The 144,179-nt window shown below is 41.2% G+C and overlaps 8 protein-coding genes across 8 annotated transcripts; 1 reads left to right on the top strand and 7 right to left on the bottom strand.

Moving 5' to 3' along the window:
- Nucleotides 1–15,351: 15,351 nt before the first annotated feature.
- LOC306753970 (uncharacterized protein) lies at nucleotides 15,352–19,920 on the bottom strand (the record flags this gene model as incomplete). The annotated part of the gene is made up of 6 exons (XM_079237883.1): nucleotides 15,352–15,867; nucleotides 16,915–16,958; nucleotides 17,421–17,522; nucleotides 17,977–18,272; nucleotides 18,623–18,638; nucleotides 19,860–19,920. 6 exons carry the CDS (start codon nucleotides 19,918–19,920, stop codon nucleotides 15,688–15,690), a joined length of 699 nt encoding a protein of 232 aa, XP_079094009.1. The 3' UTR covers nucleotides 15,352–15,687.
- Nucleotides 19,921–21,490: 1,570 nt separating this feature from the next.
- On the bottom strand, nucleotides 21,491–24,860 carry LOC306740918 (ATP-sensitive inward rectifier potassium channel 10-like; the record flags this gene model as incomplete). The annotated part of the gene is made up of 5 exons (XM_079223163.1): nucleotides 21,491–21,873; nucleotides 22,693–22,870; nucleotides 22,977–23,108; nucleotides 23,324–23,535; nucleotides 24,515–24,860. The coding sequence occupies 5 exons, from the start codon at nucleotides 24,858–24,860 to the stop codon at nucleotides 21,491–21,493; spliced, it is 1,251 nt and encodes a 416-aa protein (XP_079079289.1).
- Nucleotides 24,861–39,307: 14,447 nt separating this feature from the next.
- pnp5b (purine nucleoside phosphorylase 5b) lies at nucleotides 39,308–44,864 on the top strand (the record flags this gene model as incomplete). The annotated part of the gene is made up of 6 exons (XM_079237872.1): nucleotides 39,308–39,327; nucleotides 40,626–40,795; nucleotides 40,920–41,023; nucleotides 42,012–42,187; nucleotides 43,175–43,365; nucleotides 43,925–44,864. The coding sequence occupies 6 exons, from the start codon at nucleotides 39,308–39,310 to the stop codon at nucleotides 44,152–44,154; spliced, it is 891 nt and encodes a 296-aa protein (XP_079093998.1). The 3' UTR covers nucleotides 44,155–44,864.
- A 2,592-nt stretch (nucleotides 44,865–47,456) lies between these two features.
- Nucleotides 47,457–50,527, bottom strand: LOC306753947 (uncharacterized protein; the record flags this gene model as incomplete). Its single annotated transcript, XM_079237860.1, has 4 exons — nucleotides 47,457–49,003; nucleotides 49,070–49,163; nucleotides 49,985–50,046; nucleotides 50,320–50,527. 4 exons carry the CDS (start codon nucleotides 50,525–50,527, stop codon nucleotides 48,003–48,005), a joined length of 1,365 nt encoding a protein of 454 aa, XP_079093986.1. The 3' UTR covers nucleotides 47,457–48,002.
- A 13,736-nt stretch (nucleotides 50,528–64,263) lies between these two features.
- Nucleotides 64,264–67,114, bottom strand: LOC306753936 (uncharacterized protein; the record flags this gene model as incomplete). Its single annotated transcript, XM_079237849.1, has 2 exons — nucleotides 64,264–65,452; nucleotides 66,865–67,114. The coding sequence occupies 2 exons, from the start codon at nucleotides 67,112–67,114 to the stop codon at nucleotides 64,452–64,454; spliced, it is 1,251 nt and encodes a 416-aa protein (XP_079093975.1). The 3' UTR covers nucleotides 64,264–64,451.
- Nucleotides 67,115–68,128: 1,014 nt separating this feature from the next.
- On the bottom strand, nucleotides 68,129–79,295 carry LOC306753925 (uncharacterized protein; the record flags this gene model as incomplete). The annotated part of the gene is made up of 12 exons (XM_079237838.1): nucleotides 78,969–79,295; nucleotides 77,174–77,276; nucleotides 76,923–77,067; nucleotides 75,748–75,830; nucleotides 75,231–75,338; nucleotides 74,369–74,484; nucleotides 73,980–74,166; nucleotides 73,624–73,721; nucleotides 71,339–71,914; nucleotides 70,881–71,062; nucleotides 70,223–70,788; nucleotides 68,129–69,620 (listed from the first exon to the last, which is right to left on the bottom strand). The coding sequence occupies exons 1-12, from the start codon at nucleotides 79,054–79,056 to the stop codon at nucleotides 68,129–68,131; spliced, it is 3,744 nt and encodes a 1,247-aa protein (XP_079093964.1). The 5' UTR covers nucleotides 79,057–79,295.
- A 6,711-nt stretch (nucleotides 79,296–86,006) lies between these two features.
- Nucleotides 86,007–112,890, bottom strand: tesk2 (testis associated actin remodelling kinase 2; the record flags this gene model as incomplete). The annotated part of the gene is made up of 12 exons (XM_079224566.1): nucleotides 86,007–90,019; nucleotides 91,043–91,576; nucleotides 93,176–93,314; nucleotides 94,613–94,699; nucleotides 96,068–96,151; nucleotides 96,781–96,865; nucleotides 98,411–98,493; nucleotides 99,978–100,124; nucleotides 104,531–104,579; nucleotides 106,907–107,028; nucleotides 111,908–112,027; nucleotides 112,777–112,890. The coding sequence occupies 12 exons, from the start codon at nucleotides 112,888–112,890 to the stop codon at nucleotides 89,712–89,714; spliced, it is 1,872 nt and encodes a 623-aa protein (XP_079080692.1). The 3' UTR covers nucleotides 86,007–89,711.
- A 9,997-nt stretch (nucleotides 112,891–122,887) lies between these two features.
- On the bottom strand, nucleotides 122,888–139,928 carry nectin4b (nectin cell adhesion molecule 4b; the record flags this gene model as incomplete). Its single annotated transcript, XM_079232517.1, has 11 exons — nucleotides 122,888–125,072; nucleotides 125,859–126,038; nucleotides 127,005–127,064; nucleotides 127,393–127,468; nucleotides 127,585–127,744; nucleotides 128,086–128,237; nucleotides 130,254–130,371; nucleotides 131,597–131,875; nucleotides 134,608–134,775; nucleotides 136,271–136,471; nucleotides 139,877–139,928. 11 exons carry the CDS (start codon nucleotides 139,926–139,928, stop codon nucleotides 124,782–124,784), a joined length of 1,737 nt encoding a protein of 578 aa, XP_079088643.1. The 3' UTR covers nucleotides 122,888–124,781.
- Nucleotides 139,929–144,179: the final 4,251 nt, after the last annotated feature.

Here is a 144,179-nt window from a genome sequence, read left to right as displayed (position 1 = left end):
AGTGTTTACTGCACTGAGTTGATATTTCAGGTCATTGTCCCCTCTTCATATGTACCCGTGTCATATTATTAACAGCCACCTACCAGCTTCCACATTAAGAGGTTGATCCTGTCTTTTCATGCAAAAAAACTATAAAAAAGCATAACAAATCTTTCTCTCATAGCTTTCTTCCAAATGTTCTCCAAGCTGATCACATGGAGTACAGGTATAACAATCTTAGCTTGCATTAACGTGTATATGTTGGGGGGAAGGGAGTCTGTATTGAGAGAATTTTTATATATAGCTTCATGAGCTTCATGACATCATTCATTCCCCTTTGAAAAATCTGTATTTTATATCTTATTTTCTTGGTATTACTTTGTGGTGTTCCCTCACCGGTGGAAGAAATGACTGTGGTCAAAAAAAGTGTGTGTTTGAACTTTTTATATGCAGTGTTTTATTTTTATTTTTTATCAGATATGGGGTGGGAGGGGGGTTCTGATTAATCAACCCAGCGAGAAGAAGAAAAACGAGAGGACGTGTGTGTGTGTGTGTGTGTGTGTGTGTGTGTGTGTGTGTGTGTGTGTGTGTGTGTCTGTGGCCAAAGCGACTGCTCATCCAGGCCACAAATAGCCAAAACTCTGTCTCAACTAGGCCAACCCAGGCTTGAACCAGGTCAGACGCACAGCTAACCGCTCAGTTCCATGCTGTGCCGCTCCAAGACGGTCTGACGTGGATTTAGATGTTTACCTTGTGGAGGCTCAAGAGAGCGGCAAGAGACTGAGCGAAGATCCACTGAGCAGACAAACAAATGCAGCAGCCATTTGTGTTTCTCCTGTGTGTGTGCGCGTGTGTGTGTGTGTGCGCATGTGTGTGCTTTCATACCACTATCAATGTGTTAGGACCACTGGACTGTAGAAATTAGGGTTTGACTGATTGTTTTTGGGCATATAGCAGATATCATGCATATTTCCTCAATTTCTGTGAAAGGTTTTGATTGTTCGCACCTTATGAGAACTAACAATGGCGTAGAGGTGGGAAAGAATATGGCACTGGCAACTTGTGGGTTTGGCCATCAGTTGCCTGTACATTATTTATTATTGATGTAGATTAGGGATATATATATATTAATATGTTAATCCTATATTAATATGTTAACCATACCGAATCAACATTTTGTTTTGCCTCTTTACCCCTCTAGACTCGTATAAACTATAGACCCGTCTCTCTCTCTCTCTATATATATATATATATATATATATAGAGAGAGAGAGAGAGAGAGAGAGAGAGAGAGAGAAAAAATGTTTATTGTGCCTTTTGCCTCTTTTTTTGGCAAATGAAGTAGACTTAAAATACGAGTAGAGGCCCTAAAGAAGCGAAACAAAATGATGTTGATTCAGCCTGATTAACAGGCCAGTGGACCAAAACACAAGTTGTTCTCCAAAAGTCTGACAAATGTCATCTTTACACACCTTTAAAGAGCGGCAAAAAGTAACAGAATAGTATCTACATTTTAATTTTAACGTATGCTTTTAAAGGCATTTCCACCCTGTCAGGGAGATTCAGCTTATTGGCTCCATTCGAAAGGTGTTGGATATCGTTGGCAAAGACCCCACATCAGTCAAACCCTAGTATGAAGCGGGACAGCTGGTGAGACGGAGTGGAGGAGACATCGCGTGGCCTTAGGATGCGAGCGGCGCTCGTCCCTCATCCAGCTGCTGAGCCTGTCTGCTCTCTGAAACAGCTGCACGAGTGAGCAGCAGTAATTGACGTTCATCTTGGTGTCGCTGAGCGTATGAAGATGACGATCAGACCAGGGAGACGGACTCCATGTTGCACTTGAGCACGTGGAGGTGAGAGGGCCAGTGTGGGTGTTCACATAAGCATATATTCTCCATGCTCCACTTCTTTATTTTTATCCCTATATATTGTTCACGTGTGTATTATGTTCACCTTTTTATTCAAGGAAAAAAAACTGTACAAAACTTGCAAGATATTATTCGAATTCCTCTTTTTAATTTCATGTTTGATTTTATCTTACTTCTTTTTTTTCAAATTGTATGTAATTATTTTTCCACAGTATACAGAAAATAAACGAAGACACAGCTTTTCATAAGAACAGCAGCAAAAGCTCCTTTATTTTTTATTTTGAATGCAATTGTTATGTTGGTTTATTAAGTTTATTACATTATATTTAGTATTTTTAGAAATGAGGCTCCAGGATGTGGCATAAAAAAAAAAAGGTTTAATCTCTTTGCCGTGAATGAGGTTGGTACTTCGCTGTTTATTTAGGTCAAAGTATGAATGACTGAGCCCAAACAGTTGTTGTGACAGATTCTCAGCTCAGGTGGAAAGCAGTAAGTGTGTAGCACACACACACACACACACACACACACACACACACACACACACACACACACACACACACACACAATGCAGACAGTTCACCTGCAGGAGAATGAGACGTCTGCAGTCTCACTCTCGTCCTCCTCTTCTCCCCTCGACTCCTTTTCACTTGTCCTCTTCCCCTCCTCCCTGATCTCTTTAGCGTTCCTCTAATGTCTTTCTCCACTTCTACTTTTGTCTCTTGACTTATCTTGTCACTCTGAAAAATCGTCATAGTGTCCTCTGAACATCTTCCCTCAATGCCTTCGTCTCCTTCACTCTCTTCTTTCAATTCCTTTCTTCTTTGCTTCAGTCCTCCTCTCTCTCTTCTCTCCTTTCATTTTGCCATTTCTCTCCTCTCCTCAGTCCTCCTATCATATCTTCTCCTCTTCTCTTCTCATGTCTTTTCCATGCATTTGCTTTCCTCTTCTTCTCTCCTCACCTCCACTTTTGCCCCATCTTCTCAGCCCTTCTCATGTATCTCTCTATTCCCCTCTTCTCTATCTCTCTTTTTCTCCTTTCACAATCTCTCCTCTCCTCCTCTCACATCTTATCCAGTTGTCTCTTTCCTCTCCTCTCTCCTCTTTTGTACCTCTTTTCCCTCCCTCATCTCTTCAGTTCTCCCTTCCCTCTTCTTCTCTCCTCTTATTTTGCTTCATCTTCTCATTCATTTTTGCATTACCTTCTCCACTTCTTCAATTGCGTCTTTTTCTTTCACCTCTTCTTTCGCTCTTCTCACCACTTCTTTCTCCTCTTCCTCTCGCATCCCAAACCTTCTCCCCTTCCTTCATCTCCTATCTCCTCCTCTACTTCTCTAATCTGCCCCCCTTTCTTCTTTAATGTCCTTTCACCATTTATGTTTGTTTATCCTCTCTCCTTCTCTCCTCTCCCTCCTCCTTTTCTCTGTTCACCTCTTGACCTCTTTGTTCCCTCTCCTCCTATTTCCTGTTTGTATTCCTCTTTTCACTTCTTCTTGTCTGTACTCCTCTCTTGCTTCATCATTTTAGGACTCCTCTCCTCTCATGTTGTCAGTCCTTCTCAAATCACTGCAACTTTTCCCTCCTCTACTTTCTTTTTCCCTCTCTACTCTCTCCTTCATCTTTTTTCTCCTCAATCACCCTCTCACTTCTCCTCTATTCAGATTTTGCAGCATCTCTCCTTTTTCCTCTCATTTCCTCAACTCTCCTCTCTCGATGCGTCTCCTCTGTCACCTCTCACATCTTTTTCACATGCTCCCTTTTTCATTCATCACCATTTCTCTCCTCAGTCCTTCTCTTCTTTCCTCTCCTCTGAGTGACAGGGCGAGGGGGAATGAGGAAGACGACAAAGCAAACGCAAGAAAGAAATAACATGTCGGGGTGGGGGGGAGAAAGACAAGGACAGAAGACAGATAGGACACACACCCTCCGTTTCTCATCTTTACTTAGTACGTAATAGTGATTATCCTCTCCTCTTTCCTTCTGCTCTCATTGAGGAATAATGTCTGGAATAACCTTCAGCAATGCACTCCCTCCTTCTCCACCACCAATCACTTCCATTTTATCCCCTTGTTCACATTTGAAGCAGTCGTTGTATGGATTATGGCCCCTCTCATGCTTGGCACCGCACTCAGACCCTGAGATATATTATCATATTAGTGGAGAATGATGTAATGCATTTCAAGACATTTGTCCTTCGCACACCCTCTGTCCCTCCGCAGATGATGTCACTGGCTTTGTGTCTCTGAGGCAGAGAAGTCGTCAAGTGGTTGTTGTTTTTGGTGTTTTCTTTTTGGTTTGATAGTGTCGCCATCTTGTGGTGGGAGAGCGGTATTGAGCAATTAATGTGAAGAAAGGGAACGGAGTAAATTAGGATGGGGGCAATTATTCATAACTCAAGCGGAGGATAATGGGACTCATAATGGATGTCCTTGACGTAACTGTACTGATATGGTCTGTTGGGTCAGGGACAGAACAATGAAGCCAGACAGTTTGGATATGACTAGATTACAAATTAGGGTTTGACCAATATGTGTGGAAGCGTGTAGCCAACGACACTGTTGGAGGAAAGTCAGTGATAGCAGTTTCATGTAAATAATCAAGATCGACCATTTTCCCCATAAATATATGAAATGAAATAGTAAAAAGTTGTTCCCCCTAATGGCAACACAGAGGTCTCTTAAAACAGAATGATGATAACAAGGAAAAGAAAATGGATGAAAAAGAGAAAAGCATTAAAATAATATCCAGGCCAAACTATAATCAGATCAAAATATCACATGAGTTTGACCTGTAAAGTCGTATAGAAAACCAGTATGTTATTGACTATTTCTGTCATTATTTATCTTTTATGATCAGGTCAAGCAATCTACTAATAATCTGAATCAGAATATATGCAATACTTCTTTATCATTTTCTTAAGACATAGTACAATATGAATTTTTTTAAAAATATTTTCCATGAAAAATTAAATATACAATGACTTTTTAAGGATTTTTTAGATCCTGCGGTTTACAACCCTTATGGTCCTGGATGTCTCCACAAGCATCTGTCCCACCCACCTCCTCCTCTACTTCTCCAATCAGACCGACACACACGACTGGCTACCTGTTCAATTATATATATATATGTATATATATATATATATATATATATATATATATATATATATATATATATATATATATATATATATATATATATATATATATATTTTATATTACTTGCTTCGAGCTACAGTACATTGCAAACAATTAGATAGTGGTCCTCTCTGGAGGACTGTAGACCAAACACAATTTAGACAAGAACTCAGCAGTTAAAATACAGTATAACATGTGTATCAGTTAAATTCATATTGCCTGATTGATTCTTTTTTCATCCTTTTTTTAATGAATGCCTGTGTTCTGCTTTCGTTAACTGTTGATGTTTTGTATGTAATGCTAAAAGTAGTTTTCATCGCGGCTCTTAGTATGATGGCGTGGTTTTAGTTTTCTTTGAGTTGTGATGATGTTTCCAGTGTGAAGAGTTGTCCTGTTGAGATTCCCATCAGGATCTTTGTGTTCTGACTTACACTGAAAAGAGAATAAGCCAAACAAATAATGACAGATTCGGCTTCAATGCGTCATCTGCATTTTAATGGGCATACAAGTCATTCTTAATCTTCCCCAATCCACAATCCACAGACCCCAAACCCATCGAGCTGAAGAACAAATCCACTTCAGGTAGGAATGCCAGCGCGATGTCTTCCAACAGAATACTCCATCTTTGCACTTGTCTCGCCAGTTTGCAGCGTTATCTATCTGCTGTCTTTCCCTATTTTACAGATGAGTTCAAGAAATCAACTTGGCGGATCAAACTGCCTGCTTATTTTAAACCGACCAGTGTTGGAGGCTAGACTCCTGCCCTGCCAATGCCAGGCCTCAAACCAGGGCCTTTTCACTGGTTAGTTTGTAGCCTTATCAGATGCATTACTGGGTTATTTGTGAAAGAAGAGTATGTATTGAGTCAACATCCATGAGAAAATATATTTATGAAGTTTATGAAGGATTCATCACCACCTCTATTATTCATGTCAGTTACAGTAGACTTGTTTAATATCTTTATACTGTAGTCTGATATTTTATTTAAACTTGCAAACCTTTATTTTCTCATTACAAAGTGGTCACCAGAATTATATATATTATGCAGAATGATTAGTGAGTAAAGATGCTTTTCCAAGTTCCTCTTTCTTTGGCACGCACTGGCCGTTTTCAGTGGAAAGTTTTAAAGTTTATTACAGTTGTCTTTCGTTTCGCAAACATCTGAACATGCAAGAGGTGGCAAATATAGAGTTATGAGAAAGGAAGTGGTTAATGTGGCCATGATTTAGGTGTTTAAATGAAGCAAAACATGAACTAATACAACAAACACACACACACACACACACACACACACACACACACACACACACACACACACACACAGTACAAATTAAAGTATTTCTTTAGCTATATATTGACACTAATTGTACGTCTTTGTTTCCCCATGTTTTCTTCTGTCAAATCATGTTTTTGTCCCAGTTGACCAAAGATAAAAAGTATCCTCAAAGGTTTTCTATAAAATATTCAGAGCAGTAATATGAGCCATGTCTTTGTACTGCTTCACAACATTTACAGGTAAAATGGCATCCAGCTGGAAGCCGTCTTGGTGCTAGCATCGTACCCTTTCTCTGGTTACCCTTCAGGTAAACTTTTGTGTAAACTTGTGTTAGCTCTATTAGTTATGTTAGCTTTGTTAGCTTTGTTAGCTCTAGCTCTGTTGTTAGCTCTGTTAGCTCCGTTAGCTTCGCTAGCTCTGTTAACTCTGTTGCTGTTGACTGTACCTGTTTAGCACTGATGCCACCATGTTGAGAGCCATGTGGAGGCACTAGATATGCTCTGAATGTTGTATTCAGCACCTCTAAGATAATTCTGGTGCAACATACAAAACTAGTTGCTCTTAAGGGAATACATTAATTATAAGATATAGTGCTACTTATTCAAGCGAAGCCTGCAGGTTTAGTTGAAACACATAATTGTTCTTTTGTTAATCATCTTGTCGTGGACTCGACAAAGAGTTGAACTAAACTAGTCTTTATATCAACTCTCACACAGTAAAACAGAGATGAGAGGAACTTCAAAAAAAGGAATTTATTTCTTTACATCCTGAACAAGGTTATGTGGTTTTGACAAGAAAAACACAACTGTGGCTGCAGCCCTGGTTAGTTTTTTTTTTAGCAAAGTCAGTCTCAACTTTAGTCTGATGAAGAGCAGTGGTGTGCAAACATCTCCTATAGGTACAATACATAAGTGGCCATTGGAGCTATTTGTTTGTTTATTTCTAAACAGAACACAGATTATTGCAGCGTGTAGTGAGACTATCATGTCTGTCTTTGTGATGCTGGCGCTGCTCGTCTGCATCGAGGCACAAGGTAAGAGAAGAACACTGTCAACTAAAATGTATTAATTGATCACATATCTAAGAAGAGGGAGGGATTTCTGATAACTTGAGAGAAAGTTAAAACAAATCATATGACATTTAATTTAGGCCTGCTTCATTGTGTAGATTGTTTTTAAGGACAAAAAAGTACATTTTAAAGTCATAAAGGTGGCCTCACTGTAGGCTGACAGTGAGGTAATAACTACAAAAGGAATGTATCTAAAACAAATAATCTAAAACAAATAAATTGTTTCTCAGGAAAGATTGTAGCAAATAATAGTTTTGTTTTCAATGCTCAGCATTAAAGGCAAAGCCTCTGCATATCAATTCAAGAAATGTTTAACTTTTAAAAGCCAAGCGATTGTTAAATAAAACTGTAAATCATAGCTTGTTTGATGAAAAAAGCCCCAAACTGCTGTATTTGGATGTATTGAACACCATAAGTAATATACAAGTTAAATATATGGTTTGGTACATGAAAAAATGTAAATGTGCACTGTAACAAATTTCACCCGTTAAATTACAGTAAACCACTGGCAGCTACAGGTGCCTGTATTCAACTGTAATTATACAGCATACCTACTGTAATTTACAACAACTGCTTAATACTGTAAAAAATATTACAGTACAGTGCTGTATAGAAAAGGCATTATAATGTTATTTTAGGGTTCCAATAAACAGTAACTGTAGTTACAATTACTGTACAATTTATTATAGTACTGTATAATGTATATTTACAGTATGACACTGCTAGAAGCTAATGATTTAAAAATGTTACATTTAAAAATAAAACCCCTGAAAATTGCTAATATAGAAACGACTCAGACAAGAGATGACCTCAAGATAATCAGCTTTTATTAAAGCCAATGCAGTGTCAAACACATTCAATAACTGCCAATTTTACAGTGATCACCTTTTTGCTAAATAAAAATAATAAATGCACCATACAAAATTGCATTCATTAAAGCAAATGCATCAAACACATTCAGTAGCAAAAACATTTTCAGTAATTACATCATTGTAAAATACAATCAGACCAGACCTCTGAATCCTGTTGTGCACTTTTTTATGAGTTATGGTCATTAGTGCAATAGAAAGAATGCAAAAGAACAAATCTGGAACAGCATGTTTGAGACAACTTGATGAACTGAAATTAACACAAATTTGAAATGTGTTACCTTGAAAGGAAAAACAGACCACCAGGTTGCATTACTCTCTCCTTCCTCCTCTATGGAGATGTGCTGTGGGCTTCATGAAGCCACATTCAAAGTTCATGGTTGAGACCAATGAAGCACCTAAACATGTAATAACAGAGAAAGCATTTATTAGGTGTGGTATGTAAAGAGTATTTGCACTCAATACTAAACCCCATTAGAATAAACAAATACAAATTCCAAGTTCAACATTAATTAGGAATCCTATTGTACTTGGGAACTTTATTTTAACCTTCATTTAACAGTAATTGAATCTAAATTAAAGTAACAAAGTGAATGCTATGTTAGCTAGGTTAATGCTAGGTTAGCGATAGCTGAAGTTAACATAGCCGGACCATGCTCCCGTTAGCTAACTTCACTTACTTTGATTCAATTGCTGAGAAATGAATTCCGGTGACTTTGACATTAAATAACTACACGCCGGTGATGCGGTTCGACAGAAAGATAACGATATCAAATATTGTGACTCCAGAGAGAAAAGTTAAGGTATGATAGCTAAAGTTAGCTGAAAGCGTTAGCATGCGTGCTTGCCACATGCGGTTAACAACAAGTCACATTATCGTCAAAAAATATATACAATACAATGTTAATTCAACACAAAATGACTGAACACGGTAATGCTGACTTTGATAATCCATTTACCTTGTTCAGTGAGCCACAGGAGCAGCATGGACTACGAGGTCGGCTGCAGTGTTTGTAGGCCGGGTGGAGCAGCAGGTTGTGCTCGGTCCACTTGGGTGCTTCAGTTAGAGTCTGTCTTCTCAAATGTCCTCTTATTATTCTTCCATCTTGAATAAAACCACGGATCTGTGATATCTAAGGCTTTCTTTTCACAGTCTTTATGTTGACTATGTGCTGAATAAGTAGAGACTTGATGCAATGGGATTATGAAGAGTAATGGGCAGAGTTAGTTAACTGAAAAAGGAAAAGATACTGTAGTATACTGCGATATGTGACAGTAGCGCACTGTTCATTTCTTCTTCTTCTATGGTGTCAACTTTTGCTGTATTCAACTGTATTTATGAAGAACAGTACATTACTGTTGAGAAATTCTTGTATTTTTACAGCAATTTGTTACAGTGTGCGCAAATGTGCCCCAATGCAAATGTTGGAGACCTCGCCTGAATTTTCTCTGTACTAAACCCTCTCTAACTTTGTTCTGCTTCACTTTATCAAAGTCAACCTTTGCAGATTCACATATTGTGCTATGATTTGGGTTAGAGTTGGACCAAAAGAAACAATCATCCTGAAAGTGATTTTTTTCTAGGCGGGCCTGACCGTGTGTCATCTTCATTTACTCTTAACCAGTAACATATATACTGATATTTACACATCTGAACAAAATATCACGTGCACGTTTTATTATAATACCAAAATTGTTAAAATTGCTCTAGTGGTTGCAGAAATACACTCTTCTTAGTTTGGGGATAACATGTTCCAGCAGAGGCCTAAAAATAGGTTGGTTTTCTATCGGTTAAAAAATAACACTTTTGACTGGCAGTTGTATTTTTAAAAAAATTAAATACTACTACTAAAGTAAATGTTATTATAATTAATTAATTATCTTAAATAATTAATATCATTATTTAAAGAGGACATGGTGAAATAAAGTACCCTGTTTTTCAGAAGAGACAGAATGGAAATAAAAACAAAAACGTTGATCAATATCTTGTTCTCAGAGGGCTTTGTTTCACTTGTTAAACTTCTCTTTCCTGAGGCGATCTGTGTCACGGGACAACGTAAGAGATTAAAGACCTCTTCCAATCATTGATGAGCCATGAGAAGCTAAAGGTCTCTGAACTGATGGTTCAATGTATAAGAAATATACAATAGATAGAGCTACAGGGAGCGAGGGGAGGAAGGAGGCCGGGCGAGAGACGTCCGCATCAGCAACGTGTGAAGCGAGCGTTTCATAGAGAGACACACGAGGGAGACAAGTGTGAAGGGTAAAAGCAATGGAATGAAACATCATATCAAAACAGCTCGGACACTGACTTTTAGACGGATTCAGACCTCTGAAAGATAACGAAGTAGAAGAAGATGACACATAAAGGAAATATGGATGACTACGGACTTCTGTATGGTCAACTGAACATGTGTCATACGTCTGCTGGGATGATACATGTTTTGTATCACTGATTTGACTGTATTCATATGAAGGCAGAACACACTGCCTATAACTGCAGCTACTATTTACATCTGAGTGTGTCGAGTGCACGCGCTGAAATGCTCACATGCACCGCACACACTTTTATTACTAAGAAAATAACAGGTGGGATTATTTATTCGCACAGTAAAAAAAACAACAACCGTGAAAACAAAAGTAAAAAAACTAAACTAAACGAGCAGCGGCAGATGACGGGAAACCCAATGGTCTAGTTTGGGTCCTCCCCTTCTTTCTTAATGTCAAATCACAAAGAAAACAACTTGCGAGTTAATATGAGTGGGTTTTTCCCGCCAATGTCATGGTCAGATGAGCAGAGGAGTCACAAAATCACCCACACAACACAACACTCATGATATTGATATATTTGCTGTTCCTGAAGGCCTCGAGTTAAAGACACACAGATTCAGATTGAATACATTGTGTTCAGGGTGCTCTGTGGCCTCTACTGAGTCTTTTGATGGAGTGGGCATTACTTCTTATTGACAGACAGTTAGCACTTTATGTAAGTACATGATGTACATTTGCATCTTAGGAGGATTAGCTGCCTAACTTGGGACCTTAGAGGATATGTTTTTTCTTCTTCATACTACTAAAAGCACTTACGCACATTGAATATCATGGCTTTAAACAAACGGGAAAATGAGAAAAAATGCAAATGTTACTGTTCTTGTAGAAGCTCTCTTTTCTGTGTAAAGTGGGAGCCTTCTGTACGTCCATATAATTATCGAGTTACTAACATCGAATTAACAACGAATGTTTTGTCGAAGCCCCTTTTATTTTTCAGTGGAGGGACCACCAGATGTGAGTGATGAGAGTGTGAAAGTAATCGTGTAAGTCACTGATACTGAGTATATAAAGATGAATCAAGGATGAGTATGATGGATTTAAATACGTGGGACATTGTATGTATTTGTAACTTGTTTTTTAAAATTAACATCAAGCTCTGGAATGTTAATAGTGTTGAAAGTTCAGATGGAGGGATCAAATGAGACAAATCTCTCTGGTTTAATAAAGCTGATTTTGGGTTATTAAAGGCAGTATTTTGTTTCCTCACTTCTTCAGCAGAGTAGACAGAGGAGCAGTCGAAGCTGACGGATGTTGTATAGATGAAATATGAGAGCCATAATGTGAAGGCAGTCACAAGTCAACCTATGGGCGCGTACATGCTTTCATTTGTGTTGTTCAAAGAATTTTAATATTTGTTTTGAAGAAATGAGCAACTGTGGAACTCTTGTTCCATAAAAACTCTTCACAGTTGAAAACATTTCCCCCCACCACTTCCTCATGCAGCACATTTAGCAGAATGAGGTTGTGGGTCACACTTCTCTTTGCTGTTTCTCTGCTGCATTCATGTGAAGCAGAAGGTAAGATTATTATATACAAATAAAATGTCGGTTGTTGATCGTCTTTATTGTTTTTTGAGGTCAAAGTGCTTGTACCGTAGCACTATTTCACCAATATGACCACATTTGGGGACTTATTTTTGAACTATCTAATTTAGAGAAATTTAGAGAATTCTCAGCAAAATGCTCATTGTCAATTATTTCTATCGTGATGCTAATAAGATCTTTTATTGAGATACATTGAGGTAGACAGTTATGTCAGTTAACTGACATAACTGTCTACCTCAATGTATCTCAATAAAAGATCTTCTTCTCTTACCCAGTCGTCACGAAACAATAGAGACTTATTTTTGGTTAGTCTGGATATTATATATATATATATATATATACATATATATATATAAATATATATATATATATAAATATATATATGAGAGAGAAAATGCAAAACACAGCAGCTTAATGATTTACATTGTTCATTCTTGTACAAAGCTCTAATATTGTATACTGAGAGAGGCGGGAAAGTTTGAAAAATGTTATTTCCCTCAGCAAGTCAGTTATTTAATATTATCTATGTTTTGATGAAAATCTGGATCAGATCCAGATTATAAACAATATATACCCTTTTGTGTTATTTAAATCACACATTTAAAGGAGTTTACTTCCTTGGTGAAGGAATGCTCTCTTTAAGTCCTTTTCAGTTCTTATTCAGACATTTTAAATCATGTCTGACTTGAATTTCAAAACATATTCAAACTGTTGCAGTAGATGACGTCTGTGATACAAAGGAAAGCCTTCGAGGTGGTTTGAGACGCATTATGGCCACATGTTGAAAAGGAGTGAATGCATCCGTCTCTCCGAGACACAGTAACTTTACTCTGTAGTGTAACTGTGTAGTGTAAGCAGTCTGTGGAAATAACCACTCACTGTCTGATTTCTAAAGACATCCACGGTCTGTCTAGCTAAAGCTGGGGGAACATTAGTTTGGGTAAGAGGGAGGTGAAAGAAAGTCCCCTGTTCGTCAGAATGGAAATAAAATGTGAAAAACGTTGATCAACGTCTTGCTCTCAGAGGGCTTAGTTTCACTTGTCAAAGCGATCTGAGACAAAGACAATGCAAGACATTAAATACCTCTTCCAATCATTGATGAGCTAAAGGTCTCTGAACTGATGGTTCAATGTTTAAGAAGTAGGGATGGAGTAACATTCAGTAATAATCATATATTTTGTGTGATTTGTATTATGTGTCCACTGTTTTCACAGGGACCAGTGTGACTGTGTTTGTGAAGAAGGGAGATGATCTGTTTCTGAATGTTGATGGTGTTCCTGAGGATTATGTACTTGTTAACTGGAAATTCAACAAAACGGCCAATTTAGTAAGATTTAGCTTTGGTAGCGAATCAAATATCTTTCCTGATTTCACTGAAAGGATTGAGTTTCTTGTGAAAAAATTCTCTGTGAAATTGAAGAATCTCCAAAAGGCAGACAGTGGAGTTTATACTGCACAAGTGATAACGCCTGAAGTATTCCAACCACTAGTTGAGTACAAGGTCACAGTTCAAGGTGAGTTTGTTCACCTTTCAGACACAAACAGAGTCTCTGCTGCCGTGTTTCCTAAATCCATCACAGAAACTTTCCCCCCTCAGATCCAGTGTCTCCAGTTAAACTCTCAGTGGTCTCCAGAAGCTCCGCCTCCTGTGACCTCACTGTGACCTGCAGCACACAGGACTCTCACATCAGCAGCACTTTTACATGTGTCAACCGAACCTGCAGTCAGGAGGGAGGAGAGCAGGCAGAGGTCACGACCTCTGGTGCTTCTCTCCAGGTCTACCTGTTGAATAGCTCAATCATCTGTCACCATAGCAACCAGGTTAACTGGACCAAGGACTTTAAAATGATTGAACATGTTTGTCCCCAATATGCTGGTGAGACTGAAAGATAAGACAACTTCCTGATAATAATGAATGGTTTTAAGTTTGCTTAACACTTGGAGCATATTAGCATTTCTAGTTTTTTAAAGAAACTGTAATGTGTTTTAAGTGAATGAGTTCTAAACATGTCTAAACCACCTTGTCAGACTGCAGCGGTGAAATACTAGAAAGCACAAAAATGTTAATATAAAAAGTACTATTTGTCTTCATTACTACATTTTCAAGTACAGAACATGAAGTTCAGCACTTGAACTGATTGGTACAATTAGCACAAAAATGACAGCTAAGCTGAAGAGTAAAATAAACAAAGAATCAACATAAAACTAGGATGCTGTTTTACAACGCACAATGCAGTTTGTAAAACTCAAGTGCACTTTGTAATGAAACCATGTGTGTTGTTGTTTTTTCAGGTTCAGAGGCTCCCTCTGCTGGTACGTCTGTGTACCTGCTGAAGATAGTCATGTTCTCTGTCGGGCTGATCATCATGGTGTCTGCCGTCATCACTGTTCACCTCATGGAGAAGCTCAACAAGCACAGATGAACTAATTGTTATATATATATATATATATATATATATATATATATATATATATATATATATATATATATATATATATATATATATATACACATATCATGCTCTTATTGAGTAAAGCTTAAAGGAAATCCTACAGTCTTTGACCACTGCTGTCACTATAGAGCAGATTTATTTTATGTGTCCCTGTTTTGCTCACATTCCTGTCACTGATCTCATGCTACATCAATGATCTCATGCTACATCAATGATCTCATGCTATGTCACTGATCTCATGCTATGTCACTGATCTCATGCTATACCACTGATTCACAGCTGATGGCAGTAACACGCCAAGAAAAGGCAAAGAGGTAGAAGACTGCAAACAAGCAAACATAAATGTAAACAATTTAAGATTAAAAGTATTCATAAAATCAACATTGTAAATGTTTTATGTTGATGAAAATGTATTAAAAACGTTGATTCAACAATGTATTTTGGCGAGAAAAACATAATGTAAACTGCGCAGGTCACCTCTAAATCAAATGCGGATTATTCTAGATTATCCATTGATTATACCCAATAACTGACTGTTTTTACTTTGTAAATAGAAATTATTGCACAGAGATGACCATGTAAAAATGTTTTGGGAGAATCTTTCAAAAAGAAATACCTTTCTATTGTTGTATGATCAAGGCCAACAATATACAAGAAATACCCTTGGTGAATAAACTGTATATAACATGTGGTCTTATTCATAAATTAAATAAACAAAGCTTTATACTTATCTTGTATTTTTGTGCTTAATGGAAACCTAAAGGTCACGTGTAACTGACTTTGTGTATAGTGAGTTTTTCAGCAAGGAATCAATCAGCACTTTTGTTATAGTAAACACACTTGACACACTGAATTCATGACAAAATATATTATAGAAAAATAAAACATTTCATGCCAATGAAGCTTTTTTTCTCTGCTGTTGTTCCTCATGTTTAGCACAGCTACAAACTTTGCAGAGCAACCTTTTCAAGTTCACATGTATTTGATTCCTTTTTATATATATAAAAAAAAAAAAAAACACAAGAAACTACAAGAGTCCTGCAGTAGCTTCAAATCACACTCATCGTGAAAGTCCAAACTGTAAATCGTTGCTCGTTTTGGAAATAATTACAGTTCTTCTGGCTTTTAACCCGACTTTTACGGTATGTGGAATACAAGTCCTCATTAATTGTTTGAGGAAAGGCCAGGCTTGTTCACCTGAGCATACAGGCTCTCTGGCAGAGCCGGGCCTCGAGTCTCGGAGGGTTCCAGGGATCCAGTGTGAGGTCCTATCAAGCTGTAGGTGGAGGTTGGAGAGAGACCTGAAGCATCATCTGTTGGACTCTGTTGGTGTGCTGTTGCGGCCTGCAAAATAAATTACATGGATCTTTAGCAAACGACTGCCATTTTTAATATACATTTTATTTTTAATTGTGCTATTTTTAATGTGTTATGTAATCTCCCGACGATAAACAGCCGCTCATATAAATACTCCAAAAACTACAAAGTTAGCTTCTTTGTCTTCAAAAATTAAGAGTTTGTGTTTCATAACGTTACGATGAATTTGTATCTAAAATGCATGAAACTGCTACAAAAAATATTTTCAGGTTTTGAGTTCTAATGAAGAGAGAGAGCACATCACACTGCAGCTAACGCAAGCACATAAACAAAGCATCTACGGCCACTTTAACAACACAGGAAGTACAGAAAGTAGAGATGATAGTGTTTCAGCTTCTCTTGACTTGTTCTAAGACTGAAACTGAGGTTTGCGAAACAATTGACACAGGTGCAAACCATGAGTGCAGATTTCACCTAAGAGTCGTCTGCTCAGGGTTGGCTCACAACCTTCATTGTGTAAGAAAATGCAGAAGTACAAAACCATCGGCTCAGTAGGAAGTCACATTAGCTTATAAGTTAACTGATGAGCCAGAACACGGAGGCAGAGGGAGAAGACGATACAGCTGTGATCACGTAGTAGATGTGATGTGAATAAAAACATGTGGTCTAATTGAAATTGCATTGCAGTATTCTAGACACCAGCATGGGTTTAGATCGCAATGATGGAACAATGAAGACACAAGCAAACGACACAAACCGGCAGAAAGAAACACAGTTTGAGGGGACTAATTGCCGGAGGAAACCAGGTTCGGACGGATGGATCGTGGTGCATCACGTGCATCGAGTCCAAAGTATTACATTTGAGCACAAGCAAGCAGCACAACCAGTGATGTGCATGTAGCAGTTAGGAGCAAGCAGCAGGACCTAGAAACAGATTGATGCAGAAGTTGATGAAACGAGGAGTGAGTCAAATGCAAACTGATTAATGTGCAAAAATGTGAGACATCAGGTTCTGATTTTAAAAACTGATGTTTCCTCAGTACCGGAGAGTGGTGTTAAAAAAAATAAACTTGCCATAGGAGTTTCATAAACCGTATTCTCCATGCTCTTTCTTTCATCTGCAGATAAATCATAGAAGAAGCAGCACACTTTAAAGCCTTCATGTGTGGGATTTGATAAATTGAATTAAAACAATGTGCTGAAGCAGACATCAATGTTGAGGTTGTCTCCTTTTTCTACAATGAAAAGTACATTTTGGTAATATATCATATGTATATTTATCACAAAAGAAAGTGTATTTATTATCTTATCTGATGTAGGTGTCAAAGGACAGAGGATGTTCTATGTTGTACAGATTGTAAAGCCTTCTGAGGCAAATTTGTGATGTTGGGTTTTACAAGTAAAATTGGAAAAATGCTAAATATAAGGGCTTTAAGTTTGCCACAATATTTCTATAATGATCAGTTGGGGATTTCCTTACTCAGATTGCTTTACTTAATGACATAAGGTGGGCAGTAGAATCAGAAAAAAAAACTGAATTCCTGTGTAGAGTAAACAAATAGGATCTAGCTTGGACTTACAGTTTCCTCTCTTTCGACGATAAAGAAACAGGATGACCAGAACACCAATGACGAGGATGAAAAAAACCGGGACGCAAATAGCAACCACAGGGACAGGTTTATCTGTAAAACAAAACAAAAGCCAGGTTTGTAAGTCATGCAACATAGTTGAGAATGTGTCACTGTGAATCACATGTTCCCCGCCTGTGCTTTTGACAGTTTGGATTATACAAACGTCTCGGTTACCTGATATGGAGCGAGAAATCATTAGGTTTCATTTGAAAAAATGTCAATTCATTTATTTATTTAAAAAAAAGACACACACACAGACATGTTTTTTTTTGTATGCCCTTCATAAAAACGATTAACAGCAGGTCAAAGTAAAACACATTAATAATAATTTGTAGATTTTGACAAAATAAAAAAAACAATGACATATACACGAGTTCAACCATATTTGTAACAAACACAATGTATTTAATGTACAGCGGAAAAATCTGGAACGTATCAAAGTTGTTGTTTTTTTACTCAAAACCATTCATTATTATCAGGAAGTTGTCTTATCTTTCAGTCTTACCAGCATATTGGGGACAAACATGTTCAATCATTTTAAAGTCCTTGGTCCAGTTAACCTGGTTGCTATGGTGACAGATGATTGAGCTATTCAACAGGTAGACCTGGAGAGAAGCACCAGAGGTCGTGACCTCTGCCTGCTCTCCTCCCTCCTGACTGCAGGTTCGGTTGACACATGTAAAAGTGCTGCTGATGTGAGAGTCCTGTGTGCTGCAGGTCACAGTGAGGTTACAGGAGGCGGAGCTTCTGGAGACCACTGAGAGTTTAACTGGAGACACTGGATCTGAGGGGGGAAAGTTTCTGTGATGGATTTAGGAAACACGGCAGCAGAGACTCTGTTTGTGTCTGAAAGGTGAACAAACTCACCTTGAACTGTGACCTTGTACTCAACTAGTAGTTGGACTACTTCAGGCGTTGTCACTTGTGCAGTATAAACTCCACTGTCTGCCTTTTGGAGATTCTTCAATTTCACAGAGAAATTTTTCACAAGAAACTCAATCCTTTCAGTGAAATTAGGAAAGATATTTGATTTTCTACCAAAGCTAAATCTTACTAAATTGGCCGTTTTGTTGAATTTCCAGTTAACAAGTACATAATCCTCAGGAACACCATCAACATTCAGAAGCAGATCATCTCCCTTCTTCACAAACACAGTCACACTGGTCCCTGTGAAAACAGTAGACACATAATACAAATCACACAAAATATATGATTATTACTGAATGTTACTCCATCCCTACTTCTTAAACATTGAACCATCAGTTCAGAGACCTTTAGCTCATCAATGATTGGAAGAGGTATTTAATGTCTTGCATTGTCTTTGTCTCAGATCGCTTTGACAAGTGAAACTAAGCCCTCTGAGAGCAAGACGTTGATCAACGTTTTTCACATTTTATTTCCATTCTGACGAACAGGGGACTTTCTTTCACCTCCCTCTTACCCAAACTAATGTTCCCCCAGCTTTAGCTAGACAGACCGTGGATGTCTTTAGAAATCAGACAGTGAGTGGTTATTTCCACAGACTGCTTACACTACACATTTACACTACAGAGTAAAGTTACTGTGTCTCGGAGAGACGGATGCATTCACTCCTTTTCAACATGTGGCCATAATGCGTCTCAAACCACCTCGAAGGCTTTCCTTTGTATCACAGACGTCATCTACTGCAACAGTTTGAATATGTTTTGAAATTCAAGTCAGACATGATTTAAAATGTCTGAATAAAAACTGAAAAGGACTTAAAGAGAGCATTCCTTCACCAAGGAAGTAAACTCCTTTAAATGTGTGATTTAAATAACACAAAAGGGTATATATTGTTTATAATCTGGATCTGATCCAGATCTTCATCAAAACATAGATAATATTAAATAACTGACTTGCTGAGGGAAATAACATTTTTCAAACTTGCCCGCCTCTCTCAGTATACAATATTAGAGCTTTGTACAAGAATGAACAATGTAAATCATTAAGCTGCTGTGTTTTGCATTTTCTCTCTCATATATATATTTATATATATATATGTATATATATATATATAATATCCAGACTAACCAAAAATAAGTCTCTATTGTTTCGTGACGACTGGGTAAGAGAAGAAGATCTTTTATTGAGATACATTGAGGTAGACAGTTATGTCAGTTAATCAACTGACATAACTGTCTACCTCAATGTATCTCAATAAAAGATCTTATTAGCATCACGATAGAAATAATTGACAATGAGCATTTTGCTGAGAATTCTCTAAATTTCTCTAAATTAGATAGTTCAAAAATAAGTCCCCAAATGTGGTCATATTGGTGAAATAGTGCTACGGTACAAGCACTTTGACCTCAAAAAACAATAAAGACGATCAACAACCGACATTTTATTTGTATATAATAATCTTACCTTCTGCTTCACATGAATGCAGCAGAGAAACAGCAAAGAGAAGTGTGACCCACAACCTCATTCTGCTAAATGTGCTGCATGAGGAAGTGGTGGGGGGAAATGTTTTCAACTGTGAAGAGTTTTTTTGGAACAAGAGTTCCACAGTTGCTCATTTCTTCAAAACAAATATTAAAATTCTTTGAACAACACAAATGAAAGCATGTACGCGCCCATAGGTTGACTTGTGACTGCCTTCACATTATGGCTCTCATATTTCATCTATACAACATCCGTCAGCTTCGACTGCTCCTCTGTCTACTCTGCTGAAGAAGTGAGGAAACAAAATACTGCCTTTAATAACCCAAAATCAGCTTTATTAAACCAGAGAGATTTGTCTCATTTGATCCCTCCATCTGAACTTTCAACACTATTAACATTCCAGAGCTTGATGTTAATTTTAAAAAACAAGTTACAAATACATACAATGTCCCACGTATTTAAATCCATCATACTCATCCTTGATTCATCTTTATATACTCAGTATCAGTGACTTACACGATTACTTTCACACTCTCATCACTCACATCTGGTGGTCCCTCCACTGAAAAATAAAAGGGGCTTCGACAAAACATTCGTTGTTAATTCGATGTTAGTAACTCGATAATTATATGGACGTACAGAAGGCTCCCACTTTACACAGAAAAGAGAGCTTCTACAAGAACAGTAACATTTGCATTTTTTCTCATTTTCCCGTTTGTTTAAAGCCATGATATTCAATGTGCGTAAGTGCTTTTAGTAGTATGAAGAAGAAAAAACATATCCTCTAAGGTCCCAAGTTAGGCAGCTAATCCTCCTAAGATGCAAATGTACATCATGTACTTACATAAAGTGCTAACTGTCTGTCAATAAGAAGTAATGCCCACTCCATCAAAAGACTCAGTAGAGGCCACAGAGCACCCTGAACACAATGTATTCAATCTGAATCTGTGTGTCTTTAACTCGAGGCCTTCAGGAACAGCAAATATATCAATATCATGAGTGTTGTGTTGTGTGGGTGATTTTGTGACTCCTCTGCTCATCTGACCATGACATTGGCGGGAAAAACCCACTCATATTAACTCGCAAGTTGTTTTCTTTGTGATTTGACATTAAGAAAGAAGGGGAGGACCCAAACTAGACCATTGGGTTTCCCGTCATCTGCCGCTGCTCGTTTAGTTTAGTTTTTTTACTTTTGTTTTCATGGTTGTTGTTTTTTTTACTGTGCGAATAAATAATCCCACCTGTTATTTTCTTAGTAATAAAAGTGTGTGCGGTGCATGTGAGCATTTCAGCGCGTGCACTCGACACACTCAGATGTAAATAGTAGCTGCAGTTATAGGCAGTGTGTTATGCCTTCATATGAATACAGTCAAATCAGTGATACAAAACATGTATCATCCCAGCAGACGTATGACACATGTTCAGTTGACCATACAGAAGTCCGTAGTCATCCATATTTCCTTTATGTGTCATCTTCTTCTACTTCGTTATCTTTCAGAGGTCTGAATCCGTCTAAAAGTCAGTGTCCGAGCTGTTTTGATATGATGTTTCATTCCATTGCTTTTACCCTTCACACTTGTCTCCCTCGTGTGTCTCTCTATGAAACGCTCGCTTCACACGTTGCTGATGCGGACGTCTCTCGCCCGGCCTCCTTCCTCCCCTCGCTCCCTGTAGCTCTGCTCCAGACGGATCTTCTCTGGATCCGACACCTCAGGCCCAGTCCCGCCCCCGTTGCTCTGGTACACCTGCTGGGGGACGGACGGTTTGAAGACGGGCGTGGTCTTGGTCTTGGCCACTTTGTCGAAGAAGGCGAAGTCCGCCACGTATTTGCCCGATGGGGAGAGGGAGACCACGGGCGGGAACTCGTAGCCCCAGAGAATCTCGTCCGGCAGATAGGAGGTGCGGACCTGGCAGGTGGCGGAGGTCGGCTCAACTGTGGCGCTCATGATCACCAGCAGCTCGAAGTCGGCCAACTCCGGATCTGTCCAGCCCCCACCTGGTGGAGGAGCATGAGATGGGACCAATACAGAGAGGTGCAATGGGAAGAGGCGGAACCAATGGGAGAGAGGAAGAGGGGAGGAAGTTATCCTAAATTTAAAACTCTGTGGAGTTTCTGACCACCAGTCGTGCTATAGAGTAATTTTATAATGAGCGGGTTGTTCGAATCTTGAGAGGATGCACATGTACACACGCTCAGGTGGTACAAATTCCTGCCAATGGCTTCTTACTATTGCACTGATCAAATGTTTATGGAGGTAATGCGTCAAGAAATATAGCAAAGCACCATTAAAAGGAGAAGAAGAGGCCTGCTGAAGTAATACTGGTAAAGGAAACAGAAGAACAAAAACGTGAAAGACAGAAGAGGAACAAAGGTTGGAAGGTCAAATTAAGCTGCAGTTTACCTTTCTGTCAAATCATTTATCCGAAAATAACTCATACATCTATTAGGTTTTATGTAGAAATGTGGCAGTAGGTAGCAGAAAGCAGGTTTACAGTAATGATCATTTTTGCCATTTGGATGAAAGGGAATACCAGCCCCCTTGTTAGTAAAATTACATAAATTGATATCCTACATACTTTAGACCCTTCCGTCTGCTTCTCACTGAAATCGTTTTTTTCCGTTCGATCATATTTCGACATTGGGTTAGCAGTTAGTGACAGTGTGGGCTCCATGTAGCTCTGATCGCTTGTAGCAGCAGGGGGCGGAGCATAGCGAAGGGTCAGTTGCCTAAATCCGCCCCCTCTGTTAAAAATGAACAAATCGCCCTACTGACCACTAGCCCCACCTACCGAATCTCATCTCCTTCAAGCTTACCCTTGGCTGCCCAGGCCCGCAGGGGGCTGTTGTCATCGATGATGTGGTAGAAGGTGAGGGGCAGGATGAGGAAGGGGCTGTCGCTGGACATGTCCACTTGGAACGGCACATTCCTCTGGTCCAGACGAACCGTCTCGCCTTCCTTGGTCAGAGACGTCTGGAGTAGTTTTCCACTGACCTGGAGGAGGGGTAATATGATAAACACACACTGTATTGTGACCTATGACCTTTGACGTCACAGACAAACTAGTAGGCGGTAGACATATCTGATGGTCTTCACTTACGTGACACCCGAGCAGGAGACTCTTGCGCATGTTGGCCACCCTGATCATCAGGCAGGGTCGTCCCTCGTGGCTCGACACCACAGCATGCTGGCTAAACTTCACCGTCTCACCTCGCTTCTTTGGCCGAGCCACCTGAGCGGAGGAATGAGTTCTGGTTTTATTCTGGGAAACCTCGTGTAAGAGTCTTGCACTCAACGTGGGGACAGATGAATGTACGCTACGAGAATCTACATGCAGTTGTGCAGTTTAAAGTAGCAGAGCAGAAAAGCAGAGGATTATGTGCATATATGTATAAATATGTGGCCTGTGTTCACTGTATCTCACTGTATGATTTATGCATTGGCTACCTTGGCGAGGAAGGTACCAGTGATGAAGATCTCCAGCAGCATGGTGATGACGAGCTGGACGATGAGGAGGATGATGGCCGCCGGACATTCCTCAGTGATGCAGCGGAAACCATAACCGATGGTCGTCTGGGTCTCCAGGGAGAAGAGGAAAGCGCCCGTCAGGGTCTGCATCTGCATCACACAGGGTGTGTGATTTGAGGGCGGGTCAAACTCTGAAAGGTTGAAAAAGACAACAATTAACTATTCTAATGTCTTACGTTATTATAGAAGATAACAGTTTGTGTGCTAAAGTACAACTAAATATGTACAGGGCAGAAAATATATGTGTCTGCCTCACAGATATCCAGTTGATAAGGACTTTCTAACATTTAAACTATCACACTCTGTTGAGTGAACGTTGGGACAGAAGAGGAAGTGGAGGGAGAACAAGTGTCTATTTGAAGATATGAGGAAACTTCCTGCCACCACTAAAGTGTTCAGTTTTAGTTTCAGCTTGAGATGATGTACAGGAAATACAATAAACACCAACATCGTCACGTCTTTACACCACTGCTGGAAATAACGCTCACCCCAGATGTTTTAACTGTTTCCAGCCACCGCTGTGACACTTCATGCGGCTACATCATCACACCACCCTATAAGTTGTCATATTCTCACTGCTGGAGATGTTTATTGAATGCTGCTTTAGCATTTCTAACAGTAAATAGGCATGACTACACAGGCAACTTTACTAAAAAAAAAAACATCTTTGGTTATTATTTTAACTTATTATTATTAGTTTAACACTCAAAACTTTGCTTTCTCAGGACTGTGGGCGTGTTTGGATCAGATTTGACTGAAACCACCAACCAACTGTCATCAGAGTCTGAATGCTGCTGAATCCTGATTGGTGAATGGAAGTACATCTATTCAATCAATCGTTTGCTCTCCACTGTGGAGATAGTTTCAGTTGTATTCGTTTATGAGATATCTGTGTAATATCTGCTTCGACCCGAGTTATGCTCAAAGCATTACAAAAAAAAACATTGTTATTGGGGCTAATAGACTTTCATTGGAACTCCTTTCTACTGAAGATATCATCCCTATAAGGTCTGTGGATCATCATCAGTAGAGTGGCAGAGGACACATTAAACTACCCATCAGCCTTCAGTATGACCTGTGAGCCTATGACCCCCACACACACACTCTCACCAAGCAGGTCTCCGTGCACGAGGGCCATGAGATACCACAGCACCCCGAATAGGAACCAGGTCCCCGCAAACGTGGCCGTGAACAGGAAGAACTTGTAGCGCCACTGCATGTCCAGGAACGTTGTCCAGAGGTCACGCATGTAGAGGGCGCTCCGGCCGCTGACGTGCTCGATGCGCACGTTGCTCCGCCCATCTTTGGACAGGACACGCCTCCTCTTCCTCAGAGTCCCGCCCCCGCCGGAAACGCCACCACCCAGCAGAGGCTTTAAAACATCGGTCTGTGTCTGGGAGTGGCACACCTTCTGAGGGGAGGGGCTACGAGAGGAAGGAGGTGTAGCAGATGTCATCTGCGGAATAAAAAAAGAAAGAGGAGTTTAATCATTTTTCTTGTTGACTTGTTAGGGGTTCAGTGCTGTTAGTAGTCTCATTTAAGTTTGGTTTGGTCTTAAGCTTGGTTGGAAGGATTGATAGATATGTCTTTAATATCTTAGAGTATTCACATCATCAGCAGGGCCTCACAATCTGATTGTGGTTATGGTGACTTCCTGTTGCATGTGGGGAGAGGTGTACACTTCTCATGATGACTGATGGTTTTGGTAACTTCCCCTGCAACCGCACCTGCTCTCGTTCTCACACGAAATTCCTCTCAAAGTTGCCTGATTATACTTGAAACCAAACTTGTGTTTGATTATATTTCAAATATGTCTCAAAATAATAACTAGCAGACAAGTTAACATCAAACTTTGACTTATAAAGCAAGAGACCAAAGTTTTAATCAGCAAAACAAGTCAAAGCAAACTTCAGAGGCCATGCAAACGCACGCAAGTATTTCAAATTTGTATTTCAAAATAAAACTTAAATGCAAAAGTATGGACTCCAGCCTCATAATTTGGACCCAAGCCACACATATGATTGCTGGGTTAGTCTGCGTTAAAGGAAGTTATGATAAGGTATGTTGTGTTAGTTAAGAACGGAAGTTGATGTTGACTTCTGGTTTCACACACCATACTACAAAAAGAGGTCCCATGCCTGTGAGACCTGTTTTTGGGCCTACCAACCCTAACTTCCACCTAACACAGCAAAAACATTAAAAAGATAAAGAAGTCACATTAAGTACCAAGAGATAAACTTGTCATGGGAAGGAAGTTATACAATTAATTTAGCAACGCTAAAAGCGGTTCAGAGGAAGAACACTTCTAAATTGGTTTCAACACCTTTGACTGGAATTGCTGTGCAACACAAATATTTAGCAACTGCCGCTTGTATGAACCTCTTTTTCTTGCATGATGAAACTAGTTTTTCTCTTTCTTTTAGGTGTGGTTTAGTACTCAAGTAGTTTGATTAAAAAGTGCTAAATTCCAAGTTCGGAGGGAGGGCCTATCCGTGGCTACGGCATCCTCAAGGCTCTCAGCCTATAGACGGCTGAGCCGACGGCGAGCAGCTAACGGTGCTAACTGTGCTAATAATGCAAACTACAGTAACAATGCTGACAGAGGGCCCACACACACTCTGACATGCAATAACATGCAATAACATGGAATAACATGCATGTTATTGTTAAGTGCACCGGCTGCATACAGAAAGCCCAGAGAAGCTCTGTTTAGATGCACACGGGGAGAGCGATTGTATTCTCTGCTCACGTAGACATTATTCCACTATATCTTTACAAAGAAAATATTTACTGCTATATTAATGCTCTGAATTTGGAATTGAGAACATTTAAGTTTGAAGGTTAGAGAGATTGAAAAAAGAGGCCTTACAACCTAATAAAACGTGTGTGTCAGTGACTCAAACATCAGTGACTCATACAAATTATATATACACACATTTATGGTCCACATATGATGAATCCTCATGACTTCAGTGATCTCCTCACTTTTCCTTTTCCTTAGTTAAATTTGTCCGACATTTTAGTTTATGACCAAATTTATTTAAGTTTGTGACCTGCAGAATAACAACATTCCCATCAGCCTCGGCTGCACTTTGTGTTTAGAGCTAGCTATCACGTGTTAGCTTGCTAGCTAAGATTGTGAACATGTCAAACATCACACCCTGCTAAACATCAGGATGTTGTGGATAACCACTAACGTCTTTGTATTGCTCGACTTTGGATGCTAAAGCTTAACTTTGTACCTAAACTTTAAGCCCTCTTTCCATTTTTTTATATTTGATTTTATAATTACTGCTTCACATGTCGTGTGTGTCTGTAGAGTCTTGTTAGTTCTTGAAGACAGGATAAAGTACTTGATAAGGAGTGTCAACAAAACACAGTTCCTGTTCAGCTGATATCTTTGTAATCTTTAATGCCATATTTGGACAGACAGAGAAACCGGCATTATAAACAGAAAGCATGTTAGTTCTTTGTAGTGCACTTGATATCTAAAGGGCTGATTCTGAATGTCAAATCACATGTGTTGTTGTCTTAATGTCGGGGAAATGAACTGCAAATATTCCCCCAGTAATATATGTGTTTTTAGAGCTTAACGCCGTGGGATGTTTGCATGAATGCGTGCCCTTGTCCGAACATTCAGACGCAGTCCACCCCTGTCACACACAGACACAGTTACTGTATCGCCACACATCTCACACGCTCACTTACGTCCAACAAACCATGTCAGCCAATGGGGAGAGGGTGACCCACAAGAGAGGACGATAAGGAAGAGGAAAGACAAAAAAAGAGGGAAGAGTAGAATTAGGATGAAGATGTACTGCATTAACCCAACAAACCTTCCACACAGAGTCCCATTTGTCAGCTGGAGAAGAGAGAGGAGAAACTCAAATGAATCAATTCAGGTGAAACATCTTTGTCCGTAAGGCCGACGTCTTCCGAGATAACGTCTTCTTTTTTTTTAGCAGGCCTCACTGTTGATTCCTATACCAGAGAGGCCTTTAGTGGACAAAGAGTGAACTTCTCACTGGTAACTGGAGACGGTGGTAAGAGTTTGGTCGGAAAAGGGACAAAGTTTGGCTTTCTGGATGCTGTGCTCAGGACCTTTTCAGCCTGGCACAAGGGTCCCTTTGCGATCTTTCTCTCAGATGTTTGTTTTTTTTTGCTTAAAATTCCACCTGAGGGACAAGTTGGTAACAGTGCACTGTATGGTCAACGGTATATAGAAGGTGGGCAGCCCTTTACGCTTGTACGCGAGCAAAGCACGAGGAAGCACAGACTACAACACACGGAATTAAAATGTAGCTCCTTTAAGGCCGGACTCGCTGTCAGCATCCCAACGTGTTTGGATGTGGTTGAGGTCAGAGCTCCGTGCAGAGCAGTCAAGGGCTGCAGTCGAATAGTCCAAAAAATACCCTCTTAACGTCGCTAACCCTATAACCACTTTTCCTTGACCTCTGTAAAAATGTCACAGGGTCAAAGAAAGATCGTTCCACCATTGGGTCAACGGTGTTGAAGGGATCCAAGATGGTGGCAGGTAGAGCTCTCTCGGGACTACGGATTGGAAAATAGGCTCTTGGCTAACTCTGGCACTTTTAACAGAAAATGTTTTTATTAATGTGCATTGTCCCCTTATTAAATAAACCATTATCAAGGAGAATTCATGAGGAGTTAGGAAAAGACAACCGCGGCGTTTAGCAAATCTAACTCCACTTTCACTAACTACGTAGTTACGACGCGACGGCAGGCGGATGTTAGCGTTATAGCAACGGTTTTTTACATGATCTGTCGGTGCGTCACTTTAAATGTTGCCGCCGCAAGGAATTGTGGGGCGGTATTATCTCCCTTCCTTTCGTAAAGGACAGCAAGTCAGCATCCCCTCTGTGTTGGATGAGGTTGAGGTCAGAGCTCCGTGCAGACCAGTCAAGTTCTTCCACGGCAAAGATGGAAATAATGTTTGCGACTTTCTTTATTTGCAACAAAAGCACCAGCTGGGTGTCTCTACACTTTTGCCCATATAGTGTCAATCAAAATAGCTTCTCTATGCAGAGTGCTGAGCATGGATTACATAACCAATCAGCTTTGATTACATCACACTTTTAAAGGCTTCACCCTGTTGACCCTCTCGCCCACTCCTCTCCCGACACATACACACTCGTGACCCAGAGGGGGGGGGGGGGGGGACAACAACACACATTTCAGAGCAAATGGGAATAAAATGAGAGGGGGAAAGGAGGGAAATATTTTTGGACCAACCTCTCCAGTAGGATGTATTCCATCTCCATGGCAACGTGACAACTTAACTGTGCCGCCCTGCCTCAGTGAGCCGAATCCAAAAACTGAATCAAAACTTTTTCTTTCGCCAACGGGGCGCTGAATGTTTTCCCGATCTCCCGCTCCCTTTCTCTCTCTCTCTCTCTCTCTCTCTCTCTCTCCTTCCTTCTCTCTCTCTCTCTCTCTCTCCACTGTGTACACAGGAATGCTTTGTTAGGAGCCGAGATAAAAGAAACAAAAGACACCATTGACAAAAAACGACTCTGTGCCCATCCGTGTGTGTGTGTGTGTGTTCATGTGAGAGTGGGATTGCAATTACATGCTTATTTCTGCATGCGTGTGTGTGACTGCAGGCGCATGTGTGTGATTTTGTATGCATGTTGTGTTTGTGTGCAATTATTTGAATAAGAGTGTACAATTATGTGTGTGTGTGTGTGTGTGTGTGTGTGTGTGTGCGTGTGTGTGTGTGTGTGTGTGTGTGTGATGAGTGAAAGGAAAAACGAGAGAACGGAAGAGAGGAAGGGAGAGAGAAAGAGATCTGTGACAAAAGGCCCTCGTTAGTATTCTGGAGTGAGGAGTAATCCCCCTTCATCTCTCCCTCTCTGTCTCCTCCTCACTCACTCACTTTTTCTTTCTCTCCCTCCATCAGCTAGTTTCGCTCTTTCTTTCATGTCCTTCTTTTATTTCAAATAATTTCATCTCCATCAGCATTAACAGTGCGCACGAGGCGTCGAAATACGATGAGATTTATTAGAAGAGAATGAAAACATATATATAACTTCTCATAACGTCACAAGATGTGTCAACATTTGTTTAATTAAAATAACTCCATCTCTTTGTTTCCTTCTCTTTTTCCTGTAGTTCATACATCAGATTTCTTCAAAAGTTGTATCTCTCCTATTAGATGGATATTTTACAATATAATAATCTGGTAGTGATGGGGATGTATTCAAGATATTTTTTTAAATATAAGTTAAGAGAGTTTTTAAGGAAGCATCAATCACTTGTTGATGATTATTGATTTAATCTGAAGACTGAACACACTGACTCTGCACAGAACTGTTGGGGATCAAAAATAATGAAATAAAGAATTAAGCCCAGTGAGTTATTACCATTGTGCTCCTCCAACGTCTGAGAAATACAAACCACTTTTTAGTTTTTTTTTATTTAGTATTTTTTCAAATGTGATGCTCTAATGTATCAGATATTGGAGCTTTCATCTCTAAAGTGCATCCTATGAAACTTTGCATCAAACTCTCCAGATGTCTCTGCACCAAATTACATCTAAAGGATGGTGCGATCATTTTGATGCTATTTGAAGTTGTGTAATATGCTTTTATTTCCATTATGCCTCCACAGGTAAGAGTTGGTTGAGGGTCAGATGGCCTGTGTGAGCTTTACTGTGGTTTCACATTCATTCAAAACTTAAGGATTTGGCCAAATAAAAAAAAGGGTACAATTTCAAATAATTTGCCATTGTTAAGTATTTTTACTGTGAAAAATAAATATTAAAATGGAAATAATGCAATAGTATTACACATTAGTTAATAACCATTAATTAACCGTAAATCTGAATGACAAAGTGGAGCAAAGAAACGTACCTAAACTGTATAAGAAAGTGTTTTCAATTAATCTTAATTTAAGAAACAAATGTATTTCGTTGCCACGCAAAATTCTTTCTTTATTTCTTTATTTCTGAGAAACTCATCTGCTTACCTTTATAGCTGTGATTGCAATCTAATTGACCCGTGCAGAGAGGAGTTCGTAGCCTCTCGTCCACATGTCAGCTTCGTTGTCATTCGCATGCTCACGCCACACAACTGTAAATCTGCGAGAAGAGTGACTTCATCAGCCCGCGTCCTGATGCACCGTCCAGGAGAATTCGTGGAGACAGTTATTAGCTCATCGGCCTCCTGTTTCGGACCCAGAGCCCGGTCTCACTGCTTGCTAATTCTTCCCAAAGAGACCAGACTTGGCTTTATAAGAGGCATCTCTCTCTCTCTCTCTCTCTCTCTCTCTCTCTCTCTCTCTCTCTCTCTCTCTCTCTCTCTCTCTCTCACTCACATACATTTACTCTCTCCCTCTGTCTCTCTCTTTCTCCCTCACCCCTGAATTCCTGTTGTGTCCCCCTCACGTCTGAGTAATTGCTGTAATAATTGATCGCCACTCCCCCCTCCATCCCGCTCTCAATTCGGCATCAGAATAACTCAAGGAACCACATGTGCATGAAACTGGAAATACGTAGGTTCAAAATACAACTTTTTATTTGTTTTGTCATCACGTATTGTTGTTCACTCCCTCACCTCCCAATTGAATGCACAATGTCTAAAATGAGCACAGGGACAGGGACACACACACACACACACACACACACACACGCACACAGACAGATAGATAGATAGACAGATGCACATTTCTGGAGGGCTCTCATGCAAATTCTCCACAAATGCACTCTGGCACACGTGCACACGCCAACAACCGGCCCCAACAGACCACTCACACATACACACACACACTTGTTTTAAGGGGGCACCACAGAGCCCCCTATTCATAACTTCTGTGCCCCGGCGTTTGCTGTGTCCAAGAGCGTCCGTACGGAGCGTCCTGTTGAGCTGAAGCACATAAAGGGGGACGTCCGTGAGGTGAATACGGCCCCTTGCTCGGCCCCGGGAGAAGGGTGACAAAGCATTATTTAATTTACATGAGGGAGAGAGGAGGTTGATGAGGTCCATTGGTCAAATGTGCTGAACATCAGGAAAGGCCCTTTTTTGATGGAACAGATGCCCACACACTCGATGCAGAGAACACTATGTTTAGCTTTTTGTCTCAAAGGACCTTCATCAGAGCATCAGGAACCCCCTTTAAAGAAATATTGTTGTGGTATTTTCATATTGTTAAACAGCCATGGGCCTACAAACCCCATTGAAGGAGGATAGAAAAGATGGGGGCAAGTGTAATGTTTTACAGAGAAGCATCAAAAGTACCTCAGCAGAGAGGTTGTGTGGCTGCATGTCAACATGAGGGACTTGAACTCTCGTCTGAAGGCCCCGACAACATCAAGTCTGCTTTAAATAAGCAGCCGCCACGTTGCCTCAACTTGAACTGTCTCGCTTTCTGATTGAAGTGGCAGGAAATTACTCGGCGTAACCAGCGCATGGTCGTGTGTCTAGCGCAGAGTAAAACTGAACAGCTGAGCGGAGCAGAGCTGCCGTCTCTCTGTGGACAGTGTTGATTTTTTAGAACACTAAAAGGTCTTTTTTTCTCAGGTGGTAGTGTGTTGTCTGTCTGAATAAAGAACAGTGTATCTTTGCAGCGTATGTGGGTGGGTGGGTCCTTAGGGATTTCCTGAGTGTTCATTGGGTAGTTTCACACAAAATGTCGACTGACACCTGAATCAACAAATCAGGTGAAAGGTGGAGCTCGACACAGATGCCTCAGGCTGTGAGCTCCTATGAGAGGCACGTATGATCACACAGAGAAGTGGGGCGGAACCTCCAGACTTTGGCGCATCCAGCAGCATCTGAATCTTTTTTTCTACTCCGTTTTTTCACGGAGCTATTAATAGAAACGTCCAGTAAACGTTATCTTACGGGCCGCGCGCGCGGACCTCAGAAAAACGCGTCGGCCGCACTAACACTAAACTTTGATGTCAAGTAGGGGGCCACAAAATATCGGCTAGCGGGCCGCAATTGGCCCGCGGGCCGCGAGTTTGAGACCCCTGATTTAAACTTTGAATTGAATGAGTTTATTATTCTTTTCATATCTCTTCATATCTTCATATATTTATCTGGTTTTACTTTTTTTAGGTTGTATTACTGTTTCTCATCGGTTGTTAAAGCACTTTGTAAGTATGATCATTATGTATTCTGGGGTGTCCTCTGGATGCGGTGGAGATGGTGGGAGACAGGAGGATGATGGCTAAGCTCTCATCTCTGATGAACAACACATACCACCCCATGCAGGACTCTCTGGCAGCTCTGTGCAGCTCCTTCAGCCACCGGCTGATTCATCCACAGGGTGTGAAGGAGAGGAACCGCAAGTCCTTCCTTCCTGCTGCTGTCAGGCTGCACAACCAGCTGAGCTCCTAGTAGACCGCAAGAACACTTCAATCCCTTTTGTCTCTTTAATCACCTCAACTGTGCAAAATGAATACATTTTATTCTGTCTTAGATATAATATTGTTATTGTGCATTCTTTACTGTTTTTCATTGCTGTTTTACTGATTATTTATATTACTTGTTTTTTATTTTATTCTACTATGTCTACTATTTCCCTACTAATAATAAAGGAAAATGTAATCTATTCATGTGCACGAGACTCCGGCTGCTGTGGACACCTTCCTGCACCCGTTTCTTGTGAATTACAGGTATAGAGGTGATATTATAGGGAAGCTGGATCAAACGATGAGGACATTGTGTTCCCTTCCCTGAAGGTCATGTGATTATATGTTGAGTCGTAGTTGGTCAAAGTTTACATTTACTCAAGTACTTCTATTTTCTGCTTCTTTATCCTTCTACTCCACTAAAGTTGATCAACAAATAATGTACTTTTTACTCCAATGGGGGATTTATTCAATACAAGTTCTTTGCAGATTACAATTATGACCACAAAATGTCCTCACTGAATAGATCTGCATGGCGTAAGTATTTCTTCTTCTTAAAACTCTGGTATAAAATATTAAATAAAATATAGTATTACTGCTTCCAGTAACAGATTTGGCCAAATATCATAAAAGCATTCAGTGCACTGCATCTTTAAAGTGGTCACTATGTGGTCATACTTGGCCGACAGTAAGTCAACACAGGGAGCTCGTCATGAGACATGAGCCTGACTGATGTGATCATCCCTAAATGGATGAGGCGGTCAGTCTCTCAAAACCTCAACACCGTCCACTAAGAGACGGTACGTGTCTGACTGAGTTATCGGAGAGGATGTTATCTCACAAACAACAGCTCTTTACGTGACCTGCAGGTCGTTCACTCAGCTCTGAGCCAGAATCCGCTGGTACCCACTTCCTCCTCGGGGGACGGTGTGTGTGTGTGTGTGTGTGTGTGTGTGTGTGTGTGTGTGTGTGTGTGTGTGTGTGTGTGTGTGTGTGTGTGTGTGTGTGTGTGTGTCAGGGTCAGTAAGTGCTTTTGGCTCATGTCACCGGTGGTGTTGGTGGACTTACCTCCGTTTCATTCATCCTTAGAACTCTCTTTCTCCGTCTCTCCAGCCTCCAGTTTGTTTTATATCCCGTCTCCTGCATATTGATTTGCTGTTTTGCTCGCCGGTTCGCTTCCTTCCTTCACCGGCCCTCGGTGTCCCAGTTGAGGGGGAATCACTGACATTGGGGTCAGGGAGAGTTCAGAGACCGGCATGGGACTGTACATCAATCACAGACTCATGAACTCGCCATTGGTTCAATAGCTTTGTTTCATTTATTCATTCAGTTAAACATCCAATAGGCAATAAACTGATCTGTCATCCGTCAGCCTTTCATTCCCCTTAGATCTGGACGTTTCTCCAACTAGAAAAGATAGTGAGTAACTTATGCCAGCTATTTTTTTAAAGCTAAGCTCCCTCTCATAGAACAAACTGCATAAAACCTGGACTTATAATGTGGATGTTTACTATTATTATTATTATTATTTAATTATTATAATCTTTTATATATATGTTCTTTTTTTTGTCAGTGTTCGATGTCAGCTCTTAATGTTCTTTATTTTGTTTGTTTCCATTAAAACCATTCAGATGAATATGATTTGTAATCTGAAAAGCATAAATACTTCAGATGTTGCTCAAAGATCAGATGAATGAAGGAAATGTGGCTCCATGTTATCACCTCTTCTCTTTTTGAGGCTCTTGTTGCAAGTTTGACTTCAGCCAGCAGGTAGCGCCAGATAACGCCATTTTTTGTTTCATTTGCAGGACCGTGTGTATTAGTGTGTCTGTCTGGTTGTGCCTGGTTGTTGGCTGTCTCTGTTCATGTCCAGTATTTATGTGTGGGTGCAATTAGTGTTGTTGTAGGTTGATGTATCTATATCAACTTTCTTCATCTGTACTTTTTGTACAGTATAATATATGCTTTCTTGGTTTTGGGTCAAGTGTGTGTGTGTGTGTGTGTGTGTGTGTGTGTGTGTGTGTGTGTGTGTGTGTGTGTGTGTGTGTGTGTGTGTGTGTCTTCCCAGACGTTCTCAGGTCGGTTGTTCTTCTTTCTCGTGTGAACAGGGCTTCAGTCCGCACACCTGGAAAAGCAAACAAACAATTAAAAAAAAAAAAGAAGCAAACAAACAATTAAATGCCGAACAAGGTTTGCAAATGTGTCGGAAGATTTGTTTAAAAAGATTTGATGTTAAAAAGAAAAGGATTTGATTTGTACTTTCTTTTCCAAAACAAATACAACCTCCAACCAGCTTGTGTTTCTTTTTCTTCCATTAAACTTTATAACATAACATATATATGTATATATATATATATATATATATATATATATATATATAACATTTGCATGTAAAATAGCATATTCCCATATTTATTTTACTTTCAATCTTACACGAGTGTTAAATACAATAATCAAAGAGGCTGATGCTGCAACTGGAGACGCTCTACGAATGAATCTTTAAGATCAAATCAGGCTGAATTTAGAGATCTGAATCAGCAGCTCTTTGCATTGGAGCGCCCCTCACTGGTGACAGAAAGCACTACAGCCGTGACAGTGAAAGGAACAGTCACAGAAGCACCGCAATGCAATGGCTCTGTATTGCTGAGTTACCAACCTATTAAACAGGGTCTATAATAACAGCATTATGAATGGCCTTGCTGCGACTCGGTGCTTTGAATAGTGATACTTAGTTTAAAGAAGGAGAAAAAAAGAAACAATGGTAACAAATCTTCTCAAGGAACTGAATGAAATGACCAGAATGCATTGCCATCTGGTGAGGCCGGGTGCCTGTTGCAGAGCATTCAAGGTTAGAGAGGGGCGATACCGGTGAGGAGGCCACATGTAATGCAGGTTCAAAGATGCGTAGCAGAGCCCCGGGTCATTCTACTTTGTTCTCATCTTTCAGGTTTACCTCTGGAAGACTGGTGGGCTGTTAGCTTTTGTTTTCAAGCAACCGTTAAAAAAATCTGCATAAGGCTCTCTCTCTCTTTCACAATGTTGTTGGAACATGCTAATGTTTAGCGTGTTACCTAAAAGCAGAGCTGACGTGTTGAACAAGTGAATATTTTAACCTGCTGGAGCCACTAAATGAAACGTCAGGAGAACACCCTGTCCTCAACAGTCATTCTCCGGGAACCATGAATGTATGTATTCAATTGTATTAAAAATCCATACAAAAGTTGTCGAGATATTTAATTCTGTACCCAAGTGATGGATCGGCAGGCTGTCAGCCAACCAAAAGTGCCATTTCTTGAGCCACGATGCATTCAGGAGCTAAATGCACTGAAGTCAGAGGATCAGGTGGCGCGACACAAAGGGATGACCCAGTTTGTTTCCTGACAATGAAGGTTACATTGTCATTAAACATACTGCCTGTGTGCACACCTGCACAGAAACAGGTTCTAGGTCAGTTTGCAGTTTAGAAACAAATGTGATGATTTTAGACTTCAGACCACAAAAATGAAGACGTGCATCTCGAATTGCATTTTAACACCAATGACTCTACTTGGACTTGAGCTTTTATATTTGAAAATACTTGATAACTTCCCTTGAGGCAAGCAATTAGAAAAAGCTCTTTTAAAAACCGTGCCACTACTAAAGTTAACACTCCAGCAAGTTGACAGTAATGAAAACTCAGCCAAAAACACTTCAACAGAAAACTTGAATGGTGGGTCTGGAGTTTGTGAATTATGTTCTCAGCTCCGCTGGGCTTCTGCAGGCTGGAGTGTGCAGCATGAGCTGTACTACAAACATAGCAATAACTATAACAATATAGTTTACATGGAGATGCAGTTTGGTGGCAGCACAGCCGGTGGAGACAAACAGGATATTTCTTCCTGCAATGTGATGTAAAAAAGGACACTTGATCTGCAAAGAAACTCAAACGTGTATGTGCTCTGTTATTATTTTGTATTATCATTTTTTTATCAATGCAACACTTTTCCAGTTTCAGCGTGTTTGCAGCGTGAGAGCGGCTCTGGCTGGCGCTTCAGAGGCCGGACGACTGTGTGAATGCAAATCATCGGTTACATAACAGTTCGTAACCAAAACACTGGCTGCTCTGTGCCGGGACACAGCAGGTACATGATACACACACACACACACACACACCAATATGCTGTGTATATGCCAGCGTTGGAATGTAACTAAGTACACAGTGTACTTAAATACTATTTTAAGGTACTTGTAATGTACATCTAGAGCTGCTTCATACTTCTACTGCAATTCAGTATATGAAGCAGCTCCACCTCAGCCAGCATCAATAATTATGATTCATTATATATTTAAATAATTCAGCATGCACAACTTTATTTTTGATTCTTTAAGTATTTTTTCTTGCTATAATTTTACTGAAGCAACATTTTGAAGATAGAATGTTTGAATGTTTTACTTCAGTAATTTATGTTTTACTTCTTTCAATATGCGCACCAGAGAACGACATCTCAATGAACACGTCCTTTTATTTCAGCGTGGTTGATGATCACTTCGGGCTTGAACACCAGATTCCTTTGACAAATGCTGTAAAAAATAAATCATGATCACAAAAATGATAAATCATGATGTTTTCAGTATCTGCCCAAATTGACTAAATCCTCAAAGAGCACATACCAATATCCAATATGTCAAACCCACACTCAGTATATCTCATAACCTCAAAGGCCGACTACGATGAATGAAACCTTTTCTACTTCCGTGGAAACATGTCAACCGGCTCTGTGAAGAGGACTTCCAATAGATCCCCCAAAAGTCATACACTGTTCCTGTACTTGAGTAAATACACTGAGTTGCATTCCACCACTGAGTTTAAAGAGCTACTTCAAAGCCACACGTAGATTGTGTTGAGTTGTTTCGTGTTGTGAGTATCGGTGTCTTCATTCTTCCAAAGACACACACGGAGTATTCTCACAACAGATATTAAAGATGACGGACTAATACTTTGTTGAATGATGTGCCACAGCCTCAAACTTTGTGGTAATTTTAAAGATTTTTTTTTCAATCCCTCAACTAAATACATAATTCATAGTTATTTATGTATAAATGAGATAACTGGGAATTATGTGTCATTGAACCTAGAAAATTTGTAAAGATGTGCTTTTTTTAAACAAAGCAAATTCATGTATTTTTTCACTAACATTTAGTATCAATATTTTCTGAAATGCACCGTATGTCTGTTTCTATATAGAGGGGAGTTTTTTTTTTCCACCTACTTGTTAAGTTTAACACATTTTTGTTGTTTTAGAAAATTGCCCCAAAACAATATTTTTCTTATACCTTGTAAACTAGTTGAAAACTAAGTGAATCACTATATGATGAGCAAACCGTTTTTATCTCTTTTTGTCTCCAGAGTGTTGCATCAGCAGAAAAAGCAACGTTGTGAGAAAATGCGGAATGCTGCCTTCAAGTACTGTAGGAAATAATAGTCTTCATACACCTAAGTATTCACGCAGACTGCAGAATGAAATAAAGTGGCCACAAACCAAACAAACCTGGAAGGATTATAGGAGGACACAATAATTGATAGTAAAGTGTGAGTTCACTTTCAGAAATGTAGCTAACAACAAGTATTTTATTATTATGTGTTGTTTGTTTTTTGCATTTGTTTTGTATTTTTATGTTGTGTCATCTCGTTGCTTTGCACATAAGCCAATTGCCTCTAAGCATGAAGGACACACCTGAAATACAGTATCCTACACACTGAAGCTGACACAGTATGTTGGTAAAAAGAAGTTGTAAACGTGTAATAATATCACACATCAACAAATTAAAATAGTGTAACTATTATCTTGTCTTCCGGTCTTCTGCATTAAATAAATCTAAATTTCATTGAGATTTCAGGCATTACCTAGCTGAGGGTTTTGAGTGATGAGTAACATGTCAAACTGCATTTTCTACTCATATGTATGCAAACATAACTTTGCAATACAAACTAAATTGTACAGCATTTAAAACATTAATGAAATAGAACAAATTGATGTCAGTCTCACAGTGAGTAAAAAGAAATAGATAAAAGACAAGATGTGTTATCTAAATGCAAACAGTTATTGTTATTATTGGGAAGTCTTCATATTTGGGAAATCTTGACTTTATCTTTTTTATGGATTGTTGTCGTTTTGAATATCATTCTAATGCTTTTCATTGTGTTTGGAATGTACCATATCAATAATGCTGCGTTGCCTTTAAATGATGCCTCGTGCTCATCTTGTTATAATTTCCGTCTAGACGTATTCTGGCCTCTTGACTTGATTTGATGGGGTGGGTGTGTGGGGGACCCTGAACGCATCACTGTTTGACGCGACGAGCGCGTCAGAAGCGCACCCGAACCACGCCTGCGCTCCGGCCAATCAGAGGCTTTTTCGGGCTGTGACGCGCGTGGTATGTGTCGGCCGAAAGGGGGTGTAAACCTAAAACAGCGGTCTCTCCATCAGACCTCGGATAACTCTGATAGTCTTTCATTCAACACGGAACAACCTGCCGGCTCTTCCTGCATCATGTCCGCCTATGCGTCTGGGTAAGTAAACACATCCTTAGTGTATTACAATAATCCCAGTATTTCTATAGATACGGTATAATGTCGCTGTCACCGGGTGACATGTTTAGGCTGTACTACTTTCTGATTAAATACAATTAAATACGCTGTAAACGTAGCTACATTTGACCCAAATCCCCAGAGGAACAGAGGCGCTGTCGGGCTTTCATCCTGTAATTAAACTGATGATTAAAAACGTGCTGAGAAGCGCGCGCATGACTCGTCGGGGTGTCACGCTCCTGAGAGGATGATGCTCTCAATTCATGTTATTCCTCGTGGACCACGCGGGAGAATTACATCGTGTTCCTTTGGAGGATAATCCGGTAATAAAAGGCGGTGTGAGAGAGCGCGCGGGACTCTTTGCTCAGCGACGGGACGAGGAAAACCCGCCACTTGGCATCGTGCGCTCCCGCCATGACGTCACTTCTATAAACCGAAACGACCCCCTTTTTTGTGAGTCACAGAGGTGGCTTCGGTTCTGCAGCTTTGACTTTTTATTTGTCCAATTTTATGACAAGTCACCAAACCCCGTGTTGTGGCACAAAGAGCCGCAAACACAACTCTCCCGTTCCTGACTGACTGCATGCTGCCAATGTGCTCACACTGAGAATAAAAATAATCAGATTTCAAAACAAGATCAAACAGAGAGGTTTAACCTAAATGTCTGGTGAAAACAAAGAAATGATTGATTGGAAACAGACAGAAAAGAGTATTTCCATTATATACTTTACAGGTCCACACACCAGTTGCACCTGTGATGGGATAACCAACCTCTATTTTCCTCTTTGAGGTAGTGGCTTTAGCTTCTGAGCTACACTAATAATCTTGTAAAGTAGGTGTTCGTATATTAGTATTGTCGTGGTAGCATGTCTTCATATGTTTTTCATGAGTCTGTGGTGTCAAACGTGTGTCTCACTTGTTTGTGTTTTGCCTCTGGGGATAAATAAAGTTGTAAATGGCGTTTTGAAGTGAAAGGATTCAATAATAATAATATAATGATGCATTGTATTTGTAACGCAGAGTGCCACAGAGCCAATATATAGTCAAAACATAGTTAAAACAAACTATCATAAACAAGAAATAGCTGACAGTGATTTAACACAAAGTCAAAAACGCCTTCTTGAATAAAAAGGTTTTTAGGCCTCAAAAGAGTCCAGTGTCATGGAGATCGTTAGAGCAAAAGGCCCGGAAAGATGTTCATCTCAGTGCAGTGACTGTACAGGACACGTTGTTGATTCAACATCCTGCGTGACTGATCCCTGTCCGTCTCCCTCTCTCAGTGAATGCTACGAGGAGTGTAGGACCACAGCCGATTGGCTGCTGTCCAACACGCAGGTGCGGCCCACGGTGGGAATCGTGTGCGGTTCCGGTATGGGGGGGCTGGCCGAGATGGTGAAGAACCCTCAGGTCTTCAAATACAGCGACATTCCCAACTTCCCCCGCAGCACAGGTACACACAGCCTGCAGCTGTTGGGATAAACACAGCTGGTAATTTATGTGTGTGTGTGTGTGTGTGTGTGTGTGCTCCTAATATATGCACTGGGTGGCTAATAAAGTGTGTGTGTGTGTTGCAGTGCATGGTCATGCAGGCCAGCTGGTGTTTGGAACACTGAAAGGGAAGCCGTGTGTGTGCATGCAGGGCAGGTTCCACCTGTACGAGGGCTACACCGTCCAGAAGGTGAGTGAAGACGTGTAGAGGGAGGAAGTACTCAGTACTTCAGTAAAAGTACTCCATTACAAGTAAAAGTAATTCATGTTCAAATGACTTACTTAAGTATTATAACCAACATGTGGATGAAGTGGCAAACGTTTAATGACTTGTTGTGCAAATTGTGTTTAATTGTATTTTATATTAAATATTAATATAGTGTAAAGTTTAGTCCAGTGGTTCCAAACATAGGGGTCAGGTAACTCCAAAGGGTCACAAAATAAATCCGAGGGATCCTGAGCTGATTAATGGGGCAGAAAAGAACAAACGTTTGTTCATATTTTGGACTTTTTTCACAACCAATTGTTTTTTTCAGACCAGCCACTGCTTTATTTCGTACAAGTTGTATTCTATAAACGGATTATATGTTGTTTTTTGTTACTACTCACTGTATTTGTCAAATAAAGATAGTGGAGTAGAAGTATAAAAGTATTATGAATGGATACTCAATAATTTACCTTAAAATTGTTACTTACTTCAATAAAATAACTTATCATTTATATTTTTATTATATACCCAGCTGCCAATGTACAGAAACATTGTCCCGTTACTCAGAACAATCCACAGATCGCACCAGTTTTCAGGAGTGTTTCAAAAATAACGTTTTTCTCGTGCACAAACGTTTGAAACTCTAAAAACGCGGCGTCAGATAAAAGGTGCTCAGCTGCTGGCTGATCACAGGGTCACAGCCAGCGGAGGTGGAGATATCAGGCTGTCCATTCTCCGTCTGAACACAACCTGAGATGTTCCAAACAGGTCTTATCACATCAGTGGCGTTATGTAATCCTCTGTTTTCTGTCAACCACTTTCTGCTTTTCTGTTTGGTTCAAGTGAGGTTTGTGCGACTTGTGTTTCTTACACTCCTGCATGATTACAACCCGAATACCAGTTGTCCTATAATTATTATTGTGAGTGCAATAATAACAGTATTAAAGACGCATCGCCTCGTGCTCTCCAGATCACGCTACCCATGCGCATCTTCAAGTTGATGGGTGTGGAGACGATCATCCTGACCAACGCCGCTGGAGGCCTCAACCAGGACTACAAGGTGGGCGACATCATGATCCTGAAGGACCACATCAACATGCCGGGGTTTGCTGGGACCAACCCGCTGGTGGGACCGAATGATGAGAGGTGAGGGTGAGGATGAGGATGATGAGGATGAGGAGGAGGATGAGGAGGAGGGGGATGGATGGATGGATGCTTCTATGACAACAGATAACACAACATTGTTGGTCTCTCAAATGGAGGTTTTTAGCACATTACCGGGTCGCTTCTCCAAAACGTCAACATTATTTGGAAAATGTTTTTCCTCAATATTTGGCTGAAAGATTTTTGAAACAATTCGTCATCAGCGCAAAGTGGCCAAGAAGTAATTTTCATTTAAAATCTCCGTCGCGACTCAATTACCGTAAAAGTCGGGTTACAAGCCGCTTCTACCTCCAGTGGGTGTCCCCGCTGCTGCTGCTAGCTCCCCGCTGCTGCTGCTAGCTCCCCGCTGCTGCTGCTACTGCCGCGTCCCCTCTGCCCGAGTCGGGTGTCGAGCCGGGGCTGGTCCCGCTACCTTCGGTGGTCCCGCTACCTTCGGTGGTCCCGCTACCTTCGGTGGTTGTCAGAGCGCTAGCAGAAGCACTAGCAGAAGCACTAGCAGAAGCGCTAGCTGTCTACAGCGGGGAGCTAACGGGAACACTGACCGAAGGTAGTAGCGGCTTGTAACCCAACTTTTACGGTAGTGTTTTAATGACTCAGATGTGGCCAGTTCCCACACCACCACCATGATGTATTAGCATTCTTCAAGGTTCCCACACGACATGCGACAATAAGCCAATGTCAGTGTCCACAAAGGCCCCTATTGTTCCCAAAGGATCACGGCTCTAACACACATCCAAGCTCTTTGATTTGACATCGTGTCACGTCAGAGCATCCATGCAGGGAAGTGACGACTTCTGTGATTTCTGTCTTTCGTCACCCCTGTGAGGGCGTGAACCAATACTTGAAGTATTGCTTTATCGCTACCTGAGTCGCTTAGGTTTGTGTTGGTGGGGAGATTCCAGTACTGAGTGACACAGTTGTGTGGATTGCTACAGTTGAGTCACCAACGTTCCTCCTTCTCCCCTTCAGGTTCGGCGTCCGCTTCCCCTGCATGTCTGACGCCTACGACCGTGAGCTGCGGCAGCTGGCGCAGGAAGTGGCATCGGAGCTGGGCTACAGTGACTTCCTGCAGGAGGGAGTGTACTGCGTCCTGGGAGGTCCCTCCTTCGAAACCATCGCCGAGTGTCGCATGTTGCACAAGCTGGGCGCCGACGCTGTCGGTGAGTGTTGAGCCTCCCTGCCACGCACACTCGCACACACACAAGCTTGTACTTCCATACACTTTACCCGAACCTCAACCACCATAATTATACGCTTCACCTTATTAACCGCATCCCTAAAACCAAGCCTTAAAAAATGTCCTAAACTCAAGGAGTACATTCAAGTCATCACTTTAAGTACAACACACAAGCACACACACACGCACACACATATGGTCTAAATCAATGCTAGTAACTCATTAAAAACGTGCGTCACAGGATGAGAGTCATTAAAAAAATCTCCCTGTTGGGCAACTTTAAAGTTTAGTTATGACAACCCCAACGCGACTCACATGAGCAATTTCCAATCAAGCTTCCATTCTGCATTATTGACACATCAACACACATTCCCGTAACTTGCCATGTCTGATTTCGGGACATCGCGGTATAACAGTGTTGACGACAACCTTGACATTTACGAATATCCTGTTAGTAATACACACACGATAATATTGTGTAAATAATCAAGAGCCTCTTAAATCAGTTTATGGATACAGTTAGTACTTCGTCTTTCCTGCAGGGATGAGCACCGCCCACGAGGTGATCGTCGCCCGCCACGCCGGGATGCGCTGCTTCGCCCTGTCGCTGATCAGCAACCAGGCGGTGATGGACTACGACAGCGAGGAGAAGGCCAACCACGAGGAGGTGCTGGAGACCGGCCGGCTGCGGGCGGCGCAGCTGCAGAAGCTGGTGTCCACCATGGTGGCCCGGATGGAGCACAACAACAACAACAACAACGACTCCTTCTGAACATGGAGCTGAGCCCGCTGTCGCTGGTCCCAGGTCTGCTGTCCTGCTTTACAGAGTTTTAATTTTTTTTAATGCTTTTTAGAATGCAATTTTTTTTTTTTTTTAAAGGCTGACTTTACTACTTGATACTTATTGTTTTGCTATGTTTCCAATGACTGTTACTTTAAGTCTTTAGTCTTAAAATACTGGAAACCGGTAAAAAAATTTAATAAACTCCTCTACCAGCACTGCTTACATGTTTTCAGGTGTACAGACCCATGATATATTATACTGTATTCAGCCGACTGCTATTACTGCCGCTATTACTGCCGACTATGCTGTATTGTAATTTCGAAAATGATTAACTTAAGAAAATATAAATATTTATTGTTTCAGTTCTTTTACATTCCCCGAATGAGAATAGTGACATTCACATTATTTAATAGAGGGCCGGCTCATCGTGGCATCGTGTTTTCATGTCATGGCTGAAAATAATATTTTTATATAGTGTAAAAGAGGTTTAAAATGTTCTAAAAATATTTATACTATTTGTATTTACGTGGATTCTTATCTGAGATTTGGGACGACCAGTTGAAGAAAGGCAATATAACCAGAGTTCAGATTTCCTTCCATGTCTTATCACTTTGTTAGCAGACCGGGATTTTAGAGGGACGCTGGTAAAAGAAACTGTACAAAATGTGGATCTACTTTTACAATAAAAGGACTAAACTTTTAAACAAGTGTTTGTTTTTTGTGTGTGATTTGTTTAAAACAAAAATAAAATAATATTTGCTGATATTTTTGCTCTCATTTGTGATTTGTTTGTTGGTGGGATGTGAGAGATATTTCCCCTACAGATGCAGGTCTTGGTCTTAATGGAAGAATCCACCTTAAGTCCTGTTATTTTGTTTTTCTTACTTATAGTTTTCTAAACTTCCCGTAAAGCCGTTTATTTATTTACCACCACAGAAACCAGAGATTACTAACTGAGCAACGCGGGCAACTACACTCAAGGCCCTAAAACAATATATCATACAGGTTTGATGAATTGCACATCTGTTTGGTGACATGCAACACTAAAGCAAATATACATTGAGACGAGAACCTCAAACATTTTTATGTCTTTAATCTTTTCAAGAGACACTGATGTGTCTAATCCATATTGGAACACCTTTAAATGAATGTGTGTTTGAACAAATTACCACAAAAAACAACTTCTGGAAACTTTCCTCCAGCTCTGTGAAGAACGCACCTGAATTTGTCAAATTTGTCTTCACATGTGAACGGACGGCAGATCGTCCCGTTGCTGCATCTATTAATGCTGCCGTACGGATCCTGTTTGATGATGAAAATATGTGCAAAATGATACATCTGATGTTTAAATTCTCAGAAACGGGCATACAGAAGAATATTTTACTTCATTTGAGCTTTTGAGTAGCTGCTGGAAATTCACCACATGGCCAAAAGTATAATCTCACTCGGAAGCCCACGGACATTCATCTGCTGCCACAAAGATGCAAGCTATTCACAAACACTATTGTGAGAAATAGCAGTGTATAAAGTAGCATTTTGATGTGTTCTTTTTGTCCAAACCATGAAAAATTGCAACAGACCACCAGCACAGGAGAGAAGAGTGTCCAGATACTGTTTAGGCCCTATCATGTATTCTATTTTAAATGTTTGTGTATTTTTCTGTTTCCTGTAGTTAAAGGACAGAAATTAAAACTGAGCTCAGTCTCCGTCGTTAAAGCACAACCCGCTAACTCGATGAGAGCTTCCCAGAGAAAGAAACCAACTGATAAATCCAGGTGGCGTCCACAGCTGTCCTCTGAGAGCGCCGGTTGACATTCTAACTGTCTGTTTGTCCCTCACCTTATCTGCATATTTACCCTCCTTTTATTTTTTTATTTTTTATTTGTCCACTGACACAAAAACTCTAGTCTACACTCTGCCTGTTCCCACTCTTTAACCCAAAATATATCCACTACCACTTGTACCACCACTCCTCCTCCTCCTCCTCCTCCTCCTCCAAAAAGAAACATTTTCCATGACGCCGAGGCCAGCATTTTTATGGCCATACAAGGTCACTATCACTCCGAATGTGTTGAAGGTGATCGGTTTGTTTCAGTGTGCAGATTATGTCGAACACGGGATTATGGGAGTGTGAAATAAAAGCATGTTTGAATCCACTTCAACAATCTACATGTGCACACTGTGACGAGTGTGCACATGCACTTCTAAAACAAATACCGTGAGGTGCTAAATTCAAGTCCTGTGTTTGAGAAATTATAGAAAAATAAAAAATAAAAAGACTTGACAAAGGCGTTTTACCAAACCATCTGCTGCATTTTAGAGGAAAAACAAAAAGGTGAGTGGACTGACCTGCAAGAACCCTCAAGTGTTCAGAAAGAGAAATCATTAACTACTTCCTCCAACACCTTTAAACAACTCTGTGAATGTTTATATAACTAAGTTTATGTTGATATGACGAACAGAACATGAAACATGAAGGATGCTCTGTCAATCGTCTCCCAGAAGAAATAAAGGAAGTGCCTCTGGCAAAGGACATACTGTTCCACAGCCATATGTGTACTGTACTTAACTACCTGAGTAACCCTTTCAATGCTGAACTGAACCCATTAGATGTGTCATAAGCAATGGGATGGATACTTAAAACAAACTGCAGCATCCCTGCAGACGAAGACAACTCGTTTTAACTCTGGAGAAACGGGAAAACAAGGATCTACGATGTCTGAACTTCCTAAACTAACATCTCAACTGGATCAAATATACAAAACCATCGATTACTGAGCAGGCGGCAAAAGGGAGAATAGTGGAGTGAAAGTTATCAACGCACCGGCAAATGTCTTTGGCAATAACTACGACTACAGAGGGCAACACTCAGGCGGCTACTTTTACTCCGAGCTATGAACAGGAACTGGAGCTTCAGGCTAGCGCCAAAAGGATGCATTAGGCTGCCCTCTGGTGGCGTGTTAGTGACAACACATTTTGATTGAGGGGCGATCGGCAACAATTTCGAATCATCAATTAATCGTCCTTTATCAAGAAGAAAGTGACGATCATTCCCTGGATCACGGCTGTGAGGATTTGCTGCATTTTTTTCCTCAACTGTGACGTCCCACAAATCCCCCAATCTGAGGATATGAAAGTATTACTGTTTGTATAAGCATCATTTAGAGAACAAAATGAATACATCGCAGGAATTACAAACAGTGAATAAGAAATAAAATCCAGCTGCTGATTTAAACGATCCTTTAATATAAATCATAAACAAAATGGCAAAAGGATTTGGGTGATACGTTTCATTTCAAAGTGGAATAATCCAAACATAACCCGTGAGAGGCGCTTCACTGGCTCTGAATGGAAAGCCCTCTTGTGACTGTGAAGGGGATAATGAGCGTCTTGTGCTTTGACATTGCTGGGATGAATGGAATAAGGCATATTTTCTACTAGAGGAGCTCAAACTAATTTAAGATCAGTATGCAGGTAAATGAAGAGGAAATATGCAGGATTCTGCTTTTTTTTTAAGACATTTTGGACCTTGTTTTTTGGGGTTTCTAGCTTTTGACAGTGTCTGAAAAGATACTGAGTGAATTCTGTTTGAGGGTGCAATTCATTTTGAAGTTTTAATAATTATAAGCAATTAAAAATGAAGCAAGCATCTTAAAATCCAATCCAGATGGATTTTGCATAGTGAAATATGCATTAATATACAAAGTCCGTGAGCGATAACACAAGGTTACGAATCCCAACCAAACAAAGAGCAGGCTCGCTGGTTTTCCGTTTGGTTTTCCGAGGGTCATTTTTGTCTTTTCACCCGAGCGACATCCCGGCGGACGCCTCCCGCCTCAGCTGTACGTGTGGATGATTCTGTGCCGTTTCAAATGGTGCATCAGGATGAAGGTCTTCCCGCACAGCGAGCAGCTGTAGGGCCGCTCCCCGCTGTGCGTCCGCTGGTGGACCCTCAGACTGCTCTGCTGCGTGAACCTCTTCCCGCACTGGCCGCAACCGTACGGCTTCTCGCCCGTGTGCGTCCGGTGGTGAATGCTGAGGTGGGACGAGCACTGGAAGCTCTTGCCGCACACCGTGCACCAGAAGGTCCGTTTCCTCTTGTGGCTCTGCTGGTGCAGCTTGAACTGGTGCAGCCGGCCGAACGACTTCCCGCAGTGCGAGCAGGCGTAGCCCCGCGACCCGCCGGACAGCGGCTTGTGGGAGTGGAAGCCGCCCGCCGCGAAACTGTTGTGCGAGTGACTTACAGCCGGGCGGTCTCCGGCCGCGGCCTCCCTCTCCGTGTTTTCATCCGGATGCGCGCCGTGCATCTTCTCCTCCTTCGGCCGGTCCTGCTGCGACAGGCTGCCCTGAGGTCGGGGCTGAAAGCCGGACGACTGCGGAACGTCGCTGTTGTAGATCCCGTTGCACGGCCTCTGAGAGGACGGCTGCTGGGTGCCGGCAGACTTGGTGGCGTTGAACACGGCGTGAACGTCAGAGTGGTCCGGAAATGTGTTGGAATACTCCTCCACCACGCTGGAGAAGTCGGGGAAACCGGCATCAATGTCGTTACCTTCGATTATGGACGACCAGAGCTGGTTCTCTCTCTCATCCATGGAAAAGTCGGCAGCCAGGTGAGTCTGCTTCCCGGCGCTGTGCTGGCATCCATCCTGACTGAACGCCGATCGGTCCTCCTCCTTCTCCGTCTTGACAGTGTGCGGACCGGAGTTGTACAAGTCACCGAACTCGGATGCTTTTCTCGCGGCGACCTCCGAGTGGTTTATCCGACGGCCCTCTTCCAGCTGCTGGCTCCCTGCAGCGTTGGCCCGATTGGCTGGATGGCGGCATTGTACAGCGGAACCTGCGGATGACAGGTGTTAGCGAAACTTGATTTCATTCTTGCGTAGAATCCAGTTCTTTAACTCACCAATCGGTCGAACAGAATCGCTGATCCACAGCATCTCATCCGGACTTTCCTCTTTAATTGTGAACGAGACGGTGGCGTCGTCGATATCGGGGAACTAGACACAGAGAGGATGGATTAAACCGTATACCTCTTTGATGAATACGTGAGCAAAACATTTGCTTATTAATAAAATCGCGCAACACCAGCGTTCATTTGGAGTCATGTTCGTGGTCTACCTGGCGAATGTAAATCCAATATTACAATATTTGCTCTTTGCTAGCTCCTGAAGGAAATATCTGTCTCTTTAGGCGTTTAACTCTCCACTATGTTCCCTGACTATAGTCACTTATCGTATTATGTTATCTGTCAGTTGTGTGGCTCTGGACAGGTTTTTTTCCTATTTTGTTCTGCACCCCTGAAAAGGTCCAATGACTGGGTCCTTCTAAATCTGCTTGACAAATGTTCTAATGAATAGTTTAGAGCAGTAAATTACTCAGGTCATGTGAACAGCTGGCCGATACATACAACACATTCATTGTTGTTGTTTCAATAAGTAATAATTATTATATGGCTGGGCCCCAGTAAGCTTCCAGCTTTGTATGGACAGCCCTGACGGAGAGAGAGAGTCACTTGAAGCAGCGTTAATATAAAGTAATGTTTTGGGGCAGCTTTAATTGACTATAAGCTCGTCCTCGGTGGCCCCGGGCAAAAAAAAGACAAACATTTCCCTCTGAGCATTGTGTTCATGCTTTACCAAGAAACAATTTGTCCACGTCAGGGGCCCCGGGGATTGTGGGGGCCCGGGTGGTTTGGAGCTCTGAGGCAGTTGCCCACTTTGCCGGGTCGGTGGTCCAGCCTTGGTTCAGGTACATCTACACTACAGAGTAATACTGTATGCATAATTCACAGTTTATGGGTTGTGAAATTGACACGGACCTTAATATCGCCAGTGGGATGCGGACAGTTCCTCACATCAGTTCCTCGGTCCATGTAGTTTTCTACAGCAGGAAAGGGGGACAATACATTTTTTTAAAGCAAGATCAAAGTCAAATGAAATATCTAAAAAGGAGTAAATACATCCAATGTTGTCATCAATATACATTAACATAAGATGCATTCATTTATGCATAGCATTCCTACATAAGTGCTGGCTTTTACTCATAACCCTGCTGTTTCAGGAGATGATAATACTTCCACATTAATATGCATAACGCTAATAGTTCACTCGCGTCGCCAATTAACAGCATGCATCAAGCAGCTGTGCGTCTTACCAAACCCGCGCTGCAGCTGTGCGTTTTTGTTCTCCATCACCAGTAATTTCCTCTTCAGCCCGTCGTTCTCGCTTTGCTTTCGAGATATTTCTAGATGCATAAACGCACATTTGTCATCGACTAGTTGGGATATCTCTGCCACTGCTGCTTTAACCAAAACCTCCATTATTGAGGATAACTGCGTTTGGAAGGGAATGCACGTCGCCATGTTGACTCATGCAAAGTAACACGCGAGGACGGTGGTGAGAGGAAGAAACCCCCTCCACGCTATGTTTTTTTTTTATTTTAAATGAAAAAATGCGAAAACAAGCGACGCACTAAAAGATTCTACATCCCTTCTGTGTTTCTAGCTAGCTGGAGCCTTTTCTTCCGTGTGGCGGAGGGCTTTACCGTAAATGCACGAGGAGAGGCGCAGCCGCATCATGGCCAACAAGGAAGAGAGGGGACCGTTTCATGGCCTTTGTTTGCCGGCCCCTCGTCGGTGTCTCGAGTAAAGCTTATTAAAAGTGACTCACCTCAACTGGTACAGTCAGACATCTTGCACAGCCTAAAAAAGTGACAGGACGGCTGGACATTTTGGGTCAATCAGCTCGGCCATCTCGCAGGCCGGGATCTCTCAGACACGTGATGGTCGGTTCGGTTGAACACTCTTGTTCAGTTTAAAATACAAGGCTTACATTTTATTAACATTTTTTATTGTTAACATAGTTTTTTTACCCCGTTCATTTTCCGTACCGACAGCTGTAATTGTTGACTTCATCCTATTACATTTCATTTAGCCAGTGGTGAGCCGTCAGGGCCTGCTAAGCCTTCTCTGCTGGCCTAAACTGAATCACAAAGTTATAGCTATTTTATAATAATAATAAAAAAAAAGTACATAGCCGATCGAGACTATGACTCAGACGGCACTGAATGCGCAGGTAGAAAATCCACGGCCCGCCACTGCATTTAGCTGACGCTTATCCAAAGCGACTTGCAATAAGTGCATTCAACCATGAATACAAACTCAGAACAAGGATCAAGAAAGTACAATTTCTTCAAGAAAGCCAAACTACAAAGTGCTATAAGTAAGTGCCATTTAAGTGCTACTTTCTTTACTCAAGGTAAACATTTCCACGAAAGTACAGGGATGTCACCATGTATTTATTCATGACGTTTTATGTCTGTGTACTATGTGAAGTTATCATGTAGGTCATGGAGAAAGTGTTGAAACCACAAGGTAGCCGGTTGAATCCCTGGTCTCCCCATAGTTTCATGTCAAAGTCCTTGAGCAAGACACTGAAGCCCCAGTGCTTCACAGCAGCACACTGCTCTTTAATTATGAAGGATGGTCAAATGTAGAGAATATTTTCCCCACTGTGGGATTAATAAAGGATTATTTATAACAAAAATGTTTTTTTTAACTGCATCGCGCCCCACCTGTAATACCGCCGCACCCCACTAGAGGGTCGTGCCTCACAGTTTGAGAACCACTGCCCTACTGTGTGCAGAACAAGTAGCCGACATTATGCTATAAAATACAAACTTTAAGCTAAAGTAGTCACCTATGAACCAGTCAGAGTTTAATGGTTGAAGACAACTCGATCCTAAAGGCCCGATATGTGATCTTTGACCCTAGGGATATTATCCAAGGGGTCCCTCAAGGATCCGTATTGGTTTTCTGTTTATCATTAGATAACATTTTTTAGACCATTTCAATGAATGTGGAAGCCCTGGAAGGAAATGAGGTAGAGAAGGAACAAAAGGGTGGAGGAGGAGGACGTGGTGCAAGAAATATTTAGCATTCAACAAACATTTATTCCCACTGTTCAATATCAAAACTAGCATTACCGACTCGCAGTTGTTTGCCTCAGTCAACCAGTCCAAAATGTCATCGCTTCATCAATTTATTATTTTAGACATTTGTGGGAATTTGTCATGATGAGCAAATCAATTCTTGATTTATGGCCCAAAAACAGTACTTTAGAGCAGCGGTCCCCAACCCCCGGGCCGGTACCGGTCCGTGTGTCCCTTGGTACCGGGCCGTAGAGAAAGAATTTATGAAAAACAAATTTAAAAAGAAATCTGAATTTTTTTTTTTATTTTGAAAAAAGACCAGACACATCCGTCTGTGTGTAGCCTCAAACGTAACATCTTGACACATCAAGATGTTACGTTACCCCAAAAATGAAACTTAAAAGTCTATTTCAACTCGGTGTTCTGGATTAAAATCAAGGCAGAGTATACTGAGATCGCCAAAAAAGCTCTGAAACCCTGCCTCTATTTCAACATCCTGTCTTTGTGAAGCGGGTTTTGATGAAGTTACAGAGTGCACATACAGGTTTAAGTTACGGAGTAGAGTCAGTAGACTGCATATGGAACGAAATCCAGGTCATATGTTTTGTTTATTTGAAAATAAGATTTGAACCTGAAAAATCAAGTTTTGTTGTTGAACTTACTAAACTATATTTTTTTCAGTTTTCAGTAACAAATTTTACATTTTCAACGTTCACTCTTTAATTGTACAGTTTCAAATCTCTTTTGCTGCACAGGGTAGACTATTGTTATGATGATAGAGATGAAAGTCCTAGCAGGGACAGTACGCTGTGTTCACAGTGATGCGAAACGTCAGATATTATAGTGTCGTTTTTGAAAGGCACAACCTGGCATAGTTTATTGCTCTTATATGGTCATTCATGCCAAGTATGGTCTGAAACAGCTTGGTAAACATAACTGTGTCACTGGCGTCAATTTAGTTTACTGCCAATCCCGTGAATATGCTGTATGAAGGTATAGTGATTCATAATGCTCACGGTACCCACGGTACCTGAAGGCAACGTGGTTGAGGCTGGTTCTCAGCCTTCAATGTTAAGCTGTCACTCATGAGACCACGCCCCTGCAGTTGAAACCACGCCCCCACGCCAGATCCAGGCCAAAAGTCTGAACCTGAAAAAAAACGATCTGAATCTGAAAAAAGTTTTGAACCTGAAAAAAAGATTTGAATCCGAAAAAAAACGAGATTAGAAACTGTAAAATTAAAGAGTGAAAGTTGAAAATATAAAATTACTGAAAACTGAAAAAAATATTATTTTTCAAAGTTTAACAACAAAACTTGATTATGCCGGTCGTATCATTTACGTCATATTTATTGCGTCATATTTTTCGCCCACACCGTGAAGGCCGGTCCGTGAAAATATTGTCTGACACAAAACCGGTCCGTGGCTCAAAAAAGTGTGGGGGTTTAGAGGCCATAACACAATAATTCATTGATTTTGAAGTCACAGTGACCTCATCAGTTCGTCGTTGGGTCCAAGTAAACAAAGATGTCCTCCTCTGATGGTTTGAAATGATTTACACTTCTGGTCTACTAAATGGCCGTGGTCACGGTAAATTCACAAAAAAAAAAAAAAAAGGTCACAGCGACCTTTGACCACCAAAACTCTACGTACGCGGACGGGGAAGACATAAAAACAGAGCGCCAGACTTCACAATTCATTTAACTTAGTTTTTTTTTATTTATTTGAAAATACAAAAAGCTAAACAAAGAGAAAAACAGATTCCCTTATTATATTCGTATTTTCCCAACGCAATCCAACATCCTGTAAAATGGGGATAAACCTTTTGCGATAGCCGTGAATCATGCTACAACTGGGTGTCAGATTGACAATTATTGATCAGTAAACACTCTTTAAAATAAAATAAAAAAAAAAAAGGAAGAATAACACTGCAGAAAGAATAACACAGCAATGGCAGAGACCGGTGCCCGTTTGCTGTGGGCTCAGCTGGAGTGAAAGTGTTGTCAAACTAAGTTAATGGTTTCCTCCGGTCCGGCCACCTGCTCCAAACAAATGCCAACGGCACCGGAACCAACATTTTACTCAAGCAGTTTAATGGCTTTTATATTACAGCTTTCCAATGCGCTTAATGCTCAACACTGGCTGTGTGTTTTTGTTCCATCTGTGAGGTCATTTACCCCGGGCGTAATGTCTAATATATAAATAAATAGTCAAAGGGGAAAACGAAACCAAAGAGAAGCGTCAAATTGCTTTTCCAATACGTGATGGAGACCCTGTGTGTTACTGAGGTATTTCAGGTTTCTTTAGTTTAGTTTCAAATGGTTTAGCATCAACTTATTGCAGTTCCTTCCCGTTCTCCAAAAAATGTTTGACATCCCAGCCTGACATCATTTGCTTTAAATCTGCCTTTTGAAAAAGTCTAAACCAACAGAATATTGATAAAACATTATCAAAACATGTTTACATGCAGCTTGAAAGGCAATAGTAATTTGAGGTAAACAGTACATTGTTGCATGAGAGTAGGGTTTGTTTGGTTCAACTTAAAATAAAGACACTACTGTCTGTTTCATCAACAGTACAATAATCCATAAACAATTAAAGAAATTAAAAAGTAGTCCCTTCACTGCTTCCTTAGAAGAAGGAAAACTTGGCATTATTACATATTTTTAGTGCGTATAAATTGATGTAGATCCTCAACACAAAAGTGTATCTTAGTACACAATTTATTTATTTTCTAATTTCGCAGTGAATCATATAAATAAAGAATAAACCAGTGATGGATCTCTAGTCCACATGTTGAATCCATGATACTGTAAGTCATCCAAATTCCACTAAATATATTTATTTTAGCCAAAAAGTATACCATCATCAAACCCTACCTCTCAATAAAGAACAAACAATACGCTGACATGTCAAATTCAGTAACATTGCAAACGTATTTCTCATTATTAAAAGGACATATGAGACTAAATGTCATTAAAGGGACAATGTGGTTCTGTGTGAGGGCGGAGTAAGTGGAGTAGAAAAAGGGTAAGTTACAGTCTAGTGATGATAATATCATACTTTTAGTAGAGAGACGAGTGATCAGTCGGAGTAACATAACACAGAAAACTTGAAACACTGGACATGATTTCGCGAGCAGCGAGATGGAGCAGGTCAAAGTAAAAGGAAAACATTTTGTGCAAAGTACATTATGTACTGGAAATGTGACAAGCATTTTTGTCCTTACCGCAAAAAAAATGAAAAGATTGTACTGAACCGTTACTGCATAATATAAAACTAATGTTTGTTTTTAGCGCTCATTTTTTCTTGCTGTGTAAATTGCACATCATTTACTCCACATGCAGCTTGAGGTGCAACTTCAGGATGCTCATCTGAGTAAAAACTTTACCACATATTTCACAGCTGAAGGACGGCTCTGGGATATTTGTACACTGGTGCCTCTGAAACGAACCGAAGCAATCGAAGCTTTGCCCGCAAGTGGAGCATATGAAGCAGTTCTGCCCGCCGGCGGCGTCGCCCGCGCCGCAGTCCTCCACGTGGCTGCCTGAGGCCGCCATATTGAATTCAAACCCACCTCCGCCGTGAGGCCCGTCGCTCGCTGCCGCGTACTCGTTCACAGACAGCTCCGGCGCCAGATGTTCAAGAGCCGCGTCGTGGCGGCCCGATGGCACACCCATCGCGGAGTAATGACCATTGTGCATCAATTCCTCCTTTTCTTTGGCGTCGAGAAAAGGCAGCTCTCCTGCCGGCGGCGTGTATCCCCGCTGCTCGGCGGCGGCGGGGCCAAGGTGATACTTGGCATCGTGCAACAGCACGCAGACGGTCTGTTCCGCGTCGCTGCTCTTCTCGTTCACAGACTTCCACAGCCGACTTCGGTCGCCGCAGTTATCGCTCGCCGCCTGACTCGGGGCGAGAAAGTCCTCCCCGTTGGGCTCCAGCTTCACCATCACCGTTTGCTCGCCAACCGCCTCACCGTAGGCGGCGGCGCCCAGGAACTGCTCCTCCAAAGCTGCCAGTCCGATCTTGGGTTCCGTCGGGTTCTTCGACGATTGATTGTCAGGCATCGTGAACATCAGGTGATGCGGATCCAGCACGTCTGGGTTCTCCCCTGTTCGAGGGCGGGGAAAGCAATCAGAAGAATAGAATTAAATGAGCAAATAGATTTCACTTTTCTTCCGCTTTTGCCTGCAGCAGTGCAAGTGCAAGACACAAATCTCTTAAATGGAGTTACATTTATATACTTTAATTATATGGTTCATTTAATATTACCCCCTGAAGAGCTCCATTTGAAGACATTTAGGAAATATTTCTATTCACCAATTTTAGAAATTCAGAGAACCCACTTAATTTGTTATTTAAGCATAAATGCCCCAAAAAATCCACTGGCTTCAGCTTCTGTTGCTTTTCCTGGTCTTCAATAATAATAATAATAATAATAATAATAATAATAATAATAATAATAAACATTTAGAGTTTTGAACTTTTGGTTGGAGAAAAAAAAAAAAAAAAAAAAAAAGGAAATTGAATGTGGTAACTTGGACTTAAGGAAAATGTGATGGCCTATTTTGCTGCTAAATCTGACATTTTATACTATTGATACAGTTATTGAAGAAACAATAGACATTGCCTTTATTGGACAGGACCGAGAGCAGCAAAGGCCTCCCCGTTCATATCTCTTACCGTTCCTGTGAGTCTTCATGTGGCCCTTGAGGCTGCTCTTCTGATTGAAGCACCTCCCGCAGACGTGGCAACCGTACGGCTTCTCCCCGGTGTGAATCCGCAAATGTCTTTCGAGGTGGCCGACGCGCTCGAACACCTTGCCGCAGTACGAGCAGACGAAGCACTTCTTTGGTTTGATCACCTGAAAGGACCGGTTTCCTCTCGGCCGGTGGGGATCCAGCGGGGCCGCCCCGTGCACACCGGCTTCGCTCGACAGCATCAGCGCGTCCGAGGAGCCGTACGGCGTTTGGGACACCATGCTGTTGTTGAGCTCCCCGTACGGTTTCCCCGGAAAGGAGAACGTGCTGCACGAAGCCTCGACTGCCGGCGGATGTAACTGAGCCATCCCTGGGAAGGACGCCATGCTCTGAGCCGCGCTGCCGAGATACTCCGTGCTGCCGATCTCCGCGTTGCTTTGACTTTGCAATCTGGACATCCACTGCTGGCTGTCGCTCACAAACGTGGCGAAATTCTCACTCAGGTCGTCGTCGTCTCCTCCTCCTCCTCCTCCTCCTCCTCCTTCCCTCGTTTGCTCGCTCCCTCCAAGAAACGGCGGCGGCGCTATATTCTCCTCTGCGGGCTCACGTTTCACGTGCACGGGTGCTGCGAGAAGGTCCTCGTTCTTCGGCAGGACGTCCACAGCTGTCACCTGGATCCCTTCCTCGGGGCGAGGAGCATCCGTGCACGGCTTCACCTCGGGAAGCGGCTTCTGCTCGCCCACCTCCATCTCCAGGGGCCGTTTGAGCTGAACACCTGTTAAAGTAAAAGACATTTATTCCCAAACCAGCCAGTTCGTCTGTTCCCCTCCCAGTCTTCCCATGACCGATCCATCATCATAACACTTCTTTTAAATAATCAATACAGTCGTGCTGAAAATTCTAATAATTTTTCAACAAACATGTTACTATATATTACTTCTCTTTTTGCTCTCAGTTTGGAATTATATGACATTTTTGGATTGTATGGTGTGTTCAGATGTTGCGTCTTTTTATTTAATGTTTTTTAACCATAATGTCTATCGTGCGCACTGTGCTCTTTCACGCATAACAGATAGAAAGTAGCGAGCAGTGCTGAGAAAATAAATAAAAAATAAATAAATAATAATAAATAAATAACCATGACGGCAAACCATCCGAGAGGAAACGTGTGAAAGTATTTTGGATTTCACACCGCAGACGGATGCATACAGGTAAAGGCCTTACAGTGCGTAATGTGAGTGTGAACATGAAATGAGATGTGACCCCAGTAATTAATATCCGAGAGTCTTGCCCTGAAGCAGCAGAGAGGATAAAAAAGACCGGCTTTCTTCTTCTAAGCCAGCTAGGCGAACACTGCTGTCAACAGGGCACTTTATAAGCGCACGCACACACACACACACACACACACACACACACACACACACACACACACTCTGTCTGCTGTGACACAGAGGAATGTAATAATAATAATAAAACATTGTATTTGTATTGCACTTTATATTTGAGCAATCTCAAAGTGCTACAGAGCTGAATGTCACAGCCAGAGACTTACAACTGTGAATTGAAACAAGAATCCACAACAGGGGACAAAAATAACACACACAAAAAATACAACTAGCTACCAATTTTTAAGAGATGGATTTAGTGCTTTCTGTGCAGTCACACCGATTTTAAACAGCATTCAAGGTCCCGGGTTATCACGGGCGTCTGGGTCTGATTCCCAACGACCATGTGAGTCTCCCTAATCCTGCACCGCTGAAGAGCCATTGAGCAAGACGCATAGATCCCCACCAGCTTACGGTCCTGACCAGTGTTCCCTCTAAGCTGCACGCGTGCGCGGCCGCGCAGTCCAGTCAAAGTGGCCGTGCAATAGATTTTTCAGACCGCGCAAACGTTTTTTTCCCAGGGGTTACAAATCTTTTTTGCGCCAGTGTTTCTGAGATAGGAGTGAGCCATCTCCACAATAATAAGATCTTTGATGTGACGTGTCGAGTCTTCTTGGCCAATCAGCGTCCCGTTTCTCGACATGCGCTCTCTGTACCTCTGCTAGCGCTCTGCCTCCGTTAGCACCCCTCAACCCCGCTGTCCTCCTCCGGGCGCCAGGAGTGAAGCTCGCCCAGAGCGCCACATGAGCTCGGGCCGGCGCTGTTGAGGCTCCTCTTGGCGGGCCCTGCTCCAGCAGCTATAGGCTACCTTGGCGAAAAGAAAGGCAGAGCAGGCGCCCCAGAAAAAGGTCTGCCTAACGTTCAAACATGAGGGGCTAGATGAAATAGTCCAAACTGACACAGGTAGGATGAAACTTTAAGACATATTTAAATATGAATATGAAGTTATTAAATTGTTTATATAGGCTACCTTTAGGAAAAATGACACCATGTCAATTTAATAGGCCTATAATTATTGTTAAGCACTGCATTAGCATTTTTCTTTCAATGAAGTTCCACTTAAATGTTGTACCTGCTGAGAAATGACTAAACACCTTTGATACTTTTATTTTTGATATATATCATTATCAGTCATAACCAGTGAACCAGTCATAACCTCCCCTTATTAAAGTTCAACAAAGATCCTTTAAGTTCAACTAAACTGACTGGTAAAACACCATCATTCAAATGTTCCCAAAGTCCAGCCATTTTAAAGGATATTGAATAAATATCAACCTTGTATACATATTGATGCATTTGCTGTCATCTCTTTGAATCCCCTATGGCTAACGCAGGCTTGTGGTCATTTTCGGCAGGTCGCGTGGTTGCGAATTGCTCACAGTGCTGAAATGTGCGCTCAGTGCTGAAAGGAAAGAATTTCTTCATTTTCAAATTCCTTCAACACGAGAATATTGCCCGAGTAGATTATTTGGGGACAACACCCTGTTTAGCATGTAGATCTAATTTAACGAACAATATTTTGCTCAAAGGCAACCCGAAAAAGTAGCTGTTGACAAAAGGAATGACTGTGTTTGCTCAGACGATGAGCCGCTTTACTTACATCTTCCGTGGATCTTCATGTGCTCCTTCAGGCTGCATTTCTGGTTGAACCTTCTCCCGCACACCTCGCAGCGATATGGTTTCTCGCCGGTATGAATCCTTTTGTGCCTCTCCAAGTGCCCGGCACGCTCAAAACATTTCCCACAGTACGGGCAGATGAAGCCTTTCTTAAACATGAACCGCTTTGCCGCCGCCGTCCTCCTCCGCGCTGCGCTGTACGGGTTGCCGTACGAGTTGCCGTAAGAGTTGCGGTACTGACTGTAACCCAGCAGACCGCGGCTGAACGGGCTGTGCTGAAACCCAGTGGAGCTGCTGCTGCTGCAGGGCGCAGCCAGTCCGCTGTTCAGAGAAGAGTTCGGGAGACCCGACAAAGAGTTCTGCCCCAAATTCAAATAACCGCAGTTGTTGCGTCCCGTCTGAGCTGGAGCTGCCGGCCTCCACTGTGCACCGTCTCTTTCGTACGAGGCCGCGTCTTCTCTGTTCTCTTCACCTCCTTCTTCCACGGGTTCACATTTAACCTGCACCTGCACCTCGGGTATAGACGGGCCGTTAAGGTCCGTGTGGTTATGGTTCTTATTCGCGGGCCCATTTTCAAGCAAGGTCCTCTCACCACCAACGGCTCTCTGGCTATCTGTGGAAAAGCAAGGATAAAGTTGAAGAACAGTGTATTAGTTAAAAAAAGAATTTGATGTATTAAAATTGATAGATGGAGTCGGAATAGAATAATGGTAATGACTTGTATGCATGTTCTCAGGGCCCTAAATTCACAGGTTTTTAAATTCCAAGGGTCCTGGGTTCCCGGATCCTTCTGTATATTCCATAGGTTCTAAATTCCCAAGGCCCTAAGTTCCAGGATCCTACTGTATATTACATGGGTTCTAAATGAGGCAGGGTTTCAGAGCTTTTTTGGCGATCTCAGTATACTCTGCCTTGATTTTAATCCAGAACACCGAGTTGAAACAGACTTTTAAGTTTCATTTTTGGGGTAACGTAACACGGAACCTCTTGACATGTGTCAAGATGTTACGTTTGAGGCTACGCACAGACGGATGTATCCCGTCTTTTTTCAAAATAAAAAAAATAAAAAATTCTGATTTTTTTTTTAAATGTGTTTTTCATAAATTCTTTCTCTGCGGCCCGGTACCAAGGGACACACGGACCGGTACCGGGCCGCGGCCCGGGGGTTGGGAACCGCTGCTTTAGTGCATGTTCGTGCATGTTAGCGTGCCTCGCTCTTGGTTGCTGCTCTGCACTGCTCTCATATGTGGTTTACAACAACATCCCAAACCGACGCTGTCATCAGGGAAGTGTAGCAGCCACCCTCCATTTCCCCCCTCAGGTAAACACTGTTAGCCAAGTCAGCACTTATGACGTCTCCACCAATTATCAAAGGAGATATCTGGACCTTTGGCTGCTAAATGCTCCACTACATTTACCAGCTTAGTCGCTAACTTATCTGTCTGCTGTCTGGTGCTTGGTGGGAAGTGTACAGTGGAATTAAAAAGAGCCTTTTCACTGAAAAAAGGCATTAGGAGAGTACAAAGAGTGAACTAAAACAGTCAATTTAAGCCACAGATGGCTGAAGAATGAACTGAAACTCTCTATAAGGCTCTGCAAAGCCCAGTTAAGTGAGGGCATGTTATAGTGTCTCTTGGGTGAACGTACTACATGAGGGTTAAAGTCAACTGACCAAGGTCAGATGGGTGCAGAGACATGTGCACATTGTTGCCCCTGTGTGCACATTGTTGCCCCTGTGTGCACATTGCTATCCCTGTGTGCACATTGCTATCCCTGTGCCCCTGTGTGTACATTGCTACCCCTGTGTGCACATTGCTATCCCTGTGTGCACATTGCTATCCCTGTGCCCCTGTGTGTACATTGCTACCCCTGTGTGTACATTGCTACTCCTGTGTGCACATTGTTGCCCCTGTGTGCACATTGTTGCCCCTGTGCGCACATTGCTACCCTGTGTGCACATTGCTATCCCTGTGCCCCTGTGTCTACATTGCTACCCCTGTGTGCACATTGCTACCCCTGTGTGCACATTGCTATCCCTGTGCCCCTGTGTCTACATTGCTACCCCTGTGTGCACATTGCTACCCCTGTGTGCACATTGCTATCACTCTCCATCAGTGTAACAGGGTAATAGGTGTGACGTAGGACGCTGTGTCCCGGGTTAACACGGTAGGTAAAGGGTGTTTTTGTCGGCTCCATCTCACCGTCCCTCCCGCGGCTGTCAGGTCGGGTCTCGCCGTCCTGCAGCGACCTCAGCTCGCCGTGCAGAACCTCGATGTTGCTCTTCAGCTTCTGGATCTCGGTCTCGCGCTGGCACATCTCCAGCCGCAGCACCACCATGCCGTCCTCCACAACTTTGGCGATCTCTGCCACGGCTGCTTCGGACAAGGCATCGATTATGGAGGCTATCTGAGCCCGCAGAGCAACACTGCTCAGCATAGTTGTATTCAGGAAAAACAACAACAAACAACAACGACAACAAAGTGGCGGGGAAGCGAGAGGAGTGTCCGCGGCTCACTCGCCTGGCTAAGCGAGACGAGCCATGGCTGAAGCCCAAAAAGCGAGGCTCTTTCGTTAGCTTGGCGGCGTCTTTAATGTGCGACCCCTTGCAGCTAGCAGCAGCTAATTGGTACAAAGAATAAACACAAGTTCTCGTTTTACGGAAGTGATGACACACATACCGTAAATACAGGCGGAGAGGCGCAGCGCACATTGCCGAGGCTTCAGAGGTGAGCCCACATGTTTAAAAAAACATTTCAAAACACCAGTTTTAAACATACAGGAAATAATACAAGCATCAATAATATATATATATATATATACATATATATATATATAAATTTGACCATATGGTTGTATTCAAGTGTTTAAACCAGTGACCGTAAATTAGCTACGACTAGAAGTCCTGTATACATTGCATTTATTGCATTTTATTGAAATGCTACAATGCCCATATGTATTGTCCCTGTTAAATAATTGAATACAATGAAAATAAGAAAGTAGTATTAGCTGTGATTTCGTTGAGAAGAAATGTCATGTGGGAAGACATTTCTATTTATTTTTTTAATTTAGCATTTTTCTAATATAGTAACTCAGCTGTAATGTATATACATGTAGTGCAGTACTTTGAATGTAAATGGTGGCTGTGTGCATTAAAAAAAGCATAAAATTAGAGCTTGTTATTTTGTTTGAAAACAATGTAAATGTTACTTTGTTGCCACCCTTAAACAGTATCGTGAACTGGTCTGTTTCAGACAGCATGTATGAAAGAAGACACAATGGGTGCAATTAGACAAACATTAAATTACTTTATTAAAAAAAAATATTTTAAGTCCCTTTTTCTCCCAACAAAATAGTACTTAATTCAACTATATTCATTAGCTCATAATATAGAAATGAAATTAACAATATTAAATAAATTAATCAATTTATAGTACCTGTTATTTATATATATATATATATATATATATATATATACACACACACACACATATACATATATATATATATATTTTTTTTTTTTTTTTTTTTTTTTGACTATAAAGACAAACCTTTAAAGACAAAATGGGAAAAATACAATTGGAAATATTTACATAGTTCAAATATTAAAACAATAAATTATTGCATAGGCATATACACCCAAACTGCCTTCAACATGACACACTTAAATAATCACTGGCACACCCTCATAATTTCATGGGCTGCATGAGGAGTTGAATAAACATCACTTGTTGTCAAGTAATTTTAGGTTAAATACACAGTGTGTATCTGAATAGATCCACCATCATGAAGACAAAGGAACATCACAAAAGTACCAATAACCACATAATTACTTCATTCTGTGCACTTTATTTTAATTTTCTGTAGATCCAATTGTAAATATCCATGCTCCCTTTTTATTGTTTCATGTTTATCGTTAAATGTTATGCACCTCCCGCCAGGACAAATTCCTTGGATGTGTAAACATACTTGGCAATAAACGGTTCTGATTCTGATTATTATGTAATGTAACATGAGCCATGGAAATAAACTAAATTGGCAGCCTGCGGTGACTGAATTAATTGAACTGGCAGCGGAGGCAATGAATTTTAGGACCTTGACAATAAAGTTTATTTAATTTGGATCGGCCATGGAAGATACTCCAAGCCAGTAGCCGCACCGTCCCAAAACAGCTTTGTTCATCTCCAATAAAAACTGTTGCACAGCTGGAAATCTTATCTGAAGACATCCTCAAAAAATGGCCACAAGAAGCCCGTAAATCCAAGGCTGAAATGGACATTGTGAACTGCAAATAACAGCAGGTGTTTGGGGTATGAACGGGCGATTTGCTTCCCTGCGTTGACCCCTGAAATGGTTGTATTCAATGCCTCAAAAACTGTCAAGAAGAAAGAAATAAAGAAAGTATCCTTTATTAATCCCCTTGGGGAAATTCTTCTCTGCATTTGACCCATCCCTGGATGGGGGGCAGTGGGCAGCCCTGTGGGGCGCCCGGGGAGCAGTTGGGGGTTTGGGGTCTTGCTCAGGGACACTGCGACATGTGAGCTATGGGGGGACTGGGGATCGAGCCGGCTACCTTGTGGTTGCGGGACGACCACTCATCCCTCTGAGCTACAGCCGTCCCGTCAAAACACATTGAGCAAATTCTCTCTAGATTATGGCTATCTTGCTTGCAGGTGAACCTCTTGATGTATTTTGAGGTTCCCCAGCACAGTGAAGCTTTTACTACACATCCCACAGCTGTAGGGCTTCAGCCCGCTGTGGAACCGCTCGTGTCTCAGGCAGTTGTCCTGCCGTGAAAACATCTTGCCGCAGATTTTGCAGCTGAATGGCCTCTCCCCCGTGTGCACGCTTTGGTGCGTCTTCAGCCGGGTCTTCTGGGTGAAGGACTTCCCGCATTCGAGGCACCGGAAAGGTTTGAAGAGCTGGTGGGAGGCCTTGTGCTCTTCCAGCTGGGACATGCGAGGGAAGCCCCTGTTGCAGACCGAGCAGATGAACTGTTTCTGATGCCCTTTCCACACATGCATTGCTTTTTTTGGTCTCATGTTGATTCTATTGGGGACGGGATCTTCTGCGTTTCGTCCGAATGTATTTGCTGCTGACCTCTGTGCAAGAGGCGGGGCCAGCGACGGCCCGGCCTGCTGCAAAGCGGATTGCAGGTACTGGTCCTGACTGATTGCCGGGTGCGAAGCATGTCCGATCCGTTCGTTATGAACAAACTCTGAAGAGGTGCTTTCCATGCACATTGGTCGCAAATCGACCTCTACTTTTATCGGCACACTTAAGGGAACGTCTGCGATTTCCTCCGCAGCTGCTGCTGATGAAGAGTTACTGAAACTCTCTGTGTTTCTGTGAGCGGCGTATTGCTCAGCCTGAGAGAACATCTGCATGTGCGGCGGCTGCATTGCAACAGGGCTTTTCTCAAACATGCGACAGGCAGGAGGAGGCCAGATCAGCTCTTCTCGCTCTCCCGCCTCGAAGCAAACGTCCGCTGTGATCGCGTTGCTTGGGGTTTCCCGAGTGGCGAGTTTATCGGCGGGCTCGTGCTTCACCGCTGGCCTCGCGTCGCGGCGCTCCTCTGCTCCGCGTTCAGGCTCACACGGGGAGTGAGCAGACTTTGGTTCCAGATACACTTCACACGTGGTCTGATCTTCCTTTTCATCTGAAATTTACAGAAAAAAAAGAAGAGAGATAGATATATATTCAATTCACTGGGATCCTTCGTTCATGTTCATCAGGCTTGACGTAAACATTGCTCTCCTAACTAGAGTAAAACAAAATGGGACAAATAAATACATAGAATATGTATTTACTAATTTGTCATTTATCAAACTAATGGAATCGGATATCCGATCCAGCGATTTGAGTCAGTGTCGAACCTAGATCCGATAAGTGTGTTGGTATCGGTGCATCGCAAAAGCCCCCTGGACTCATTCTACCTCCTGAGACTCATCAAGGAGGCCTGCAACAGTAACAACTTCATTATGACACTCTTTGATTTCTCTACTACATTATATTCATCCGATCCTGTGACTCATCTTAGACCATCTTTAATATACATCATATTTAAGTTACACACTTGGGAAAATTGCGTGGGGGGTAATTAGAATCTGTTTAAATATAAAATTAGAATCCGTAATTGCGGCTTGCGGGTATATTTCCATCGGGTTGTCTGCATCGTTTGAGGTTTGACAGGTAGATTTATTTCCCAGAATCGTTATCCCCGAGGACAATACAAGTTCATAGCTATTTACTTATCATGTTTCTTGGAAGATGTCCATTTCTGGAGGAGCATGATTCCTTTTCCTGAACACTACAGATGCATTCCTCATCGACTCAGTATACGAAGCCCATTGCATCAACTGAATTCAATAAACTTTCCACACTCAGAATTGCTTGTAAGTTTAATCACATTCTCTTACCCCTGGATTCTAGAGATCGAGTTCGACTGAACGTTTATCTAGTTTTTTTATTTTTAATAAAGTCTAGACTTTGTTAGTTAATCGATAAGTGAATCAACTTATATCTTTATGTTTTGGATTTTTGCTCAGACAAAACAAGCAATTTAAGAATGTCATTTTGGACTTTGGGCTTTAATTCTGATGGGCATTTTCCACCCCTGTTTTTCTGACACAGTATCAACCAAATCAATTGAAATAAAGAAAAGAAATCGGCAAAATATCAATAAATTTGCCCTTCAATTGGGTTCATTACCAGCTTTTTGTTTTGTTTGTTTGTTCTTACATTATAGTAAACTGCATCACTTCTGTTTTGGCCTTTTTTTTGTTGACAATATCATTTTAGGCATTTTTCTTTTTAATTATTATTTCTTTACCAACAGATGCAGCACCAAACGTTGATGAAAATTGTACTTACAGTCTAAAATTTAAGATTGTATTTAAATAAGGGATTCATCTTGAAGCCGAATATAGCAGGAGACCATGAAAAATCGATACGGATCTTAAGTTATATACCAAAACGCAAAACATTTAGTTTAAAGGAATGCAAAATCTGAATTTCGCAGTTTTTGAATAACGTTTGGTGTGACGGTTCCTCTCATCAACGGTTGCTCACCCTCTGCTGTTTGTCCCTGTTGGTCTTCCGTAGTTCGGTCCATGGCGGCTTCTTGCGCGTTGCAGAGTTCAACTTCCATCAGCTTTAAACTTCTCTTGAGCTCCTGAATCTCACTGTCCTTCCGACACATCTCCAGGCACAGAACCACACTCCCGTCCTCCATCAGCTTCGTTATTTCGGCGACGGCAGCCTTCGCCAACACATCCATGATGGCGGAGACCTGCGTCGCGAAAGAGGAGGTGAACGACATCCCGCCGAAAGAAGCTTAAAACACAGTAGAAGCAGATGTCGAGCTTTGTAAAAACAGCTGGGGCTTCTGCAGTGAGGCGAAGCGCCGTCCCAGCTGTTTTATTTTGGTTTACTTCCGGAAGAAATACAGGGCGGATGTGACGTAGTAGGCATCTTCCGTAACTCTTCTAATAAACGTAAATCCCAAATCTCAATTTCCCTTTTATGTTTTTAACAAGAAAATATCTATTAAAATATCAAATAATTTAGAAAGTACCATATTCATGTAATACTTGCCGACGAATTCAAAAGTAAGTAATATATAATAATAATAATAATAATAATGCAATTGTTTCATATAGATAAAGAAATAAATAATGAAGAAATAAAAAACAATAATGATAATTATAAAAAATAAAGGACAGACACTATCTTAGAAGCATCTCTTTATTCCCCATACCAAGAAATAACCTTTTGCTTTTGCAGACATTATACTCATCATCCATCCTCTTTCACATTTACCATTTAACCATGTACTTGTCTACCATTTATTTATACATCTAGCCTGCCGTATACGATACAAATACTTTATATAATTGGACGACAGCCGCAGACAGGAGCGAGCTGTAATTCAAACTAATCTCTTTACTTCTTGTCTTTAACGTTTTACAGATAGAGTATGGGAGCTATGAAAGTCCTGGCTTCTACATGTCATATTTCATCTTTCAGCAGCTCTTCACCTTTAGTCCCACCTCTCTGTTTGTTTACAGTTTCAGTTTTGTTTAACTTCAATTAGCATATTTGCTATTCATATAGCTTCCGGGTGGGATGTTGCATTTCGTCCATCCCTTTTCCCTCATTACCTGTCAGCTCTCTACAGTTCTTTCTCTCATAACAAATACTTAATATGTAACATCTTTAATTATTATTACTTATTCTGAATTAAAAAAATACGGCCCCTTATGCTCCACATAGAAAAATAGTTTGTACAGTCAAATCCATTCAAATCAATATACAGAGAAAGAAAAAGAAAACTTCACTGTCCTTCATTTCCCCAATCCCTCTCCCTCTCCTTCTCCTTCTCACACTCTTTCTCTTTCTCTCTCCTCATGGTTGCTTTGGCAACAGCCTCGTCAAAGCACATGCTGAGGGGACTGTTTCTGCTCGTGTCCCTCGTGGCGTTATCCTCCCCGTCCCTCCTCCTCTCCCTCTCTGCTCTCTCTCCTCCTCTGAGTGTCGGCCTCTCCTTCCTCCCCTTGCCCTCGTCTTCGCTGTCTCCCACGCGGGCCGCGTCGTGCTCCGTCGGGACCCTCGCTGCGTTTTCTCCCCCTCCGTCGGCATCTCGATTCTCCCTCTGCTGCTGCTGATGTCGCAGGGTCAGGGCGGTGATTTTGCAGTGCTGCGGCTTCGGAGGCACGACCGGCACCGCTTTCGCTTGGTAAACCTTTGGATGTTTGGAAATGACCAGTTTCCTTCCTACTCCTCCCTGGCTGCTGTCACTTTCCTCACTTTTCCTGCCCTCGTTCCACTCCCTCCCGTCACACCTGACCTCTTTTAGTTGCTCGTCTAAACTTGGCTGTGTCCTACGCTGCTCATCGGCGCTCTCTTTGCCACCGTTGTCTTTTTCTTTCTCTTTTGAAGCCGCTTCTTCTCTGTCGGGACGCTGTGCTTCGTCGTTGACGGCCTCCTTCCCTTGACTTGGGTCTTCTAGTTCACTTGTCTTTGGTAAGTTTGCCTCCGTTTCCTCAAACTCTCGCTGCATCTCTGGGTCTGTGAACTTGTCTTCAGTGCTCTCCGTTGATTCCTCCTCTACCTCTACTGTGACTTCTACCTCGTTTCCCTCTCCTTCGTCAACTTCCAACGTTTCCTCTCCGGAAACCTTTTCTGCCGGCACTTCCTCTTCTCCAACTCCGACATCTTTGATCGTATCTCCCTCCTCAGCATCACTTGCATCCATCTTCTCGACCTGCTCACTTTCCTCAACCTCTGTCACTTCACACATAGCATCCTCAAGTTCAACACAAGTGTCCCCGCCTGTCCTACAAATTGCACCGTCCTGCTCTTTGTCGCCTCCCTGCATCTTCTCTCCGTGTTTCTCTTCAGCTATCACTTCATTTCCTTCCTCTGGGGATTCTTCCCACATGTTATCATCACTTTCTTTAATCTCTAGCACCATTTCTTGACATGCGCCTTCTAACTCTTTGTTCACCTCGCTGTCCTCTCCCTCATCGCGGCCTCTCTCTTTTCTCGGCTGTTCTGTTGCCCCGAAAGAAAAATCTCCGAACCCCTCATAAAAAATGTCCCGCGTCGCACAAGGAACTTCCTGACAAGGTGGATAATCACTGGGATGATTGTCCAACATGTCCTCCTCTTCCTCCTCCTCCTCCTCCTCCTCGTCGTTCAGGTCGGCCCAGGCGTTTGATTCGTCGTCGCTGGGCGGTGGGAAGTCAGCCCAGCAGTGCGTCGGTGCCTCTGGAGGGAGAGGTAGTTCTTCGTCACTTCGAGAATCATCTTCCTCTGACGCTTTGCTGCGGACGAATGACAGATAGACATATTTAAGATGAGCAATAACTTGCTTTGGGAAACGTGTTTATACGGTTTGAAAAATGTAGTTTCAGCGTATTTTGACGATTTCACATTGGATGAGCTAAACACATATTTCTTACAGACTTGACTGATGCAAATATTCCTGCATTATTATTATTGGCACATCCAACATATCTAGCTTTTTAGATGCTAAATGATCCACTATGTTCACCAGTTTATCAGCACTTTCCCCCTGAAAACAGCTGCTCTTTAAGCAGTGGTTAGCACTGTGGCCTCGCAGGAAGGTGGTCCGGGGGTTCGATTCCCGGACGGCCGTTCTATGTCGAGTTTTAATTGTTTCCGTGTCAGTGTGGATTTTCTTTGAGTTGTTCCCCGTCCCACAAATACGTGAAGACATGCAGCTCAGGTTAATTGATTACTTTCGGCGTGAATGTGAATGGTTGTCTGTTCTCTATGTGTTCAGCCATGCGATGGTCATGGTCATGATTTGGCGGAGAATGGATGTAAGGATATGTGAGTTTATAACTACAAGCGACTCCTTTCACATTACATGTAGTTATCTAGCCAAATGTCACAGTTTCACCTTTGCCTGTTGTTTTCCAGTTGGTCTCTTCCCTGGTGATCTTCCTCTTCCTTCTTTGTTACCTCCTTTTCTCTCAGTCCATCTTCATCCCCTTTGTCTTCCACTTCCACCTGCTCCTGGTCTCCAGCCGTTGATTCTCCACATGCAGAGAAGTCGTTCAGCGACTGGCGTTCTCCGTCCTCATAGCTCCTCGACTGGTGAACAGGAACCCCATCAGAAGTGCAGCTGTCCTGTTTATCGGTGTCTGTTTCAAAGAGAAAATTCCCGAAAAAGGAACTAGAGGGAAGGCTTTGAGTAAACATGCTCTCATTATCATCATCACTGTCTTCCACCACAGCCTCCTCTTCAGAGCAGGACTCATCCGATCCGAAGACGGGTGAGGTCATGTAAGGCAAGCTGAGGGATTTAGTGTGTCGGTTTTGTGAGTCGATGCTCAGCGGCCTGTGTGGATTCAACTCGGTCGGGCTCCGGGTTTGTGTGTCGGTGTCCGGCTGCAGGTTCGCTTGCTCCATAACTTCATACTCGTCGTCTGAGTGACCTGGAGGTTCAACGGAGAACTCGTTCATCTGAGAGGTGGGAAGAGACAGGAAGTGGATACATTGATCTTTCCCACCTTTTATAATAGAGTTCTGTACTGCGCAGACACAACGACACACACCTGATGGGGGACACTGCAGTCCATGTGATCCAGGAATTCAAAGTTATCCTGAACGTAGCCGGACAGCTCCTGGTCCTCCTCCACTTCAGTTGAGTTGAGAACGTCGGGAGCATCGAACACACAGTCGTCACCACGCTCCGTCGCCTCTGGCTGACAATCAACCAGCTTCACCCCTTCCATGTCTGTAAATAAAGCATGAGACGATCTCACATTATTTAATCATGTGGTATAGACAAGATAAACTTGTACGGTTATGAAATAGATTCAATTACCCATGTATTCATCGGCATCCTTGTTATCATCGACGTCTTTATCTCCCTCAGTGTTTGAGGTTCGGCTTTTGGCTCGTTGCTCTCTGGACACACTTTGACCTTCCACCACCAGCTCCAGCTTCCAGCTACATTCATCTCCTCCTCCCTCCTCTTGCTCCTTCTTTCCTTTCCCTTCTTTCTCCCCACCACCACCGGCCACCGCACTCCCTTCTGCATCCGTTACTCCTTCCCCGTCTGTCACTTTCCCTCTTTGAATTTTCTCCTCTTCCTCAACCTTTCTGGTGTCTTCCACCTTCCTTTCCATTCCTCTGCTTTCCCTCCTCCACGCCTTCTCTCCTCCCTCCTTCCCTACCACCTTGTCTCCTCCTTCTCTATCCCTGCCCCGGTGGATGACCCTGGCGCCCCCGCCCCCTTGCAGCACCCCCAGTGCCAGGTTGGAGGTGATGTGCAGGGGCACGGTAACCATGGTGGGTCCCGTGATGTGCATGGCTGCTCTCCGGCCTTTACTGGAGAGCCCCGGGGATCTGGACTGTAGAGTCTCGTTGTCTGTGAGTCCCAAACCTTCGGGGTCAAGACACGTGTAGGTGCCCTGGGTCCCCGTACCGCCGCTTACTAACCCCGTTCCCCGGCGGTAGGTCACAGCGTATTCACTGCCGCCTAATGCACCGGTGGATGCCGGGACCTCGGAGCCGGACTGAGGGGACGGGGTGACGAGGGCAGACAAGTTGGTGTCGGGGGGACACTGGGCGGCACGTCTGGAACCTGGAATAAAAAAGACAGATAAGACTTGAGGCGAAGGACTGTTTTGTGTTTTTAGCTGTTTAACTTTAATCTGATGTAAAGGATGACTCGAAAATCCATGTGAAAAATGTATTTGAATGAATGTATTTTCATTGTGTTGCTTTTGTCTGAGTTGCGTGGGTCCTTGTGTAGCTTCATGCTGCTCACAGACGTTATTGAAGGTGGGCGTGTCTTATTGAAGGTGGGCGTGTCGTATTGAAGATGGGCGTGTGTGTTCGGATGATAGAGGGTGAAAACATTTTGGATGTGTGTTACCATTGAAGGGAGACTTTTCCTTCACAGGACAATGCTCACAAGTCCCAGGAACAGGTGGACCAAAGAACAAGTTCATAGGTCCATTATTTATATTTTAATCATGTTTTATTGATGATTCCCTAATTTTTCACCTGATTTTGAGCCTTTTTTTGGGGGGCCACCCCATGATATCTGTTTTTCGTTCTACAGGGTAAAATAAAAGAAGAGTACTTCAATGTGCCTTGTATTGTTGCATTTTAATGTATTTTGATGAGAAGTATATTCTATCAGGTACATTATATCGGAAACTATTTTTAACGTTAGTGTGTCAGGCAAACAGTTCATAGGTTTTGTTTAAAAAACGATCCTCTGTGTTGTCTAGACATGAACGATGTTCAGTTTTATGTCATTAGTTTTGTTTGTGTTGCTCTCAGCATTACAATAAATAAATAGGTAACATCTGAGAAAGTCAGCTGGAAACACAACATGTTGTATCTTTCAATTGTTACTCTGAATAATCCACCGGCTTCACTGCCAACATTTTACTCTGGAATTACTTTTTACCAAAATGAATAGTATGTATAAATAGAATAGTCTTTATGTTAATGATACAGAGTAACATGGGTGTTGTTTACTCATTTTGAGTATTTCAAATGTTCTTTTTAAATGATTGATTAGTTTTCTCAAAAAAAAAAAAAAATGTCACATGAAATTATGAATAACAAACCACAAAATAGAAACTTTCTCCATGATATGGTGAACTGGGAAAAATGTCTCAACATTTATTTGAGTAATTTGGGGCAAACTAAGATGTGTTTGCTCTAGAAGTCAATCAAGGCAATTCATTATTTATATATATATATATATATATATATATATATATATATATATATATATATATATATATATATATATATTGATATTTATAGCACCTTCATTTGGAAAAGGCGAGGAGCTGAGGGAGTCCATGCTTCTCGCCGGTCTCAAAGCAGGCCGGTCTTTCTCTGGAACAAAGAACCAATTATTTAGGACAAATTGTATGAAAGTGGGAGGGTAAAGACAGGAAGCACACAGGAAGTGTAAACCTCCTGTGTCAGAAGATTACTTTTATGAAAAAAAAAGCCCATGTTGTCATAATGTTCGCCTTTCACCAACAATTTTGGGATAAAGTTTTGTTGTGAATCAAAAATTCTGAACCTTAACTTGGAGGACAAAATATCTGTAAGAAACTATCAATTATGATCATCAGTGTTCAACAGAAATGTCTTTCTCTGTACACTTGTATAAACTTGAATGAGAGGTTTTTACATATTCAATATTGTATCGTAGAATGTGGTGAAATAAACACGGAGGAAAACCTTTGCAATCGATTTAAAAGGAGATGATCAAGGATCAGAGCAACTGCCAGGACCGGTACCCATGATGAGGTTCTGTACCTTTGGATGAGTGTTTGTGTCTCCGCCGTGGGTCGGGGAATCGTCCTCCGATGTTGAAGATGGACATCCACTTCCTGCCTTTGAGAGATCCTTTCCTCCTGAACGAGACACGAAACAGAAGTCTGTTTTCTTTTTTTTTTATCTAAGATTTAATGATGTAGTATCAACATTAAATCAGCTAACTTAAATCAGGTCTATATGAGATAAGCTTCTCTCAAGGCCTGCATGGTAAATGTCACTTTCATAAATCTCGTCTTTTTGAGTATGTACCAGCTGATAACGATTGACCTTTGACCTCTGTATGAAAACCGTCCGATCAACCACATCCGACATCATAAATAAAGGAGTCTACTCACTTGTCGGTGCCTTCGATGATTGCGTGGTACGGTCTCATGGCTAGAGGACCGTCTCCTGGACTGATATTACCAAAGTGGGGGAAAGGAATCGGAGCGGCCTTGAAAAACCCTTCCTCCTGATTGGGCATCAGTGATGGGGAGGGGAGGGACTTTCTTCTTTCATCTGATCCACCTGGATGCGGCAGAAGTAGGTCAGTGGTACAGTGTTGCATAGGTAAGTGTGTGTGTGTGTGTGTGTGTGTGTGTGTGTGTGTGTGTGTGTGTGTGTGTGTGTGTGTGTGTGTGTGTGTGTGTGTATGTGTGTGTATGTGCCGCCCAAATATCTGCATTTCATTCAGAATAGACGAAGTGAGACAATATTCAGTGTTATCGTCATGCTGGTGTGTTACCTTCTGGAAACAACTGAGGGACGTGTGTGAGGATGAACTCCACCACGATGGACTGAACCCTGACCTCCATGAAGGCTGCTGTACCGTTAAACCCAGACGTCTCGATGTCCTTTGACCTTAAAATACAGATTAATTCACTGACTTATTGATTGTTGGAGGAAAGAATGGAAGAAATTAATGGAAGGGAAGAAGCAAGGGTGAACACAAGTGAATAAATACATGGAGAGAATGAATGAATGCCGATAAGAAAGAACAAAGAAAGGAAGGAAAATGAAGAAAACATGTAATAATTTATAATATCATCAAACAAAACTGCTCTATTAGGTCATTTGATTCATGTATAATTATGAGCATATAGTGAGTAGGCACTTTGGAGAAACCAGCAAGAGTGGGCAAGATTGAACTCTTTTCTAATGAAAGTATCTCGCTAAAAAGCTAAAAGCTAGAAGCTAAATCTGGCAAGAAAGTGGGAGTCCCTCTTCCATCCATTCAAAGCCACTCCCCCAAAATGAATTAGCATAACAAACGCAAACAATGAACATGGCTAGTACTGCTGTGATGCTAGCAGACCCTGAACAGGGAGGTAATATAGTCTGGTGAAAGCCACAGATAACATATTTCTTCACAATTTTTTTATATAAAAAAATATTCTAAAGTACATTTCCCATCCTATAGCTTTAATGTTTCATAATCACACACAGCATAATTACACATCAATCCTGCCTCACGTCCTTCTGAAACACGAACAGCTTCTACATATTTCAGAGTCAGGGCAGATTGTGGCTCAGTGTCTTGCTCAAAGGCACCTCTCCAAAAACAGATAACAACACATATTATTATATAAATTATAATATTAACAAACCTGAGTAGATTGGGAGCCCAGACGATAGCCAAGTTCCTGCAGTGCATGTTGGTCTCTGAGCAATATGAGGCCATTCGGACAAGATGGCGCATCAGAAACTCCAGAGTCCTGTCGGCAAGAAAGTGAGTGAAATAAAAAAATATATAACTAAATTTAGTTCTATGTTAATTACCTTGTTAATGACGTAAATCCTGTTCTACCGGGTATATGCATTTCTTTAGGGTGCGCTACCCAAAGCGACAGTTTAAATACAAACTAATCCCCGACCTTCTCCGACCTTGCTTCCTATTGGTTGAGCCCCTACATCTACATATTCAGAGAGTTGACAAACTCTCAGCAGGGGCATGCCCCTATTTTTACAAAATAGTGTGGATTTGTATGTATGAGTACCCACAAGATGGAAGAACTGCAGAGAAATACAGACTGCCACCTGCTTCTACGAGGCAGAAAAAGAGAGTTTTTTATGAAGGCTTGAGCTGAATTAAAGAAGCCCTCAGATTGTAACACGGGACCGTACCTGTGATGTGGTGGCGGCAGCTCCTTCAGCACATCTCTGATCTTCACCAGCCTCTCCTCCTCCAGCTGGATGGCCACAGCCTCCTGTACCACAGGGGTGAGTCCGAATCAATAAGTGTAATTTATCACCTTCCTTTTAAATTAATTATTAATTAATTAAATTACTGAAAATCTGGCACATAAGGAGGTCTGATATAAGATATATATATATATACATATATATATCAATCTGTAATTTTTGACTCGTGCATTTTGCATACCGCAACAAATCTTTGGTTTTAGATCTTGTATGCCGAGAAAATCATCAGACAATTTCTTTTTTTCAACTTTCGCTGAGTAACATAACCTTTTAAAAAGCAATCCCCCCCTACGGGGGGCAGACTGAGCGATTGTTATATAAAACTGTAATCATAGCTTGTTTTATGAAGAAAAAAGAGCCCAAAACCACTGTATTTGGATGTATTGAACACCATAAGTAATATACAAGTGAACTATATGGTTTGGTACATGAACAAATTAAAATGTCACAGATGCAAATGTTGGAGACCTCGCCTGAATTTTCTCTGTACTAAACCCTCTCTAACTTTGTTCTGCTTCACTTTTTCAAAGTGAACCTTTGCAGAGAGAATGTTCACATATTGTGCTATGATTTGGGTTAGAGATGGACCTTACAGCTGCATCATTTCAAAGAAATAATCATCCTAATAGTGCTTTTTTTCTGGGCGGACCTGAAACCTTTTCATTTCTTCTGTGTGTTACCTTCATTTACTCAGTAACATATAGACTGATATTTACACATCTGAACAAAATCTCACATGTGTAGCCTTTTAATATAACACCAAAATTATTGAAATAGCCCTAGTGGTTGCAGAGATACACCATTTTTAGTTTGGGTATGACATTTTCAAGCAGAGGCCTAAAAATAGGTTGGTTAACGGATTGGTTCAAACAAAGTGGATCTGGGGACTTAAGTGTAGACAGGAAATGAAATGATTGGCGGCTTGCTGGGCTTTGGGGAAGGCATCAAGTCCAACTGGGGTCCCGTTGAAAAAAAATATTTATCAAGTCGAGTCTGGCGTGACTGGACTCCACACCTCTGGTACTTTATATGTTTTACACTCCATGAACACACACGAAGGGGGAATCGTGTGAAAGGTGTGTGTCGGAGCTACTCACAGCAAACTTGTCATACAGCTGGTATGTGAGCAGAGGGTTCGGCAGCTCTCTGAAATAAGCTTTACACAGAGAGCTGACACAGTGGATGTCCTGCATGTACAGCTCCTTGTGCAGATCCGGACTCCCGTCGCTCTCGAACTCCCCCCTGTTTGCACGCACACGCAGATTCAATTTACCTCAACATAATACACCGTCGTCATTATAACTGTGTTGGATTATACATTTACAGATGTAGGTTAAAAGAAACGTACCTGAGTTTCTGTATGTTGGACGACACTCCAGACAACCTGTAGATGCCGTCCACGATCCCATGTTTCTCAAGAAACTCACTGCAGCATTGCAAGACCTGAGGAACTGCGGGAGACGATTAATGAAAGAAATGATCAATTCATGAGCACACACCCACACAACGAGTGACATTCAGCTTGCAGAATCAATAACTTCTTTTAAATCACTTCTTAAAAAACATTTTTATAGAATTGCTTTTAAGTGATGTTGTCCTTTTATGTCGGTTTATGATTTTTTTTTTCACACAGTTATTTTGCTGCCCTGTTTTTGTTTGTTTATTTTATTCATTTGTTTGTTTCGATTCCATTTGCTCTTTTTTCATTTGATTTTGATTATATTATACCCTTTATTCATTGCCTTTATGATATGGTCCTTTTTTTGTTTACTGGTATTTAAGTTATGTATAACTATACTTTGCTTCTCTGTAGAGCACTTTGTGCGATATAAATAAAGTTATTATTTTTATTTCCATCAGCTTCAGCTGTACTTTGTCTTCAGTGCTGATTGCCAAATGTTAGCATGCAAACACGCTGAACGTGGCTGTGAACATGGTCAACATTTCACCTGCTAAACATCAGAATGTTAACATTGTCATTGAGAGAATGTTAGCGTGCTAACATTCACTAGCATTTAGCTCAAAGCACAGCCGGCTGCAGACTCTTGTTTCTATCTAAAGGAAATTAATGAGCAGGATTGTGTGTTGACTACTAAATGGTCTCCTGAGAGAAGTACAATTTCCCAGGACATGTGTGTTTCTTGATTTAAACAAACATTGCTAACATTGTCATTGAGAGAATGTTAGCATGCTAACATTCATTAGCATTTAGCTCAAAGCACAGCCGGCTGCAGACTCTTGTTTCTATCTAAAGGAAATTAATGAGCAGGATTGTGTGTTGACTACTAAATGGTCTCCTGAGAGAAGTACAATTTCCCAGGACATGTGTGTCTCTTGATTTAAACAAACATTGTTAGAGATTGGTAAGGGCTATTTTCACAATTCGAATGGCAAACAAATGAAGGGGGATGGATGTTTCAATTGCAGTTGGAACAGTAGATGTTCAGTCACTGTGGAGATATAAATGTCCGTCTTGCCTAAAGATTTGAGGGCGTATTGAGAAGGATAACATCAGTGAGCCGTAAGCTGTGAGTGATTTAAACATGTTAATGCGGGGAAAAACATAGCTGAGAAAATAAAACTCTTTGAAGGTCTCCTTGATGTGGGAACATGTAATATATGTACTCACAAGGCCATCGATATAAAATGACCAAGAGCATTTAAGTAAACCCGGTATGGTTTGAGTCTTAACAAAGAAATAACTAAACATGCATTTAAAAAAAAAAAAATTTAAAAAGCAGAGGTGAATCCTTTTTTGGTTTCACAACTGCAAAATGAGAAATCAAGCATTTAAAAAAAGATGACAAATGTTCTGACCAAACAGGGAGAAGCTGTCGACAATCAAACCCGTTCAATGATTCTTTCCCCGACTGTGGGGTGACACTTAGAGGATGTCCTTTGTGGTTTTGAAATATTCACAAAAACAGATTGAGTGAGTTCTATTCCAATTGAATGAGGACATCTATCCATATCTATACACACATTTTTATACAAGCATCGCATGGTTATTTGGCCGTCTTTAGTGAGACAATGTTGTTTCTGATGAGGTTACGTGTACATTTATTGCTATTTCTCTGTCCATATGTGTGTGTCGTGACGTGTCCCGTGATGAAGAAAGTGCTGACAGCAATAAGTTAACTTACTCTCTTGAGAGGAGGCGGTCAGGTGCTCCAGTAGATCACATCCAAACACCTTGTCCTTGTTCCCTATTTTTCTCCGGACTCTCCGCATCTCTTCCTGCCTGCTGATCCGCCTCACATTCAGAACCGGCCCCCGAGCTGCTGCGTCTGTGACTGTCAGACCGACCGACTGTCTGGATGGCGTTGCCCGACTCGGTTAACGCGACACTGACTTTGTAGAGGCGCTGCACATGTCACAGGTTTGACCGTGCTGCTGTTTCTGTTCCTTTTGCCTCAGTGCATGCTGCTGAGGGCCCCTTGTTTCCTCTGTGAGCTGCGTTGGCATTGGCGTTCATACGTCAAACCTTGAGTGTTCGGACATACTTTTGGTTTATCTTCCAGCCTGCAAAAGCACAAATAACAAAAGTTCCTTTGTGCAGAAGACAATCTATCCCCAAAATCAAACAACAAACTGCACCGAAATCCTCAGCATGCATATGTGGCTCTCCACTTCCCCCTGATGCGCTCAAATACATTTTCGAATGAAAGGCCACACCCTTGCCTCTGTACTTCTCCTATTCAGGGAAGTGAGCCTCTGAATGTGTCACTTTAAATCACACCGTAAGGTCTCTCTGTGCCGGTGGACCCACCTAAACCTCCACTCTCATACTCAGCGAGTCCAGCAGAGTCTGTCCTCCCTGCCCGCATGTCACGGCAATTGCGGCCTCCTTTATTTTTTTTGTTTGTCACTGCAGCGGAAGTCGAGCACTCTTTACCCCTGAACTTATAGACTCATACAGACGTTCAAACTTCCATCTTCCGTCTTCCTGACACCTGCCACTGCTCTCCTCGTCTCTCGCCGCCATCCCTCCCTGTCTGTCCGCTTTTACAAAACAGTTTCGGTGTAGAAATGTGAGGAAATAAAACGTTGAAAGGCGAGTGTTCCTACCTTCACTCTGCAGCGGCACACAAGTAGCAGCATAAAATGATGACGCAAGAAACCACTAAACTTCCCCTGTTAACTTCCTGAGTGTCTCTCTCCTTCTCTTGTGCTTTCTCTCTGTATGTGTGTGACCCACAGTTTCTCCGCCTCTGCTGCCTGAGTAGGGAAATCAGTTGAGTGTGTCTGTACGATGCATCTCTTTCCCCTTATGTGCCGTGTTTGTCTCCCCGTATAGACCGAGCTCTGTGTGTGCTTGTCACCCTGACAGGGTGTACGTAGAGAACAAGTTCATTTAATTTCAGCCCATTTCCTTTGACTGTGTCAGTTGGACATTAATGCCAAGACAAACCCTGGCACTCTTAAGCAACACACAGAGCCCCAGTGAGTACTGTAAAAGTACCACAAAGGCTCAGAAAGTACTAGTGCAATCACCACAAATGATTGCTACACACTACTACAAAGATTAACGACCCCAAAAACCTAAAAATCATGCAACAACTGAAAATAAAATGACCACAAATTAGTGCAAATGACGATCAAACAGTAACACAACGTGTAGCAAATATTTAATTTAACTGGAAACAATCACAAAACATATCCCAAGTGAATCAAAAGGTCAAATTAGTACATAGAACCACAGAGAATACCAATCGGTTCGGCCCAAAGTATCAATAGCGTCCACAGAGTACTACTAAAGAACACAAAAAATAGCCATTGTTGAAATATTTAAAAGTAGTAAAATAACCACATACTCCAACAAAATACTACAAGAATTCAATGTAAATATACTCCATTACAAGCAAATGTTGTGTGTTTCTTTAGCAACAAAATCTACCTCTACTTTTCTACTGTCGCAGTGATTGTCATGTCGTGTAAGTATAAAGCAGCATAACATGTCAAATACTCAAGAGAAGTACAAGTACCTAAAAAAATTGTGCTTGAACCCTAGACACCCCCAAAAAGGGGACCCTTTTATATCAGTTCACAAGGTACAAGTCAAGAAAAAAACATGGTATAAATCCCCCAAAACAAAAGAACATAATGCTAAGTATCAAATTAAACATACAAATCAGGGCTACAATAATATATAATCCCCATGTACAACCTCTAAACACAACTCAAGCAATAAATAGGATTAGGGGTTAGGGTTAGGGTGAGGTCTAGTTATATTCCACTGTTGTGTTTTAGAGACATTCAGTAAGAATGAAATACCTGAATATTACTTGGGTATTAGGGTAATATATATTGTGTAATATCAGAATCAGAATCAGAACCATTTATTGCCATGTATATTTTCACATACAAGGAATTTGTCCTGGCGGGAAGTGCATAACATTTAACATTTAACAATAAACAGAGTGCAATAAATGGGAGCATGACTATTTACAATTAAATCTACAGTAGAATATAAAATTAAAGTTAAAATACAGTGCACAGACAACAGAAAACAGTACTTTAAGGTGGAATGTAAGCGTAATGTGAAGGTGGCAAGTGTATTTAAATATGAGGTATGGAGGGATGTGCAGGGGAGTGACCGATAGTACATTGTCTGGAATTGAATGATAATAATATATTATAACATATAGTACTGTAGGTTTTGTAATAGCCTGTGATAATAGACTCTGTGTCTGTGTGGTAGTCTGGGGCTGAAACAGTTGCCTGGGCCTTTCCTTGACAGAGGTCATGAATCTAACCTCATCATTAAATGTTTACAAATGGTCTCAAATGGTGTTATTAATGGTTAATACATTATTTATACATTATAGAAGCATTTTAAGGCATTAATAACAGCAACATTTGAATTGCCAGGTTGTGAAAAATCCCTTTGGCTGGTGTTTATATTTTCTATATCTATCTAATAATGCAGATTATTAATTAAAACATTAAACATGCTTGAAGGATGACATCAAGGCAATACGCTAATAAATGGCCTTAGGTCCAAATTTTCCAGAATTAGACTGCATTTGTGTTCACTATTAATGGCCTATAACTGATGGATACACAATTAGTAAATGTGTCATAAGTTGCAACTTATAAACCACTTACAAAGGATGACTACACTGAATGTCTACTTCTCTCTGACACACAACCACACATCTGAATATTGGCATAATGCTCATGACCTTGATGAGATCTGGAGCTTAATATATGCATGTTACTCTTTGATCATGTTGAGTATGTAGCTCCTAAAATCATGAAATAATGTTTTATACCTAGGAACTATTTTAGGTCATTATTGGTGTTTCATAGAAGAAAAAAAGCGATATTAGCAACTTTGTGAACTTTGCAAAATGTCTTTTTATCACCTGGATTCACGTGTGGAGCTTGACCTCTGACTTCCACTCCTGAAGTGCGGATGTATTTGAATCTTTACGGTAATCCAACAAGTGACGATGCTATGGTAACCTCGTTGTATATTCCAGTACGTCCCGAAGTAGCGGAAGTCACGTTAAACTAACAACCTCTGTTAACGTTAAAAAAAATACAACAACATTTCACAACTTGTATTTATTAAATGTATTTTATTTTAAAAATAATTCGTTATTATTTCCGTGACTAAAGCAGAGAAGGAGTGACACCGCCCATGTGAACAGCGCGGTAAAAATAAACGAGCAACCCTCTCCTCCCAACCGTCTCTGGAAGGAATTCGCAACACATTAGCAACCAACTGCTCCGACCAGCCATTTGTGTACAAGCTTCCCTGAATAGTGAGCGATATACAGGCGCGTACAGGTACACATATATATTTATATATATTTATTTGTGTGTTTTTGAACAAGAAGTCGGTTCAGACATGGAGACCGTCGGCTTCCAGAGCCAGCTGCTGTCCGTCATGGAGGTCCTGGCCAAGGCGGCCGTGGCGGAGATACACCGGAGTGTGGACGACAGCTGCGCGGTGCTGCGGCTGGAGGTGAGCCAGAGCCGGCGGGACATCGACCTGCTGAAGAGGAAGTGTGACGGGATGGAGGCAGAGCTGAGGAGGAGCCGGAGGAGAGCCAGGAGGAAAGGTGAGCCCTCGTGTCCTTGGTTTTCAAATGATCTGTAGTAGTTTCTGCTCACACAATGAAGTGCATTGTTGTTGTTGTTGTTTCCTCCTCAGTGTTTTATCCTCCTGCAGCCGAGAGATTCTCCCCTCTAGTCAGAGTAGTGCTGCACCAAGAGAGCCAGAGCTCAGGTTGGGATGCTGAGGCTCAAACTCAACGCCAGCAGGTGAGAATACTACAATATATGAGATATCTTTTAACGATTAATCAATGTGTGATTGTAAAATGTCAGGGAATAATGAAAAAATGCTTACATTACAGTTTCCCAGAGCCCAATGTTATGTATTTAAATTGCTTGTTTTTTTTCTGACCAACAGTCCAAAACACAAATATATTACATTTACTATTAAAGTGAACTAATCCTCACATTTGATCAGCTAGATCCACGGGTGTAACGATTAATGTTTTACATTTTCTCTTGGAAATTGACAATGAATTGATGTTTTTTTATTCTATGTCGGATTCAATGTGTTTACCTCACTCAATAGAGACAACGTTTTCCAGGGTATCAAATAGTGTGCTGTTTGTCAACTAAATAAAGTTAAATAAAATGGGTAAACATAAAACAATAAATGGCAATTTAGTGTAGTTAAATATCATATTTTTCAGTACATGTATAAAAACGTAGATGTAAATTAATACCAGCGTAAATTAGGTTTTCCTTTACTTGTGTGTGTGTGTGAGAGAGAGAGAGAGTGAGATCTCCCCTGTGTGAGTATTAACGTGGAGCCTGGTGTTGCAGTGTGCGGACGTGCAGCCGGCTAACGAAGCTGAACACATACTGATCAAAGAGGAGTGCGCAGACGAGGAGAACGACTCCGAGGACAAACTGAGTGAGTTCAATCGCAGACATCAGACACTTTACTCATCACATGATCGGTGTAAACCTCTCAAGATCGTTGTAGTAGCAGCGTGCGAATAATTACAGAACATGTGACAACAAAAAAAACCTACATTTCTTTGCACTTGAGCAGAGGAGAAGAGAGTTCAGCCTCAGTGTGGAAGCAACCCTAAATATTACACCAGTTACAGTCACAGAAACAAAATCACCATTATATGCTATGAATTGATTTTGTGCAGGTCACAAACATGGTGCTTCCAGTCAGCCAATCAGGATACAAACAAATTACGTGATTGATGTGCAATGTTTAGCGTGAGCCATTCCCCATAAACCATAAGTCATAAACCAATACTCAAAATTGTCTGTCCAGATTCTCCGTCAATTGGTTCAACATCAACATAAATAGCCTCTGCACCGCTTTTGTTGTTTAGTTAGTCAATGTACTACTTATATACACTGCACATACTTTGCATTTTTGCACTTTCTTTATTGTTTAATTTCCTAAATTAATACGCTCTACTATTTTTCATTCCTGATATTTTTTGTGTCTTCTGTGTAACTTTACTTGCTACTGTGACAAACTAATTTCTCGTTGGGGATGAATAAAGTATACATCTATCTATCTATCAAAACATATTGGAGGCACACACAGAACACATCAGGTCCTCAGGTTGTGTTTGAATTGTCTTTCATCTCCTCAGAATTCAGTTCAGGTTCTGGTCCAGTTGCATTTATCTTGAACCTGAATCCAGTATTGATTCCGTTTATATAAAGTTAATCCTTTCCCATTTAGGTTTTCCTAAATTTACGCTAAAACAAATATAGAAATAATGGAACATCTAAGAACTACAACAACAAAAAAACTAAATTACACATTGAACGGCTGCTGCTGAGACTTCATATCACGACCATACTTGTATATTTGTAGCAATGCACTTTATGCACTGATTGTGCAATACTGTTACTATATTTTGTGCCTTATTTTTTTTTAATCTTCAGTTTATTGTAATTCTGTGTGTTAGGAGAAACCTGCAAAATAAGCTTTTCATTGCACAGAGTAACTGTCTGTTATCTGTGCATATGACAATAAAATATCTTGAATCTTTTTGGTAATAAAAAGAGGTTTGATGTTGATTTGTTTGATGACAACGTGTGGCTCCTCTTTAGTCTCCGGAGCCGAGCAGCCGTCGTGTTTCGACGCCTCACAACCCGCCCAGACCGACGGCTTCGTGGAGCGTTACCTCATCGCCGAGAGCACAGCCGACCCCGGATGCCCGGTTTCCCCGACAGACGGCTACGCCGCCTTCCCGGGGCCGCAGCTGGACGGACACCGGGACGAGGCGGATCTCGCGGTGAAACACGAGGACGGGGACGACGAGAACGCCGCTCCTCTCGATTCAGTCCACCGGTTCGCGGCGGAGGATGGCGACCGGCCGCTGTGGTCGTCCGATGATCTGTGCGGGGACGCCGTGGATCCGAGCTTCCCCGGCGCCGAGCATCAGTTCGAGCCGATTCCCTTTGTGTTCCCGTCTCAGAGTGGATTGCATTCGGGGGACGCGGCGCCTCAAATTCACTCGGCCGTCGGGAAATCGCACTCGGTCGCGGCGAGTGCGGCGCGCGCGAAAAGACTAGCCAGAGCGCTGGGATGCAAGCGGTCACAGCCAGATGACGGACACGGTGCCACGGATCAATGTTTGATTCCTCAAGAATCGCAGCTTAAATACAGAGACTCGCCTCAAGCGAAGAACACAAACGAGGAAACGACGACGCCAAACCCGGTGGCCTCTTCTTTCTGCGGGCACAACCGCGGCGCTGGCAGCAGCAGCTTCGGCGGCGGCTTCGGCCTGACGAGGAGGATAAGGACGCCCTGGAGGTCCGGCATCGGCGAGAAGAGGTTCAGCTGCACGTTCTGCGACAAAGGCTTCGTGAGGTTCAGTCAGCTCAAGGAGCACCTAAGGAGTCACACGGGGGAGAAACCGTACAGCTGCCTGCAGTGCGGCAGGAGCTTCACCAAACAGTGCAACCTCATCCGGCACGCGGTGGTGCACAGCGGAGAGAAGCCCTACGAGTGCTCGCTGTGCGGCAAGTGCTTCACGCAGCGCTCCAGTCTGAAGTCGCATCAGAAAACGGCACACTGAGTTCACCGTTTTTTTTTTTTTTTAAAGAGCAATTTATACATCTGACTGATTCAATTGTTTTTGTTAGTTTTCAACATTTCGTCGTTTAAAACAGTTTCATGTTAAATTTAATGCAATTTTATAATGCATACATATAATAATACATTTATCTTTAAGTTTCACAACAGTTCGGTTGCAAGTTCAACTACATGTATGTATATTTTGAATTTCTGAGCCTTTTTTTTTCCTAATATTTTTCTTCCCCTCTCAGCTAGTTTCCATTCTTTTCATGTTTGTGGACTCAACCAACAGTCAATAACTCATACAAATGTGTGTACAGAATTCAGTTGGTTGCCTGAAACTGGAGAAAAAATACATGAAACTTTGTAAACACAGTAAATGGTCAGTACCGGTATATCCCTTTAAATGTGTATCATCCCGTTTTGAAATTGCCCCATGTCATAATAACACTGTTAATATTTCTAAAACACATGTCTTGTGTATTAATATCTTTTGAAAAGCACAAACATTCACCTTTTGTTGAAATATATGTATATATTTTATTTATTTTTTATTTATATATATTGCTTGTTTTATATGTTTTGCTGGTGTGACATACATTAGGAGAGTTCTACAGACAGAAATAAATATGAAAATATTTCATTTTGCACTGTATTACCTCAAAATGATCAGATCAGTTTTACAAAAACGTAATCCAGTTAATCTAGATAATGAACAAAAGGGAGGCTGAGTTTAACCCCAGTTTGTGCCTCTAACGTGTGATCAATAAAGTCAAGGCTTGATTTTCACCATGTCAAACTAAAAAAATATACATTTTTGTTAGACAAAATAAAACATGTATTTAAATACAAAACAAGCAAGGAAATATGTCATCTCTGGTCACAATCCTTTCTTGGATTAGCAAATATTCGCAACTTGAAAGATTACTTTTTTTTCCCATCGAGATGGACAGAAGAGTTCAGAAATAATTTCTAAATAGTTTTCTCGCTCGTAAAAACAAAACAAATGTGACTTCAACATTTTAAAATCCAAGTCTAACTGAATAAAAAGAAGACGAGCGCAAGAAAAAGTCAAGAGAAGCTTTGTTATTCAATCAGCAAAAACATCTCAATCTGTATTCATCAAAGCAGGTAACAAACTTTATATACAAAAAGGTAAGACATTAAAAATGTTTTCTCATAAATATCAAATTAGATCCTTTATACTGCAAAACATTGTCATAAAAGTTACATTTGTTGCATAGAAAAGTAGTGATGAGTGGTTTATTATCGCTGTACAAGTGCATTCCAGCTCCAGCTGAGGTGAGCAGAGCATCATAAGGGACTTAAATATAAATCTAATTTCATAAGTCATTTTGTTGAGTGACTGGACGATAGAAGAGGAGGAAACGTCTCTTTACTGGAGTGAGAGAACAAAAGGAGAGAACGTCACATGGTGTGTTGCTGTGAGACAAATAGCTTCTGTTTGTGGAAAATAAATGAACAATTAATGACAAGAATAAATATTGAAATCCTGCCTCTACCAGTTGTACTATCCTTTAAGGGGCACGAAGGAACATTTACATTCTATTCAGTACGAATAAATTGTCATGGACAAACCTTTTTACATGTTTTCAAACACTACTCGGCTCCGCTCTCGGCCTGGTTTGGACATTTCTCTCAACAGAAGTGGAAAACTCGACATCAAACACTCGTTTCCCTCAAATCTAAATATTATTCATCCAACTTGAGCTGTATTCTGCGAGACTGACTCATCTGCTCCTGAAAATTCCATTAGCCAACGTCTCTTTTTGAGTTCATGAGGAACTGAAGTTCGCTGGTTTTCCCTTTGAGACGCCGGGGTTAGAGATAACAATTTAATATCGTGGAGTTTGTGAGGGGTTTTACTGAAAGTATTACTCCAACATGTTTATATTATGACATTATGACGTGCATGGGACAGTATAGCTGCATCGTCACACCAGGAAAGACCACGGCGGCTTTCTGGGACACATTTGTCGGACTTTTGACACAGTAAATTGACTTTTTTTGTACATGGTTGATATATAATTTACATTCCTGCTGGCTTTTGCTGTAAGTTAAGTGCAATAAGATTGATTTCCCATCTTCGGGGAACACATTGGGTGCACTCCAATAGTCTTTATTTGAATTATTATTATTATTTGGAAGGTTCCAACACATGAAAATACATCTCTTCCTGCTTCAGGAATGTGATTTTGGCCCCAAGGCGCGGAGCAGACGGCGTCCTGCGAGGAGCTGCTGGCAGCAAGTTCAAAACAACGATGGCGGCTCCTTAAGATGCTTGAATATCATCAGTTGTGTCAAATCTGGAGAGTATTTCTTCACGGAAAGATGCTTACTTTCGCACAGGGTACACTGAACTGTCCTTTATGAAAGGAAAGTCCAATTATTTTCCATCAAGGTCAAGGAGAAGTCACTTGCTGAGGAAAAGACATACAAGGTCATTTTCTTTTTTTTTTACTATTTTAAAACGCAGCCCTATTTTTCTTAATTCTTTTTAGGTTTGACTTTAAAGCGAGGCTATGCAACTTTAGCAGAACAGCGGCCACTGTGGCCACATGCGGTAACTGCAGCACGAGTTGCTTCAATGACGACATTCTTGAGGGTGAAAGAGCTTCCTTACGCTCGGAGACTGTATTTGTGACACGAATTGTGTGAGTCGCACTTCACAAAATGACTAATGTCAGTAAACAGTTTTCTGATATTAGCCACCATATGTACGAGCTACCGGTCACACCACCTGACCAAGTCGGGCGTTAGCGGGTAAATCCCTGAGTACATTGAAGACAGAAAGGGGTTTTATTGTTTATGAATTCAAGTCTTTATTCATTAGAAAAAATATTGTGTGCCTTTGTCTTTCAAAAGTTACACAGTCTTGCTTTAAACTTGTTTTTTTTCCGTCATATTTTTTGCTGTATTTTCATTGTGTTAATTGAGCTGGAAGACGGGATCGTTTTGACAACGTGTGGTGTGTTTGAGTAAACTCCGACATCTGAGATTTGTAAAGTTGGCTTTCGAGCAGCAACTTTACAAGGACTACATTATTTTTGTTACAATATTAATGTCTGGATTTAATGTCTCGACAACACTGCTTGTGAATGCACCTCCTCTCTAAGTTCACTATTTCCGTGAGTTCCCCGTGAATCAGTCGGAGGAGACTTGGTGTAAAATGTCTAGTGTTGTTTTTTCAGGCACCCAGTTATTATAAATCACCTCACTTTACCGTCTGAATATCAGCGTCTCAAATCATTAAATCTGAAAGGTACGGGATTCTTTTGATTTCATACACACGACAAAACCCAGAGCTAAAGTATCAAAACACAAGCTTTGATTTTTAAACACTCACACGTACACAACACGAGGGATCTCCATACACAAGACGCATAATATAAGAAACCTTTAAAAAGAATCTACATCATCTCACAATATTAAATATAAACAACCTTTTCAGAAAAATAATCTCTATGCCGAGTGTCCATTGTGTTGATAGAAGCAGTTGTTGTTTTTTAATGCTGGATGGAGACTTGTCCTGTTCCACCTGGGTAATAATATCTTTGAAAAGGGAGTTATTTATCTCCATCAGGTGTGCTTGATTTATGAATCAACATGTGATACATTCACTTGAAAGATACTTCTTTTTTTCTTTTCTTTCTCAAATGTGTTTTTATATGAGTCAGGTCGGTCAGCAGCCTTCATGTTCTCCATCCAAAGGAAAAAGTCCTCCCTCTCTTTTCCAAATCCACCACATCACCTCCATCTTGTGTGTGTGTGTGTGTGTGTGTTACATGGGGCCGGGGTCTGTCCCTCTCTCTCGTTCCTCCTCTTCCTCCACGATGCTGGAGCAGTCCATCGCCTCTCCCCTGTTTCTCTCAATGCTGGGAACCATCGGAGACCAGTCCTCCCCAAGCTCCTCCCCCTTTTCCTCCTCCCAAGGCTCCTCACCCTTTCCCTCCTTCCTGTCCTCCCCTCCTTGCTGCCTGCAGTAAGGTGGGATCTCGACCACGACGTATTTCTTCGCCCAGACACTCAGCGCTGCTTTCTGCCGGACGTCATTTCCCGCCAGGAGCGCGTCAGACCTGAAGTTAATTGCTGAGCGGAAACGAGAGAAAAACAGTGAACGATTATTATCCAATTATTATATTATATTACATTATCCAAAGCCTGTGGCTTAGTTTCTGCAACTGCTGGCCAACAACCATGAACGTGTAGGAGATCCATAAAAAAAGTATATATCTTTAAAAGAATAAGAAAATACATGTGGAAATAAAAACAATTAAGTAAATTGAAGAAAGGGAAAATATAAAAACAAAAAATAATATCAAGCAGAAAAATAGTCATACATGTGTATATATTTTCTTTCTGTACATATTTCTTTGTATTTTCTTGTTGCAAATACATTTCTATTTGTTTAATATCTATAAACCCTTTATGTTTTCCTTATTCTTATAAAACTTGATTAAATAAAAATACTTATATTTCTTATTTTGTTATATATATATATTATTATATATCTACATTTAATTATATTTTAATATCTTTGTATTTCTACATTTAATTATATTTTAATATCTTTATATATCCACATTCTTTTATATACTTAAATATTACCCATGTATATTATACTTTTATTTATTTTACTATATATATATATATATATATATATATATATATATATATATATATATATATATATATATATATATATCTCCACATTTTTATTATTTACTTATTTCTTCTGTTTTATAATTCCACATTGCATTTCTTATTCTTGTACAGATTTTCTATTTTTAATGGGTTTATGATGAATGTGATAAAAATCAGGTGCATTCAAATTTTTCAATGCCAAATAATGTTGCATTGCTGGTTCACGTTTTAAGCGAAAAACATTACATTTTAATGTAAAAAACGCTAAACTTAATGAATGAATATATACTTTATTAAATTAAATGTGTTGTCGAGTAGCAGCTTACAGACACAAAATGAAATATAAAAACAACAGGGATGAAAGAGATAAAAAAAGAAAAAGAAATACAAAAATAGCTGGGATGAAAGATATGTACAGCGCAGAGAGTATTACTTAGGAAACTAAAGGACATCTCACGGACAACTCACCCGGCAGCGTAGCGGAGAGCTGGCTGGAGTTACAGGTAACGGAACCGTTGTTGTTGGCGCCGACGTCAGCGGCAAGGCGGAAGACGTCGGAGCGCGGCAGCTGCGGGGACACCGGTAAAGAGTGGCACTGTCTCCCTGGCAGCTGCCGCCAGCAGTAAGACGTCGCCTGCTGGGCTCCTCCGGGCCCGTGAGCGGACGTCTGGTTACTGAACGCGCTCCCCGGAGGCGAGCGGAGGTCAAACACCAGCGAGAAGACGGACGTGCTGGGCACGTCGAAGAACTTAATCTTGCCCCCGCACAGGTCCTCTCGGGCGGTGAACGGGTTGACCTTGCGGGCTTTGGACGCCCTCTGAGCGACGGCCGGGTTGTAGTAAGGGTCCTGCACGTTGACCTTTCTGCCCGGTTTGCACGAGAAGATGTCCGACTGGCTGCGGCTGAGCCAGATGTTTCGGCGGGGGCGCGGAGATTTTGGAGGGATTTTATCATCCTGGAACCCGAGAGGATTCAGCCGCTTGAAGCCCTGGATCTTCTCACCTTGAACCAGGAGACAGGGGAGTTTTGTGATACATGTCGCATCACATTTACGAGTTTTACATTCTAGAGGTGTATATTCCATTTGAAATAGACATATCATATGTTGTTACATATGGGAAGCTATTCACAAACAAATGCAGTGCGATCCACAAATAAATCCATACAAATCCACAAAGAAATAGAAAAATCAACGTTTTTTTTTTACATTTATATAAATCATTGGAATGCATTTGTGAATCTTTCTGTGTGCATTTGTCATTAATGAGACTGAACTAACCCCATAAAAAGCATCAGCTAAATGAAATGTAATGTAAAAGAGATAATCTAATGTCACCACTAGGTGGCAATACAGGTTAAATCTTGTGTCGTTTAAACAGAAATCTTCACTGAAGTGTAGTTGGATCTTAATATTCTCATAAACTTTCATTGATAGAGCAAGGGAAAAAAAAAAACATAAGAATTTGAGGATGACTGAAACAGGGATTTCGTCTTGAAAAAAGATCAAGTCCCGGTTTGCGGCGATTGATTGTCATCACATTATTAAGAAAGATCGATCATGTGGACACACAATTAGTCATTTTCCTAGTTTGCAAAAATCTGTATTCCCAAAATGAGCCAACCATGAACACTCATTTAGTGTTGCACTTCTGTGAGATTGTGTGTCTCACTGACGACAGGAAACGTCTGACAAAATTACTCATGTGACTCATGAGGGCCAAAAAAAGATACCCTGCCAAAATGTTTGGATAAAAAGTGGTTATGCAACAGAAATATTTCCCACTACTAGTGTGAGGCTGGTTTCTGAGGAAATGGTGATTTTATCAGGTAAACAGAGCGAGGCGGCAGGAGGTGGAGCAGAAAAACCTCACAATGTACTCGGCAAGCGAGAACTCTCAAATCCAGGCCATGTTTTCTAAATATTAAAGACATATTACTGATGCCAACAGGCCCAAGACTGTTCCATAAATATAGTTCAGTTGAACTGGACTCCTGTGAGAGTCCATAAGGTCATATGTTCGCGCTCTCCTTCTTCACGCGCTGAAGTACTGATTGAAAAGGAGCCATTTGGCTCTTCTTAACAAAAACATTACGGCCTCCTGGATGGTCAGACATGCAGGCGGCGATACGCTGGACCGAATTAGAAGTGAAACCTGCGCCCGCGCGGATCAGGTATCTCAAAGTACGCATTACAATCTCGGACCAGTGTTCCTCTTAAGTCACGGTGAAGTTTATAATATCAGCGACCAAAGACTTCTTTGAAGTGTGATACAGTTAAATGTTGGTACGGATTTTTACTGAATTACTTACTGGAGTGCAAAGAACACGGGATCCAGATGGAGAAAGAGAGGTATTTATTCTCCTGACAAGTCTATCTAAAAAGGTGAAGTCTGGCTTGAACAAACCTGGCTCCAGAGGTCAGGAGGAGGATGTAAAATAGCTTTCTGTTGCCTTCCTTGGATATTACAGGATGATACATTTACAGGAATTTGCAGGTGTCTCGTAAACAAAAGGAGGGGACTTTTTATTCGGCTGTAAAAGCTAAAGCTGAAATGATAAATCCCTGCATCGCGGAGTGAGACGTGAGACGGCCGTGTTTACCTTTGGATGCGGTCTTCTTGTCGTTGTCATCGCCGAGTTGGTCGCACTCGTGCTCCATCTCTTCAACTTTGAGGCCCGCGAGAATCCCCTCGAAGTGCCTGACGATCTCTGGGAAGGAAGGACGGAGTTTAGGGTCCATCTGGAGGAAGAAGAAGAAGAAGAAGAAGAAGAAGAAGAAGAAGAAGAATAAACACAAGAGATATGGGGAAACATGAGATTCATACACAGTAACACGGTGCAGAAGAAGGGATCAATTGCACTCATCAGATTATTATCAGGGAAAAGCAAAAACATACACAAACAAGCTCACTTTCCATTTAAAAAGGTGCTGCATGTAACATTAATACAATAATACCATGTTCATTATACAACATTATAGCAATGCATAAGCATTTGCATTTAATTTAATTTTACAAGTTGGTTTTCCAGAGAATCTACTATCTGGTTTTATGGCACACAGGGAGATTGTTTTATGGCTTTTATTGGCACTTTATTGAAAACATCCTGTTTCTCAGCTTAAAGTGGTACAATTGAAAATCCCCCTAAAGTTACGACGTGGGAATCTTTTTTTTTTTTGATTTTTAAAAAAAGGGACTCTATGACACTATAGTTTTTTGTCCACAGGGAACGCACACAATGACCCAAAAGGAAAGCCAAGATGTTACATCGGGCGTCTTTGTTGAAAACATTTAAAAGTGAGGAGAATTATGGACTATAGTTGAAGATGAAAAATAGGGAAGCAAAACAACATTGGCAGGAAGAGGAAGTAGATAGACAGTTTGGAGGGAGACGGCTGCTGGGAGAGGGAAAGAAGACGGGGGACGAAAATATGGCTCAAGATGAACCGCTGATTAATTAATTAAGAAAATTAATTACAGTCGGGGTGCTCTGGAAAAAAGAGAGACGTGGACAGAGGATAAGGGAGAAAAAGGATGATAAAAGCGAGACAACAGACCAGGAGGCAGCCAATACAGGATCAATCAGCAGGGAGCTCCAAAATCTTTAATCCCCTCATCCTCTGTGGCTCGTAATTAAAAAAAATCCCAATCCCAGTCCAGTGAGCAAAACTAAACTCTCAGAGGGAAATCTTCTTTATTTATTTTGCTTGTATTTACTTAACGTTCCTCCTCAACTCAATAGTTACTTTATTTTAACGAGAAAATTGTTGTTTGACTATTGAGAAAAGCAGAGTCTGCCTAGTAACTGATCCAGCTTTTAGTGAACAGAAGACCCCCCCCCCCCACCCCCGGATGGTGAACTAAATCAGATTACTCAGATAATCAGATTGCCCCTCTTTTTCTGAACAGTGAATAATAGTTACTTAAGAAATGAAAAATAAAACAGTAGAAATCCAAAGAGCAGAGAGACTCTTCGGGTCCTTCACAAGCAGACGGGGCTGTCGCAGCACTGACATGTCTGAGCGTGTGGTGGACTCACGTTGCAGCAGTTGAAGGCCAGCTGGAGGAAGTCATGCGGACAGTCTCCAACCATGTGCTGGAACGTGTGATAGTCCAGGCCGAAGTTCTGGAGAGAAGACGGAGCGAGGGAGAGATTTATTAAAACAGGAAGTTCGTATTTACACGTCTGAAAGTGGGATGAAGACAAAGACAGACGGAGCTTCATCTGATGTTTGACAGACTGAAACTCTTCTGCCAAAACCAGCTTCATGTCAAACTAATCCCTCTGACGCGCCGCCGACGACTGCCAAGTTTGGATTTTGGCTCTGACATTTTGAATAACACTGTGTGGGAAAATGTCCCTGCGGGTTTCTAAAAGCTCAGTTTTATATATATTTTTTTACAATACTGTCAAAATATACTGAAAAAAAACCTGCAATGATCGCTGCGGTTGGCAAATGACTGAATACTGATTTGAAAACAACGATTCTTATTTTGAAATGATTATACAATAAAGAAAACACATTAATATTATATTCTGCCAAAAAACACAATCCTCCTAAATCCTACAGACTGGCCTTTTAAATCTGCCTCTTACACAATAAGCCATATTAGTCTTTTAAGATAATGTATCAATATTGTTTGTTTGTGTGTTTTATTCAGTCAATCATTACAATATTATATATAATATACAAAACAGAAAGTCGGAAAAAAGGTATAGGTAGAAGCAAAAATGCTTGCTTATATATATATATATATATATATATATATATATATATATATATATATATATATATATATATATATATATATATATATATATATATATATATATATATATATATATATATATATATTCCTATCCAAAATTATTATTATCAATTAAATCAGATAATTAATTCGAAATAAATTTAAAATAAATAAAAACATCTCCCATGTACATACATTTCATTCACACACGTAACCCTCAAAAATAGTTTTATAAATAATCCTTTTGAAAACCAAAAATGAGTTGACCATTCTTACATCCATGTTAGTGTTGTTCCATAAGTGAACTCATACAATAGAAATACATATTCTTTTAATCCCTTTTTTAGCTTTTTGTACAGTAAACTTACAAACATCTCTCAAATCATATTTACACTCATGTATTGAAAACATAATATGGTCAACAAGGATCCCTTAAATTTAGTTTTGACATTTTCCACCTGGAAAACAAACTGGTGTATGACATGTACACACATACCACAATATACTGTATATCATAAACTATATTTGATCAATAATATCAGCCAGATGAACAATAATTTCAGTTCTGTTATAGTTTTTCCAGGGAAAACAAGACTTCACGGTGTGTGTGTGTGTGTGTGTCATGTGAATGTTACACAAACAGCGTGTGTATTATGGGCCTCCAGCAGGTCAACCTGTGTACGAAGCAAACCGGCAGGTGGAGGGATACGAGGTGGACGGCAGGTGAAAGGAGAGGAGCGCTCACCTCAGTGCGGGGAAGGAAGTCCGGGTCCGCCTGCACCCTTGCAATGACCTCACACAGGATTATCCCATAGGAGAATACGTCGGTCTGAAAGCAGAGAGACGCCCACTGAGACACGCAAACACAAAGAAGCTCCTCGCTGGTTTCATAAATGTCAAACTGCTTTTATTACAATGGAAAACATTTGTGGCGCTCCCTGATATTCCCTAACTAATGCTTCAAATGTGCCAAACCCTCTGAGCTCCCCGTCGGAAATATAACTATAATATAATCACACGACTTCCTAGAAATTCCGAGATCAATGAAAACTATGCGTCTTCATCCTATTATTAATTAATATGTATCATTAGTAATTTGCTTTGATCTATATATATATATATAAAAAATTGCTGGTTATTATGATCCATTTTACCCCAGGTGTTTGTTTAAATGTAATTCAAACTCATCTAATACAATCGTACTTGAGTTTGATCCCAAAGGAAGAAGGAAGTTATTGTGCCAGAGGTTGATCACATTACAATAAGAAAAACCAATAGAGTAAATATATAAACGTACAGTATCTGAGTATTTAAGTGTTGAGTGTATAAGAAGTAATACTCAATAAAAGTGAGGTAAAACATAGTACATAGAAATATTAAAATAGACAGTTATTTCCACATCATCTCGGTTAATACCATTACTCGCCACTTGAAAGTGGACAAAGTTCGGGACTGTACCTTCTCGTCGTAGGGTTCATTCCTCAGGACCTCTGGAGCCATCCAGAAAGGAGAGCCAACCACCGACAGTTTCTCTACTTCGGCACTACACACAACAAACACACACACACAGAATATGTTTCAGAATTATAATGAGGAAGCCATTCATGTCGGAAAATTCAAAGAAACTTCAGAAGGCTCCGAGGTGACTCCTGAACTCTGTGTTCCCCTGGAATAAAATCCACGTAGGCAGAGCAGAGCGCATGTCAATTCGTTCAATATTGTCTCCTTAACATTAATATGATGAACAACCTTCGAGATAAAAAAAAGCTAATAAGCCCACTGCGTCCCGGCTGCTCCGCTCCGTTCAGATTCAGGTACGGTGAAGATTTGAACATATCGGACGCTTGTGTGAAATTGGCCCATTTAGCGCATGAATTCTTCGGTTATGGCCAAAAAAAAAAAAAAAAAGTTTTTTGTGAGGTCACAGCGACCTCCGACCACCAAATTCGAATCAGTTCATCCTGACATCAAGTCCACGAGAACGGACTGGACCACCCGAAACATAAGAATGATAGGTGTGGCTACATTCTATGCATTATTCATACATGTTCGGATACCCACATAGAGCAAAGATACACAATAATAAAGAAATGCTCATGTGTCTGAGTCGTATCAACTCTGTCCCTGAAGATGTTTTAGAAAACAGAAAACAACCACCCCTCCCCCACCTTCATTGTGATACTGCAGCATTATAAATAAAAAGCAACCCTGCACTGATGGTATCCTCCTGTTATCAAAACACTAAAGTTAGGAATGTGATCTGCGGCCTACTGTTCAGACCCACGTGTTAATAAATAACCCTGCGCCTGCTATGAGGAGGGGGAGGAGGAGGAACACGCTGAAGAAGGGAGTTACAAATAGCTGGAACAGGACAAACTGAAAGAAACATGTAGCGGAGAGCAGACAATTTACATTTTGGACTGGATTTTATGGCTATTTAAAATAAACTGCACCAGATGTTATACTTGAAGATTTACCCCTGGTGTAAAACGAGGGGTAGTGCAGCTTTAACAACAACACGGCCCTAATGGTAAATAATTAAGTTGTTTTCGAGCTCCAAAACACACGAGGTTGTCTGTTCACAGTTTGGTGATTGGCAGGTAGTTCATGGGTTCGTGTACCAGTTGATGAGAGTGGCTCGAGACTCAGCTACGTAATCGTGCCAGTAAAATAACTAAACAGCCCATTTCTTGCTACACATTCAATGTTAATATTAAAAGTAGTGAATAATGAATGAGCAAGGCACTTAATATAAACTAAATGAGCTTCTTTTTTGTTTTTTATACCTACAAAAAGGTAAAAGCCAATAATCCTAGAATGCCTTATCGAAGTAATGTTCCAATTCTTAGAAATAGATTTATTTGAAATCCCTTTTATTTAGTATATTTATTTTATCTTTGTCGATGTTATTTATTTATTGTATTTGGAATATCTTTTTATTTGCTTATTTATTACTGTTCTAATCACAAAATAGAACCCTACATTCTTTATATCATCTGTGAATATACATTCACTTGTATATGAATGGAAATGAGCATTGACACAATATACTGTTTGTATAAATGAAAGAAACGGAGAACTTCCTTACGGATTGGTGGGGATCTTTTCTGCAAGGCCAAAGTCTCCCACCACCGCTGTGTAGCCGTTGTCCTCACATTTTATCAGGCAGTTCTGTGAATATAGAAAAACATCAACATTATTTTATCATGTTTCATTGAGGAAGTTGCGACACTGAGTGATTAGAGAAGAAAAAAAAAAAAACATTTTGCAGGACAACAATTTGAGCCAAAACCTCCACTTCCTGATTAAACTCAGGCCTTCAGTATGATTGTCCTTCTCTGTGCATCAAAATAGGAAATAACAGAACATAAATATGCAAAGTTTTGAAGTTTGGACTCTTCCTCTTCCCTCTAAACGGAACTATCTGTGAATCCGCAGTTACTGTCGATGTTCCAACGGTCGTTAATAAATAATACCCGAGCCGTTCTGTAATTGCACTTTAAAAAAAACATGTGCACTTCATTTGCACAATAACGTGTCCGCTCGCAAGCTCACATTTCGTTGAGTTAATAGTTAATGTTCCACATACTCACAATGTATTTCTACACATCACTCTACTGCTGCACCATGCTGTATCTCTGATATGTTTTATGTCTGAAACTGTCACCTTGCCCTTTAAATCTCTGCGTCAGAGCCTTATTCCTCTTGTACTTAATTTATAGTTTATACAATGATAGGACATATCTACATTTAGCTCGATAAGAACGCACAGTATAATCTATAGAACACTGCATAAAGTCACAGTACATAAAACTAATTAATATATAAAAAAAAAAAAAGAGTAAAGGTTGCTTTGTCTTTTGAGCTTCATGGCTGCTCTATGGCCTGCTTTATATCTGTTTTTATTCATTAATTTTCTTTATTTGTTTTACTGTACCATCTTTTAATGTGTATTTTATTATGCTTTCTTAACTGCTGTAATGTTTTGGCCACTGTTTTGGTCAATTTGGTTTATAATTTATGTTTTTCTCGATTCCTGTACAGCACTTTGTGACCTTTGTCTGTGATAAGTGCAGTATAAATAAACTTTACTTACTTTATGACTGAGGTCTGAGTCATAAACAAATGCTCTTTGTATTAATTCGAGGAACTATAATCTGCGAGGCTATGACCGCACCATTTCTTTTCTCTTATTCTCCGCTTAGAGAGGCAATGGATACGAGTCAGTGAAGGCTGCTCCTGTTCCAGCTCTAGAGAGGTTAACGGGTCCAGGAGTAAAAGAGCATCTGACATCCAAGACAAGTCTTATGTTCAGATATTACTGCATCACCCTGAGCCCAAACACATATATTGTCAAAACCACTAATATTTGACTACTGGACTGTACTTTGCAAAAATACTGGGCCACCTGAATGGGCCACCTACTCGACACAAAAAGCAGTCAAAGTCCAAATGAAAAATGTGCTACGTTAATGAAATTCCTCTTCTATTATATAAACCAAAAATACTACATTTTAAAGTTAACATTTATCAAAACGAATAAATAAAAAATTTCAAGAAACGCTGCTGTGTTGTACTGAGGCCACAAGAAGGCCTGCGGTTCTATTTAGAGCAACGGTGTCTCCTCTTAGCGACCGATTAGCCATCGAGCTAACCTTGGAGGTGAGGTCCCGGTGGAATATGCCTTTGGAGTGCAAGTAGGCCAAACCGCCGGCGATCTCAGAGGCCAGTTTCACCCTCGTGGGCCAACTCAGGTGTTTGTTGCTGTCGAGAAGCTGCTCCAGGTTTCCACCGTTGATGTACTGGAGAAAGACACAGGGAAATAAGGAAGGGAAATATTAATAAAAACATGGGCACGCAAGAAAAGGAACACAAAAGAAAACGTGTGCTAGGCCAGCAAACGGATCAAAGAAATTATAAAGTATAATATTTGTTTCTACTTCTAAAAACTATGAAAATATACAAATAATTGTGAGAAAAAACTAAACAGACAAAACACTGATATGGGATTCAGAATCAATGGATTGAAGAAATTAAACAACATCCTTTGCCAATGATTACTAACAGTAGATGGTCTTCAGCTGTTTGGCCGCATCGAGCCTCCGTGTATTCGATCTGGGGAGACGTTTACCACTTTTCACAGGAATCAAACGTGAGACATTACAAACGTAGTGTCGACACTTTAATCGTAGCAATATAACACTCACAGTGACAGAAACAACAGACTGGTTAGTTGCCTTGAAAATCAACTGGTGCCACATTTAAACTGTGTATCCAGCTGGATGACTGACTGGTGACAGGCCCGGGGGCCAATCTGTCTCCTTGTTCAACTCGGCTCACAGAACCGCTAGTTTTCGACCGTCTGATCGTCTGATCAGGCCGACGACGGGCAGCCCAGAGGACAAATCAGCTCAGTGGGTTTAAAAGTATCCGGGGTCCTTCACTCGGCCTGTCGGCTTTGATCCAGAATAACTTGTCTGACCTTGCTCTCTCGCTCGCATGTAGACACGCAGACGCACTAATCCCATGTCACATATCACGGGCAACGGTGGCTAACTAGATGGAGCTGAGGCGGGACAAAGGGACGGTCTAGTGGCGCTGTGATGGGACGGACATGCACAGAATTAGGACATGAGCGGGCGCATGTCGAGGGGATGAGGTCTCTACTTCTTCACGCGATGGAGGAAACTGGTTCTTGTTTTATCGGTTTAGCCTTCAAGTGCCAGATTGAGGAGAACAAAATGAATGAATTCCTCTATTCAAATATTACATTATATGGTAGGATTATATTGGGGACGAATATATTGCGACTTGATTATTTATTGTGTGGTTTTATCTCTTAAAACAATTTTCGTTTTTTTTTTTAAATTCAACACACACACACACACACACACACACACACACACACACACACACACACACACACACACACACACACACACACACACTCAGAGGATTACAGTATTTGTCCAACAAATTCCTCAGTTCCCCACATCTGTTGTCTGCCTGCTTCCACTGGAGAGACAATTAAAACTCAGACTAATCCAACTTCATTCCTTTTGTCGTCTCATTCAAGACCTCGCCAGCACCCACTTTATCCTCACCCTCACGAAATACGCAGCGAGGGCAAAGTGTGCCTGGTCCGACATGGAAATCCCATGGTTTAGGGAAAGAGAGCACCCACTGAGCCCTGGAAGGAACTGAATGGGGAGTAAAGTTGCATTGGGGGGAAAAAAGCCTCTTATTCTGGGATTTTTCCTGGAATTTTGCGTTATCCTGTTTGTGGAGTTACTGATATACCACAGTAATCAATCACACGATTGAGCCGTGAGCAACACACCGTTTCGGACATTAGTTTTTTACGGGACACCTTCGGTATTCAGTGTTTCGGGTTTGAAAGCAAACCTAGAAATGCTCAAACAAAAGCATCCTTGTTTGCCGGGAGCCGCTTCAAACAGCAGTATAATCCTGCCGAGGGGTCATGAATTACCATTAGCCCAGATTATGCCTGCAGGAGCATTTCCTATGAAGCGCGTTAGATGGAGAGTCAGCAGAGGCTTGGTGCTCAGCGGGTCTATAAGATGGCCATGCCGCACCCTGGGGTGCCTTGAAGACTCCTTTTTATGTTACGCTTTCAAACATATTGTAGGAGATATTTATTGGATGTTAAGTTATTTTACTCACAAGTAGTATTGTTTATTTATTCTAGTTGTTTGCTTATTTAGGTTAGACTATTTTAATGTATTAGGATACATTTTTCTTTTGATAGTTTTTAGTTTAGTTTCATTATTTGTAGTTGTTGTCTTGGTTTACTTATTAGTTTATTGATTGGGTAATGTTGTGGGCACCTAGGGTTTATATGTAGGAGTCAGCGGCTATAGGACCAGCATGCACCTGGGTAGGCCTATGTTTTTTTACTAGCACAGGAGAGGCAGCATGGAGAGTTCCTTTGTTCTTTTGTTTGTTTGCTTAGTTACAATAAATTAAAACAAAAACAGAATCCTGCATGGACAATGCATTCTTTTGGCTGCATAACCCACATACCCACAGTTTATTTTCTTTGATTCATATTTTCTTTGATTTATTGGACTAATTGCTACACATATCATAAACAGAAAGCAATGAATATCACAACAGCGATGAAAAAAGATTTGGACCCTCAACTCAGTCTGAATAAAACTAAAATCAGGCTCACTGCTTAATGGACAGGGTTGTGGAAGAAGGATATCCATCATTGTCCAATAGCTGTGGTGTTTGCACATTGTTCCTAATTTGAATCTCACTAAAGTAAAACGTGTTTTCTTTTGCTTATACTTTGTGTTTATTCTGCAGTGGTCTGTGGACCTGCATGCGTCTGAGTGAGTGAGTGAGAGAGTGAGAGAGACGGTGAGTTTCTTGAGGTAGCTCGGGGCAACGCGGTAACTTAATTCTCCATTTCCTCCGAGCACGGCCTCATAGCGTGGGGTCAGGTAACTAAACAGCAGGAGCCTGCTCCCGGGGTCAGAGTTATTCGGTCTGCTCCTGACGCGACACAACAGGATCTGTTTACCCCGCGGCAGGAAAACAAGCCCTACCGCAGCGTGCGCGCATGTATATTTATACGCGCATGTATATTTACACGCGCGTCGAAACAACGCTCGGATTCACTTTGCGTCTGCGGTGTATAGGAAGAGGAATGTGTCTGTGTGCATTTGGCATCTTAAGATGTGCTCTGTTCCTGCAGAAAGTTGGTGTTTGTCTTTGTTTGTCCGGGGCTACAATATGCGCATTCACGGAGCCGAAGCAGCAGCACAATCACGCACATGTGCGTGCGCCTGGAAGCATTTCCAACAGTGAAACGCTTTCTTCAGACTGCGATGAATCGAGTGTTTTGTGCCACATAACGTGTTTACAGTTACAGCCGTCCTGAATGTGTGTTTCTGTGCAGTTTGTGCACCCAATATGAGCCTGACCACGGGACATAAAGCGGTCCTCCCACGGCGCAGGACATCGCGGTTCTTTTAATTATGTGGGAATTATTTTCGACAATAAAGCGAGGGTGGGTAGTGGGGAAACATTTTTTTTGTGGAATTTTCTTTACACCCAGACAGCGAACAATAGATCGATATGTGGAGCTGGTGCTGCTCGCTGCTCTCCTCGGAAAAATAATTGGCAACACTGGGCTGGGTTTTTTGGTTGGATAATTATTTAAATCTTGTGTTCTCTTGCTGGTTTCTCAAACGTTACTAGATAACCAAGCTTTCGGAAGAAAAATAATGAAAAAAAAGCAAATACCCATAACAATATTAGAGACCAAAGTGGTGAAAAACAGTTTACCATAATGTCAAAATAGTTGCCGATTATTTTACCTTTTTTTTTTCTCCAAATTAACCGCATAATCGTTTTTTGTATATTTGCAGATTTCTGTGTTGGTCAGACTCGTCAGTTTCTATATTACCGGTGGTCTTGAGAAGTTGTATTGATCTCATGTGCAATATAGGCACAAATATCCTCTTTTACATGTCTTTTACAAGTGCTTAGTGTCTTTGAGAGCAGAAAAACTAAAGAGAACCAAAAGTAATTCAAGGAGCAACTCGCTACAACAGGAATGCCCCGTTAATTAGGTTTCAGGTTATATTTTTATCTCCCATTTCTCCTCGAAAAAAGGAGCGCTACATCTGACCTTCTGTACAACCGACTTTTTACATAAAAGGAGAGAAATATATCAACTGCTACTCAAGCATTTTGCCTCAATGAGCATCACAAACACAGTTAGTTATCTGTCACTCACTCACACGCACAGAGACACACACACGTAAAATAGAGTCTTTGTGCAGCAACATCAAGCTTCTCTGGAGAATTGTATCAGCTCCATCTTTCTCTCTCACTCACTCACTCACTCACTCACTCACACACTCACACTCACACACACACACACTCACACTCACACACACACACACACACACACACACACACACACACACACCCTAAGTGTTACACTGAAGAACATTCAGTTCATTTGGTTTTCCACAATTACAGACCGGCGTGCTTCTGCGTTGTGCTCATGATGACGCAACGTCCACCTGAAAACAGCATGAGCGTAAACAAACACACGGGTGTCTCGGTTCCCGAGAAGCATTGCAGGACCAGTGCACCACCTTTCATTAGTAGAGACGCTTATGATGTGTTTGTAACAAAGCTTCACCGCTGAAACGGCGTGTTTTCCTACCTCGGTCAGAGCGTGCAGCTGGCCCTCGTGGACACACACTCCCTTGAACCTGCAAAACCACAGAAGAGATGCAAGATTAAGTCCTCATAATGCCGTGATTTGACACAAGGACATCAATTAAATCAGCATTGAGGCCATCTCACGTATCCTCACAGTACAGCAAGCTTTTAGTTTCTCTTAGCCCGAGCGCTCGCTTTACAGGGTCATGTAAATGAAAATATGGACACAAAACACTTGCATGGCCTTCTGTGCTGTGAGTAAACAGAGGAAACAGGAAGAGGAGTTGAGAAAAGATGAAGATTCCAGCGGGCAAGACCAGACGAGTGATCACTGCCAGACTGTCTGTTATCAGCGGGATAATAACAGCTCCGTTGCTTATCCTGCATACCATCCATTTCTCCCTAAAACAAGCCTATCAATTTCTACATTCTTAATAAACACAATGCTCTTTGGCTTGCGTGCGTGTGTTTCTCCATCACTCATTAGATCGGAGAAAAAAAACGTAGTTTTAGCTTCATGACAATGCTTTTTGTAATACATTTTAAGCCCCAGAGGTTGGAAAATATCCTAAAACCCCCCAAAAAGGACAGTGCACCCCTTCAACTTAAGTGAAACAACGTGTGCGCGGAGAGCAGCTTTGTTCACGAGCAGCGTTGAAGGCCTCGTAATTCTCAAGGCAATGAAAAGGTCGACTTTGTGGGTCCTTGTTGGGTTTTAGCTAACAATGACCCCCTCAGTGTCTGCTTGTTAACGCACAAACACACTCGCACAATACACTTGGCTCAACAAAGATAGCATTGTAAAAGATACTGTGTGTGTGTGTGCACACGCACACACACACACACACACACACACACACACATACACACACACATTTATGCATGCGTGTGCATGTTGATAAACACACACTCTCCCACCCAGGAGCCCAAAATGTGAGCTGGACAGAAAGTGTTTACGAAAACAAAAACAATGAACAGTGATACTATTCTGAGGCGCTGAAGTCATTTGAATTCTCGTTGCCATAAAGTTTTATTTAGTCGACAGACTTTTCCTTTTCCTGTCATAAATTGCCAGGCCCGTTTATTATTTGTACAGCACCTTTTGAAATACGGAGGCGGTTTAGAGAGTTTTACATAAGAGGACGAAGTGCATCAGAGGAACAATTTTAAAAATGCAATAAAAAAAAAGGGTTATAAAAATGAATAAATAAATTAAATACAAAACATGTTTCCCTAACCTCAATAAAAAGGACACAACATGCAGCGGAGACAGTAAACTAAACTAAACAAAAGCCACATTACAAAAGGCCGGCTAGAGTTGGGGCGCCTATGTTTATCATCAGGAAGTTGGTTTCATCTGTGAGCAGCGTCGCAGCTAAAAGCAGTTTCACACAAACCTCCAAACACACTTGTTCTCAACGGTCTTTTGTTGCTCCTAGTAGTTTTAAAGTTTCAGCATTTAAAATCATTCATTTCTAATAAATTGCTAATGTATTTTGTAGACTTAATACTTACAATATGCAATACTGCTGTACTATACTGAATATTGTTTTGCTACTACTACATTTCACTTAATAATATTACACTTGTATTAATAATATTACACTAATATGTCAAATGTACCAGCCTTTTTATTTTATTTTGACCATACTATGTCATACCTGAACATGCACACCTCTCTCTGTGGGACAGTGATTATAACCGCATAACTATATAGATTACAAATCTCCATTGTCCTCTCCTTATCCAGCGATTTTCGGCGAAAGGTGACAAGTTTGCAGGTATGTGATAGGCTCTGAGTTTGACGTAGTTTCTAGCCAACCCCAAAGGAAACGTGTCACAACCACACACTCATGAGCAAGTGAGAGTAGCACACACTAATATCATATCACTAAAAAGTGGCAGGCGTTAAGGAAATTACTAATATGATGAGTAACGTCATTTGTGTGGAAATAATGGGGATTTTCTCTCAGTTTATTATTAGCAGTTATTGAGTGACCTAAACTCTTAATAAACCGTAAAATAAGCCGACTGTAAAGTGATTAATTAATTTATTCCAAATTATTCCCACATCTTATTGTTGAATCTGTTACATTGAACGGAGGCCATTTGGATTGGACCTTTAAACAATAACCACGTTTTACAAAGTAGTTGATGTTACAAGATAATGTAATTAAGTTGGATGATGCTTATAAATATAGTTGCTCGCTTTGTTTTATAAGCACCATAAATGTAGCTATTTTGGTTTCTGATGGGTTCTAATTTGTTTCTTATTCCCCATTGAATAAGCTCAGTTCAAACATGTGATCTGAAAATCTAAACCCTTTTTATAAAGCCCCTTGGATATAATTAGTGTGTTAATTATTCAGTTACAAACCTGAGTATGTGCGGATGGCAGAGCCGGTTCATTAGCTGGACCTCTCTCAACATGTTTGCCCTGTTGCTGCTGAGCTTGTTCATCTTCAGAGCCATAACTTGGTCCGAAGCCCGATGACGTACCTGGAAAACAAATGACACGCTTCAATAAGTTGAACAAATAAAGTCCACGGGGCAAAAAAAACAAAGGCTGAATCCCAATAACTGCGCTACGTTAACTGTATTCTGGTGGCTGCTAAAACCGGGATTATGTAAGACTAAATAAATCAACACATGAACGGCTTGAAACGGTGCGTTTCTATTATGGTTACTTCTGGCTCATGCAGCAGGAAAACAGAGGAAGCGGAAAAGGACGGCGGCTCACAAAGAGAACTGAAATGAGGTCAGCCGCCGCTGACCGGCCATGACAAAATAGATGTGTCAACCCAGAGATGCACAATCAATTTTGTATAATTGAGCATTGGGATTTTAGTTTCCATCTAATTGTTAGATAGTGGTAGCATCCCCATCCATCCATCCATGGGTGGCTGGAGCCATTCCCAGCATGCCTCTGGTGGAAGGCAAGCAGGAGACGGGTCACGGCATGAAGACAACACCGAAGCTCTTCCCCAGAGAGGTTTCAAACAGTTCACATGTGGCTACAACCAGAGATCCTCATGAACTATTCATATTACTGAATTCATATTGTGATCGCAGTATATGTATATATATATATATATGTATATATATGTATATATATATATATATATATATATATATATATATATATATATATACATATATATATATTCAAAATAAAAGCTAGATGTAAACAATGTCTGTTTGAAGAAAATTCCAAGTATTCAGCTTTACATCGCTGGGTTTTGTTCAATACTGTTACTATATTTTGTGCCTTCTTTTTATTTATTTTTTACCTTTTATTGTGATTCTGTGTATTAGGAGGACCGAGCAAAATAAGCGTTTCATTGTACAGAGTAACTGTCTGTTATTTGTGCATATGACATAAAAAATATCTTGAATCTTGAATCATTACTGGACAGGTTTGAGCTGAACGTTCAGCTGTTGTGTACTAGGAGGTGAAAGATGAGAAATGCATTATAAAATGATGCATGTCCATATATGAACAATGTCCAGACTGTTTCATGAATATGAATGTGACATATGTGGATATGTATAGTACAAGTGGCCGTTTACAGTATATTCAGTACACAGCAGCTTATACTGGTGTTCTATTGGTAATGGGTTTAAAGATTAAAAGACAAAAAACTGTGACAAAATAAAATAAATAGTGCATAGTGTCTCTATGGCAATACAAAATAAAATTAATAAAAACACTCCTAACATTCCTTTTACATGTGTCATGTGTTCAAGAGTGAAATAGTTTAAATTGGAGTAATTCCAAACACACTGACATTTCCTTCCCAAAAATAACCGCGGTCAATTGAACCGGGTGCAAAGCCTCTGAAAGAGCACCAAACACAGTTAATCTCGCTAAATGAGGCAAATACAAATGAGTTTGCTGTACATGTTGGCTCCCATTGTCGCGGGTCTACTCACTTTGAAGCAGTAAAGTGACCCGAGGTCTTCACAACGCAGCACAACAAATTGCATTTTTTTCGGAATACACTCCTGCGCATGCAGATAGGAAATATCAACCTGCAAACCACAGAGAGCAGCACTCTAAATGACTGAGCTGCTGCAGACACTTGCTCACTAACTTCCTGACAGCAGAAACCTAATCAGAGCATTATGCAGGTTTTAATACAGCAGTCCGACAGGTCTAAGTTTATACTCCTGTGTCTGAAGGTAGAGAGCAGCAACAAAGAGCCTATTGGAACATTACCCAGAGCTCCACGGGACAGGAAATCATTGAGAAGCATCATAAATACATGCAAAACAGAGCTGCTTACTGTCACATTATACATCAACGGCACGACTGTTTTCTAACCACCAAAGACATGATGTATGAAAAAGAGGGAGGCGTCAATGCTGCCAACATGCACTTGTGACACAGTGTGTTTAGTTGTTGAAAACAAGAATAATAATATGTGATTAGACATGTGTGTGTGTACCTTGGGCAAAAAAAAAAAAAAAAAATGGTGGAGCATAATTTGGATAGCCCGCATTTTTCTTGGGTAATCATTGCAAACAGGGAGACAGAGGACCAGGGAAAAAACCTGGAAATGTGTATCTATGGAAATGTGTGTCCAAACACACTGACAGTCCTGTTCAACAGCGGGCAGCTTTATATCCTCCTCTAACGCGGTGGTTCTCTGGGTTGGGACGGCCCGAGGGAGGCGCCAGAGGATTGTGGAGAAAATAAATAACGTACAAAAATATATACCACCAGCGATATATATATATATATATATATATATATATATATATATATATATATATATATATATATATATATATACATATAATTTGCTTGATATTATTGCGTTTGTTTGTGAGCGTACAAAGTCAAACGAGAGAGGGAAAGTCCCAGAAGGCATCAAAAGGTCCACAGTGCCAGGAGCCCATTGGACAATGCCTTGATGCTTAGAACTTTCATCACAAACAAAGCATTATCCGTTTATGTTTATGTTTATTAAATCAAAGCAATCACAATGGCAAGGCGGTTCCACTGTTCTAACAATGGCTCTCTTCCGTCATCACAGCCACGGGTGCACTGGTGACGCGATGGATGGGTTTTATTTACAGCAGGTACTGTACATTGACAGTTGGGTGAATATGAGAAAAAAAAATAGGAGAAAAATATAGGAGAAGTTAGAATGAAAAGGCAATGGCTTTATTCTGTTCAGAGACATCAGATTTTGTGAAAAGCAAAATTGTCAAATCCCTCTCTCTATGTATACAGAGCACAGATTATGGGAGTTGTCTGCGTACGCTGCTCTCTTACTCCGCCGGTCTCGCCCGCGCAGAGACAAAAATCGCTCTGTTCAAGTTCAAAGGAAGGGGCCTGGCTAAGAGCCGACCGTCTCCACCGCAGGACGGCCCGAAACAACAGATGGCCACTCCTCTGAACCTCCTCCCCCACATCCGTCTATCCTCCTGCGACCCCCCCATTCCTCACATCCCCCCCCCATCTGCATGTATTCCTGATCCCCCTCGTTCTCCTCCTCGCCGTGGCCTCCAACAACCCACCGCCTCTAATCCTCATCTCCCCCAGTACTCAACCCCAAGTTCTTCTCCTCCTCCTGAAAACATCTCAATTTTTCATCCCCTTCAATAGTCTTTCCGCCCCCACATCAGTAGCTTCTCAACTGGTTTAGGTGGTCAAAAAATGTCTATCATAGATCAGGAAAAAGGACGTTCTATTACAGTTGTTTTCCCTCGCTTCTGATTTGAAATGAATGAATACTCATTATGAGTCATCACGGCCATAGTTCAACTATACGCCTACATTTTCCTAAATGATAGAACCGCACACGTAGCTTTCAACAGATATGCCAGACGATGCACAACCTGCATCACAATGTCCGCCAGTGTTTATAAATCGTACAGAGAAATGCTTTATAGTCTCATAGCGTTTCATATAATCTATAGCATATCAATGGAGAGAGGAGGGTCACAGTGGAAGTGGTGTGGCGGACGGTATTCGGGCAGCTTCTCTTCACCAAGGTCACTAACAAAATGATGAAGTTGAAATGCAGTTTTAAAAACAGCAAAGTGGCCGCTGTTTAACCCCAAGCAGCCGAACTTGTTTCACTGATACACGCTGTCAATGTGGATGTCTCTGTCGTTCACTCACTTGCAGCTTCAGACAGCCGGGTTACAATCAACAAAGGGCTTAATAAAAGGTTCAATATGGCCAATAATAATCTATTATAATATGCCCTATCTTTAAGGTCAACCTGAGCCATCCAATAGCTGTCAGAGCCCATCAACACTATCATCAATCAGCCCAACCCCGAGTTGGAGCCCAACAGCGAGACACAATGGAAACTGAATTTCAAACCACTTTACCAATCCAATAGAGATCTACTATTACATAGATGTGCTGTAGAGGGCTTATTGTTGTGCACCCAGACCATATTACAATTCCAATAAACACACAAGGCAGTGGCGAGAAAATAGAAGCCCTTGTAAATTATAATACATAATTAATAAATACTGCAAAATTTATGTCATCCAAAGCAATTCGAAGCCATTATTCTTCAATAATTTGATTACTTCCATTCATGTGCGAGAGACCGCAACCATTCCCTACATGCTTGTCAACTTTATTCTCTGCGTTATGCCTTTACATAACAAGAGGTTAGCCTTGCATGCACACAGCGGTGTTCGAGAGGTCACGACGTCAAGACCGTGGTCGTTTATTTCAGCCTCCTCTCCTCGATGAGGAGTCATGAGATTCATGACAAAATGTGGCCTTGTTAATACAACAAACGAGACTAAATAAATGTATATCCGCTGATGCTTGATTGGTTAACATCAACAACCAGAGAAATAATGCCAAACATGCTTGGCTGAAGGAGGAGAAAACAATTAACAGGGTCAATAAGTCTGTGTTTGAGTGATGTCTTTGGAAGCGACTGCAGTTCAACTTGACCTAAAACTGTCTGAGTGACCCATCTTTGACCCACTAAGCATATTAACCTGACATGATTAAATCATATGGGATATTACTTTGGCTTTAGCAGTTTAAGTACATATACATGCTATGTTCTAGTGAAGGCCAGGCACAACAAGTTTTCTTTTTATTCCTATGACTATTAATTGTGACGATTGCACAAAAGGCACAAGCACGACTTTTGTCACGTAGCAGGAAAAATAAATCGATCGGGTCAAATGAGCGTGAGTGTGATCTGACAGACTGTCTGGCCGATAATAAACCGGTCTGGATGGATGGACACAGGGAGGCATGAATAGAACATGAGGTCCAACAACAAAGATTGAGTTGGGCAAAAAGTGAAGGAAGAAAAGGCGAGATAATCGAGGAGAGCCTCTTCTCTGGAAAAGAGAAGAGAGAAAACAAACTGTAATCTCCACCCACCTTATAGACATCGGAGAAGAATCCAGAGCCAATCCACTCACAGGTGAAGTCATCAAGGCGAGTAAGACAGGAGAAGGCACTGATGAGGGCTCTGTAGGAGGATGGCCACACCCTGCCCACCTGGAGAAGACAAGAACTGACTGGTATCAACAGGTTAAGGTCTTTATCTGACGAGCATGCTGCAGGACCGCCGCTGCTGCTGCTGCTGCTGCAGAACATTGAGACAGAGGGAGATCATGTTGCCTTGAAGTGGGACAATAACTAGAAGGCTAGAAAATGTAGACTGACTGCACCAGCACACACAGATTTTTCCTCAAACTTCTCACCCCTCAAAACCTTCCAAGAACATTAATTGCCTTGTTCATCTATACTAAGACTGAATATTTTAACTCAAACAATCAACGGTGTTTTCCATCTGTTTGTTATTGTTCATCTGTGAAAATATTTGCATAGAATATCTAAAACCACGGATTGAAAAAAAAAAAAAAGGTGTGAAATGGTTGACGTTGGTGATAATGACTATTATTATAATAAATTTTGCACACAATATTCCAATTTATGGCACACTATTCAGTTACAAAAATAAAACAGCAATCGTTTTCAGACTGATTGGCAACAACAATAAGCATCCTTTAATCTCACATGATGTATCACAATTATCACAGGCTCATAGAGCTGATTATTAATATTGTGTGTGTGTCACAACTCAACGTTGTTGACAAATGTTTCTCTTTCCAAAGATATCAAGAAGGAAGCAATATGATTCATTCTTTCTAACTCCTACCTCTGTGTATTATAAAGCACTGTATGCTCTGCACATATGAAATGTGTCCTGCTCATAAAAATGAAGAAAGAAACCAGCGACTGACCTGTGAAGGCGCCATCTCGCCGCCCCCTACCCCTCCGAAACCACCCCTGTCCTCGTTATTACGTTCGGGTCGCGTAGGGAGCCCGGCGATGGAGTTGCGTTTATTCCGGTCCATGGTGGCATGAAAGACAGCGATACCAGTGAGGGTAATGTGGGCCTTTTTCTGTAAAGTACCCACATGACAAGAGGACTAGATTGTTTTAAGGGTGCCGAGGGTTCCACAGCAGCACAGACTTTCCTCTGTTTGTGTCCTGGGAGAGAATTTGTCACATGCATAGACTTCACTTTAATATTTGGGTTTGAGAACACCCCTGATGACACACCCTGGCTGGGTCCAAGATGCTCTCCTCCTGGTCCAGTTCCTCACTGCTTGTAAGAGGGGAGTCCACCAGGATAAGAGGCTTTTCACATGTTTGACAGTATTGTGATCCTTTGGCGACCTAGAGAAAGGACAGAGAAAATATAACATGGGTCATTTCTGTGGTTTTAAATTAAGACTACAATGGTTGGGTTTATTGTTCATGGATTAACAGTTATGCATAAAAGCAGGGTTCATACACATTTTGACCAATGGATTTCAATGACTTTAAACCAAATTTCCATGACCAAACATTTTGTGAAATCTCGGTGTATACATGAAAAAGTGAGTAAATGTAGTATTTAAAATAACAATGAGAATTCCAAAGCATACAGTAAACCTTAAATGACACAAATGAATGATACAATAGTTTGATTAAAAGAATAAACATTTATATAGATGCCTGTATGTATGCCTGCTTATATTTTGAGCGTCTTTCTTTTACAAGCATGTTAATTATTTCAAACTCAGCGTAAATGAACGTCATGAACACATGAATATAACAAATTCCCATGACTTTTATTTTATTTTTTTCAAGGACTTTTGCAGAAATAACCATTTTAAAATTCCATGACTTTTCCAGGTTTTCCATGACCGCAAGAACCCTGAAAAGGATACATCTTTTTTTTGTGAGTCCTGTTCTCACAGTAAAGCACGACACATTAAAGCCACGTTCAAACATCCAACCAAAGCTGCCGTGCTATACTTTCTTTAAAGACTTGGCTTCATAGCAGCTGTAGCTGTAGCCTTGCCTTGGGATGGATGAGACAAGCCACTATTGCTCAACAGGCCCAAATGTAATGGCTGTAATAGGGGCCGATTGTCCAATTATGGGAGATTAGCCAAGGAATAGCTCAGGTCCTGGACCTTTCTGCCATCCAAAACAAAATCAGCAGGGTACAAAGGGTAACAGGAAAGGGAGCCTGTGGCTAAAGGTCTTTCTACTCCTAAACAATGTGGCTTTCATATCTAACTTTTCAAGAACACTGTATTCCACAGAGCGATCTCAAGGTTGTAAATGTTTTTTTTCCCTAATACTTTGAAAAGAGAGGTGGAGTAAAACTCAACTTTGGTGGGTAACACTGGATGTAAACATAACTTTTGTTTATTTTCACGATAAAACTCCAGAGAACACGTGTAATGATTGGCAGAAAATGAATCGGCAACTATTTTTTATCATGGATAAATCATTAAAGTTATTGTTGACGCAGAAATGGCCTGAAATAAAGCAGAAATGCAGAACATTTTGTTTGTTCCAGCCCATTCATTGCAAGGCTTTCTGCTTTTCACTGACGTCCATGATTTTAAGTTGAATATCTGTTGGATTTGGACTGTTGGGATTTAGGAACTTTTTTACGTAAACCAACTTTTCCTTTGTGTTTGAACTCCTTCAAGTAATTGTGTCCCACAAGGAGGCTGTGCATATCATAAAAAAAGGTAATCGAGTTCACCCTATCACTTTTAATAATACATATCCTGCCATCGTGTAGATTACCGTCCTCCCCACGCAGCAATAACACACCGCAGTCATATACGTGTGTCTGATGTAATCGGGAAATGTGCAACCTGTGTTCGTAAGACACAACCGGAATCGCACAGTCGAGCGTATTCCAGTAAATGGGGAGGAAAAGTGTCAAATTTAAAAGGAATACACTAAAAACATGACGCGAACAGATTCTGCCTTGGTCACAGAATCACAGACACTGGACTGGAGAGTTTCTGCAGATCTAGTGGACAACTTCTGACATCATTCTCTGTCCCAGCCACATCCATAAAAGGCTTTTTAACCTCCACTTTCTTTTTACTCTTTAATGGCACTTCATTTTCTGCCTTTGAAATCGTCCGGCGAAAATAAGTGCCAAGTGCCAAGAAAAATGCAAGCCACAAGCGCCTGGGCCAATGCTATGCCTTCTCATTTAACGTAGCTTCCCCATGCGGAGACACATTTGAATTTGAATTTAAATAGGTCATAGGTCAGCAAGTAAGATATGAATTCACCGTTGATTCAACAAACAGATAGAAGCCACAGAGAAGAGCTTGTGTGCCCACACTCACCTACAGCAGCAGTCAAAGCCACCGATTCTGACTAAACACAAACTTCCTACGCCGACTAGAATTTCAGTCAAATGAGGCAAACTACTGAATATGCTGAACTCTGTGGTGTTCTCCAAGATACCGCGGGTGGGTAAAAATATATCTTCATTCGGGACGACCTTCCCAGCACGAAGCAGTATGCTGACCACCAAAAGAAACTCTACCGCCCACTTCTGCGGTAAACATTAAAAAGAGACATCATCAGTCCGTCAACAAACCCAAACTACAAAGAAAACTAGCCGAGCCAAATGCTATGAAACAGCTTTGAAAATGAGATCACATCACACAGTCCTGGAATGTTGAGCAATATGATACGACTGCAGGAAATCTTCTTAATGCAAGTCATTAGAACAAATACAATTGTCAAGCCACAAGTGTGCAATACTATATTTGTTTCTAAACTATAGCCTGCTGCCTACATATTCAAAGGGAATGGATTTATGACACCACAGCAAAAGGGACTCGGCATGGAAAAGGGTGGAATTTTAAAAGCCGGCCCTTTTCTCTCTTTTTTTGGAGTGGGGGGGTGTCTGTAAAATGTGGCTTTTTGCTGCTCCAAAAACAGATGGGACAATCTCCAAAGCAGCCTCAGGCCAAACTGGTTCAACTATAGTTTAGTTTCAGGGGACTGAAACAGCATCCAGCTGTGTGGATTACAGACTAATAGAAAATGTCAGCGATGAATCCAAAGTTAAGTGATGTTATAATGACAGGTTGCGGGAAGGGATAAAGTGTGTCTGAAGGGCAAGAGTAATTAAATGGGCGTGTGTGAGAGACAGTAATTTGTTCGTGTGCGCGTGTATATGTGGGGGTGTGTGTGTGTCGTCACTGATTTACAGAAAGAAGCAGAAGATGTTCTCTTTTTTTAAACTGCTAAAAACACTTCTCAGAGTAACTGTGTGGATATTCAGATAGTTGAGAGGTCTCAGTTCACACACACACACACACACACACACACACACACACACACACACACACACACACACACAAATCAATCTTTGTCCAGTAAATGAGCAAGGTCACATTCAGCAGAAAGTTGAACAGAAGCCTCTTATCCGACCGAAATCTATTGTGTTGAAACTGCACCGATATCCGAGCCGCCGCATACCTGTCATTCTTCCAGGGTTTTAAGTAATGAACGAGTCCATGGGGCGGAAAAATAAAAACCTGCCCATTATCTTGTTAATGAGTCAATGCTGCCAAAAACAGCTCGACACAACAAGTCCCATGAAGCAGACTCAGAGGATGGCTGAGATGAAGGAAGGAGAGCTGGGTCGACGCCAGAAAAGAGACGAGATGTAAACAAACCCAAAGCAGTCAACGGTCCATATGATATGGTGCTCCTTGATAAAAGTTTAGCCGACGTACCTGATGTTATTTGGTGGAGATGTTTACAACAGTCGGGTTCCATGTCTTTACTGGGAAACGACAAGCGAAGCCCCCGAAGAGAGCAAAGTGGCCCAAGCCGACTGGGCTGGTTTGTCAACAAAACTCGAGCTAAGCCACGAGCTAACAAACATTAGCCGTATCCACCAAACACTCAGAAGAAGAAAAAACGGGAAGTGTCTTTCGTCTCCGGGCGGTTAAGCGGTCCAAATGCCCGAAAGGTTGAAGGCTCAGGCGGATGTCGAAGTCTGCTGCTGTCGTCCGTGTTGCCACATGAGAGCAAAGTGCGATGTTTGTTGCGCCTCCAGGGAGAGTATTTGTATTTCAGCCGATTGTTGCCGTTTGACAGCTCCGTCGTCTCTTCCCTCTCAACCGGAGTGACTCCCACTGGCCCCGCCCACTTTTGATTGGCAGGGAAGTTGACTAATCAGTGGCCAGGCATGCGTGCGCGCGCGGGTTAAACACTCGAAACGGTTTTTAAGACAAAGTAACGGAACAAGAAATTACTACATTTAGCACATAAATGCAAAATAATAAAAATAATAATACAAAAGTTCAATTAAATCCAAGTAGGAGTTTCTGAAGTTTACTTAAAAGAAGATTTAAGAGACACAGGAAATAGATTCAGCAACTTTTATCATAAAGGGGTTTATAAGTTCAAGTATACGTTTATGTGTATATCACTTATTATACAAGAGGCATATTAATAGCAACATAACAGATGGGAAATAGAGAGAGATGAAACAGAAGTAGAGAAACACCATAAATACATGGGGGAAATAATGATAATGATAGAGATACATTACTAAACTGAATAAAAAAGGTAAAATACTGAATACATCCTTTTTATTTAATTCAAACAATCACTTCTTAACCAAACTTTTCCTGCAAAATAGTCAGTTTTTGGTTAACAATTGTAAACTCAGCCACTGCTACTTTTGTTGGATTCCATCTTAAATGTGTTTAACCAAAGCTCTTTGATGTGCAATACATTTGAGAACTTGAAGGCATGGCCTCTTTGTTTTCTGTTTTTATGAACCTATTATTTTTGTCGGTGGGGAAGAAAAATACTTCGAGAGGGCCACCGATTAAAGGTTATGCAGCTTTTAAAAGTGACTAAAATACACTCTTGGAATTAATTGGATAATAAATAAGTTATATGCATGTGTATGGGCCAAATAGGGTCTAATTTGGTATAATTATTGTCCTACAAGGGCAGGTGCTTTGACCTCAGCTTTTATGCTCTCGTGGAAATAGAGCACCATCTAGTGGACACACTGAGGCAGCACTGCTGTGCACATCAATCTCAAACAACAGCGAGATATTGCCTCTCACAGGTGTTTTCTCAGTTGCTTTAATCGGTTTGGTTCAAGTTTGGTGACAGCTTTGTGGGGAAAAGGATCTCTTCATTTGGAGCGGGGACAGTTTATTTGAATAGGTGTTGGTCCAGGATTTAAGCTTTTATACAGTATGTGCCATCTGAGCCACTCCTGAAGTGTGTCCTGTCAGAGAAACAAACAGGATCAGACCATTAAGCACCACGTGACAAATATCAACAGCATTGGGTGAGGGCCACGCCGTTTGCTTTCATCTTTCTCTATTTCCACCTGTTACACGTCAGGCAAGGTGCCTGTGTATGTGCTTTCTCTCTCCCTCCCTTTTTCCTCTCCTAAGGTGCCAATCAGGTGATTGGTTGTCACCTCTGCAGGCCTGTCATGCTGCTCCTGGGTTTCCTCAGAGTTCAAGCTGGGGACCAACTTAAACGTTGTAAAAGCTGTTAACGCCAAGACTGATGTTGTAATGGTTTGTGATGGGGGGTTGAGGTACCTTTACATTATATATGTGACCTGTCATTCTTTGTTTAGACACATTAGGTCTATTGGTCAGTGGCCCCTCTGTATTTGTTTTGGTAACGCATTGTTTAGAGAAGCATGTGAAACCATTTTGTTTTTGTTTCCAGTCGCCATGCCAGGTTTTGTTCTAATGATTTATATTTGGTTGGCACGACCACACGTGTCGTGTGCCATCCTCTCGCACTTTATTTATACACCAGAGTAAAAATAAATCTTGATAAACATTACTCCTACTTTTGAAGTTTTAACGTATTATTTGGTTGTCATGAATACGTCCAACTAGACAAAAGGGGACATAACACCACCACTTATTAAAAACTAAATCCATCATGCCAAATGTATATATAACTTACTATATGTCACTATTAACCACATTTCGCCCTGCTTTCAGCTGGATCTCATGGCCTTCATCAGTGGCTGGAGTTTGATCAGTTATGGAAAGTAGAACTATGAACTATTTCTGAATGAATAAAATCTATTAACAAATATAATAAAGTAACATGTACACAATGACGGTATATTATATTGTCAAACATGTATTATCTGCTATATAGTAGTGTCTAAAATGTCTTATCTCAAATTATTTTGGGTCAATAAGTTTCATTTAAAATCCTTCATTGATTTTTTTTTTTACTTTACATTTAAATTCAATAATATATATATATATATATATATATATATATATATATATATATATATATATATATATATATATATATATATATATATATATCCAGCTCTACCTTATGAAAATTACATACTGAAACTATTGTCAATTGGTTCTGGAAATGTATACATTACCGTAAACTTTAACAAGATATTTGCAGACTTGACAAGGATAATATTATCTGTACATTTTATCTTCTACTGGAAAATGTGGTGTAATTGCTTTAAGATTCAAACCAATATGTGAACAGGAGTATGTTCTGGTCATATTATTTACAAACTTATTTTTTAAAGTTTTATATTCATAAATTAGGATAATGAGAAGCAGCAGATATGTGATGTTCATCTGGGATGAAAGCCTCTTAAATCCACTGGGATGACCCCTGACCAGTATAACTTTATTTAGTTTTTTAATCATTACCACAATATCTGTGTATTTAAAAGTAGTAGTTTATGTGTAAACTGTTTTTTTTTTGTACAACAACATTACAGATCGTTATAGACATTTAAAAATAAATAAAGCATTAAACACAGGCATCAATGGCTTAAAAGTACAAAACGCTAAATAGAGTCGGCGGTTTGCTTTTAGTCACGTTTTTCCTGCTGAGGAATTTTGTCCCACCACCTGCACCGTACATCCTCCGTCACATGACCACCAGCGTTTCCTGTTACTACTATTGTATTACACTTCCATGTTTTCCGCCTCAAACAGCGACCGTAATGTGAACCACAACGGTTGAAGCTCGCGCAGATAAGTTACTTTAACGGCCCGCCGCGTCACAGCAGCCAGCGGAGGCGGGGAGGAGGGGGAGGAGGAGGAAGAGGGGTAAAACATGGCCAACTGTGTGGCTTTCCAGAGCAAGTTAACCTCCATCATGGAGATGCTGGCTAAAGCTGCCGTGGTGGAAATCGGCAAACTGTGGGAGGACGGCTTCGCCCTCGTGCAGGTCGAGCTCCGCCGCAGGGAGAGCGAGATCGAAGTCCTGAACCGGAAGCTGGCGGTGATGGAAAACGAGCGGCTCGCGGTCGCGAACCCGTCGCCGCCGTCTTCCTCCAAGAGAGAGCTGCAGTCCTGTGACGGTAAGGTAACACAGAACTAATAAACACATGTTTTTATTCGTTCACAGCAGGTACAACCTTTACCATAACGGAGTGGAAATGAAGCAACAAAAATACAAAACATTTCTGCTTACAGCTTTTCCAAGAATGTGATGCCTTTCTCTATTTGTTATATATGATTAAAGCCTACTAGACTAGGTCTGCGATTGTTGTTGTTATTATCAGTATGTTTTAGTTCATTATCTATTAGTCTATCAATAAATAAGGTCATTCATGTGGTCAAAAATATTGGGAAATGTTAGTCACAGTGTCCTAGAGCTCACTTATTTTCAGTATTTGTTTTGTGTTTTTTACTGCTCCATCTTGTAATGTGCATTGTACTGTGTCTCTTAACTGTTGTAATGTGTTGGCCTCTGTTATTGTCAGTCTGGTTTTAACACGTGTTTTCCTGACTTCCCGTACAGCACTTTGTGACCTTTGTCTATGAAAAGTGCAATATAAATAAACATACTTACTTAATTACACATGATTAAGAAAAGCAGCTAAATCCTCACACTTCAAAAGGCTGTAATCAAGTAATGATTGGTATTTTCTATTAAAGTAGTTGCCATTACACTAGACCACCACATTTCACCACATGTTTTGTGATGAACTTCCAAATTCCTTTTTTAATAAGCGCATTAGTGGCTTTTCAACGCTGAGAAACTTGAAGGCTACTTTTCTGACTGCATCGGAATAACATTTTACACTCATTTCCATCTGTTCAACAAGGATTTAGACAACCAAAAATCAAGAGGATTTGCTGTTTTTTTGAGTTTTATATCTTTGCAAACTGAAAAGCTGTGGGTTTTGGACTGGTAGTCAGACAAAACAAGCCATTTATACATGTTAGGTATGGTATTTTTCACTAACTAAATAACACATCTATTCATTGGAAGAATGGATAATGGTGTTAAGGAGCCATTGTTTATCGTGCAGGTTTAGTGCGTTTGTCAGCTACACTCTGTCCCTTCTACACATGTTAAATTTGTCTTTGCTCTGTCGTTTCAGGGCCGATTATAGATTCGGTCCAGACGTTGTCGTCGGATCAGAGCGTCAAAGAGAAGGCGGACGCCTCGGCGAATCACGGGACGCCGCCTCCGGCGCAGACGGAGGAGAGGCAATGCGAACAGCTCAAGGCGGACGTCTGCGAAAGCGACTGCAGGGACGACGACGAAGACTTGATAGTCAAGCTCGAGGACGAGGACGACGTCCAGATCGTGGAGCAGATCGTGGACTCGGTGGTCGATTGCGGCGATGACGATGACGGTGGTGACGACGGAGGCGGAGCGGGTCACCACGAGATGGAACTGGACCTCCCACCCGCCGAGGTTGCGGAAGAACAAGAGAGCCAGCATTGGTCGTCCGTTTCGGTGGGAGACAGCGACAACGCCGATGACTCAGACTGCTTCTTCGAACCGAAGCAGCTGTCCCAAAATATGGACTCGGAAATCCTGCTCATTCAGAACGCTTTGGACATTTTCGATAATTCGGCGGAGACGGCGTACTCGGACAGGTTCGTGAGGGACGCGGGACCCGGTGCGTCGAGCAAATCAAGCTTAACTTTTAGCCAACCGCAGCAGAGTCAGCCGATGGACGAGATGAATCCCCCGGAGAGAGAAGTGTCCTTCAGATTCCTCTCGGAGAAGCAGCCACAGACTAAAAACGCGTCGGCATTCAACCCCGACAGCAGATTCTTTCTTCTGAACGACCCCGAGTTGCACAAATCGATCGCGAGCCGCCGCATAAAGGAAAAGTGGTTCATCTGCCCGTTCTGTGGCAAAAGCTTCGACCGCGTCAGCCACCTGGAGATCCACCAGCGGATTCACACGGGGGAGAAACCGTACACGTGCGAGACGTGCGGCAAGTGCTTTTCTCAGAGGAGCAACCTTCGCACTCACCAGCGGACTCACAAAGAGGCACTTTCCCAAAATGCAGTTTGATTCAGTAGATTTTAAAGAGTGAGAAAAGAAAAAGCTACTAAATATATCTGTGTGTCAAGATGAACTAACAAATTCCCGTTCTATTTTGATATTTCTGCAAAGTAATGTAGCCGACAGATTTTTACTGTGCACTTCTTTCTTTTTGTTTGTTGAGATAAATTAAAACTTTAACATAGCGTGGCGTGTAAGGACTCATTTTAGCTCTTAAATACCGTTTGTAAACCCGGCAGCCGGTTTAAAAAAACTAAAACATGTCGGGACATCCAACTGCAAACCTCTGTGTGTATGAAGACTGTAGAGCCTCTGATCTCCATTACAGTGTGACACTTTTTCACATCCTTGGTCCGTCATCAGGCTCACAGTGAAAACAGAACGGCTCAGACCTGCATGGAGATGGAAAGACAGAAATTATGAAAAAGACAACCACAGCGCTTAGAGAATGAGACTGAACTCGCACCAGTCCATGGCTTCATGTGACAGTCGCCATTACACAGGGACCTGAATTGTGTGTCGTCTTTGGAATATACTGCTGAAACGTCGAGTTTGGTCACATGTACTTTTCATTTGTGAGACTTTTGCAAATATCTAACAATTTTGTAAAGTCATGTGGTAAATTGACTGCATTTACAAAGCACCTTGCTAGTTTTCGACCACTCGAAGCACTTCATGCCGACATTTACACACACACACACACACACACTAATGCTCATTCGCTCATCGATTGCACAGCTTTCAGCAGAACAAGGACACTTTGACATGTGGACTGGAGGAGCCCGGGATCGAACCTCCGATTACGGGGCGACCCACTTCTCCTTCCTGAGCCACAGCTGCCCCCAGCCTATGTATCCGCTACAGGAAAGGAAGCGCTCATCTTAGCACTTTAAGAATTGTAGCCTTGCATGCTGGGAGATGTAGGTCTTCTTGTAGGTAGTCTTAGGTGTAGTAGCCGAAGGTCTCCTCCAGCCGTCCGTGCCCGGGTCACTTCCTCCCCCAAATACTCTGATTGGCGTAGCAGCATCCTAAAGGAATAGTTAGCCGTTTTGGGAAATAAGCCTTTCTTGAAAAGAGTTCGATGAGAACATTGATGCCACTGTCGATTCCCGTTGAAACTAGAACCAGCAGCCGATTAGCTTAGCTTAGCACAAAGACTGGAAAGGGAGGGAAACCACTAGCCTTGCTCCCTGGAAGTTTCCAGTTACAAGGCTATATCTCGGCTGCGGACATGACGACTCTTGAGAAGAAAGTGAATAAGCAAATTTCCCAAAATGTCTCTGTAATTGTGTAATAGAGGTTTTCCCCTGAGGTTACTGAACTCACTCACCATCCTGTCACACAGAGAGAGACCAGCCACCCTGTGAAAATCCAGTTATTCTACTGGTACCCACAACCTCAATTATATCCGTCATTACCAAGCAAATGAGGGATGTGAACGCCTGAACAAAAATAAATAAGGAAATCTAAGTCAAATAATGTTGCTGCAGCAGCTGTGAACATTTATCAAATGTATCCTCTCGTCTACGAGGCGAATCAAGCTTAATTATCCCAGGTTATAATAAAGAACAATGGCTTTGTATGCTGTACTTTTATGAATAAACAGTTCAATATTTACATGGCAGTTTTCTTTTTTTATAGTTCCATAGAAAAACACTGAATTAATATAAACAGTTTACACAATGACACACACCGCTGTCTGAACGTTGCTTTACAGTTCATCTTCCGCACGTTTTGTTGTGTCCATTTCATCGCTGTGCACCGATTGGTTTAAACCTCGTCGTGGAGACCAGTTTTCTGCGTGTATCCATGAACATCCACCCGGTATCCTCGTCCCCTTCTGAGTTCAGGTGTCCGTTTGACCTTTCTTGTAGTTGGCAGTTCAATCACAACATCATAAACATAAAGTATCTCCTCATAGCTCTTCCTTATACACACACAAATACACACATGTACTTCTAATCCACAGGTGCATCAAAGATGAAAATATAAAATATTATAATACAGTTCACTCTTAACTTGGCCGGACATTTGGAGCGTAGAAACTGTCTCCATAATGTTCCTCCCTGAATGTTGTTGATGTAAACGAGGCGCCTGTCGGGATTAATCCGGACTCTGCCTTTGTCGGTTTAAGATGTTAGATAAACAGAGTATACATTATGTAACAGGTCCCTTTATTCCTTGCCTGTTCAAGGAGAGAAAGTAGTTTTCATTCGGTTTGTGAAAGGCAGAACTCGTCGGCCGCCTGCTGTAATTCACATTCAGCTAAATAATCGGGATCAAAAGCTTCCCAAAAATAGGAATGCCATCTCTGGTTCATGTCTGGCTGTGGACTGTCGCTGCATCACAGTCACCATCGCTCTCTCTCCTTAATTTCCTGTTGTCTGTCCACTGTCGGCTATCTAATAAAGGCATAAAATGCCCCAAAAATGAATTCATAGGTTGAGGATAAAGGGACAAAATCTCACAATCCAGAGGCAAGGAATAAAAGTGTGGATCGTTCTCGAGGTCAATTACCCCCTGCAGTCAATTTGTACAAAACAAACATCCTGTTGAAGAAGAATGACATCAGTTGCAATGCATTCCTCTCCGCTCGTGTGTCGGATGAGAGTCCGGTCTAGATGATCTGTCCTCTGGGGTGCAGCAGGATGGCGTTGGAGTGCGGCCTGGGCCTGAGGACGCCATTACTGTAGTAGAAGTGATTGGTGAGCGCCTCCGAGAGCTGGTAGGAGCTGCCGTCCTCGTCGTCCTCGGGTTCCTCGGCCGCCGGCGGCGGCGGCGGGGGAACCCAGTCCTCTCCCTGCGGGGAGCCTCCCTCTCTGTGGTGGGCCAGGTCCGGCTCTCTGGGCCCGATGCCTTCGTCCTGCTGGGCCTTCGGGGGAACCAGGGAAGAGGGCAGACCTGAGTCCTGGTATGAACGGCATAGAAACACATTACATCTCTCTCCCTCTTCTTTTCCTTTTTGTCAATTAAAATGGGGCAAATTACAGTCCTTATTTGGACTGAGAAGTTCACCGCTCTGACATAAAACATGCTGAAACACTTTATCCTCCAACTTTTGCAATACATTTTGCAACAGCCTATGAGATATGGTATTGTATGTCTGCTTGCGTTCGTTGAAAGTGAAAATGAATGTATGCGGGCTAAAAACTGAAGAAGTCAAGTATAAAAAAAAAAAATGAGAGCGTGCGTCTCACCACCGTATGACATAAACAACCCTATTTAAAAAAGGTGAGAGTTACTCAACAGGGACACACAGGTTGGTAAATGATCTGCTTTTGCAGCATCATCAGGTGCTAATCGTTTCGCAACAGGTTGGTCAATAATACACGGCTACTTCTGCTTAAAAAAACAGACCAGAAATATAAACGTTTTTACACGTTTTTACATTTGTTGAATGCAACCGGGTAGAGCAAATATTTCCTGTAAAAAACTGGGGTCGCCAATCATGTTGTGATACATTCACTGGTGTTAAGTATGGACCACGTTTACTTTCCTTCTAGGACATTTGATCCTTTGATAAATGGCAAAAAAAATAAAATAAAAGGATAATTTGAAAAGGACAGACAAATATGGTGTGTCCTTTTTTTGTTCCATCTCTAGATTCAGCAGTAAATAAAACATGATACCGTATGACTCATTGCAAACGAAACCAAATGCATTTCCACCGAATCATCCGGATGCTGACACATACCAGTGACATGTTGCTGCTCTTCAGGTACGACTCCACCCTCCTCCTGCGCTCCTCCTTCTCTCGCTCCATCTCTGCTCCTCTCAGGCTCTCTCGGCCGTCGTGCCAGACGACGGGACGTCCCAGCTCGTCCACCTCGGCCGGAGGGCCCCACTTCCCGCTCAGAGTGGAGACGGGTCGCTCCTGCGGGGCGAGGGAGGTGAAACAGTCACAACACTGATAACGAGGACTCTTCAGTTCTCACACAATACATATACAAAAATGGCAACTTTGATTATTTCTGTCTTCATCAGTTGCTGTTCAATCATGCGAGTTAGTATAGTGTCGTATTACATGAAGTACCTGTGTGTTATAATGGGGAGTGACTCAGGTGGAGTTAGGAAGCCGATAACTGATGCCACTTTTTACATTTTTTTAATAAATTTGACCATTTTTATTTAAAGAGAGAATATTCAATATTTCTCTCAGATGTTTATTAACGTCTACTTTTGTTGTGTTCATTTAATAAAATCCTCCGGAAACCACATTGAAGTGATTTCTCTGGTCAGCCATTATTTATATATATATATATATATATATATATATATATATATATATATATATATATATATATATATATATATATATATATATATATAGAGTAATAGTCATGGCAGTAGGGCTGAAACTAACTAATTATTAGGATACAAATGAATACCATGATTATTTCACAAATTAATCAATTCATTGTTTATTCTCAAAAATGTAAAAAAAAAAAAAAAAGAAGAAGAAGTAATATGGACCCTTTTGTTTCAACATTCTGAAACCTAAAGATAGTTAATTTATCGTTTATCTTTTTATGTCCTTTTATGATCTATTATGCAGTTCTTTTGTTCCCCTGTTTTTGTTTGTATATTGTATTTATTTGTGTTCTACTCCATTTGCTCTTTTTGGTTATTTGTTTGGTTTTGTTGTATTCATTGACTTTATGGTCCTTTTTGTTTACCGGTATTTAAGTTATGTATGCTTTGCTTCTCTGTAGAGCACTTTGTAAACTTTGTTTTTAAAAAGGTGCTATATAAATAAAGTTATTATTAGTATTATTATTATGTAAAACAGAGAACATTTCTGGAGCTGGAATCAAATAATTCCCCTCAGCGAGGAACTCACCAGAGAAATCTGGCTGTTTTTCATGCGGCTGTCTACTCTGAGCAGAGCGTAATCTTCAGGCTGGAATGAAGAGAGAAAGTGAGAGAACGTTAGCGAACATGAAGATAAATACACTGAATCGCCCCAGAATGAGATGTTAACATGCAGCGTTCGCAGACACGTATTATTATTATTTGTTTGAAGCTGCAAGCAGCCTGCAATCATCGGCCTCCACACAGCAGACATGGCTGCAGCGGCTCCGCCCCGGACTACACTCGGGCAGGGTGGGCGTGTCGATCTGGGTTCTCTGAACTCGACAGGTTATTGTTCTCAGAGTGTGTGTGTGTGTGTGTGTGTGTGTGTGTGTGTGTGTGTGTGTGTGTGTGTGTGTGTGTGTGTGTGTGTGTACCTGCACTCTGGGGTCTGTGCTGACAGAGTTCAGTCTCCTGAAGGAGGCTTGTCTGGAGAAGCTTTGAATTTCCTCCCTGAGAAAACAATATAGTGTGTAAACAGTTTAAATAGTCAGCTGACAACAAGTCCAGCTACCTTCACGATAAGGGGAATACATAAAAGTATTTGATGAGAATGTGGGCCAGCTTACGTTTTTTCGCTGAGCTCCATCTCAAGCTTTTTGTTTTTGTGCCGATGGTGGCGGTTGACCAGCAGGACGACCAGGACCAGGATCAGGACCAGAGCTCCGGCCGAAGCGCCGATAATGATCAGCAGCAGGTTGTCGATGGAGCCCTTCTGTTGAGAGGTCTCTGCAAGCAGAAGGAGGACAGGAAGACATCTGATGAATATCTCTCACACAAACGCGCTGCAACAAAACCACAGAGGCATGTTTTTGTGAAGCAATTTATATCTTAAAAAGGAGTTAAACAGCTTCAGTGCATACTGTGTATCCACCACAAGGGGGCAGCAAACCTGCACAATTAAAATGAGAATTGAGTTTAGTTGTATAAAACTCAACTTTTCTCCTGATTAATTTCAAGTGTCTGTCCTCTCATTTCCCCCTTCTACACCACAAAAGCACACCAACAGGACAGTTTCTCTTTTCAATCCTGTGTGATCTTAAACAGTCACGAAGCTGGATCACACTCACCTCTTACGGTCATTATGTACTCTGTTATTCCCACTCCCACATCGTTCCTGGCCACGCACTCGTAGACCCCGCTGTCATTCATGCGGAGGGCCCGTCCAAACACAAGTTTTCCTCCGGCCACAGACGTCCGATCTGGCAACGCTCCTCCTTTCCTGTGGATAAGCAGAACGTTAATGTCGCCATTAATTTGGCAATGATGTGAACCAGAGGTGAACCCATGGATAAACCATGCAGAGACCTGTGACTCACTGCTCAGAACAATAGCTGTGACTCACTTTGGTGACCAATGTGAACAGAACTGCATTCCAGCCCAAAATATAATCCTCTTGTGTCAGAGGAGGAAACACACAAACATCTGTAACGACGCCTGAACTAACACAGCAACATGAAATGCAGCGACCGGCTTGCATCACAAAAGCGTTTCGGCTAAAATAAGCACATCACCGGATCAGGTTCACCGCAGAGTGTGTAACCACCAATTCCCTTACACCTGAACCAAAACCTGCCGGGCTTACAACTGGCGCCCATTGATCTGAATAGACCAAATAAATGCTAGGTTTGGGGGGATTTAAGCGAGTTCAGCGAGTGCACAGTGCCGCTGAAGACATCACATAATGGAGAGCCAGTTTCTGATCGGGTCCACTGAGAGGGGTCATGTTGCTCTTGGTTTCACTGCAGCAGCAGCAGCAGCAGCTATTTAACTGCCGCTTCACCTCCCAAACGGGGGCCAAGCTCAGGTTTCTTTTCTCAAAAACCCCACCTAGCTTCTCTAACCAGCCTTTTATAATAGAGTCGCAGGTGGAGATTGCACCTGATACAGAGTAGATGGTTGAAAATGATATAGATAAGATACAGAAGAAAGAAAGAAGCCAAACCACCTTCTGCAGCTAAAAAGATTCTAATCCATTTTGTTGATCTTTGTGAGAGAATTATCGCAACATCAATGCAACGAGATGCAGGTATAGGCGTATTTTGCTACCATTGGGCAGAGCCACGCTAGCAGTCTTTATGCTAAGATATGCTAAACGGCTGCAGGTTGTAGCTTCATATTTACCGTTCAGACATGAGAGTGGTATCGAAAAGTAAGTAAAACACCTGAAAATAAGAATTGTTGTGGTATAGTTACCCTCGGACGTTTATATCTACATATAGAGAGTTCTCCTACAGGCTTGGCACACGAGTGAAGTATCAATTGGTTGCAATCTCAGGTACCGTCAGCTCTGTTCACTTTAGCATCGCTAGCTGCAAGCCACAGGAGATACGTGGAAGTCGGTTTCCCCATGAAATAGTGTTTCCATCCTGTTCAAATTATAGCAGCCCCCTCCTCCTTGCTCCGTGGTTAGGGTTCAGGATCTGGGTCGGTTTAGTTTTGGGGTAACACATCGACTGGAAACGGTATTCGACTCAGCCGCCGCCATGTTGAGAGCTGTGTGGAAGCAATCCTCCTGCTCTGAATTTCGCATCGTGCACCTTAAACTAAAATTTAAAAAGGAGCTTCTTCTCTGGGTTCGAACAATGCTCGTCCACACATCATGATCTGGTGACGATGAACGCGCCGAAGGGTCTGTGGGGTTGAAAAACCTTAAATCTGAATAATCTTTTTAACATTTCAAGATTGCTTCACAGCTAAAATAATTTCCACTCAGCACACAACATTTGATCACTGCGTGTTCAGTCGTAGCTGTAATGGCAGGTACGGTCTCTCTAATTTAAGCACAGACCCTGTGTTTTTACCAGGCATTAGAGTGATATTTAAAGCACGGCACTATGATTAAGTGCTTATTGTGTGTCTCCTGCTCTTCCTTGTGTCGCTTGCACCCTCCCTCGTGTGAAAATATCTCCCTCAATCTTCTTCTGACTTCAAATTGCGCAACGCGACACCGCAGCTTTTATTCTGTGGTGAATTGAGCCGGTAGAGAAAGACGCCCCTCCTTAACATTCAATCACACTTCCTTGTTGCTTCGCAAGTGTGTAGTCTGTGTGTGTACGTGATGGCAGCGGCTTACACATGTTTTGAGACGCATTCCAGTCCCATGTAAAGAGCATTTTAGCAGTGCAAACAGCATCCCAGTGGGGTGAATTGGCATGTAAGTGTCAGATTCTTGCTGGCAGCCAGAAAGAGAGAAACAGATAATGTGTATGAGTAGCAGACAGACGGATGACGGTACCGTGTCCAGGTGATGTTCTGAGGTTTGGGGTATCCTCCGCCGCCGCAGACCAGCTCCGCTTTTTCCAAACCCGCAAACCAGTCCCCCGTACTGGCGGAGATGGTGGCGTCTGGGGGGTCTGACACAGAAACACAGATGTGAGCATGCAGTGACACTAAATATCCACACATCAGCTGCACGGTAGAGCAAAGAGAAAACCTTGTATGTGAGGATCGTTATCAGCAGAGAGGGCCATAAATGTGTGAGGCTGTTTCATGTCTTTAATTATCCAAAGATGATTCTCTACGTTCTCACACTGATTAAGTCGACAGAGGAGGGTGGGAGGGACTTATTTTGAAAGTCACAAATAAGTCTGATGCTTTGGCATGGAAGTCAAGTCAACGTAAACGAAACTCTGGGTTTTGAGTTGTTAGGCACCAACATGGAATACCAGTAGGCCAGTATACTGGTACAGTGTGTCATTCCTGGTACAGTGTGTCATTCCGGGGACACAATTACTATTTTATGTAATTTCTGAGTCGAGTGTGTAACCAGTCTTCTCCGGACGACATTGAGCCGTCACACTACACTGGACAAAGAGCAATAGTTGTGTGCAGAAGGAACTAAAGTGAAGAGCGATAGTGGAGGCAGAAGCATTACTCATACACTTTCCCAGCAACCTGCCAATATTGTCTAATGTTTAGTCTCCTGCAAGCCATTTATTTTCCCAATAGGAAGGTTAAGCTATACAAATATCTCTTGCAGAGCAGCCAGAGGGGGAAATGAAACAGAGGGTTAAATTAGACATTAGCAGGAGGAGCTAAAGAACTGAACATACAGCATGCAACAGTGTCCTAACGATTTAACTATGTCACACTGACACAAATAGGAATACTTTAAATTCTGAGAGGTGCACCATTTTCCCAAAATGCAATTTGCAACCTACTACAGAAATTATCAGCAGGTTTTTGCACAAAAAAAGTCTGTGTACTCAAAAAAGGTCAGTATGCGTACTAATTAATGCTTATGTTTGTGCCGTTTGTCCCAGGAAATAGATGAGCTGATCAGAAAAAGCATTTTTTTTTAAACCTTAAACATGAGGCAGCTCAAGGAAGTATTACATTTTCACTTTCTCTTTTCTTAATTGAGTTGGACATTCCAAAGTCACAGTTTGATTGATCTACGGGTGAACGGCACATTTCCTGTTGGTACATAACGTACAGGTATGTTCCCTAAAAGCTATGACACAAGTACATACTGTGGATTATTTGGTTCCACACACTAACGCAGAGAATAGCTCTGCATTTAGAAAATATAATCTGCTTTGCAACATCATCATCATCATCATCATCAGCTCTACTCACACTGGACCACCAGGCTGTTTGGGATCCTGCGCGGCTGCTCCAGGCCGGGATGCCACACCAAACAGTCCAGTTTTTTCCCGTTCATGCCGCGTAATGGGTGCAGGGAGTAGTAGCTGGACACGGAGCCGCCCTCCTTGGTGCGGTTCTGGGCCTGGCCCGGCAAGTCGGTGTCCCAGGAGAGACGGGGAGCCGGGTGTCCCACAGCTCGACAGGAGGCGGCCACGCGGTACGACTGGCCCTCCACCAGGAGCACGGGGTCCAGGGAGGAGATGGGTAGAACTGAGAGGAGAGGAGGAGGAGGAGGAGGAGGAGTTTAGAGTATTGTTTCTTCACTTGAGTGTTTGAACTTCACTGTGCAGAGTTTGACACGAGAAGGAGGTTTTCACATGAATCTGACATGAAATTTTCTCTGAGCTTCATCTTAAATCTGAGTTTAACACAAGACTTTGTGACAGCTGGGGAATCGTAGTCCAATACGAAACCTCCAGTGAGAGTACTTTAAAGTTAAGTAGGAGACATCTTGTTTCACTTTTATGGATGTCATTAAAAAAAGATTTAACAATGAAGTAATTTAACTTTCTAGCAGAAAAACACAACACAAATTGATTATTAGTATTTATTTATATGCTATAACATTTTAGAAAGTAGAAAATTAAAATCTATGAAGTGATTTTTATACATCTATTTTATTTCATATAAAAATATTTTTTTATTGAACAGATAAAGCAATTTACTTACTAACTTTTTTGTTTTATTAGGTACTTTGTTTTTAACATAATATATATTTATATGTTGTGGATAATAGTCCTGTAAGCTATTAGATGTATTGTGTTTTCAGATTTTGTATTTGTATTGCATCCACTTTCCATCTCTTAAACACAATTAAACTCCATTAGTATTAACAACGATGTGGTAAACCACTTGCGTAATGCACATCACCCACAATTACTGCATTAAGAGATGATTAATACTTCCTAAAGCCTGCTCAAGGTAAATTTGTCTTCACCTAAAATTACCTGTAGCGGCTGTAATTAAAAAATCCATTCAAACCAGGACGTCACGAATGTTTTTATCATCGTGGGACAAGTTTGAGCAACAAGCGGCCTCAAGGTCTCGTCGCTGAAAGATTCAGATAAGAACGGTGTGATAATAATGAAAAAAAAAAAAAGACCTTAAATACATCCTGCAACACAGAAGAGACCATAATCAAGAAAACCAAACCCCGCCAGGATCTTTCTGAGAAATGAAAGACAGACGGTGGAGAGCAAGAGTGTAGCAACTTCAGACATGAACATTAAGAATGTAGAGAATTTCTTGGCCTGGTTTTCTTGATTATGTCTCCTCTGTGTTCCAGGATTTATTTAAGGTCAGGGCATGAACTAAATCAAGTCAATCCATGACATTGTTTTTTTCTTTTAACCATAAAAACACCTGTTTTATTACTCTCGGTCACCAACTGGTTGAACACGATTGTGATTCACGCCCGTCTTTTAATGGCAGCGCTCGCTGTTGTAAACAAACTGGGAAATCTTTCCATTGACGTTCGGATTATTAGCGTAGAAGACGTAAACAGGTAGTTAGCATTAGCAGAACAATCCATTATGGATTAGCACACAAAGAAAAGGGCACCACCTGTAGAGACTCAAACCGTGTAAACAGAAACTTAAACGCATGACATCACGGTACCGCCCTCTGAGTGTGATTGACAGGTGATAGGTGGGAAAAAATGTCCTGCACACTGCAAAAAAAAGTTCCTATTAAGGAACATTTTAATCTTTATACAAGTGATGACAATGACCCAAAGCCAAATAAACCCATATACCGTACATACAAATCTAGAAAACAATATAGTAATCAAAAGAAAGTCTTAATTCAAATATTTCAATCAAATCAACGCAGACGCTATTTCTAATAAGGAGGTTTAGACTAAATATGCACTTGACGTATATATGTATATGTATCATCTGGATTCAACATTCTATGGTTACATGTTTACGGTTTAAGGAGGCGAGGGAATCCGGTGCTGGAGGTTGAGTGAGTGTATTTCTGTAGGTTTGTCTAATCCGTGGCGTGTTGGGACAAGTTTACAACTGAGCCGCCACCGTTGATGACTTGGGCCAACAAGCTAAAGTCATTAAGAACAGATAGCAGCGCTGCAGGTTTCACCAGGAGGACGATCCAGAAAAAAACATTCATCCCCACAAATGCTGTTAGGGCGCCACTGAAATCAGGACGCAATGCAATGATCTCAAAGTGACGAAGGAAGACGTCCAAATTATTCAGGTGACTGAGTGACAAATGGAAAAATTAGTTAAGCGTTTTGTAGAACTGCTCATTTATGGCGGCACGCACCAGGACCATTCGTCTTTGCAGTGACTCACAACTACCTCAAAACATATTTCATCGCCTGTTTGATATCGCCATTGTGGGATTTAGCGTACACTGGTGGGATTTTAAGACTGAAGACACAGTTCAGGACGTCTTCTACAGAGTGAAGACCCACTGGAAACTCCATATCTTGTCTAATCCATATTTTTCTTGTACGTCTGCACTTAATTGACCAAATATTGTCATTACTTTCCCCCTGTTGTAAATGACACAGTTGCTTTTTATGTCTATTCTGTATATACAATATCTGTTGCTCTTCCCAAAGTTTCTCCATTTAATATTTTCCTCTGTGAACTTTTCTTCATATGAATCAAGCAGTCTGAGGATAGAAGGTGTCGAGCCGTTTGTGCGGTTTTGGGCTCTATAAATAAAGTTGACTTGACTTGGAAACATATCACCAACCTGTTAATATCCACTTTTTGGTTCCATTTCAAATCATTACAATGAATAATGTGTCAGTGTTCGTGGCCACGTCGACAAACCTGCGGTTGGCTTTTTCTTCTACGATCATGATTAGGGTTTAAACATCATTACAGCAGCTCTGATAGGATTAGGAAAGTGTGGGAGCGACAGAGAGAGAGAGAGAGAGAGAGAGAGAGGGAAAGTACGAGGATGACTCTCACCCCAGACGGTGAGCGCGATGTGCCGCTCAAAGTTTCCGTTGGGGAAGGTGGAGATGTGGCAGGTGTAGCTGCCCTTGTCCGACCCCTCGGTGCTGGGGATGAGCAGCGCCGAGTTCTCCGTGGGACTCCGGCTCTCGAACCTCACGCGGCCGGAGTAACGCCCGAACTCTGACGTACAGAACATAGACTTCAGCTCGGGCCTAGATTATACGTTCATTATCCTTGAGACAAAGCTCAAACAGACACAAAAAAATGATTGAAATATATGGGAACAATACAAATGCTACATCAAAAGTATTGCCAACAACAACGGAAAATAGATTATTAGACATTGGCAAACTGAACTAGCATTCATCCAAAGACGTCACAACCTCACCCTACAGACACATGATCTACTTAGTAGTATTTCTAAACTGTAAAACAGTGCAAGGCCAAAGTGCCCATTGGAAATGGTATGATGTTATGTGTAAATATGCATATAATAAGTGTAAAAACAGGCTGAAATTGCCAAATAGTGGGTTGGGTTCATGGCCTCAGGGCCCACTTAAAAGATTACGATAGAATTGTAAACATAAGATATGAATCTTTAAAGCTGTCAGTCTAATATTGAGATGTAACAAACAGAACAGGCAGTAATTGTAAAAAAGAATTGGTCATTTCTATATGTAGTCTAAATCTAGTGTTTAAACTTGGACGTGCAATGTAAATACAGATTGATTTATTAGAAATGTTCTACTTTATTTGGCCGTAGTTTTGTCCCCTGGTAGGATCTCATTTCAGATCATTTCCAGAGTTTTTTTTAAATATTTCATCACAGAGCTACGAACCTACAGAATAGAAAAGTTCAACCTAGTTCTAATAAACTGGAATGACATTTGGTTTTGACTGTTATCAGTTCTTGCATTTCCTTTGAACTCAGTGCCCTTTCAGTCTCAGTCATACTATTTGAATGAGAGGAGGGGCAGGTTTATTGCAATGTAGCTTCACTTATTGTTGGTGTTCTGCCCAAAATGTACAAAAAGTAGCTCAAATTATAACTAATTTACCCTCCAAATTATATGAAAGGTTTAGATTTTATATGTGAGCCTGTTTGCATTGAGCTGTCTATACACTCATGTACACTCTGAGTGCAGCCGGCACTCAACCGCTAATCATAGTGCGACTGTTGAGAAGCATTATGTTTATGTGGGTGTTAAAGTGTTAAGTCCTAAAACTGCAATAAAACTGAAAGTTAAACAGGTTTATGAGGTCAGGAGTATGAACGAATACATTGATTAAGACAAGTGTGTCAATTTCCTTTAAAAAATCCTTAAATCACAATAACAATTTGGATTATAAGCATAATTTAAGATAATTAATTACATTTATTGTAACTTAGGTTCTTACTAATTACACTTTTTGAAGAAAAAAAAAAGCATTTTACTATTTATAATTGAAATCACTTCCAGTGTTAAGTCCGTTTCTCTAATAGAAATGGGATTGCAGTGAAAGAACAGACATCATTCAGGTTCTATTTAGACAGAACCTTTAAAAAAAAAAGATGCTTTGGTTTGGTTGTTGTAATATTTAATATCTAATGAAAGCAGATCATGAAAGAGTCCAATCAGTGACTGTAAACACAACGTCTGTCAGGTGGCAGAACTCTCTCCTCGCTGCAGCTCACCTGTGTGGCCGTCCAGGAAGTGGGCGGTGATGATCTGGTCCTTGCTGCCGTCCGGGAGCTCCTTGGTCCAGGTGACCTGCACCACCTTCTCCCCGTTCTCCACCTGGTAGTGGCAGGGCAGCCGGGTCTCGCTCTCGGCGAAGGAGCGCAGGGAGGTGACGGCCTGAGGAGGCTCCACAAAGCCCGCCCGCACACACGCCGCTGAGGAGAGAGGGTCGGACCATTTGAGAGTTCATTGAAAGGGTTATAGCCTCTGGTAATTGCCTTTTTGTGGCAGTCTGCAATGAATCACAGATACATGTATTAACATTTTTCATGGTAATCCCTCCAGCAGATGAGATATTTCAGTTGTTTAGGCTTCTCCAATGTGAATATTTGATACTTTCTCTGTTTTCTATCGCTGCAAGTTGAATATTTGTGGGAGTTTCGTACCGTTGGTCAGCTATATGAGGCTCTGGGAACTTTCACTGACACTTTAAAGATTGAAAGATGAATCGATTAAGCTGTAAAAAAGGTTTCCTTAAGACTACGATTTAAAAACAGCTTTCCTTCTTTACACTTTTCATTCATGCGTCATGAGAAACAGTCCATCTACACTGCAATCGCCGGAGGCCTTGACGTCATCCCATGATGCATTGAGCCGAGAGGCGAGGAAGACCCCAGACAGGTGTGTGTAGACAGATGAAACACACTCACACCTGCGGGCGGGCACCGGTTCACCCAACCTGCTCGTCTGTTGGCAGGCCGACACGAGGAATCACGGAAGGTGCGGTTTGCACACGGGATCTTCGTGCTGTGGGGCGACGGCGCACACGGCTTCGAACAATAGTGCTTTTATGTTCTTTCTTCTTTCTTCAAAAGCAGAAATGTTTTCCCCGTTTGTGAACACACTCACTCAAGACGGAGCTACTGGAGAGTCTTTGTGTCGGGTGACGGTTCAGAAGCCGTTTGAGAGGTTCTTCCACACGAGCTGGATCTTTTTGCGCCATGTTTACGTCCTTGTTCGTCAATTATTCTGCTGTCTTTGTTTAATTAAACGTTTCCGCAGTCTACTGTTTATTATAGATAGATAGATATATACTTTATTAATCCCCAAGGGGAAATTTCTTATGAACATATAGGAGACTTGCACTGGTTGTTGTCTGATCACCTGACTCTTATCCCAACTGCTCTTATTGATAAAACTCTTACCCATCTAATGTCTTAGAGGATATTACTTTTTCTTTTCTATATTCAGCTGAACTCTATTGTTCTTGACATTAAACTACGCCGTTCGTCCCATATGTGTTTTTTTTTTTTCAAATAATTTATGGATGTGTTAATTGTCTCAAGTATTAAAGATGTGAACTTTCCTTTGGATTAGTCGCTGCAGTCTGTGGCTTTAGTATAAAGATTTCATATTGTGAATTTGACACTGAACAAAAGTCCTTTTTTTTTTAGGAGACTACAAGAAATATTCCTTATTAACCCAACGTAGCAGCGCTGAGCAGCGAGGTGGCCGTGCGGCGTCATCAAAGCTGTCATCAGTGCCGACCGGTGACTAAGATTGACTGTACTTTAATCACACCTGGTTTGCGAGCCGACATCGGAGCGTGGGACAGACACACAACCGTGACTGAAAAGGGTGTGTGTGTGTGTGTGTGTGTGTGTGTGTGTGTGTGTGTGTGAGAGAGACCAACATGTGTGAGAGAGCAATGCTTCTACAACTCAAACAGGGAAAAAACAAACATTTGCCCTTTGATGTCTGGGGTCAAAACACACTTTTTTTTTTCTCGTGGTAACCAATTCATGAGGTCAATTAATGATTACACCACAGGCCAGTACGGGACGGGGACGTATCCCACGGACAAAGATCCCACACAGTCGGGACAACATGGACAACAGAGGAAACTGGTCTCTTCACACAGAAAGTTTAAATGTGGCCAACAAAGAACTCCAGTGTGGGCGACCTAACTGTGGAGTGGAGGGAGAAAAGGAAGAAGAACAGCGGGATCATTTATGCCATTTAAAAGGGGAAAGCAATGTGAGAAACAGAGACACATGAGACTGACTTTAGAGGACGGAAACGAGACGTGAAGATAGAGGTGAGAGTCAATAGAGATAAACAACAAACTGAACGAAGGAGTTAAACACACACTCAAAGTAGACAAACACAGGTTCACTTGAGCCACAAGGCCGCCATACAAGCTTTTCCTGTTCCCTCTGCCCGATAGTAACTTTATCGCACCTCTGGTTGCAGGATTAAAGAAAAAACAAAACAATAGTCTAATAGGTGCATTTACTCTTTTAATGGGAGAATAACCTCGGCCCAAGACGGAAGCGAGAGCAGACGACAGAATTAGTCACAGATAACCGGGAGGGTGGATGTTGGGCAATGAGTTCTGATTCATGTTTACTGAAAGTATAAGAATGTGACTGAGCCACATTCTGTTGCGCCGCTTTCTTTCTCCACACCTGCATGGGACAAACTGTTTGTGAGCGGCTGTTGAACATTTCGTTCCATTAATCCACAAAAAAAAAAAAAACACACAGCCTCCACTCCTCTGTGAAGATGTTCCACCAGACAGCAGGGATTTGCTCCTCGCTCGGCCCACCCAGTGAGGTTGGCTGATAAAAGGTTTGGATCGCAGCTGACTTTTCCAATTCTCAAAAAGATGGGTTCAGGTGAGGCAGAGGAGGTCAGAGGGCTCGGTGCAGGACAGTTAAAGTTCCTGCACACCAAATTTTGGAAAACCATTTCCTGATGGAGCTGGCTTTGTGCACACGAGTTGAAACGTGAGACGGCCTTTTTTTTCGTTTTGTAAACTGTTGCCATAAGGTTGGAAGCGCTGCACTGTCTGAAAAAAACAACACCATCTTATTCCGCTTTTAGATTTCCCTTCACTGGAACCACTTGGATCATTAAAAACAGTCCAAAACTAAATGTCACAGAAGACAGAAAGAGTTTTTACTGAATTAATGCAACGTCTTCATGAATGTTTGGTCATTTATCTTCCAGGAAAAAAACCTCAAATTCACCACCACACATCAGAATATGAGACCGTGCCAGCAAAAATCACAGGTGTGCACATGCTTTTGGTGATTTGGTGTAACCAGAGACAACAATATTCAGACGGTAACCATGAGCTCAGACGGGTTTACACACATGCACTGACATATAGAAATATTATAGAGATATTATAGGATTTTCTTATTTTAAAAGTACAAAAACGTGACACTCCAGGTGCTTATTAGAATATCAAAGTGATATTATATGAACATAAAAAGAGATGTAAGCTACCATGTAGCTCCATAAGTTAGTATTTATATCCATGTTTCCATTTTTGTTGGAAAGCAGTTTGTAACGTCTGCATTCTGTCCTTTTAGGAATAGTATAATGACAACTTATAGAGTATCAATTACTTTACAGAAAATGGGAAACACAATAAAGTTAGTGTTGAAATGCATTTTAGTATGAGACACACTGCAACTCTTGTTATCCTTTCTGAACAACTAGAATAAAATGTAAAAAAATGTAAAACAATAAAAGTGAGAATTAAAGCAGAGCAAGTGCAGGTTGTGTCAAACAGTAAATTGCCATGTAAATTAATGTAACAGAACACTCACCAACTAGTAACAGCAAAGCCAGACGATTTGATCTTTGCCCAGTCAACTCCATCTTCACTCCCAAAATAAAAGCTGCTGTGAGTCAACTTCCTCTCCGGGCTGCTAACACTCTGTTATCACGCGCTCATGGTCGATATCTGCGTTAAGATCACGCAGGAAGCCCCGCAAGCAGCTCGGCAGGTGCAACAGGTGTTCCCTCTTCAAACCACACATACGATGCTTACAAACTAAAATACAAAAAAAAAAAACTCCACTTGTTGTCCTCTGGTTGAAGTTAAGTAAACTGCGTTAACTTGATTAAAAGTGCAAAGTCCTCTGCTGCGCCTGGACCGTGAACTCAGCACAGAAAGTTAAAGTACACAAATACACTTGAAGGGAACGCAGAAAATACAAAATAAAGCGTGTATTGACCAAACAGAAACCTGCTTGTTTGTCACGCACAGGGAGAAGCACCTCCACCGCAGGTTTGAGCCTCTACACCTGTCTGGGTCAGACTCCGCCCACTGCTCCAGTTGGACACGCCCATTTTGGTGCTGCGTCTACGTGGAGTCGAGAAAATAGTTATTTTCACTTGTTCTAACATCATGACGGGAAAATAAAAAACGGACACACAAGAATGAACATCCTGCAGCATACGCTGATTTATTTATTTATATAATCATTCATCTTAATTATACTTTACAGTACTTTTCACTCAACAGCGAGAACAACTGAGAAGGACAAAGGAGATGATATGACAGAAAACAATATTAATAAGTCATAGTAAAAAATGTAGGTTAACACATTACAAGCCAGTAGAATTACGTTTTATTATGAATCTCATGCAGCTGTACACATAGGTTCTGCCTTTTTAAAGTGCTGATAAATAATCATTAATTGAACAACAACAAAAATATATATAAAGTATTGCATCATGAGAACAAAAATAAGTTTGAATTCAGTTCCATCAACTCAAGCTGAACATATCAGAATTACAAAATGAGAACTCATGAACGCTGCAAATATTTAATTGGCAGCAGGAGCTCTGACTTTCAATTTCAATAGCCAAAAGAACTTTGAAGCTCAATTGTATATGTTATTGTTTAGAAAGACAGGCATTGCTTTTGGTTATAAGATATTAAAAAAATAAATAATGATAAAACTGACTTCCCCACAACATCCATTTCTCCAAAAAATGCTAACGTGTTGAAGTGTTTTTGCCATTTCAGGACACAACACGTGGTACTAACAATGTTCATATACAGAAGCTTCAAGTTCCCAGGAGGACTTGAATGCAGCAGGAATGCGTGCGAAATTCCAAATTTTCCGGTTTTTCCAAAACAACCTGCCAACCTGTTTATCTCTGACAGGAAGACGCTCCTGGTGTTTCAGCTGATGGCCGATGACGACCTGCAGCTACAGCACACAGCTTCCTTTATGTGGACGTACATCCAGATCAGATGTAAGTCTGACACCCCAAATATATACATGTTATTCATGTGATCTTGTGATGTTAAACCATCAGCTCTCAATGTGTTGAACACAGTAAAACGCTTATGAATCAGCAGCAAGAAAAAAGGTTGATTCAATACATTTATTGTGTTTTTGCAGAGAGAAAAATACTTCTCTATACAGCAGAAGGTGCAGAAGCGGAAGCGTGCATGTGTCGTCTAATAAATTCAAATCAACCTGATTCAGGTGCAGCTAGGCCCCAGAAGGGTTTCACAAGTCGAGGTGGTTGTGTTGCAACAGACGTCTGGATGAGTGAGTATCTGGAGTTGTTGTGAAGAGCCTGAGGGGAAACAGTTCCCTCAGAGCACACGAGCTGTTATGAACACAGCCACAGTTATGTGTCTAAATAAGTGAGCCAGCTCTGAGGATCGTCTCTGTGACCTCTGGTGCTTTTTGTATTTTTCTGTAAAATAATGTTAGACGCGAAGATGGATCTTATTTATCTTTATATGCTCAAACTCAATACTCGCTTAATTCTGGTGATACAAGAGTGATTTGACAAAAAATTATCATGTAACGTTGTTTTTCTTTTGTTTGCCATAAACGTGAAACATATCTGAGAAATCTTTCAGTATTTTAAAATAGTTGTTGAGATTTTGTTGTCTTTAAAAAAAACTGTAATCAAATGTTTCCAAAAATGGACTTGAAACTGTTTTTTTTTAAATATTGTGATATTTATTTAATCTTTCTCTTGTGTTAGCTTTCTGTTACCATCTCTTATGTTAACGGGTCGGTTTTGACCCGTTAAGTCAGCTGTAAAATACACTAAAAACAATTATCTATCATCCAATGTGTTTCTCATCTCTTGGGTACCTTGTTAGGCTTCTTTATCCATGGAAATATTGTTTTATGTTTTAATATTTTTAGTGTGGGCCTCTGGGCCTTTTCTTTGTCAGGATACCCCTCAATTTCAATTAAAGAAATGGTCAAGAGAATCATATAAATAAATACAAGGTTGTTGTGCCACCTGACTATTACTGAGGGGTATTATAACACATCTCTTAAATACATTTGTTTTATTTATTTTTTAAATATTATTAACTATAGTAACATCTATGGTGTTACGGGTCAATTTCGACCCATGTATATTTACTTCAAGAAAAAGGCAATGTTTTTCCAGCAATATAACTTTAATACAAACACAAAATGAAAAGCAGAACAAGTCATAATACAAAATATAGATTTGCAAGGTCAAACAAACAACAACCAATTAAGCAAATCTTATTTGTATAACTGGGTTGAAACCGACACTAACAACACAAAGGTCATAATTTCAACCAGAGCATTTTATAATTTTGTGTAAACGTTTGTTTTTGTTTTATTTTGTTGAAATAGAGGTTCCTGACAAAGTCAAAAAGCCTCGATGCAATAAACACATTTATGTGGTTCTTTTATGCATTTAAAACCTAAAATGGGTCGACCCTAACACAAGAGCAAGGCTAAATTACTTGAATCATCTTGAGATTAGTTAAACTCTGTGAACACGGTGAGCATATCCAGCATTTCCTCTTGATTGATTGATTGATTAAATGTATGTAAAAAGCCCCAAATCTAAAATGCTACTTACAGCTTCTTAGTTGTGAGAATCTTCATAATTTCGGTTTTGGATCAGAAATCTGAATCAGCTTATTTTACATAAATATGTAACAAATATTTCAACAGTGGGTAAAAAACACAAGAAAAATGAACCCAACAAGTGTCCAACGCTTTCAACAACATCTCAACAGAGGCGGCGGCGGACAGATTTTATTCCCTTTGAGAGCAAGTGAGCATATTTTTTAGAATCAAGAAATCAATTTTTGTATTTTAAGCTTCTTTCACAACTGTTGTCTTTGATGATTTATGATTCAATAATTTTCTGATGCCTTCTGACCGTGTTGCCTTATTATCTAAATTATCAAAATTTTAATTTAAAAAGGTCTTCGTCTTGATAAAAAAGTCCACAATTTGTTGATCTGTCCTTGACAATTCAGATATAGTTGTATTACTATGAATACATTATATTGAATATATGTATAGTTGTGATACTACACATACATCATATTAGAATATAGTTATAGAATATTGTCAACGAAACCAAACTTTTCTCAGCAGAGTTGCTCAGGTGTCATGGGGATAAACGTTACTGTGAGACCTAAAGTATGTTAATATACAACGTCTGTGATGGCGGCCTCCTCTTCCTCTTCCGACCGTCACAATGACAACTGAGCAACTCCAGTCGGAGAGTGAAGACGGCAGAAAGCGTCAGAAACACAAAGTTGGACCTCGGGCTGAGAAAGCTGGTTTAAATTTATATTTTCCTTTCGCAGACGGAGGATCGTCTGTTGATTTCTGCCACGTAGCTTGTGGGTGTCAGGAAGTGGTGTCATTAAAGTGACTTTCATTTGATGGTTCTTTTAATAGGTCTGGTTAATCCCGAGGAAGTAGATTTAGTAGTTCTGCATGCATTTACATCAAAAGATGAGAAGTCGGGACATAATCTATAGTTTTCTTATTCTCAATAAATCCCATGAAAAGACACAAAAAATAAAATCAATTGATCTTCCTTAAACCGTATTATTTGTGCAACTAAAACCTTATATGAAACCATTTTCTACCACAGCTGCACCTAGACGTATTAATGTAATGTAACACAAGAGCAAGGTTAAATTACTTGAATCATCTTGAGATTAGTTAAACTATGTGAACAGAGTAAGCATATCCAGCATTTCCTCTTGATTGATTGATTGATTGATTGATTAAATGTATGTAAAAAGCCCCAAATCTAAAATGCTACTTACAGCTTCTTAGTTGTGAGAATCTTCATAATTTC

Source organism: Taurulus bubalis (assembly GCF_910589615.1).
Source record: "Taurulus bubalis genome assembly, chromosome: 1".
NCBI lineage: Eukaryota > Metazoa > Chordata > Actinopteri > Perciformes > Cottidae > Taurulus > Taurulus bubalis.
This window is presented reverse-complemented; position numbering and strand designations above follow the sequence as displayed.